We start from the raw sequence: 144,179 nt of genomic DNA on the forward strand, positions 1-144,179 counted from the left end.
GGCCAAACCCTCCCTGGTGGCCCAGTGGACCAAATTAAACTAAGTGCAGAGCTCACAGCGGCCTTCCCCTTTAACTGAGGGGAGGGACGTTGTGACGCATCAACACAACACTGATGACTTTGAGTGATGTCCGCTCTGCTCCAAGTGTACTTCCGCCCCGCAGCTGCCCCAAACACCGCCCCGACCAGAAAAAAAATCAAAGAACTGAATTTTGTTCTCCTTCAGGATCGGCGAGTGCGAACCCTTTCAGTCGGAGAACAATTTTGCCCCTTGATCTCCTTACCTAAGGAAGTATATACTTGCCATAGAGGGAGTGTAACAGTGGTTTACCAGACTGATTCCAGGGATGGGGGGATTGTCCTGTGGGGAGAGATTGAATAGACTAGGTGTATATTCTCTAGAGATTAGAAGAATGAGAGGGGATCTCATTGAAACATAAAAAATGATTGCAGGACTTGACAGGGTAGATGCAGGGAGGATGTTTCCCCTGGCTGGGGAGTCTAGAAACAGGGGTCACTGTCTCAGAGTAAGGGGTTGGCCATTTCGGACTGAGATGAGGAGAAATCTCTTCACTCTGACGGTGGTAAATCTTTGGAATTCTCTACCCCTGAGGGCGATGGAGGCTCAGTAGTTGAGTGTATTCAAGACGGAGATTGATAGATATTTGAATATTAAGGAATCAAGGGATATATGGATAGTGTAGGAAAGTGGAGTTGATCTAGAAGATCAGCCATGATCTTATTGAATGGTGGAGCAGGCTCGAGGGGCCGAATGGCCTACTCCTGCTCCTAATTCTTATGTTCTTATGATTTTCCTCCCATGGGCGAATGATCATTTTCAGAAAGTACAATCGAGCCCACGGAATTCTTTCCAACAATGTTGCAGGAGACTTGGCAACGTTTTCAGATGGACTTTCTTGGCACATTACTGATATTACATTCTTCTGCATAGATTATTGTCATGGATGTACTTTGGGATCATTAGCACTAGATGGTGGCACTGGGAGGCCATTGGGCTGCACCAAGTGTGTGCAGCCCAAGTATAAAAGGCCAGCCATTTTGTATATTAGTCACTTTGGGCCTTAATAAAGCAGAGCCAAGGTTATACCTCTTGGAGTTAAACAGTACTCAGTCTAACAGTTACTGCATACACAACATTTGGCGATGAGGCAACAAGAACCTTTGCATGCAAAAATGAGCACAATTGGATTGTTGGAGTGATTTGTGGAAGGAGAAGATTGAGCAGACTTTGTGAGCTGTTTGAGCCAGTTCTTCATGGCCAACAAAATGGAGGAGGTCGGCGACGCAGATCGGCGCCAGGTGGTGTTCCTCGTGGTTTGCGGTTCAACAATTTATGGTCTGATAAAGAATCTACTCCTGTTTGTGAGTCCAACAGAGAAGACATATGAAGAATTGTGTACACTGGTACAGGACCACCTTAAGACAGACAAAGGCATCATCATCTCGAGATACAGATTTAAACACACGTTCGCTCAGAGGGCCAGAATGCGGCAGAATTTGTTGCTGACCTGTGACATCTAGCGGGACCGTGTAAGTTCGGGGCTGTGTTGGCAGACATGCTGCGGGACTTCTTTGTAGTCGGCATGAACCACGAGGTGATCCTGCGTTAGCTACTGGCAGTGGAGACATTGGACTTGAATAGGGCCATCATGATCGCTCAGTCATACATGACGACGGATAGAAGTCTAAAGCAGATATCAGTGAAAAATCGAAAATCAGGAAGTACTGTAAATATGATTGATTCGGCGTTCGGCAGAACGACACATGGCAGGGCCTACCTGACTGCGTATGCAAAACCTGTTGCTGCCCAAAGTCCGCCAGCGGCAATTAATCTGATTTCTCCGTGTTGGCATTGTGGGGGAAATCACCGGCACCAGCAGTGCTGATTTAAGCAATATAGTTGCAAAGGTTGTCTGAGAGTGGGGCAAGTGTCTGCAGATGAGCAAGCGTGCTGCAACACACCATGTGGAGGATGATGGTCAGAAGTGCGGATCTAGATACGCAATCCATGATACCAGAGGAGGAAGTGTATGGACTGTACTCATTTCTAATGAAGAGCAAACCAATAATGATCAACATGAAATTTAATGGGGTACCGGTATCGATGGAACTGGACATGAGGGCGAGTCGATCGATAATGAGCCAGAGGGCATTCAACAAGCTGTGGAACATTAAGGCTGTGAGGCCCAGGCTGATTCCAGTCACTGCCAAGTTGCGCACGTACACCAAAGAACTCATAACGATGATTGGCAGTGCCACATTTAAAGTGTCGTATGACAGTGCGGTTCATGAGTTACTGCTGTGGATTGTCCCAAGCAACGGCCCAATGCTGTTCGGCAGGAACTGGCTTGAAAAAATATGATGTGACTGGAATGACGTCAAGGCATTGTCGTCGGAGGAAGATACATGTGCCCAAATATTGAAAAAGTTCCCCTCACTGTTCGAACCAGGCATCGACAACTTCACGGGAGCCAAGGTACAGATCCACGTGGACTTGGATGCAAGGCCCATCCATCATAAAGCTCGGCAATTCCATATATGATGAGGGAGCAGGTCGAAATCGAACTGGACAGACTCCAGCATGAAGGGATCATATCACTGGTTGAATTTAATGAATAGGCCAGCTCCATTGTTCCTGTGCTGAAAAGTGATGGCACAGTCAGAATCTGTGGAGACTACAAGGCTACGATAAACAGGGTTTCGAAACAGGATCAGTACCCATTACCGAAGGCTGATGACTTGTTGCAATGCTAGCCGGGGGGGAAGTCGTTTACCAAACTGGACTTGATGTTGGCCTACTTGACACAGGAGCTGGTCGAGAAGTCGAAGAGACTTCCATGCATTAACACGCATAAAGGACAGTTTATTTATCACAGGTGGAATTCGCTCGGCTGCAGCAATATTTCAGAGGAACATGGAGAGTCTACTGAAGTCTGTTCCCAGAACCGTCGTGTTCCAACTTGACATCCTGATCACAGATCGTGACTCCGAGGAGCTTCTGAACAACCTGGAAGAGGTTCTACATCGTCTGGACAAAGTGGGACTCAGACTGAAATGCTCGAAGTGCGTCTTCATGGCACCAGAGGTTGAATTCCTGGGGAGGAAAATTGCTGCTGACGGCATCAGGCCCACGGACGCAAAAACCAAGGACATCAAGAATGCACCCAGGCCGCAGAATGTGACGGAGCTGCATTTGTTCCTGGGTCGACTCAACTACTTCGGTAACTTCCTATCTAAATTGAGCACCGTATTAGAACCACTGCACATGCTGCTAAAAAAAGGCGTCAACTGGGTGTGGGATGCGTCTCACGACAGAGCTTTTGAGAAAGCCACTAATCTGCTTTGCTCTAACAAGCTGTTGGTACATTATGACCCATGTAAACATTTAGTATTGGCCTGCGATGTTTCGTCATATGGAATTGGTTGCGTACTCCAACAAGCTAATGAGTTGGGTAAACTTCAACCAGTCGTGTATGCTTCAAAAAGTTTGTCTAAAGTGGAAAGAGCCTACAGTATAGCAGAGAAAGAAGCACTAGCCTGTGTGTATGGGGTTAAAAAGATGCATCAGTACCTGTTTGGTCTTTGGCTTGAACTGGAGACAGATCACAAGCTGCTCATTTCACTGTTCTCTGAAAACAAAGGTATCAATACCAATGCTCCATCGTGCATCCAGAGGTGGACGCTGACATTATCCGCTTACGATTATGTCATTCGCCATAGACCTGGCACCGAGAATTGTGCCGATATTTTGAGCCATCTGCCGTTGCCCACACCGGAGGTGGAAACACCACAACTGGCGGACCTATTGTTAGTTATGGATGCTTTTGAGAGTGAAGGATTCCCTGTCACGGCTCAACAAGCTAAGACCTGGACCATCCATGACCTGATTTTATCGGTGGTGAAGAGTTGCATCCTCAAAGTTGATTGGTCTGCCATACCCAAGCAAATGTGCGAGGAGACCAAACCTTACATTGGTCGTAAAGACGAACTGTCTATTCAGTCGTGTTGTTATGCCCAAGAAAGGGAGAGAGAAATTTGTGCGTGAGCTACATAGCACACATCCCGGCATTGTAATGATGAAAGCCATCACCAGGTCTCATGTATGGTGGCTAGGAATTGACTCTGAGCTGGAATCATGTGTGCATCAGTGCAACACTTGCATGCAGCTCAGCAAAGCACCAGCGGAACCACCATTGAGTCTGTGGTCGTGACCGTCCAAACCATGGTCCAGGATCCACATAGACTTTGCAGGTCCATTCCTGGAGAAGATGTTTTTAGTTGTGGTGGATGCATATTCGAAGTGGATAGAGTGTATAATCATGTCATCCAGTACATCCACAGCTGCCATTGAGAATGTCAGTGTCATGCTTGCGACACATGGTCTGCCTGACATGGTTGTTAGCGACAACGGATCGTGCTTCACCAGTCAGGATTTATGAAACTCAATAGTATCAAACATGTAAAGTCAGCACGGTTCAACCTACATCCAATTGGCAAGCAGAACGTGCTATCCAAATCATAAAGCAGAGTATGAAGCGAGTAACCCAAGGGTCACTGCAGACCCACCTTTCATGCATACTGCTTAGTTACAGGACAAGACCACACACGCTTACCGGGGTCTCACCGGCTGAACTAATGGTGAAGAGAGGTCTTAAGACCAAGCTATCTCTTGTACACCCTGACTTGAATGATCATGTTGAATATAGAAGACAAAGTCAGCACGGGTATCACGATCGCGCTGCTGTGTCACACGATATTTCTGTAAATGATCCTGTATATATTCTGAATTATGGTCAGGGTCCCAAGTGGATCGCTGGCACTGTCATGGCCAAGGAGGGCAACAGAGTATTTATTGTCAAGCTCAAAAATGGCCAAACATGCGGGAAACATATGGATCAGACAAAGCTGTGGCACACAGACGAACCGGAACTGTCAGAGGAAGAGACAATCGATGCGTGCAATAAAGGTGCAGCAGTTATAATGGGTGACTTTAATATGCACATAGATTGGGTTAACCAAACTGGAAGCAATACGCTAGAGGAGGATTTCCTGGAGTGCATAAGGGATGGTTTTTTAGACCAATATGTCGAGGAACCAACTAGGGGGGAGGCCATCTTAGACTGGGTGTTGTGTAATGAGAGAGGATTAATTAGCAATCTCGTTGTGCGAGACCCCTTGGGGAAGAGTGACCATAATATGGTGGAATTCTGCATTAGGATGGAGAATGAAACAGTTAATTCAGAGACCATGGTCCAGAACTTAAAGAAGGGTAACTTTGAAGGTATGAGGCGTGAATTGGCTAGGATAGATTGACGAATGATACTGAAGGGGTTGACTGTGGATGGGCAATGGCAGACATTTAGAGGCCGCATGGATGAACTACAACAATTGTACATTCCTGTCGGTCGTAAAAATAAAAAAGGGAAGGTGGCTCAACCGTGGCTATCAAGGGAAATCAGGGATAGCATTAAAGCCAAGGAAGTGGCATACAAATTGGCCAGAAATAGCAGAGAACCCGGGGACTGGGAGAAATTTAGAACTCAGCAGAGGAGGACAAAGGGTTTGATTAGGGCAGGGAAAATGGAGTATGAGAAGAAGCTTGCAGGGAACATTAAGACGGATTGCAAAAGTTTCTATAGATATGTAAAGAGAAAAAGGTTAGTAAAGACAAACGTAGGTCCCCTGCAGTCAGAATCAGGGGAAGTCATAACGGGGAACAAAGAAATGGCGGACCAATTGAACAAGTACTTTGGTTCGGTATTCACTGAGGAGGACACAAACAACGTTCTGGATATAAAAGGGGTCGGAGGGTCTAGTAAGGAGGAGGAACTGAGGGAAATCCTTATTAGTCGGGAAATTGTGTTGGGGAAATTGATGGGATTGAAGGCCGATAAATCCCCAGGGCCTGATGGACTGCATCCCAGAGTACTTAAGGAGGTGGCCTTGGAAATAGTGGATGCATTGACAGTCATTTTCCAACATTCCATTGACTCTGGATCAGTTCCTATGGAGTGGAGGGTAGCCAATGTAACCCCACTTTTTAAAAAAGGAGGGAGAGAGAAAACAGGGAATTACAGACCGGTCAGCCTGACAGCGGTAGTGGGTAAAATGATGGAATCAATTATTAAGGATGTCATAGCAGTGCATTTGGAAAGATGTAATATGATAGGTCCAAGTCAGCATGGATTTGTGAAAGGGAAATCATGCTTGACAAATCTTCTGGAATTTTTTGAGGATGTTTCCAGTAGAGTGGACAAGGGAGAACCAGTTGATGTGGTATATTTGGACTTTCAGAAGGCTTTCGACAAGGTCCCACACAAGAGATTAATGTGCAAAGTTAAAGCATATGGGATTGGGGGTAGTGTGCTGACATGGATTGAGAACTGGTTGTCAGACAGGAAGCAAAGAGTAGGAGTAAATGGGGACTTTTCAGAATGGCAGGCAGTGACTAGTGGGGTACCGCAAGGTTCTGTGCTGGGGCCCCAGCTGTTTACACTGTACATTAATGATTTAGACGAGGGGATTAAATGTAGTATCTCCAAATTTGCGGATGACACTAAGTTGGGTGGCAGTGTGAGCTGCAAGGAGGATTCTATGAGGCTGCAGAGCGACTTGGATAGGTTAGGTGAGTGGGCAAATGCATGGCAGATGAAGTATAATGTGGATAAATGTGAGGTTATCCACTTTGGTGGTAAAAACAGAGAGACAGACTATTATCTGAATGGTGACAGATTAGGAAAAGGGCAGGTGCAAAGAGACCTGGGTGTCATGGTACATCAGTCATTGAAGGTTGGCATGCAGGTACAGCAGGCGGTTAAGAAAGCAAATGGCATGTTGGCCTTCATAGCAAGGGGATTTGAGTACAAGGGCAGGGAGGTGTTGCTACAATTGTACAGGGCCTTGGTGAGGCCACACCTGGAGTATTGTGTACAGTTTTGGTCTCCTAACCTGAGGAAGGACATTCTTGCTATTGAGGGAGTGCAGCGAAGGTTCACCAGACTGATTCCTGGGATGGCGGGATTGACCTATCAAAAATACTGGATCAACTGGGCTTGTATTCACTGGAGTTCAGAAGAATGAGAGGGGATCTCATAGAAACGTTTAAAATTCTGACGGGGTTAGACAGGTTAGATGCAGGAAGAATGTTCCCAATGTTGGGGAAGTCCAGAACCAGGGGACACAGTCTAAGGATAAGGGGGAAGCCATTTAGGACCGAGATGAGGAGGAATTTCTTCACCCAGAGAGTGGTGAACCTGTGGAATTCTCTACCACAGAAAGTTGTTGAGGCCAATTCACTAAATATATTCAAAAAGGAGTTAGATGAAGTCCTTACTACTCGGGGAATCAAGGGGTATGGTGAGACAGCAGGAATGGGGTACTGAAGTTGCATGTTCAGCCATGAACTCATTGAATGGCGGTGCAGGCTAGAAGGGCCGAATGGCCTACTCCTGCACCTATTTTCTATGTTTCTATGTTTCTATGACCAACCAACCTACCCCCAGTCATCAGAGGACTCAGTGGTCATCAGTGAACCACGACTTTCAATCACTGACATGTTCAATGAAAATAGACTTTCAATCCCTGACATGGCCATTGCCACTCCCATCAGGTCAGCCACCCAGCCAACAGTCACAACAGACTCTGAACACTCACCCAAGGCTGGAGTTGAATTGAGATGGTCAACCCGAGAGGGTAAAACACCGGACCATCTCAATTTATAAAAGACTGTGTTAATATCTCAGAGGTGGGTATTGTCATGTATGTACTTTCGGGATCACTAGCCACTAGATGGCATCACTGTTGGAGGCCATTGGGCTGCACGCATATGTGTGCAGCCCAAGTATAAAAGGCCAGCCATTTTGTATATTATTCATTTTGGGCCTTACTAAAGCAGAGCCAAGGACATACCTCTTGGAGTTAAACAGTACTCAGTCTAACAGTTATTGCATACACAACAATTATTATCTACCATAATTTCTTCTTATCTCACCACATTTATTTTTGTTTTGATTTTGAGCACTGTATAATTTGCATTTTAGATTTTACGGAAGTAGTCAGCAAATTATAGATGAATGAGGAAGAGTTTTCCGCAAGTGTAACAAAATATTTACAGCACAGAAAATAGCCATTGGGCCCAACAGGTCTATGCCAGTGGTTATGCTCCACACGGGCCTTCTCCCACCACACTTCATCTCACCCCGTCAACTTATCCTTCAATTGCTTTCTCACACTTGTGATTATCCAGCTTCCCCTTTTTGTATCTCACCTCAATCATGAGTTCCTCATTCTCACCCCTCCCTGGGTAAAATTGAGAATCACTGAACAGGATTCTCCGCATTCCTTTCGGAGTGTAACCAACGATGACGTCTCATGAGGGTGGGACAATACTGGGAGGGTCAGTACTGAGTGAGTGCTGTCCTGTCGGAGGCTCAGTAGTGAGGGAACGCTGTACTTCGGATGGTCAGTACTGAAGGAGCATTGCCCTGTCGGAAGGTCAGTACTGATCGAGCGCTGCCGTGTCGGAGGGTCAGTATTGAGGGAGCTCTTCCCCGTCAGAGGGTCATTACTGAGGGAGCACTGCACTATCGGAGGGTCATTACTGAGGGAGCACTGCACTATCGGAGGGTCAGTACTGAGGGAGTGCTGCACTGTTGTAGAGTCAGTACTGAGGGAGCACTGCACTGTTGTAGGTTCAGTACTGAGGGGTGCTGCACTGTTGTAGGGTCAGTATTGAGGGACGCTGCACTGTTGTAGGGTCAGTACTGAGGGGTGCTGCGCTGTTGTAGGGTCAGTACTGAAGGACGCTGCACTGTTGTAGGGTCAGTACTGAGGGACGCTGCACTGTTGTAGGGTCAGTACTGAGGGACGCTGCACTGTTGCAGGGTCAGTACTGAGGGAGCAGTGCATTGTTGTAGGGTCAGTACTGAGCAAGCGCTGCACTGTTGTGGGGTCAGTACTGAGGGAGCAGTGCATTTTTCTAGGATCAGTACTGAGCAAGCGCTGCACTGTTGTGGGGTCAGTACTGAGGGAGCAGTGCATTGTTGTAGGGTCAGTACTGAGGGACGCTGCACTGTTGTAGGGTCAGTACTGAGGGAGCACTGCACTGTTGTAGGGTCAGTACTGAGGGACGCTGCACTGTTGTAGGGTCAGTACTGAGGGAGCACTGCACTGTTGGAGTTTCAGTACTGAGTGAGCACTGCACTGTTGTGGGATCAGTACTGAGGGAGCACTGCACTGTCAGAGGGTCAGTACTGAGGGAGCACTGCACTGTTGTAGGGTCAGTACTGAGGGACGCTGTATTGTTGTAGGGTTAGTACTGAGGGAGCACTGCACTGTTGTAGGGTCAGTACTGAGGGAGCACTGCATTGTTGTAGGGTCAGTACTGAGCAAGTGCTGTACTGTTGTAGGGTCAGTACTGAGGGAGCACTGCACTGTTGTAGGTTCAGTACTGAGGGACGCTGCACTGTTGTAGGGTCAGTACTGAGGGAGCACTGCACTGTTGGAGTTTCAGTACTGAGTGAGCACTGCACTGTTGTGGGATCAGTACTGAGGGAGCACTGCACTGTCAGAGGGTCAGTACTGAGGGAGCACTGCACTGTTGTAGGGTCAGTACTGAGGGACGCTGCACTGTTGTGGGATCAGTACTGAGCAAGCACTGCACTGTTGTGGGATCAGTACTGAGGGAGCACTGCACTGTTGTAGGGTCAGTACTGAGGGAGCACTGCATTGTTGCAGGGTCAGTACTGAGGGAGCAGTGCATTGTTGTAGGGTCAGTACTGAGCAAGCGCTGCACTGTTGTGGGGTCAGTACTGAGGGAGCAGTGCATTTTTGTAGAATCAGTACTGAGCAAGCGCTGCACTGTTGTGGGGTCAGTACTGAGGGAGCAGTGCATTGTTGTAGGGTCAGTACTGAGGGATGCTGCACTGTTGTAGGGTCAGTACTGAGGGAGCACTGCACTGTTGTAGGGTCAGTACTGAGGGACGCTGCACTGTTGTAGGGTCAGTACTGAGGGAGCACTGCACTGTTGGAGTTTCAGTACTGAGTGAGCACTGCACTGTTGTGGGATCAGTACTGAGGGAGCACTGCACTGTCAGAGGGTCAGTACTGAGGGAGCACTGCACTGTTTTAGGGTCAGTACTGAGGGACGCTGTATTGTTGTAGGGTTAGTACTGAGGGAGCACTGCATTGTTGTAGGGTCAGTACTGAGGGAGCACTGCATTGTTGTAGGGTCAGTACTGAGCAAGTGCTGTACTGTTGTAGGGTCAGTACTGAGGGAGCACTGCACTGTTGTAGGTTCAGTACTGAGGGACGCTGCACTGTTGTAGGGTCAGTACTGAGGGAGCACTGCACTGTTGGAGTTTCAGTACTGAGTGAGCACTGCACTGTTGTGGGATCAGTACTGAGGGAGCACTGCACTGTCAGAGGGTCAGTACTGAGGGAGCACTGCACTGTTGTAGGGTCAGTACTGAGGGACGCTGCACTGTTGTGGGATCAGTACTGAGCAAGCACTGCACTGTTGTGGGATCAGTACTGAGGGAGCACTGCACTGTTGTAGGGTCAGTACTGAGGGAGCACTGCACTGTCAGAGGGTCAGTACTGAGCGAGCACTGCACTGTTGTGGGATCACTACTGAGCGAGCACTGCACTGTTGTAGGGTCACTACTGAGGGACGCTGCACTGTTGTGGGATCAGTACTGAGGGAGCACTGCACTGTTGTAGGGTCAGTACTGAGGGAGCACTGCACTGTCAGAGGGTCAGTACTGAGGGAGCACTGCACTGTTGTAGGGTCAGTACTGAGGGACGCTGTATTGTTGTAGGGTTAGTACTGAGGGAGCACTGCACTGTTGTAGGGTCAGTACTGAGGGAGCACTGCATTGTTGTAGGGTCAGTACTGAGCGAGCACTGCACTGTTGTAGGGTCAGTACTGAGGGAGCACTGCACTGTTGGAGTTTCAGTACTGAGTGAGCACTGCACTGTTGTGGGATCAGTACTGAGGGAGCACTGCACTGTCAGAGGGTCAGTACTGAGGGAGCACTGCACTGTTGTAGGGTCAGTACTGAGGGACGCTGTATTGTTGTAGGGTTAGTACTGAGGGAGCACTGCACTGTTGTAGGGTCAGTACTGAGGGAGCACTGCATTGTTGTAGGGTCAGTACTGAGCAAGTGCTGTACTGTTGTAGGGTCAGTACTGAGGGAGCACTGCACTGTTGTAGGTTCAGTACTGAGGGACGCTGCACTGTTGTAGGGTCAGTACTGAGGGAGCACTGCACTGTTGGAGTTTCAGTACTGAGTGAGCACTGCACTGTTGTGGGATCAGTACTGAGGGAGCACTGCACTGTCAGAGGGTCAGTACTGAGGGAGCACTGCACTGTTGTAGGGTCAGTACTGAGGGACGCTGCACTGTTGTAGGGTCAGTACTGAGGGAGCACTGCACTGTTGTAGGGTCAGTACTGAGGGAGCACTGCACTGTCAGAGGGTCAGTACTGAGGGAGCACTGCACTGTAGGATACGCTGCCTTTCGCGATTTTAAACCAAAGTTCCATCTATCCCCTTGGGAGGACATAATAGAACCTCTGGCCATTATTGGAAGAAGATCAGGGGATGAGGTTTCCCCCGTGTCCTGGGACCCAATATTTATCCCTTAACCAACATCAATATAAACAGATTATCTGGTCATTGATCACATTGCTGTTTGTGGGTTCTTGCTGTGTGCAAATTGGCTGCGGCGTTTCCTTCATTACAACAATGACTACACTTCAAAAATAGGTCATTGACTGTACAGCGATTGGGATGTCCTGAGGTGGTGAAAGGCACTGTAGAAATGGGAGCTCTTTCTTTCAGGCACTGGATCAGGAACCTCCCAGGTTATAAAAGGGCATTTTACAAGACTCGGGGTCAATGGCACCGTTGAACAAGAAGGTTAAGCGGTATTTGACCTTTGCCACCGGGCTCTTCGAGTGTATCAGCTTCACGGGCGTGATCTTCGGCTGGGCTTCCCTCGTCTTCGTCCTGAAGAAGGAGGAATATTTCTCCGACCTCTGTGTCCCACTGCACAACTCCAGCGACCCCGGCGTGAGGAATGGCACCAGTGAGTATCTGCGGGATGAGGGAAGGGAGGGGGTAGGGGAAAGAGGGAGAGAGAGTGACTGAGTTTGGAATGGCACCAGTAAGTGTCCGAAGGGAGGGAGATAGAGGGACAGAAAGAGAGAGGGACAGAGAGAGAGGGACAGAGAGAGAGGGCAACAGAGAGAGATAGTGACAGAGAACGAGAGAGAGAGACAGAGAGAGAGAAAGGGGTGACAGAGAGAGAGGGACAGAGAGAGAGGAGGAGAGAGAGTGAACGAGAGGGACAGAGGGAGACAGAAATACAGAGAAAGAGAGAGAGAGAGGGACAGAGATTGAGAGAGGGACAGAGAGAGTGAGGGAGGGAGAGGGCCAGAGAGAGAGACAAACAGAGAGACAGAGAGAGAGAGAGAGACACAGAGAGAGAGAGAGAGGGAAACAGAGAGAAAGAGAGAGAGAGAAAAGGGTGACAGAGAGAGGGACAGAGAGAGAGTGAGGGAGAGAGAGAGACACAGAGAGAGAGAAAGAGAGAGAGAGAGAGAGAGAGGGACAGAGAGAGAGAGAAAGGGGTGACAGAGAGAGAGGGACAGAGAACGAGAGGAACAGAGAGAAAGAGCGAGCGGGACAGAGAGAGAGACAGAAAGACAGAGAATGAGAGAGAGAGGGACAGAGAATGAGAGAGGGACAGAGAGAGAGAGAGTAAGGAGTGACAGAGAGAGAGGGACAGAGAGAGAGCGCGAGAGAGAGTGATGGAGGGAGAGGGACAGAGAGAGAGAGAAACAGAGAGAGAGAGGGAGAGAGAGTGAGGGAGAGGGACAAAGAGAGAGACAGAGAAAGAGAGAGAGGGAAAGAGAGAGACAGGGGTGACAGAGAGGGACAGAGAGAGAGAGGAACAGAGAGAGCGAGGGAGAGGGACAAAGAGAGAGATAGAGAGCGAGAGAAACTGAGAGAGAGAAAGGGATGACAGATCGAGAGAGGGACAGTGAAAAAGAGTGACAGGGAGAGAGGGACAGAGCAAACTATATCAGTATGAGGGGTGACTTGGCTAAGGTAGATTGGGAAACTACATTAAAAGATATGATGGTAGACAAGCAATGGCTAGCATTTAAAGATCTAATACATCATTTACAACAAATATACATTCTTTTAAGACGCAAAAACCTCACAGGAAAACTGGTTAAACATGGCTAACAAGAGATGTTAAAACTACTATTAGATCGAATGAAGAGGCTTGTAATGGTGCCAAAAAGACTAATAAGCCTGAGGATTAGGAGGATTTTAGAATTCAGCAAAGGAGGACCAAGAAATTGATCAAGAAAGAGAAAAAGAATATGGGAGTAAATTAGGAAGAGACATAAAAACAGATTGTAACCATTTCTATAGGTATGTAAATAGGAAGAGATAAGTAAAGGGAATGACATAGGTAGAAAAAGGGGTGAGGTCCTGCAGGCAGAGTTTAGGGAGCTAGGAGAAAGATTAAAAAGCAAGATCTCAAAGGTAGCAATCTCCGTGTTACTCCCGGAGCCACGTGCTAGTGAGTACAGAAATAGGGGGATAGAGAAGATGAATACGTGGCTGCAGAGATGGTGCATGCGGGAGGGCTTTAGATTCCTGAGGCATTGGGACTGTTTCTGGGGGAGATGGGACCTGTCCAAGCCGGACAGGTTGCTCCTCAATATACCCATGACCAATATCCTCGCGGGAGGTTTTGCTATTCTTATTGGGGAGGGTTTAAATTAGCTTGGCAGGGGGATGGGAACTGGAGAATAGATTCAGTGGGAAGAGAAGTAAAGCTGGAATTGGGCATCAGAGTAGTAGAAGTAGAAAGTAAATTTGGAAGATAGATGAAACAAGGGCTGAAAAATAGACAAAAGGGTAGATTAGCAATACTAAATGTGATATACTTCAATGTAAGGAGTATAGGAAATAAGGCAGATGAGCTGAGAGCACAGATTGACACTTGGCAGTATGATATTATAGCTATTACTGAGACATGGCTGACAGAAGGATAGGCATGACTGCTCTACTTTCCTGGTTACAGGGTTTTCAGACTGGATAGAGAGGGGGGTAAAACAGGAGCGGGTGTACAGTATTGATTAAAGAAACAATCACATCTGTGGGAAGGGATGATATGTTAGAGGAGTCATCAAACGAGGCTATATGGGTTGAATTAAAGAATAAAAAAGGGGCGATCACAATATTGGGAGTGTACTATAGACCCCCAAGCAGTCAGAGTGAGATAGAAGAACAAATATGTGGGCAAATTGCTGCAAAGTGCAAAATCTATCGAGCTGTAATAGTGGGGGATTTCAACTATGCCCATATTAACTTGGAAAAAGGTAGTGTGAATGGTACAGAAGGTGCGGAATTCCTAAAATGCATTCAGGAAAAATTATTTTGTCAGTACATAACAAACCCAACAAGGAAGGGTCAGTTCTGTACTTAGTTTTGGGGAATGAAGAGAGGCAGGTGGAAGGGGTATCAGTGGGAGAGCATTTTGGTGCTAGTGACCATAATTCAGTAAGATTTTGGGTAGTTATGGAAAAGGAAAAAGGGGGACCAGTGAAAACAGTTCTCAACTGGGGAAACGCCAATTTTGCTGAGCTGAGATGGGATTTGGCCAAAGTGGACTGGAAATGGCTACTTGATAGTAAATCAGTGTCAGAGCAGTGGGAGGCATTCGAGGAGGAGATCCTGAGGGTACAAGGCAAATATGTTCCACTAATAAAAGGGTGGGGCTAACAAATCTAGAGCCCTCTGATGTCAGAGGACATATAGAGTAAGATAAAGAAAAAAAGGGAAGCTTATGACAGATACGGAGAACTCAACACTGCAGAAACTCTAGCGGAGTATAAGAATTAAAAAAGATATCAGGAAGTCAGAGAGAGAGCATGAAAGAATGTTGGCAGTAAAATCAGGGAAAAGCCAAAGATGTTTTATAGATATAATGAGCAAGAGGATAACTAGAGAAAGAGTGGGGCCTCTTAGAGACCGTCAATGAAATCTGTGTGTAGAGGCAGAAGATGTCGGTAAGATATATAATGAATACTTTGTATCTGTGCAGCAACTCAGAGTGGGAAAACCGAGTTTGGTAAGTGGGAGAGTCTTAAGGGTTTGGAGGTTGGTGGCAATTGCTAGTCGCCTTTAAGTAAGATTAACAGTTAAATATTTAGCATTCTTTCAGGCTGAGGTAGAGACAAACTAGCTAGCTCGCTCTCCAGTAGTTTGCTAAATAGCCAGTTAGTTAAAACTAGTTAAAACCGTTTTTTGAGCAGCTGACCAGTGGTGACTCATCTGAGCCACAAGCAATTAAAAAATCGAGGGCACGTGCTGTTAGCTCGGAGTGCAGCAGCTCAGAGTGGGAAAACAGGGTTTGGTAAGTGGGAGAGTCTGGTGAAGTGGGGGCGGGAGGTTTTGCTTTGCCTTGTTTTTCCTAACTTTTTCCGCAGAGTGGCAACGTACCTGAGCCGGAGCAGACCGAGGCCCGAGAGTGGGAATAAAAGCCACAGCAGACATAGAAACATAGAAAAATAGGTGCAGGAGCAGGCCATTCGGCCCTTCGAGCCTGCACCACCATTCAATGAGATCATGGCTGCTCATTCACCTCAGTACCCCTTTCCTGCTTTCTCTCCATATGCCTTGATCCCCTTAGCTGTAAGAGCCAAATCTAACTCCCTCTTGAATATATCCAATGAACTGACATCAACAACTCTCTGCAATAAAGAATTCCACAGGTTAACAACTCTCTGAGTGAAGAAGCTTCTCCTCATCTCAGTCCTAAATGGCTTACCCCTTATCCTTAGACTGTGTCCCCTGGTTCTGGACTTCCCCAACATTGGGAACATTCTTCGTGCATCTAATCTGTCCAGTCCCGTCAATTTTAAATGTTTCTATGAGATCCCCTCTCATTCTTCTAAACTCCAGTGAATACAGGCTCCGACGATCCAGTCTCCCTTCATATGTCAGTCCTGCCATCCTGGGAATTAGTCTGGTGAACCTTCGCTGCACTCCTTCAATAGCAAGAATGTCCTTCCTCGGGGTTAGGAGACCAAAACTGAACACAATATTCTAGGTGAGGCCTAACCAAGGCTCTGTATAACTGCAGTAAGACCTCCCTTCTCCTATACTCAAATCACCTAGCTATGAAGGCCAACATACCATTTGCCTTCTTCACTGCCTGCTGTACCTGCATGCCAACTTTCTATGACTGATATACCATGACACCCAGGTCTCGTTGCACCTCCCCTTTTTCGAATCCACCGCCATTCAGATAATATTCTGCCTTCGTGTTTTTGCCACCAAAGTGCATAACCTCACATTTATCCACATTATACTGCATCTGCCATGCATTTGCCTAATCACCTAACCTGTCCAAGTCACCCTGCAGCCTCTGAGCATCCTCCTCACAGCTCTCACCACCACCCAGCTTAGAGTCATCTGCAAGCGTGGAGATATTATACTCAATTCCTTCATCTAAATAATTAATGTATATTGTAAATAGCTGGGGTCACAGCACTGAGCCCTGCAGCACCCCATTAGTCACTGCCTGCCATTCTGAAAAGGACCCATTTATCCTGACTCTCTGCTTCCTGTCTGCCAACCAGTTCTCTATCCACGTCTGTACATTACTCCCAATACCATCTGCTTTAATTTTGCACATCAATCTCTTGTGTGGGACCTTGTCAAAAGCCTTTTGAAAGTCCAAATACACCACATCCATTGGTTCTCCCTTGTCCACTCTACTAGTTACATCCTCAAAAAATTCCAGAAGATTTGTCTAGCATGATTTCCCTTTTACAAATCCATGCTGACTTGGACCGATCTTGTCACTGCTTTCCAAATGCGCTGCTATTTCTTCTTTAATAATTGATTCCATCATTTTCCCCACTACTGATGTCAGTCTAACTGGTGTATAATTCCCCGTTTTCTCTCTCCCTCCTTTTTTAAAAAGTGGTGTTACATTTGCTACCCTCCAGTCCATAGGAACTGATCCAGAGTTTATAGACTGTTGGAAAATTATCACAAGTGCATCCACTATTTCTAGGGCTACTTCCTTAAGTACTCTGGCATGCAGATTACCAGGCCCTGGGAATTTTTCAGCCTTCAATCCCATCAATTTTGCTAACACAATTTCCAGCCTAATAAGGATTTTCTTCAGTTCCTCCTTCTGACTAGATCTTCGGTCCCCTAGTATTTCCGGAAGGTTATTTGTGTCTTCCTTCCTGAAGACAGAAGCAAAGTATTTGTTCAACTGGTCTGCCATTTCTTTGTTCCCCATTATAAATTCAGCTGATTCTGACTGCAAGGGACCTACGGTTGTCTTCACTAATCTTGATCTCTTCATATATCTATAGAAGCTTTTGCAATTAGTTTTTATGTTCCCAGCAAGGTTCCTCTCATACTCTCTTTTCCCCCTCCTGATTAAAGCCTTTGTCCTCCTCTGCTGAATTTTAAATTCCTTGTGGTCCTCAGGTTTGCTGCTTTATATAGCCAATTTATATGCCTCTTTCTTGGATTTAACACGATCCTTAATTTCCCTTGTTAGCCATGGTTGAGCCAGCTTCTCCGTTTTAATTTTACTCCAGACAACGATGTTCAATTGTTGAAGTTCATCCATGTGATCTTTAAATGTTTGCCATTGCCTATCCACCGTCAATCCTTTAAATATCATTCGCCAGTCTATTCTAGCCAATTCATGTCTCATACCATCGAAGTTACCTTTCCTTAAGTTCAGAACCCTAGTCTCTGAATTAACTGTGTCACTCTCCATCTTAAAAAGAATTCTGCCATATTATGGTCACTCTTCCCAAGGGGCCTCGCACAAGAAGATTGCTAATTAGTCCTTTCTCATTACACATCACCCATCTAGGATGGCCAGCCCTCCAGTTGGTTCGTCGACATATTGGTCTAGAAAACCATCCCTAATACACTCCAGGAAATCCTCCTCACCGTATTGCTACCAGTTTGGTCAGCTCCACCCATACAGATTCCACATCATCCAAGCTAATGTCCTTCCTTACTATTGCGTTAATTTCCTCTTTAACCAGCAATGCTACCCCACCTCCTTTTCCTTTCTGTCTATCGTTCATGAATGTTGAATACCCCTGGATGTTGAGCTCCCAGCCTTGGTCACCCTGGAGCCATGTCTCCATGATACCAATTATATCATATTTGTTTTTAACACACTTTACTGCCTGTGCAGTTAATTCCTCCACCTTATTACAAATACGCCTCGCATTGAGGCACAGAGCCTTCAGGCTTGTCCTTTTAACACACTTTGCCCCTTTAGAATTTTGCTGTAATGTGGCCCTTTTTGATTTTTGCCTTAGGTTTCTCTGCCCTCCACTTTTTCTTTTACTTTTCTTCTTTCTATCTTTTGCTTCTGCCCCCATTCTATTTCCCTCTGTCTCCCTGCCTAGTTTCCCATCCCCCTGCCATATTAGTTTAACCCCTCCCCAACAGCACTAGCAAACACTCCCCCTAGGACATTGGTTCCGGTCCTGCCCAGGTGCAGACCGTCCGGTTTGTACTGGTCCCACCATCCGCAGAACTGGTTCCAATGTCCCAGGAATTTAAATCCTTCCCTTCTGCACCATTCCTGAGCTATCCTGCAATTTATCTCAGCTATCCTGCAATTCCTACTCTGACTAGCATGTGGCACTGGTAGCAATCCTGAGATTACTACCTTTGAGGTCCCACTTTTTAAACTAGCTCCTTAAAATCAGCTTGTAGGCCCTCATCCAGTTTTTTACCTATATCTTTGGTACCTATATGCAGCACGACAACTGGCTGTTCACCCTCCCTCTCGAAAATGCCCTGCAGCCGTTCTGAGACATCCTTGACCCTTGCACTCGGGAGGCAACATACCATCAGCATACAGCCAGTGTGATCTCCTGGACTAGTTTTGATCACCTGGTTGGATCGGAGATGAATTTTCCCAGATTTTTCCGCAATTGGCCTGGGTTTTTTTCTGGTTAATGACTCTCCCAGGAGATCGCATGGCTCCGGGTGAGGAGAACCCTGTATGTGACATCACAGGTAATGCAGGTAAGTGATTAGTAGTGATTGTGGGCTAAGTTTTTCTTTTAAATTAATATATAGCATATAACTAAATACTAAAAACTGACCTTTACTTGTTTAACTAATTTGATAAACTATATAGGGTAAATACTTGATTAACGCTAAACTAATTAATTCAATAAAATAATGGGAAAACAGGAGATGTGTTGTTGCTGCAATATGTGTGAGGTTCTAGAAGTTTTGGTCGAGGGCGACTACATCTGCGGTAAGTGTCTGCGGCTCCAGGTTGAGGAGCTGGATTCCGAGCTGCAGCCATTGCGAGACATGAGAGAGGGAGAAAGTTACTTGGACCTGTTGCTCCAGGAGGCAGCCACACCCTCTAGATTAAATACTTTAGAATTGACACATGGTCAGGGACTGGAGCATGTGACTGCGAGTGAAGCAGGTAAGGGGATCCAGGAGGTAGTATTGCAGGAGCCTCAGTCCCTGCACTTGTCCAATAGATTTTAGGTTCTTGCAAAACTTGTGGATAAGTGTGCAGACTGCGGGGTGGACAAGCAGACTGAACAAAGTACCGTGGTGCAGAAAGCCATTCAAGTGCGGGGAGTAAAGAGGCAGGTGGTTGGAGAAGGGGACAGTATAGTTCGGGAGATAGATCGGGTTCTCTGCAGCCGAGAGTGTGCATCCTGAAGGCGATGTTGCCTACCTGGTGCCAGGGTAAAGGACATCTCCTCCGGGCCGGAGGAGAACTTGGAGTGGGAGGGGGAGCATCCAGTTGCCGTGATACATGTAGGTACCAATGACATAGGTAGAACTAAGAAAGAGGTTCTGCTGAGAGAGTTTGAACATCGAGGGACGAAATTGAAAAGCAAAACCACAAAGGTAGTAATCACTGCATTATTTACTGAGCCACGAGCAAATTGGCATAGGGTCAATAGGAGAGGCAGTATTGAGGGAGCACCGCACTGTTGGAGGGCCAGTACTGTGGGAGTGCCACATTGTCGGAGGGGCATTACTGAGGGAGTGCCACACTGTCAGAGGGGCAGTACTGAGGGAGTGCGACACTGTCAGAGGGACAATACTGCAGGACAGCCACACTGTTGGAGGGGCAGTTCTGAGGGAAGGCTACACTGTCGGAAAGTCATTACTGAGGGAACACCAGACTGTTGGAGGGTCCGTCTTTCATATGAGACATTAAACCAAGGCCCCAGTCTGCCCTCTTAGTGGAAGAAAAGTTCCCACAGCCACTATTGGAAGAAGAGCAGGGGCAGTTCTGCCCAAGGTATAGGGACAATATTTATCCCACAACCAATATCACAAAAAAACAGATGATCCGGTCATTAATCACGTTGCTGTTTGTGTGGGCTTGCTGTGTGAAAATTGGCTGCCATGTTTTCTACATTGCAACAGTAACTACACTTCAAAAGGACTTCAGTTGGGACGTCTTGAGTTGGTGAAAGGCGCTGTAGAAATCGATGCTCTTTCTCTCTGTCTGTCTCACTCACTTTCTCGTCCTTTCTTTCTCTCTCTCAGTGGACTGCGATCGGCAGGATGAGCGCTTCACCCTCATCTTCACCCTCGCCTCCTGCACCATCAGCTTTGTGGCCTTCCCCAGTGGTTTACTGTTTGACCACTTCGGTACCATGGTAACCCACATCCTGGCCATGTAAGTACTTGTCCTCTTCTGGGCTTTTGGGTTGTTAGAGGTTGATATGACTTGACACAGTCAGTAGAAGAGAAACAATTAAGACAGAAAGAGAATCATGATAGAGGTAGAGTAAGAGAGAGAGATGTGTAATATTGAATAAGAAGGTTAGAATGAAGAACCATCACCATAAATGGTTAAAGTGGTTACCAGGAATATTAAAGATATATGGTCCTCGCACATATTTGATGATGGAAATGTTAGGTTTGTTCATATTGAAGGAGCTGAAAGTTGAAATGATTCGATTATTTCTGATGAGTCAGATAGTCTTGTTATAAGTAGAGTACCAATAGCAAATCCTACATCTGATGTACTAGAAACAAGTCCAAGAGAAAGTCAGAATTTAAGTCTGAGTCAGGCAGGCAGACAGTCTGAAGTTGTACAGAGTTCAAATGTAGATCAAGGGCATCTCTTGAAGAAAAACTCTCCTCAGGCTCAGCCTAGGATGAGTCTAACTGCGACACCAAGTTTGGAGAACGAAGGTATCCTCATTGAAACAGAAAACCCCTGGTTAAGTTTGATTTGTAAATATGGTAAACTAAGTCCATGGGGCTGAAATTGCTCCTTTCCTTTCAGCCTTTTAACACCGGAAAGTGGCGGCCACACTGCGGAGTGCAATGGCCGCTGACTTTTCGTGTAATGGCTGCCATTATCACAATTCCGCTTCTGTGCTATCCCGGTGGTGACCCGCTCCCCCCCACTGCTCCGCTGTTGCCGATCCGTGCTAAGTACATCATCACAGTGTGTACCGTCGATCTACTCCCCGCCCCGCCCCCATCAACGGCGAAATTCTGCCGTGAAAACTTACGGCCCGCCCGGTGGTACCAAAGCAAGCTTTTTTGTGGTGGTCCAGTGAGGCTGAGGCCTTCTGTAATGGTGGCACATCTCCCCTTAAAGGGGAGGACCTACTGCTGCTGCCGCCATGTTTTTTATTTTGTCGGACGACTGCCATGTCGGCCCGACAATTATTCCTCCAGGTTCGGCCGGGCCACCAACAGACAGCCTGGCACCCCCTCTTCAGTGCCAGGCCGCTGGTCCTGCAGAAACCCAACCTAGAGACCCAGTCGACCGAAGTTTAAAGATCGCGCAGGCTCTCACCTTTAAGTGAAGGGGAGAGCTGTGGTGATGTGGCATTGTGATGACCTCATCACCGGGACCACTCCACAGCCTCCCCCCGCAACTTCCCCCCTCTAGTCTTGTCACCGCCGCATATCCGCCCCCATTAAGTGCGACTTCCAGGTCCGAGTGAAAAAAACAAAGAGCAGAATTTTGCACAAGAGGCGACCTCACTCGCCATGGCAGTAAAAACCATAGAAACGTGCTGTGTATGGAATATTTCGGGCGGGGGGACATTTTGGCCCGAATATCTTTGATGTGTATAACCATGCAAGTTATGTATGATGATTATTTTGTTATGATTAATTACTCATTAAGGGGGGAGAAGTATAATGTAGCTCCCCCTAGTGGACTACTGTGTAAATACAACTGCTGATGTATATTATAAAAGCATCATGTTCTTGTAGTCCGTGTGTTTGTGATGTCACAAAGAAGCTATCAGAGGTACAGAGAAGGTTTACCGGGAATGAGGAACTTCAGTCATGTGGAGAGATTGAAGAAACTGGGGCTGTTCTCTTTCGAGCAGAGAAAATTGAAGAGAGACCAAATCGAGATACAGTTTGATTGCTATTTTGATTTGTTGTCAGTGTAAACTCTGAGAATAGTTCCCCGAATAAATCCAAAAAACATTCTGTGCATTTATTGGAGCAATTTATGACTGAACTATATACTTTCACCACCTCAGCATGTCCCAAAACACTTTAAAACCAATGAAGTTCTTTTGAAGTGTAGTCACTGTTCTAATGTAGGAAACGTGGCAGTCAATGTATGCACAGCAAGCTCCCACAGACAGAAATGCAATATGACCGGACACCAACTGTATTTTTAGTAATGTGCGTGAGGGATAAATATTGGCCACAGGATTCCGGGGAGAATTGCCCTGTTCTTCCAGTACCAGCTGTGTGAACTTTTATGTCCACCTCGGAGGGCGGAAGGGACATTGGTTTAGCTTTTCATTTGAAAGAGAGCATCTCTAACAGTGCAGCTCTTCCTCAGTACTTCCACTCCCACAGTGCAGCGCTCGCTCAGTACTGCCCCTCCCACAGTACAGCACTCCTTCAGGACTGCCCCTCCTACTGTGCAACACTCCCTCAGTGCAGCACTCCCTCAGTACTGCCCCTCCCACAGTGCAGCGAACCTTCAGTACTGCCCCTCCCACAGTGCAGCGAACCCTCAGTACTGCCCCTCCCACCGTGCAGCGAACCCACAGTACTGCCCCTCCCACCGTGCAGCGAACCCTCAGTACTGCCCCTCCCACCGTGCAGCGAACCCTCAGTACTGCCCCTCCCACAGTGCAGCGAACCCTCAGTACTGCCCCTCCCACAGTGCAGCACTCCCTCAGTACTGCCTCTCCCATAGTGCAGCACTCCCTCAGTACTGACCCTCCCACAGTGCAGCACTCCCTCAGTACTGCCCCTCCCACAGTGCAGCACTCCCTCAGTACTGCCCCTCCCACAGTGCAGCACTCCCTCAGTACTGCCCCTCCCACAGTGCAGCACTCCCTCAGTACTGCCCCTCCCACAGTGCAGCACTCCCTCAGTACTGCCCCTCCCACAGTGCAGCACTCCCTCAGTACTGCCTCTCCCACAGTGCAGCACTTCCTCAGTACTGCCCCTCCCACAGTGCAGCACTCCCTCAGTACTGCCCCTCCCACAGTGCAGCACTCCCTCAGTACTGCCCCTCTCGCAGTGCTGCACTCCCTCAGTACTGCCCCTCTCAGAAACATAGAAACATAGAAAATAGGTGCAGGAGTAGGCCATTCGGCCCTTCTAGCCTGCACCGCCATTCAATGAGTTCATGGCTGAACATGCAACTTCAGTACCCCATTCCTGCTTTCTCGCCATACCCCTTGATTCCCCTAGTAGTAAGGACTACATCGAACTCCTTTTTGAATATATTTAGTGAATTGGCCTCAACAACTTTCTGTGGTAGAGAATTCCACAGGTTCACCACTCTCTGGGTGAAGAAGTTTCTCCTCATCTCGGTCCTAAATGGCTTACTCCTTATCCTGAGACTGTGAGCCCTGGTTCTGGTCTTCCCCAACATTGGGAACATTCTTCCTGCATCTAACCTGTCTAAACCCGTCAGAATTTTAAACGTTTCTATGAGATCCCCTCTCATTCTTCTGAACTCCAGTGAATAGAAGCCCAGTTGATCCAGTCTTTCTTGATAGGTCAGGTCCGTCATCCCGGGAATCAGTCTGGTGAACCTTCGCTGCATTCCCTCAATAGCAAGAATGTCCTTCCTCAAGTTAGGAGACCAAAACCGTACACAAAAGGCCCTGTACAACTGTAGCAACACCTCCCTGCCCCTGTACTCAAATCCCCTCGCTATGAAGGCCAACATGCCATTTGCTTTCTTAACCACCTGCTGTACCTGCATGCCAACCTTCAATGACTGATGTACCATGACACCCAGGTCTCATTGCACCTCTCCTTAGCCTAATCTGTCACTATTCAGATAATAGTCTGTCTCTCACAGTGCAGCACTCCCTCAGTACGGCCCCTCCCACAGTGCAGTGCTCCCTCATACGGCCCCTCCCACAGTGCAGTGCTCCCTCAGTATGGCCCCTCCCACAGTGCAGCACTCCCTCAGTATGGCCCCTCCCACAGTGCGGTGCTCCCTCAGTACGGCCCCTCCCACAGTGCGGTGCTCCCTCAGTATGGCCCCTCCCACAGTGCGGTGCTCCCTCAGTACTGGCACTGGGACAATGACGATAGGTTTAGAGAGGGCACAGAAGACAATGGGATAAGGGAGAGCATTTTCAGTGGGAGGGTCAGTGTCCTGGGGCTAAGATTGATCAACATCAATAAAAAAAGCTGATCATTATTTGTACATATGTAAACCCGTAAATACCTTGTTTAACCACCGGAGGGCTCATCCCCTGGAGTCCCAAAGGATCCCACAATCCCTTGGGAGCACCTGTACATAAGGAGGCCTCACAGGCTGTAGAGGCACTCTGGAGACCTGTAATAAAGGACTGCGGTCACACCTTACTTTGAGCTCACAGTATCTGGTCAGACTCTTTATTCAATACATAACAATTATCACATTGCTCTTTGTGGGAGCTTGCTGTGCACAAATTGGCTGCCATGTTTCCTGCATTACAATAGTGGCTGCACTTTAAAAAGCACTTATAGAATCATAGACTGATACAGCACAGAAGGAGGTCATTTGGCCCATGCTGCCTGTGCTTTGAAAGAGCTGTCCGATTAGACCCACTTCCCTGCTCTTTCCCCAGAGTCCTTCAAGTATTGATCCAATTCCTTTTTGAAAGTTGTTGTATCTGCTTCCACCGTCCTCAGGCAGTGCATTCCAGATTATAACAACTCGTTGCTTAATTTTTTCCCTCATGTTGCCTCTGGTTCTATCACCAATGACCTTAAATCTGTGTCCTCTGGTTCCTGACCCACCTTCCACTGGAAACAGTTCCTCCTTATTTATTCGATCAAAACCGGTCATCATTTTGAACATCTGTATCAATTATCCTTTTAACCTTCTCTGCTCAAAGGAGAACAACCCTAGGTTCTCCAGTCTCTCCAAATAACAGAAGTCTCTCATCCCTGGTACCATTCTGGTAAATCCCCCCTGCGCCCTCTAGTGCCTTGACATCCTTCCTAAAGTGCGGTGCCCAGAATTGAACACAAGGCTCCAGCTGAGGCCTAACCAGTGGTTTATGAAGGATTTAGCAATAACTTCTTGCTTTTGTACTCTGGGTCTGTTTATCAAGTACTTCATTGGCTGTGAAGCGCTTTGGGTCGTCCTGATGTGGTGAGAGACGTTGGATAACTGGGAGCTCATTCCTTTCAGGGGAAGGGGAGGTGAATGTGTGGACAAAGGAGTTCAAACTAAGCTCTGATTTTTATCTCCACAGATTCCTCCACACCACCGCGACTCTGATCATCGCCTTCTCCACTGCTGGTAAGTCTAGCCCCTCCCCCTGTCAGAACCCAGTGAGGTCCCACACATGGTCCTTCAATACCTGCATAGAATTACGTAGAATATACAGCACAGAAACAGGCCATTCGGCCCAATCAGTCCATGCCGGCTTTTGTGCTCCACTCCAGCCTCCTCCCATCCTTCCTCATCTAACTCTATCAGCATTATAAAAGTTGGATAGAGTGAAGGATAGAGCACCAGTCCTTAGTTACTGACTCTTTTTCCATGTTGAGTTCAGTGTTTGATGGCTGGTTCCATCTGCCCAATAGAAAAGGGGAGGAGTCCCACATGGAGTAACCTCCACTGGGGAACCCCGCCTCCTCTGCGGGGGAAGATGGCCCACCAAGGCGTGTCCGGACAGCAGACGAGGAAGACAAAGTGGAGAGTGTGCAAGAGTAGCCCGTACAGGAAACCCCTCCGTGCAGAGTGGAAAAGCACGGCAGAGATCTCCAGGAGACGGCTCAAGCTGTGAGGCACCGGATCCCGAGGGAGGATTCGAGCCCTGGTGCCGATGAGAAAACACGGACAGGATCGCTCCATACACTTGAGCCTCCTCGACACGCCTCGTGGAGTCAGGGCTAAGTGCCTCTTTTAGCGTCTCGATTGCTTTGGCCATGGACCAGACACCGTGCCATGACATGCGTTGTGCCAACTCTTCATGGAACATCCAGCCCGCTCCTCCTTTATCCAATAGGCCCCTGACTCTGGTCACCTTGCCAGCCAGTGTCTTTCCCTCTGCCAGTCACGTGACACGCGGACGTGGAGGTACGGATTCCTGAGCAGCAGCTCCCGGAGTATAGCCATCACTCCTGACGGGGGAGAACTCCGGCTGGAGGTGACAGCTTTGCAGATCCTGATCATTACATGGTAAAAGACAGGCAGCTCCTGCAAGGAGGCCCAGCCACACCCCAGATTTATTGGCAATAGCTGAGTGCTATAATTGAGGCCATGCAGCTAGCGGAAGAAATACGTCGCCAGCGCACACGATCTGGGAGGATCCCTGACGTACAGATATCTCTACAGGGTCTGAAGACGGAAGATCGCAGCCTGGGTACACACCCACACCAGCTCCTGACCGCCCTCTCTAAGCAGGAGTCGGATAACCATGGCACAGACCCAATGCTTCCCTTTGATCCTGAAGAAGTCAACAAGCATCTTCTGAATCTTGGCGACTGATACGTCCTTACTACACAGTATAAATGCACACGAGGCCCATGCTTGAGAGAAGGTCAGTCTGTGACCTGCCCTTTATTCCTTAGCACTCAAGTGATGAAGGTGGGTGGAAGTTCGCCTTTTATACCTGAAGGTCCAGGTTAGGAGTGTCTCCCACCTCGTGGTCAGTGTTCTCACGGTGTACAACTTAGGTCAGTTTATACATGGGTTACAATGCTGGTTGAATACATGACATCACCTCCCCCCCCCCAAAGTCTTATTGGGATCACAGGTTAAGTCTCTCTGGTGGTTTACGCTCCCTTGTAGAGCGCCTGAGTTGGGGCTCCGGTTGTTGGGCGCTGGCCTGAGTGTCTGCTGTTTGCAGTGCCTCAGGCCTGTCCGGACTGCCCACAGTGACTGGGCCCTCCTCCCTTTGGTTCCGGTGTTCGGTCACCTGTGGTGGAGTGAACTCTATATCGTGTTCTTCCTCTGCTTCTTCTGTGGGGCTGCTGAACCTCCTTTTTGTTTGATCCACATGTTTGCGGCAGATTTGTCCATTGGTAAGTTTAACTACCAGAATCCTATTTCCCTCTTTGGCAACCACAGTGCTTGCGAGCCATTTGTGCCCTGCAGCGTAGTTGAGGACAAAAACAGGATAATTTACATCAATACATCGCGCCCTCGCATTCCTGTCATGGTAGTGATATTGTGACTGGCGCCTGCTCTCGACAATTTCTTTCATGGTGGGGTGTATAAGGGATAATCGGGTTTTGAGCGTCCTTTTCATTAGTAGCTCTGCGGGTGGAACCCCTGTGAGCGAGTGTGGTCGGGTTCTATAGGCCAACAGGAGGCGTGATAAGCGGGTTTGTAGGTAATCCCCTTGGAATCTGAGCATCCCCTGTTTGATTATCTGCACTGCTCGTTCTGCCTGGCCGTTTCAGGCCGGCTTGAATGGTGCCGTTCTAACATGGTTAATTCCATTGCCTGCCAAGAAGTCCTGGAATTCAGTGCTTGTGAAGCATGGGCTATTGTCACTGACCAAGATGTCCGGTAGACCGTGGGCGGCAAACATTGCCCGTAGACTTTCGACCGTGGCAGAGGATGTGCTTGAATTTAAAATGTCACACTCGATCCATTTGGAGTAGGCGTCTACTACAACCAAAAACATTTTCCCCATGAAAGGACCTGCGTAGTCCACATGGATGCGTGACCAAGGCTTGGCGGGCCATGGCCAGGGGCTAAGGGGGGCTTCCCTGGGCGCATGGCCCAGCTGGGCACATGTGTTGCAGCTGCGAATACAAAGTTCCAGATCTGCGTCTATCCCTGGCCACCAAACGTGTGACCTGACAATTGCCTTCATCGTGACAATGCCCGGGTGCCCATTGTGGAGTTCTCTGATGAACACCTCTCTGCCCATCTGGGGCATGACTACGTGGTTTCCCCACAGTAGGCAATCGGCCTGAATCGAGAGTTCATCCTTGCGCCTGTGAAATGGTTTAAATTTCTCAGGGCATGCCCTGTACGTGGCTGCCCAGTCCCCATTCAGGACACATTTCTTGACTAGAGACAATAGCGGGTCTCTATTTGTCCAGACTTTAATCTGACGGGCTGTCACGGGTGAGCCTTCGCTTCCGAAAGCTTCAACAGCCATGACCATCTCAGCACCATGCTCGGTAGCCCCCTCAGTAGTGGCTAGCGAGAGCCTGCTGAGTGCATCGGCGCAGTTTTTGGTGCCCGGTCTGTGCCGAATTGTGTAGTCATAGGCAGCTAACGTGAGTGCCCACCTCTGTATGCGGGCCGATGCGTTTGCATTTATGGCCTTGTTGTCGGCCAAAAGGGATGTTAGGGGTTTGTCATCTGTCTCCAGCTCAAATTTCCTGCCAAACAGGTACTGGTGCATTTTCTTTACCGAATATACACATGCGAGCGCCTCCTTTTCTACCATCCCGTAGCCCCTTTCTGCCTGGAACAGACTCCTGGAGGCATAAGCTAGCGGCTGTAACTGACCCTTGGCATTGACATGCTGCAACACACACCCGACACCATAGGACGACGCATCGCACGTTAACACAAGTTTCTTATATGGGTCATATAGCGTTAACAGATTGTTGGAACATAACAAATTGCGTGCTCTATTAAAAGCTCTTTCCTGGCTGTCCCCCCAGACCCATTCGCGACCTTTGCGTAGGAGCACATGTAGCGGCTCTAGCAGCGTGCTCAATTTGGGAAGAAAGTTACCAAAATAGTTCAGGAGCCCCAGGAACGAACACAGCTCCGTCGTGTTACGGGGTCTGGGTGCTCTCTGGATCGCTTCCGTCTTGGATGCAGTAGGGCTGATCCCGTCTGTTGCTACTCTCATCCCCAGTAATTCTATCTCTGGAGCTAGGAAGGCGCACTTCGCCTTTTTCAGTCGCAGACCTACCAGATCCAGTCTGCGTAGCACCTCCTCCATGTTGTGGAGGTGTTCTTCAGTATCGTAACCCGTAATGAGGATGTCGTCCTGAAAAACCACCGTCCTTGGAATCGACTTGAGGAGGCTTTCCATATTTCATTGGAAGATCGCGGCGGCCGAGCGAATCCCGAAAGGACATCTGTTGTACTCAAACAACCCCTTGTGTGTCATGATGGTGGTCAGCTTCTTCGACTCACTCGCCAGCTCCTGGGTCATGTAAGCTGAGGTCAGGTCCAATTTTGAAAAAAGTTTGCCACCGGATAGCGTCGCAAAGAGGTCCTCCGCTCTCGGTAGCGGGTACTGGTCTTGGAGTGACACCCGATTGATGGTGGCCTTGTAATCGCCACATATCCTGACCGACCCATCCGCCTTGAGCACCCGCACAATTGGGCTCGCCCAGTCACTGAATTCGACTGGCGAGATGATGCCTTCCCTCAACAGGCGGTCCAATTCGCCTTCTATCTTTTCCCGCATCACGTACGGCACCACTCTGGCCTTGTGGTGTACTGGCCTGGCGTCCGGATTTATGTGAATCATTACCTTGGCCCCCATGAAAGTGCCAATGCCGGGTTGAAATAATGAGTCAAATTTGTCCAGGACCTGTGAGCATGATACTCGCTCCACAGAGGAAATTGCATTGACATCGCCCCATTTCCAGTTCATGACAGCAAGCCAACTCCTCCCCAGTAGTGCGGGACCACCCCCTGGGACAATCCAGAGTGGCAACCTGTTCTCCGAATCTTTGTGGGTCACGACTACCATGGCGCTGCCCAGCACCGGAATGATCTGCTTTGTGTAAGTCCGTAGCTGTGCGTCAATCGGCAATAATTTTGGCCTCCTGGCCTTGGATGCCCACAACTTTTTGAACTGTTTGATACCCATCAGGGACTGGCTGGCACCCGTGTCTAACTCCATTGATACTGGGATGCCATTGAGGAGCACTTTCATCATTATCGGTGGCGTCCTGGTGTATGAACTGTATACGTACTCCACATGAACTCGCTGAACTTCAGCTTCCAGCGATTTCCCCCAGTGTCCATTTCTGCAATTTCTGCAGGTATTTTGCTCATCTCTGCAAACTCCGGCTGAATGTATGCCTCCACGCCTCCAGCATGAGTTGCGGTTTGAAACAAAAGGTCCCTTGCCAGTCGATCGTCCCTGACTGCCCCTGTTATTGTCCTTGAGTGCACCATTAACAGGTGTTGATGGCCCCATTACTGGCCGCATTGTCCCTTGTAATGGCGTGAATCGTTGTTCAGCTTCCCATTGTCTCTGTCGAACTCCCCCTCTGGGTTTGACTACATGTTGGGGCATGCCTGACTGCCCTTGTCTGCCTGGAGAACTGTGTGCTGCTTTAACAATGTTGAATCTCTGTCCCAACCATTCCTTAACACAGTATCTCTCGTCTGTTCTGCTAGTGGCCATGCTCGCGTGGTTTAAATCCCAGTTTCTTGTCGCCATTGATACGTCCTTACTACACAGTATAAATGCACACGAGGCCCATGCTTGAGAGAAGGTCAGTCTGTGACCTGTCCTTTATTCCTTAGCACTCAAGCGATGAAGGTGGGTGGAGCTTCCCCTTTTATACCTGAAGGTCCAGGTTAGGAATGTCTCCCACCTAGTGGTCAGTGTTCTCACGGTGTACAACTTAGGTCAGTTTATACATGGGTTACAATGCTGGTTGAATACATGACAGCAACAGATTCGGGGGAGGGGCGGGGGATGTATCAAAGTGACCAACCAGTACCACAACATAGCGGCCATCAGTTGGTTTATGACCAGCGCCCTACCCCTGTAGGACAGCACTTGGAGCAGTCCTGTCCAGCGCCCTCGGTGAGCAATGACTTTAGCCTCCAGCACTTGCCAGTTTGCCAGCCAGGCTTCCTCAGCAGGGCTAAGGTAAACTCCCAGGTTGAGGAGATGAGTTGTACTCCAGGTATAATTTCTGAGCTCCTCCCACCACTGACTGACCAGGAGTGCGGAACATTTCTCCCAGTTGATCCTCACAGAGGACGCGGCAGATTAGACCCGTTGGCACTCGCGCAACCTCCGCAAAACAACGGCATCCGTGACCATGAGGAGCACGTCAGCGACGTAAGCCGAGAGCACGACCTCCACGCCCGGCCCTTGGAGAGGTCCCGTAAACATCTTCCGCAAAAGATGCAGGAAAGTCTCCAGACAGAAAGCATGGAACTGGCCAGACAAGGGGCATTCCTGACGGTCCCATATCCCGAAGCCAAGGGTCGCCGTCAAAGACCCGTTGAATTTAATCAGACACTCCACGCAAGTCAGTTCGAGTTAAAAAAATGTGTCCTGAATCTGAATGTGCACATGAGCTGAATGTATCCTGAAGAGGCACTCGTGATCCATCCTGTTGAAAACTTTCTCCTGATCCAGGGAAAGGAATGCCACCGACAGACCAGTCCTCTGGGAATGGTGGACCAGGTCCCGAAACAGATGGATGCTGTTGTGGATGGTGCGGCCCTGAACTGTGTAGGACTGGTCGGGGTGGATCATTTGGGCCAGCATGGTGCCAAGGCAAGCAAAGACTTGTCGTTCGTGCTGAGGAGGGAGACCAGGCGCCAGATCTTCAGTAGGGGCAGATTTTCCCTCTTGGGCAGCGGGATGATGACTGCCCTGCGCTGAGAGAGGGATATCTCCCCGGCCTCCAGACTTTCCCCAGGACTCACAAGTCGTCGCCCACCCCCACCCCAGAACATCCCAGAACTCCACGGTCTGACCGTCCAGCCCTGGGGACTTTCCCCTCGAGAATGGACTGAGGGCACTGGCCAGCTCCCCCAGGCTTAGCGGGGCATCGAGCTGCTCGCCACCCTTCGGGCTGACCTTCAGCAGGTCCTCGCACAAAACAATGCGAGCAACCTCGATAGGACGGATCCGCAGAGAACAGAGCCCCATAGTAGATACGGGCCTCGGCACTGATGCCCTTCTGATACGAGGCGAGGGATCTGTCGCTGGCCAGTGGCCCCAAGAGCTGCTAACGGAACCCCTCCCTCTTTTTCCATTGAGTAGACGAAGGGCGCCCAATATTTATCCATCAACCAACATCACACTAAAAAAAACAGCAGATCTGATCATTTATCAGGTTGCTGTTTGTGGGAGCTTGCTGGGCACAAATTGACTGCTGGATTTCCTACATTACAATAATGTTAAGATAAAGTAATTAATTGGCTGTAAAGATTTTGGGACGTCCTAAGGTGGTGAAAGGCACTGTATAAATGAAAGTTCTTTCTCTCTTTCTCACACTCCCTCTCTCCCTCTGTTGCAGCTTCAGCAGCACTGTTGTTCCCTGCACTCTGTCTGATGGCAGTGGGAGGAAGGTGTTTTTTCATGACAAACTTTCAGGTAATGTAGGATTGTGTGTGATAGAGCATGAAGTGTACTGAGAAAGTGCTGCACTGTCAGAGGGGCAGTACTGAGGGAGTGCTGCACTGTCAGAGGGGCAGTACTGAGAGAGTGCTGCACTGTCAGAGGAGCAGTACCGAGAGAGTGCTGTACTGTCAGAGGGGCAGTACTGAGAGAGTGCTGCACTGTCAGAGGGGCAGTACTGAGGGAGTGCTGCACTGTCAGAGGGGCAGTACTGAGAGAATGCTGCACTGTCACAGGGGCAGTACTGAGGGAGTGCTGCACTGTCAGAGGGGCAGTACTGAGAGAGTGCTGCACTGTCAGAGGAGCAGTACCGAGAGAGTGCTGTACTGTCAGAGGGGCAGTAGTGAGAGAGTGCTGCACTGTCAGAGGGGCAGTAGTGAGAGAGTGCTCCACTGTCAGAGGGGCAGTACTGAGAGAGTGCTGCACTGTCAGAGGGGCAGTACTGAGAGAGTGCTGCACTGTCAGAGGGGCAGTACTGAGGGAGAGCTGCACTGTCAGAGGGGCAGTACTGAGAGAGTGCTGCACTGTCAGAGGGGCAGTACTGAGGGAGTGCTGCACTGTCAGAGGGGCAGTATTGAGAGAGTGCTGCACTGTCAGAGGGGCAGTACTGAGGGAGTGCTGCACTGTCAGAGGGGCAGTACTGAGGGAGTGCTGCACTGTCAGAGGGGCAGTACTGAGAGAGTGCTGCACTGTCAGAGGAGCAGTACTGAGAGAGTGCTGCACTGTCAGAGGGGCAGTAGTGAGAGAGTGCTGCACTGTCAGAGGGGCAGTAGTGAGAGAGTGCTGCACTGTCAGAGGGGCAGTACTGAGAGAGTGCTGCACTGTCAGAGGGGCAGTACTGAGAGAGTGCTGCACTGTCAGAGGGGCAGTACTGAGAGAGTGCTGCACTGTCAGAGGGGCAGTACTGAGAGAGTGCTGCACTGTCAGAGGAGCAGTACCGAGAGAGTGCTGTACTGTCAGAGGGGCAGTAGTGAGAGAGTGCTGCACTGTCAGAGGGGCAGTACTGAGAGAGTGCTGCACTGTCAGAGGGGCAGTACTGAGAGAGTGCTGCACTGTCAGAGGGGCAGTACTGAGAGAGTGCTGCACTGTCAGAGGGGCAGTACTGAGAGAGTGCTGCACTGTCAGAGGGGCAGTACTGAGGGAGTGCTGCACTGTCAGAGGGGCAGTACTGAGAGAGTGCTGCACTGTCAGAGGAGCAGTACCGAGAGAGTGCTGTACTGTCAGAGGGGCAGTAGTGAGAGAGTGCTGCACTGTCAGAGGGGCAGTAGTGAGAGAGTGCTGCACTGTCAGAGGGGCAGTACTGAGGGAGAGCTGCACTGTCAGAGGGGCAGTTCTGAGAGAGTGCTGCACTGTCAGAGGGGCAGTACCGAGAGAGTGCTGTACTGTCAGAGGGGCAGTAGTGAGAGAGTGCTGCACTGTCAGAGGGGCAGTAGTGAGAGAGTGCTGCACTGTCAGAGGGGCAGTACTGAGAGAGTGCTGCACTGTCAGAGGGGCAGTACTGAGAGAGTGCTGCACTGTCAGAGGGGCAGTACTGAGGGAGGGCTGCACTGTCAGAGGGGCAGTACTGAGAGAGTGCTCCACTGTCAGAGGGGCAGTACTGAGGGAGTGCTGCACTGTCAGAGGGGCAGTATTGAGAGAGTGCTGCACTGTCAGAGGGGCAGTACTGAGGGAGTGCTGCACTGTCAGAGGGGCAGTACTGAGAGAGTGCTGCACTGTCAGAGGGGCAGTACTGAGGGAGTGCTGCACTGTCAGAGGGGCAGTACTGAGAGAGTGCTGCAATGTCAGAGGAGCAGTACCGAGAGAGTGCTGTACTGTCAGAGGGGCAGTAGTGAGAGAGTGCTGCACTGTCAGAGGGGCAGTACTGAGGGAGTGCTGCACTGTCAGAGGGGCAGTACTGAGAGAGTGCTGCACTGTCAGAGGGGCAGTACTGAGAGAGTGCTGCACTGTCGGAGGGGCAGTACTGAGAGAGTGCTGCATTGTCAGAGGAGCAGTACTGAGAGAGTGCTGCACTGTCAGAGGGGCAGTACTGAGAGAGTGCTGCACTGTCAGAGGGGCAGTACTGAGAGAGTGCTGCACTGTCAGAGGAGCAGTACTGAGAGAGTGCTGCACTGTCAAAGGGGCAGTACTGAGAGAGTGCTACACTGTCAGAGGGGCAGTACTGAGAGAGTGCTGCACTGTCAGAGGAGCAGTACTGATGGAGCGCTGCACTGTCAGAGGAGCAGTACTGATGGAGCGCTGCACTGTCAAAGGGGCAGTACTGAGAGAGTGCTGCACTGTCAAAGGGGCAGTCCTGAGGGAGTGCTGCAGTTGCCTGCAGGGATTGTGGGACCACCTCAAAAAGAGGAGGAGGGAGAAAAGGAGGATGAGGAAGCAGAGGAAGAGGAGCAAAAGGAAGTGGAAGATCAGGAAAACGAGGATGTAGGGAGGAGGCAGTAGCTGGACACTTGGAAAATCATGATTCAATCAAGCAGAGCCAACATGGTTTTATGAAAGTGAAATCACGTTTGTCAAATTTGCTGGAGTTCTTTGAGGATGTAACCAGTAGGGTGGTTAGTGGATGTGATGTGTTTGGATTTCCAGAAAGCATTTGATAAGGTACATAAAAGGTTACTGCACTAGATAAAAGTTCATGGGGTTGGGATTAATATATTAGCGTGGATAGAGGATTGGCTAACTAACAGAAAACAGAGTTGGGATAAATGAATCATTTTCCAGTTGGCAAACAGTAACTAGTTAGGTGCTGCAGGGATCAGTGCTAGGTCCTCAACTATTTACAATCTACATTAATGATTTGGATGAAGGGACCGAGTGTAAGATAGCCAAGTTTGCTGATAGAAAGATGGTGGGAGAGCACATTGTAAGGAGGACATGAGAAATCTGCAAAGGGATATAGACAGGCTAAGTGAGTGGGAAAAAATTTGGTAGATGGAGTATAATGTGGGAAACTGTGAGGTTATCCACCTTGGCAGAAAAAATAGAAATGCAAATTATAATTTAAATGGAGAAAAATTGCAAAGTGCTGCAGTACAGAGGGACCTGAGGTCCTTGTGCATGAAACACAAAAAGTTAGTATGCAGGTACAGCAAGTGATCAGGAAGGCAAATGAAATGTTGGCCTTTATTTAGAAACATAGATACATAGAAAATAGGTGCAGGAGTAGGCCATTCGGCTCTTCGAGCCTGCACCACCAATCAATATGATCATGGCTGATCATTCACCTCAGTATCCCTTTCCCGCTTTCTCTCCATACCCGTTGATCCTTTTAGCCTTAAGGGCCATATCTAACTCCCTCTTGAATATATCCAATGAACTGGCATCAACGACTCTCTGCGGCAGGGAATTCCACAGGTTAATGACTCTCTGAGTGAAGAAGTTCTTCCTCATCTCAGTCCTAAATGGTCTACCCCTTATCCTAAGACTGTGTCCCCTGGTTCTGGACTTCCTCAACATCGGGAACATTCTTCCCGCATCAAACCTGTCCCGTCCCGTCAGAATCTTATACATTTCTATGAGATCCCCTCTCATCCTTCTAAACGCCAGTGTATAAAGGCCCAGTTGATCCAGTCTCTCCGTATTTCAAGGGGGATAGAGTATAAAAGCAGAGAAGTCCTGCAATAACTGTACAGGGTATTGGTGAGGCCACATCTGGAGTGCTGCGAAAGTTTTGGTCTCCGTATTTAAGGATGGATATACTTGCATTGGAGGCTGTTCAGAGAAGGTTCACTAGGTTGATTCTGGAGATGAGGGGGTTGACTTATGAAGATAGGTTGAGTAGGTTGGGCCCATACTCATTGGAGTTCCGACGAATGAGAGGTGATCTTATCGAAGGTAATGAGGGGGCTCGACAAGGTGGATACAGAGAGGATATTTCCATTCATAGTGGAAACTAAAACTAGGGGACATAGTATCAGAATAAGGGATAGCTCATTTAAAACTGAGATGAGGAGGAATTTATTCTCTGAGGGTTGTAAATCTGTGGAATTCTCTGCCCCAGAGAGCTGTGGAGGCTGGTGTTTGAGTATATTTAAGGCGGCGATAGACAGATTTTTGAGCGATAAGGGAATAAAGGATTATGGGGAGCGGGCAGGGAGGCGGAGCTGAGTCCATGATCAGATCAGCCATGATATTAAATGGCGGAGCAGGCTCGAGGGGCCAAATGGCCTACTCCTCATATTTCTTATGTTCTTGTGGGGCAGGCAGCAAATTCCCCTTCCGGACAGGCTGTCCGTGTCGTCTCATCCAAGTCAGATTCCAATGAATGAAGGCCCAGATCCCTGTCACTCACCACATCCCCATCATACCATCCCTCTGTCACAGAATATCGCAGCATCCTCCTGGGCACAAAGCTGGAATGAGAGCCACCACAAAACAAAAATTCTAAACAAAATTAATGAATTTATAAGTATTCAATTAACAGTGCAATATCAACCAATCATACTTGTGCAATCCCTTAGTGCCTGCCGTTTGTGTGACCTCTCCTACTCTCGTGCTCCTACGCAGTGCTCCCCCAGTGACTAAAGCATGGCTGGTGGAAGGCTGCTGAGTTTCCAGGGGGGAGACTACAGCTGGCCTTGCAGGACCATCTCAACCAGGTGTGGATCTAGAAGGCCCAGCTGTAGACTGCACCATCTGGGCTGGCTGTCTGACAGGCAGCAGCAAGTACAATGACGGAGTGGCAGTGGTGGGAGTAGGAATGCTGTCATACTGAGAGAGGGTCCTGCACAGACCCATTGCCACTCCCCGGGGATGGCACCTCAGCATTCCTCGCAATCTGTTAGAGGCCAGATTACTGACCTGCAACACCCTGCAAGCCCCATACGATATTCATAAACCCAGCCATGATGGCGGCACTCTCAGCTTCCACTGCAGCTATGAGACGTTGTGTCACTTCCGCCTGTGCTGCAATGGAAGCTGTGACATCGCCCACCACACACACTATCATGGCTGGGTCCACAAGGTCTCTCCAAGAATCACAGTTTGTTTACAGCACAGAAAGTTCACCAGACTGATTCCCGGGATGGTAGGACTGACATATGAGGAAAGAGTGGATCGACTAGGCTTGTATTCACTGGAATTTAGAAGAATGAGAGGGAATCTCATAGAAACATATGAAATTCTGACAGGATTGGACAAATTAGATGCAGGAAGAATGTTCCCGATATTGGGGAAGTCCAGAACCAGGGGTCACAGTCTAATGATAAGGGGTAAACCATACAGGATCGAGATGAGGAGAAACCTTTTCACCCAGAGAGTGGTGAACCTGTGGAATTCTCTACCACGGAAAGTGGTGGAGTCCTGTCCGTTAGATATATTCAAAAGGGAGTCAGATGTGACCCTTACGGCTAAGGGGATCGGGGGTATGTAGAGAAAGTGGGAGTAGGGTACTGAAGTTGCATGATCAGCAATGATCATATTGAATGGCGGTGCAGGCTCGAAGGGCTGCTACTGCATTTATTTTCTATGTTTCTATGTTTCTATGTATGCCGGTAATGGGCGGGACACCACAGCCAGCTCCGGTATACAGAATGGATTGCAAGGGGCCTACATTAGTCTTCACTAATCTTTTTCTCCTCACATATCTAGAGAAGCTTTTGCAGTCAGTATTTGTATTCTCTGCAAGCTTACTCTCATACTCTATTTTCCCCCTCCTTATTAAACCCTTAGTCCTCCTCTGCTGGATTCTAAATTTCCCCAGTCCTCAGGTTTGCTGTTTTTTCTGGCCAAATTATATGTCTCTTCCTTGGATTTAACACTATCCCTAATTTCCCTTGTTAGCTGCGGTTGAGACACCTTTCCTGTTTTATTTTTATGCCAGACAGGGATGTACAAGAGTTGTAATTCATCCATGTGATCTTTAAATGTCTGCCATTGCCTATCCACCGCCAACCCTTTAAGTATCGTTCGCCAGTCTATCCGAGCCAAATCACATCTCATACCATCGAAGTTTCCTTTCTTTAAGTTCAGGACCGAGTCTCTGAATTAACTGTGTCGTTCCCCCATCTCACCCATTCCTCCAGCCAGTGTTGCTACTTCAAGTGCCAGTCCCACTAATTCTACCCTCTACCCACCCATGATTTCCAGAAGCAATCTCGTTAAAACATAAGAACATAAGAACATAAGAATTAGGAACAGGAGTAGGCCATCTAGCCCCTCGAGCCTGCTCTGCCATTTAACAAGATCATGGCTGATCTGGCCGTGGACTCAGCTCCACATACCCGCCCACTCCCCATACCCTTAATTCCCTTATTGGTTAAAAATCTATCTATCTGTGACTTGAATACATTCAATGAGCTAGCCTCAACTGCTTCCTTGGGCAGAGAATTCCACAGATTCACAACCCTCTTGGAGAAGAAATTCCTTCTCAACTCGGTTTTAAATTGGCTCCCCCATATTTTAAGGCTGTGCCCCCTAGTTCTAGTCTCCCCGACCAATGGAAACAACCTCTCTGCCTCTATCTTGTCTATCCCTTTCATGATTTTAAATGTTTCTAAAAGATCACCCCTCATCCTTCTGAACTCCAACGAGTAAAGACCCAGTCTACTCAATCTATCATCATAAGGTAACCCCCTCATCTCCGGAATCAGCCTAGTGAATCGTCTCTGTGCACCCTCCAAAGCCAGTATATCCTTCCTTAAGTAAGGTGACCAAAACTGCACGCAGTACTCCAGGTGCGGCCTCACCAATACCCTATACAGTTGCAGCAGGACCTCCCTGCTTTTGTACTCCATCCCTCTCGCAATGAAGGCCAACATTCCATTCGCCTTCCTGATTACCTGCTGCACCTGCAAACTAACTTTTTGGGATTCATGCACAAGGACCCCCAGGTCCCTCTGCACCTCAGCATGTTGTAATTTCTCCCCATTCAAATAATACTCCCTTTTATTGTTTTTTTTTTCCCAAGGTGGATGACCTCACACTTTCCGACATTGTATTCCATCTGCCAAACCTTAGCCCATTCGCTTAACCTATCCAAATCGCTTTACAGCCTCTCTGTGTCCTCTACACAACCCGCTTTCCCACTAATCTCAGTGTCATCTGCAAATTTTGTTACACGACACTCTGTCCCCTCTTCCAGGTCATCTATGTATATTGTAAACAGTTGTGGTCCCAGCACCGATCCCTGTGGCACATCACTAACCATCGATTTCCAACCCGAAAAGGACCCATTTATCCCGATTCTCTGCTTTCTGTTCGCCATCCAATTCTCTATCCATGCTAATACATTTCCTCTGACTCTGCGTACCTCTATCTTCTGCAGTAACCTTTTGTGTGGCACCTTATCGAATGCCTTTTGGAAATCTAAATACACCACATCCATCGGTACACCTCTATCCACCATGCTCGTTATATCCTCAACGAGTTCCAGTAAATTAGTTAAACATGATTTCCCCTTCATGAATCCATGCTGCGTCTGCTTGATTGCACTATTCCTATCTAGATGTCCCGCTATTTCTTCCTTAATGATAGTTTCAAGCATTTTCCCCACTACAGATGTTGAACTAACCGGCCTATAGTTACCTGCCTTTTGTCTGCCCCCTTTTTTAAACAGAGGCGTTACATTAGCTGTTTTCCAATCCGCTGGTACCTCCCCAGAGTCCAGAGAATTTTGGTAGATTATAACGAATGCATCTGCTATAACTTCCGCCATCTCTTTTAATACCCTGGGATGCATTTCATCAGGACCAGGGGACTTGTCTACCCTGAGTCCCATTAGCCTGTCCAGCACTACCCACCTAGTGATAGTGATTGTCTCAAGGTCCTCCCTTCCCACATTCCTGTGACCAGCAATTTTTGGCATGGTTTTTGTGTCTTCCACTGTGAAGACCGAAGCAAAATAATTGTTTAAGGTCTCAGCCATTTCCACATTTCCCATTATTAAATCCCCCTTCTCATCTTCTAAGGGACCAACATTTACTTTAGTCACTCTTTTCCATTTTATATATCTGTAAAAGCTTTTACTATCTGTTTGTATGTTTTGCGCAAGTTTACCTTCGTAATCTATCTTTCCTTTCTTTGTTGCTTTTTTAGTCATTCTTTGCTGTTGTTTAAAATTTTCACAATCCTCTAGTTTCCCACCAACCTTGGCCACCTTATACGCATTGGTCTTTGATTTGATACTCTCTTTTATTTCCTTGGTTATCCACGGCTGGTTATCCCTTCTCTTACCGCCCTTCTTTTTCATTGGAATATATTTTTGTTGTGCACTATGAAAGAGCTCCTTAAAAGTCCTCCACTGTTCCTCAACTGTTAGTCTGTGTTTCCAGTCTACTTTAGCCAACTCTGCCCTCATCCCATTCTAGTCCCCTTTGTTTAAGCAGTGTATACAGTGTCTCAAATGTCCCTACACCTAAACCATGGGGCTTGCTTTATCCACTATACTGTAGGGTCCTATATACAGCAACTCAAACGTCCCTACACCTAAACCATGGGGCTTTCTTTATCCACTATACTGTAGGGTCTTATATACAGTGGCTCAAACGTCCTTACACAGATGTAGTTTTAGACCATCACCTGGTCCCCTACCTTCCACTCGTGCGTTCTGTGGGGTTCGAGCAGCAACTGATTACTCCGGTGTTGCTTCCCCATGTTTCTGGCTGCCTGCCAATGAATCTGCTTCAAACTCTCGTACAGATTCTTGACAAACCTATCCTGGTTTACTTCTCTCACTTGACCTTTGGTGAGATCCCGTGCCAGAACATGGCTGGGCGTGCGCATGACCCTACCAGTCATGAGCTCATGTGGGGAATACCATGTGCTTCTGGAGAGGCTGGCACGGACCCCCATCAAAATTAACGGCAGGACCTCATCCTACATTTTCGGGGATGGCCCCGTTTCCTTCCGCAGACTTTCTTTGATGGTCCGATTAAGTTGCTCCATAACCGCCGATGACTATTGGTTGTGAGACACATGCCATTTCCCTTCTATCCCTAGCACCTTCAAGGTGGCCTGAATCACCTGCCCTGTGAAGTGGCTCCCCTGGTCGGACTCCACGATCTGTGGCAGTCCCCACTGAGAGAACATTTCCCTCACCAAAATCCTTGCCTTTGCCAACGTCATGGCTGATCAGCAAGGGAAGGCTTCCACCCGCTTGGAGAACACGCCTACTAGGACCAAACAGTACTTGTAACCCCGCTTTGTGGTGGGCAATGGCCTGATGTAATTGACCTGTACCGACTTCCATGGTCCCTCTCCCCTTCTCATGTGTCCCATGGGAACCTTCCTACATTGCGGATCGGGGTTGTTGTCTGCACACACCAGACAGTTCGCGCAAAAATCGCAGACATCCTCCCTCAGTTGCGGCCACCACCCTGTCTGTTCTACCCTTTGCCAGGTGGTCTCTGGCCCTGGGTGTCCCGCTCCTGGGCCCCAGTGGCCCAACTGGAAGTGCGTCTCGGGAACTATCCACCGATCCCCCTGAAAGAGAATCTCCTCCTTTATAGTGATGCCCGCTACACCGAAAGGACCTTCTACCTTCTTGCCCTTAGCCAGCTGTTCCAGGACGACCTTGAGGATGGGATCCTGTGCCTGCATTTGTCTCAAGTCTGAGGGTAAAGCTACCCCTACACTCCCTGGTGTTCCCCCTTTGTCCCAGATTGCTGCTACTGGGTTGGACCCCAAAAAACTCCTTCCCTGGCTCCCTCCTTCACTAACTCGTCTGCCCTTTGGTTACCTTCCCCTCTGGGCTCTGTCTTAGCGTGAGCCTTTACTTTGAGGATGTAATAACTTCCCAGGATCCCCGTGGCCTCTAAAACCTTTCTCAGCAATGGTGCTGTTGCTAAGGGCTTCCCGTTGGCGGATGTGAAACCACGACGAACCCAGATGGCCAAGTATTCGGTGCATGAAATGCACGTAAACATGGAAGCCGAGCAAATGGTGTATGGGGCCAGGAACTCGTCGGCGTTGGTAACGACATACAGCACTGCCGACAGTTCAACGTGCTGGGAGCTCAGGGTGCTCGGGAGTTTAATGGCCCTTGCTATCCCAGCCGTAGGATCATAAATCCCACACCCGGTGAAACGCTCCACGTTCATCACCGAACTAGACCGTCGACATAGATCTCAAGGCGTGTTGGGTGTAACCCGGCCCAAAATCCTACGTCCACGTCCCTTACCCCTTCTACCGTACACTTGTGGGCCGTCCCTGCGTAGATCATGTTGGCGACCAATTTGGGCTCACTCAGGCCTTGCACTCTCAGATGCATTTGTGAGAGCAATAAAGTCCAGTGGGCAATGAGAGCACTGCTCACCGTGCCGTCCTTTATCCTCCCATTTAATAACTTCTGAGTGGGGCTATGGTGGATTAGTAGAACGATCAGGGACGATTCTGTAAAGAGCTGTGAGCGCTTTACGACCCAATGCATGGCTAGGAGATGCCTCTTGCAATTGGAATATCCCTGATCTACATCCGTAAGGACTCTTGAGGAGTACACCACGGGCCTCAGTTTGCCGTGCCGCTCCTGGAGCAGCACCGCGCTCAAACTGTCCCCGCTGCTGCTACATCAAAAATGAAGTCCTCCCCACCATTAATCGCCCCTAATGCGGGTGCCGTCTGCAGGTCTCCCTTGAAGTGATTAAATGCTGCCGTGCAGTCCTCATCCCATTCCCAGCCGACTCGCTTTTGGAGGAGCCGAAGCAGAGGGGCTGCCGTGGCAGCGTAATCTTCAATAAAATCCCTGCATTACCCAGTGAGCCCCAGGAAGGATCTCACCCCCGGCACTGTCGTGGGGGCTGGTAACTCCTGTACCACTTTCCATTTGGTCTCATCTATAGCCCTTTCCCCAGCCCTCACGGTGAGCCCAAGGAATTTTACTTCCCTCTGACTGATCTGAGCTTTCTTAGGATTGACCTTGAACCCTGTCTCTCTCAGCAGCTCCAGCAGCTCAGCCAGCAGTGGACCATGCTTCTCCCCCTCATCGGAGAACCTCGTCCACATACTGCACCAACTGCTGGGGTCTGCTGAATCACTTTAAGGCGTCTGCCATGCACTGGTGGAATGTGGAGAGGCTGTTCTGAAATCCCTGGGGAAGGCATGTCCATGTGTACGACTGTCCCTTAAAGGTGAAAGCAAACTTGTACTGGTCATCACATTTCAGGGGAATCGACCAAAACCTGTTTGAAATGTCCAGCACCGTAAATGTGGTTGCGGTTGCTGAAATACTCTCTATCGGATCAGCTATGGCCGAGACTGTGGGTACGCAGGCTGGGATGTTTCTGTTGAGCACCTGATAGTCCACGGTGGCTCTCCATGACTGGTCCGGTTTCCTAACCGGCCAAAGTGGCGAGTTCACGTGTGTGGCTATGGGCCTCAACACATCCTGTGCTTCCAGGGATCCTATCACCATCTCCAAGTTGGCCTCTGCCTCTCTGGGGAAACTGTACTGCTTCTGTGGCCAGGACATAGGGTCCCCCTGTACTCAGACTTCCACCCCCATCACCCTACCACAGCCATGCTTGTGTGTGGTGAACGATGCGAGATTGCCCCGCACGTAAGCCTGGTACTCGGCCGGGGTAGTTTTGAACAATTGCTCTAGGTCGTAACTCCCTTATGGCTTTATGGTACACGTGTTGCCTTTTCCTTCCCTTTCCTTGGGATCACAACAACTTCATCCTCCTTATCAGAACCCACTGTTCCCCAAAGGCAGTGATTCCTCTAGTCCACTATAATTCTGTGGGCTAACATAAAGTTGGCCCCTACTGTTCCCATTTTATTAGGACACATTCCCACCTGGTGTGGAGGGATGCTAAATCTATGGCTAAGGACCTGGACATCACCCCCATCTGCTCGTTCCTGGTGAACCCCACCAGACTGTGTGGGACCTTGCTGGACAGGGTGAATCGGTCAGATTCCTCACATGGATCACCGTGCTTGAAGCTCCGGTGTCCACCATGTATTTCCCCTCTACCTTCTCCACCCCCATCCTCACGCATGGTCTACTCCACTCATCGTACATGAGTGAACACAGGTACTCAGGCTGGGTGTGTGCTCGTCAGGGTGGTGGGATGACCGGAATGGTCGGGATTTCCCTGTTCATAGCAACGTCTACCCTTCCCTGCTCTGGCACAAAAGCTATCCGAAGGGCGGCCACCAGAACATCAAATTGTCACACGATTGGTCCCTTCGCCTCGACAGGTTTCATCCTAGGCACTGGAGGATCCCCTTTGCTTTACCCCCTCCTCGGGGCTGGGCAGTCTCGCCTCTAGTGTCTCGACTTCCCACACCCGAAACACGTCCTAGCCTTCCCTGCACTAACCCCTTCCTGATGCCATTCCTTTTTACTATGTTGCTCTAAGGGTTATGTCAAGGCAGGAGAGCTCGGACATGTGTCCTCCTGTGCTATGTGGGAACTCAGGGATGCTTCCAGTGTCCCTGACAACTACATGTGTGGGAACTGTATCTTGCTGCAACTCCTGACAGACCGCATTGCGGCACTGAAGCTGCAGGTGGATTCACTCTGGAGCATCCGCGATGCTGAGGATGCCGTGAATAGTGCGTTTAGTGAGTTGGTCATATCGCAGGTAAAGGATACACAGGCAGATAGGGAATGGGTGACAAACATGAAGAGCAGTGGAAGGAAGGTAATGCAGGAGTCCCCTGTGGCCATCCCCCTCCAAAACAGATACACCATTTTGGGGACTGTTGGGGGTGATGACCCATCAGGGGAGGGCAACAGCAGCCAACTTCATGGCACTGTGGGTGGCTCTGCTGCACAGGAGGGCAGGAAAAAGAGTGGAGAGAGCTATAGTGGTAGGGGATTCTATTGTAAGGGGAAGAGATAGGCATTTCGGCAGTCGCAATCGAGACTCCAGGATGGTATGTTGCCACCCTGGTGCAAGGATCAAGGATGTCTCGGAGCGGCTGCAGGACATTTTGGAGGGGAGGGTGAACAGCCAGTTGTCATGGTACATATACGTACCAATGATATGAGTAAAAAACGGGATGAAGTCTTACAAACTGAATTTAGAGAGCTAGGAGTTAAATTAAAAAGTAGGACCTCAAAGGTAATAATCTCAGAATTGCTACCAGTGCCACGTGCTAGTCAGAGTAGGAATGGCAGGACAGCTAAGATGAATACGTGGCTTGAGGAGTGGTGCAGAAGGAAGGGATTCAAATTCCTGGGACATTGGAACCGTTTCTGGGAGAGCTGGGACCAGTACAAACTGTCCGGTCTGCAACTGGGCAGGAGCAGAGCCAATGTCCCAGGGGGAGTGCTGTTGGGGAGGGGTTAAACTAATATGGCAGGTGGATCGCAACCTATGCAGGGAGTCAGAGGGAAGTAGAATGGGGGCAGAAGCAAAGATAGAAAGAAGAAAAGTAAAAGTGTAGCACAGAGAAACCCAAGGCAAAAATCAAAAAGGGCCACATTACAGCAAAATTCTATAGGGACAAAGTGTGTTAAAAAGACAAGCCTGAAGGCTCTGTGCCTCAATGCGATGAGTATTCATAATAAGGTGGATGAATTAACTGCGCAGGCAGCAATTAACAAAAATGATTTAATTGGCATCACGGAGACATGGCTTCAGGGTGAACAAGGCTGGGAACTCAACATCCAGGGGTATTCAACATTCAGGATGGATCGACAGAAAGGAAAAGGAGGTGGAGTAGCGTTGCTGGTTAAGGAGGAAATTAACGAAATAGTAAGGAAGGACATTAGCTTGGATGATGTGGAATCTTTATGGGTGGAGCTGTGGAATACCAAAGGGCAGACAACGCTAGTGGGATTTTTGTACAGAACACCAAACAGTAGTAATGAGGTTGGGGACAGTATCAAACATGAAATTAGGGATGCGTGCAATAAAGGTACAGCAGTTATCATGGTCGACTTTAATCTACATTAGATTGGGCTAACCAAACTGGTAGCAATACGGTGGAGGATGATTTCCTGGAATGTATTAGGGATGGTTTTCTAGACCAATATATCGAGGAACCAACGAGAGGGTTGGCCATCCTAGACTGGATGATGTGTAATGAGAAAGGAATAATTAGCAATCTTGTTGTGCGAGGCCCCTTGTGGAAGAGTGATCATAATATGGTAGAATTCTTTATTACGATGGAGAGCAACACAGTTAATTCAGAGACTAGGGTCCTGAACTTAAGGAAAGGTAACTTCGATGGTATGAGACATGAATTGGCTCGAAGCGACTGGCAAATGATACTTGAAGGGTTGACGGTGGATAGGCAATGGCAAACATTTAAAGATCACATGGATGAACTTCAACAATTGTACATCCCTGTCTGGAGTAAAAATAAAATGGAGAAGGTGGCTCAAGTATGGCTAACAAGGGAAATTAAGGATTGTGTTAAATCCAAGGAAGAGGCATATAAATTGGCAAGAAAAAGCAGCAAATCTGAGGACTGGAAGAAATTTAGAATTCAGCAGAGGAGGACAAAGGGTTTAATTAGCAGAGGGATAATAGAATATGAGAGGAAGCTTGCTGGGAACATAAAAACTGGCTGCAAAAGCTTCTATAGATATGTGAAGAGAAAAAGATTACTGAAGACAAACGTAGATCCTTTGCAGGCAGAATCAGGTGAATTTATAATGGGGAACAAAGAAATGGCAGACCAGTTGAACAAATACTTTGGTTCTGTCTTCACGAAGGAAAACACAATTAACCTTCCAGAAACACTAGGGGACCGAGTGTCTAGAGAGAAGCAAGAACTGAAGAAAATCCTTATTAGGCGGGAAATTGTGTTGGGGAAATTGATGGGATTGAAGGATGATAAATCCCCGGCGCCTATAGCCTGCATCCCAGAGTATTTAAGTAAGTGGCCCTAGAAAGAATGGATGCATTGGTGATCATTTTCCAACAGTCTATCAAAATTGGATCAGTTCCTATGGACTGGAAGGGAGCTAATGTAACTCTACTTTTTAAAAAAGGAGAGAGAAAATGGTTAATCATGGACCAGTTAGCCTGACATCAGTAGTTGGGAAAATGTTGGAATCAATTATTAAAGATGAAATAGCAGCGCATTTGGAAAGCAGTGACAGCATTGGTCCAAGTCAGCATGGATTTATGAAAGGGAAATCATGCTTGACAAATCTTCCAGAATTTTTTGAGGATGTAACTAGTAGAGTGGACGAGGGAGAACCAGTGGATATGGTGTATTTAGACTTTCAAAAGGCTTTTGACAAGGTCCCACACAAGAGATTGGTGTGCAAATTTAAAGCACATGGCATTGGGGGTAATGTACTGATGTGGATAAAGAACTGGTTGGCAGACAGAAAGCAGAGAGTCAGGATAAATGGGCCCTTTTCTGGATGGCAGACAGTGACTAGTGTGGTGCTGCAGGGCTCAGTGCTGGGACCCCAGCTAGTTACAATATTCATCGATGATTTAGATGAAGGAATTGAGTGTAATATCTCCAAGTTTGCAGCTGACACTAAGCTGGGTGGCGGTGTGAGCTGCGAGGAGGATGCTAAAAGGCTGCAGGATGATTTGGACAGGTTAGGTGAGTGGCCAAATGCATAGCAGATGCAGCATAATGTGGATAATGTGAGGTTATCCACATTGGTGGCAGAATCACGAAGGCAGAATATTATCTGAATGGAGGCAGATTAGGAAAAGGGGAGGTGCGACGAGACCTGGGTGTCATGGTACATCAGTCATTGAAAGTTGGCATACAGGTACAGTAGGCGGTGAAGAAGGCAAATGGTATGTTAGCCTTCATAGCTAGGGGATTTGAGTATCAGAGCAGGGAGGTCTTATTGCAGCTGTACAGGGTCTTGGTGAGGCCTCACCTGGAATATTGTGTTCAGTTTTGTTCTCCTAATTTGAGGAAGGACGTTCTTGCTATTGAGGGAGTGCAGCGAAGTTTCACCAGATTGGTTCCCAGGATGTCTTAATATCACTCAGAGGACCCTTCAGCCCCTCAACTTTACCCATTAACAGGGCGTTCTCCTCCTGTACAACCTGCTCGTTGAGCATGGCCTTGGTGATCTGGCATTGCAGGTACTCTCTGGTGTTATGGGAGGGTTCCTCCTGAGGGCACATTTCCTCCCTCTCCTCGCACAACTCATCCACTAATCTGGTCCCCACTGTGGCCCTTGCGGCTGACTGCTCCTCTGACTCTTGGAGCTCTGCCTTAAGCTTACCAACCTGCTCCCTAAGCAGCTGGACTTGCTTCTACAAACACAGGAGCAAAATGGCCTTTTTTTCTGCCTTTTTGTGCTCCTTACTCCCCATCCACTCAGCGGCTTTTTCCTCAGGACTCTCAGCCCGCAACAGGTCTAACACCCACTAATGAGTTACATTAACATTTCCGAATAAGCACGAGGAAATCCTATTCACCATTGCCAATCGCTTGACCTTGAGATCCTCCATAACTATCTGTTCAATCAAATGTCTCTTCATGGTCACCAGATTCTGTAAGTGGTTTTGCCCTTGGTGGTTTCGAATCAACCTCCTTACAACAGTTCTAGACCCAGGAATTATAGTGGTGAACAGAATACACAGTTATAGACAAATCTTTCAGTCTCAACCATCACAATGCTTTTATTCAAGTTAAAGCATACACCTGCTTCCAGTGAAATACAGCCTGGTGCTGTAAAACAGACAAACACAGTACAACACATACCACTGGCCGTCTGAACAGGTCCCTATTACGAAGTACCCATGATTAAAACAATCCTGCTTGGCTCAATAGGGCATCACCGAATCTGTCCAATGGATTGTGCTTACGCCTATGATCCGCACAGAAACCTCCCCACAAAACCACTAAGGCTTGGTTGAGACACACGACACCGCTGCACACTATGTGGTGATCTTAAGGATGCGTGGGTTGGGATAATGCTCACCAGTTACCCCTCTGGCTTACTCGCTGCTTCTCCCAAAGTGTGAGGCTCTCTTTGCTCATAGATGCTGGTTTAGAAACATAGAAACATAGAAAATAGGTGCAGGAGTAGGCTATTCGGCCCTTCGAGCCTGCACCACCATTCAATAAGATCATGGTTGATCATTCCCTCAGTACCCCTTTCCTGCTTTCTCTCCATACCCCTTGATCCCCTTAGCTGTAAGGGCCATATCTAACTCGTCCTGAATATATCCAATGAACTGGCATCAACAACTCCCTGCGGCATGGAATTCCATCGGTTAACAACTCTCTGAGTGAAGAAGTTTCTCCTCATCTCAGTCCTAAATTACATACCCCTTATCCTAAGACTATGTCCCCTGGTTCTGGACTTCCCCAACATCGGGAACAATCTTTCCACATCTAACATGTCCAGTCCTGGCAGAATCTTATACGTTTCTACGAAATGCCCTCTCATCCTTCTAAACTCTAGTGAATAAAGGCCCAGTTGATCCAGTCTCTTCTCATATGACAGTCTAGCCATCCCGGGAATCAGTCTGGTGAACCTTTGCTGCAATTTCTCAATAGCAAGAACATTCTTCCACAGATTAGGAGACCAAAAATGAACACAATATTCCAGGTGAGGCCTCAGTAAGGCCCTGTACAACTCCAGTAAAACCTCCCTGCTCCTATACTCATATCCCCTAGCTATGAAGGCCAACATACCATTTACCTTCTTCACCACCTGCTATACCTGCATGACCACTTTCAGTGACTGATGTACCATGTCACCCAGGTCTCGTTGCAGCTCCCCTTTTCCTAATCTGCCACCATTCAGATAATATTCTGCTTTTGTGTTTTTGCCCCCAAAATGGATAACCTCACATTTATCCACATTATACTGCATCTGCCATGCATTTTCCCAGTCACCTCACCTGTCCAAATCACCTTAGTGTCCTCCTCACAGCTCACACTGCCACCCAGTTTAGTGTCATCCACAATCTTGGAGATATTACACTCAATTCCTTCATCTAAATCGTTAATGTATATTGTAAAGAACTGGGGTCCCAGCACTGAGCTCTGCGGCACCCCCACTAGTCACTGCCTGCCATTCTGAAAAGGACCCATTTATCCCGACTTTCAGCTTCCTATCTGCCAACCAGTTCTCTATCCACGTCAGTACATTACCCCAATACCATGTGCTTTGATTTTGCATACCAATCTCTTATACGGGACCTTGTCAAAAGCCTTTTGAAAGTCCAAATACATCACATCCACTGGTTCTCCCTTGTCCACTCTACAAGTTACATCCTCCCAAAATTCCAGAAAGTTCATCAAACATGATTTCCCTTTCGTAAATCCATGCTGACTTGGTCCGATCCTGTCACTGCTTTCCAAATACGCTGCTATTTCATCCTTAATGATTCCAACATTTTGCCCACTACTGATGTCAGGCTAACCGGTCTATAATTAACTGTTTTCTGTCTCCCTACTTATTTAAAAAGTGGTGTTACATTAGCTATCCTCCAGTCCATAGGAACTGATCCAGAATCGATAGACTGTTGGAAAATGATCACCAATGCATCCACTATTTCTAGGGCCACTTCCTTAAGTACTGTGGGATGTAGACTATCAGGCCCCGGGGATTTATCGGTCTTCAATCCCATCAATTTCCCTAACACAATTTCCCATCTAATAAGGTTAGCCTTCAGTTCCTCCTTCTCACTAGACCCACTGTACCTAGTACATTCGGAAGGTTATTTGTGTCTTCCTTCGTGAAGACAAAACCAAAGTATTTGTTCAATTGGTCTGCCATTTCTTTGTTCCCCATTATAAATTCACCTGAATCCGACTGCAAGGGACCTACGTTTGTCTTCACTAATCTTTTTCTCTTCACATATTTATAGAAGCTTTTGCAGTCAGTTTTTATGTTCCATGCTAGCTTCCTCTCGTACTCTATTATCCCCCTCTTAATTAAACCCTTAGTCTTCCTCTGTTGAATTCTAAATTTCTCCCAGTCCTCAGATTTGTTGCTTTTTCTCGCCAAATTATATGCCTCTTCCTTGGCTTTGACACGATCTTTAATTTCCCTTGTTAGCCATGGTTGAGCCACCTTCCCCATTTTATTTTTACTCCAGACAGGGATGTACAATTGCTGAAGTTCATCCATGTGATCTTTAAATGTTTGCCGTTGCCTATCCACCATCAACCCTTTAAGTATCCTTTGCCAGTCTATTCTAGCCAATTCACGCCTCATACCGTCAATGTTACCTTTCCTAAGTTCAGGACCCTAGTTTTCGAATTAACTGTGTCACTCTCCATCTTAATAAAGAATTCTACCATATTATGGTCACTCTTCCCCAAAGGGCCTCGCACAATAAGATTGCTAATTAGTCCCTTCTCATTACACATCACCCAGTCTAGGATGGCCAGCTCTCTAGTTGGTTCCCCAACATATTGGTCAAGAAAACCATCCCTAATACACTCCAGGAAATCCTCCTCCACCGCATTGCTACCAGTTAGGTTAGCCGAATCAATATGTAGATTAAAGTCGCCCATGATAAATGCTGTATCTTTATTGCACACATCCCTTATTTCTTGTTTGATGCTGTCCCCAACCTCAGTACAACTGTTTGGTGGTCTGTACACAACTCCCACTAGCGTTTTCTGCCCTTCGGAATTCCACAGCTCCACCCATACTGATTCCACATCATCCAGGCTAATGTCCCTCCTTACTATTGCATTAATTTCCTCTTTAACCAGCAATGCCACCCCACCTCCTTTTCCTCTCTGCCTATCCTTCCTAAATGTTGAATTCCCCTGGATGTTGAGTTCCCAGCCTTGGTCACCCTGGAGCCATGTCTCCGTGATGTCAATTTCATCATATCCGTTAAATGCTAACTGCGCAGTTAATTTGTCCACCTTATTCCGAATACTCCTCACATTGAGGCACAGAGCCTTCAGGCTTGTATTTCTAACACACTTTGCCCCTTTAGAATGTTTCTGTAATGTGGCCCTTTTTGTTTTTTGACTTGGGTTTCTCTGCCCTCCACTTTTACTTCTCTCCATCCCAGATGGTGTGCTCTGTCCTTGAGTGCCTTGAATGAAGCAAGTAAGTGTCGAAGAGGAGAGAGAGAGAGAGATGGCTACAAACTGCTGTCTCTTATACCCAAAAAATACTTCTGAATTCTCGCACCAAAAACCAGTCCTTTGCCTGAGGCAGTCCAACTAACAGCAATGAATCACGTCTTCGGCCTGTGCCTTTGTTACTGGGCTGTTCCTGGGGCTAAAGGCTCCATCGTCTGGGCGGCCAAGTGGCTTCCTTTGACCTAAGGTTCCCGCGCTCCGGGGCTCTCAGTCATTTCGATGGCTTGAGCACTGACCAGTTTACCTGATCTCTCACTGATGGGTTCCCATTACATGAAAAAAGGGTCCTGCATCAGTCACCTTCCTGCGATTCACCAGATGTGTATTCCTGTGGAACATGTCTGGACTTATCCCAGTCCTCTATCTGCTCTTCTGCAATAACAGAAAATATGGAAAAGCAATGTCCAAAACTTAAAGTCCAAAATGTTTACGCTGATGCTGTCGATGTTTCCTCCGATTCTTACCTGTGGTGCAGTGTGTTTGGATGGAGTGTGTAAGTGAGTCAGTGTGGTGCAATGTATTTAGGTGGAGTGTGTGAGTGAGTGAGTGTGGTGCAGTGTGTTTGGGTGGAGTATGTGAGTGAGTGAGTGTGGTGCAGTGTGTTTGGGTGGAGTGTGTGAGTGAGTGAGTGTGGTGCAGTATGTTTGGATGGAGTGTGTGAGTGAGTCAGTGTGGTGCAGTGTGTTTGGGTGGAGTGTGTGAGTGAGTGAGTGTGGTGCAGTGTGTTTGGGTGGAGTGTGTGAGTGAGTCAGTGTGGTGCAGTGTGTTTGGGTGGAGTGTGTGAGTGAGTGAGTGTGGTGCAGTATGTTTGGATGGAGTGTGTGAGTGAGTCAGTGTGGTGCAGTGTGTTTGGGTGGAGTGTGTGAGTGAGTGAGTGTGGTGCAGTGTGTTTGGGTGGAGTGTGTGAGTGAGTCAGTGTGGTGCAGTGTGTTTGGATGGAGTGTGTGAGTGAGTGAGTGTGGTGCAGTGTGTTTGGGTGGAGTGTGTGAGTGAGTGAGTGTGGTGCAGTGTGTTTGGGTGGAGTGTGTGAGTGAGTGAGTGTGGTGCAATGTATTTAGGTGGAGTGTGTGAGTGAGTGAGTGTGGTGCAGTGTGTTTGGATGGAGTGTGTGAGTGAGTGAGTGTGGTGCAATGTGTTTAGGTGGAGTGTGTGAGTGAGTGAGTGAGGTGCAGTGTGTTTGGGTGGAGTGTGTGAGTGAGTGAGTGTGGTGCAGTGTGTCTGGGTGGAGTGTGTGAGTGAGTCAGTGTGGTGCAGTGTCTTTCAGTGGAGAGTGTGAGTGAGTGAGTGTGGTGCAGTGTGTTTGGGTGGAGTGTGTGAGTGAGTGAGTGTGGTGCAGTGTCTTTGGGTGGAATGTGTGAGTGATTGAGTGTGGTGCAATGTGTTTGGATGATGTGCCTGCCATAGTTGAATAGCTGTCAGTGTGTGCAAGGTGTGATATATGGATGTGAGTTTTGCAGCCATGGTACGGTTGTGAGTGTGAAGTGAAGCTCTGAATGTGAGGTATGAGTGGTGAACGGTAGAGATTGTAGGTAGGTGAGTGATGGGGTGTGGTGTATTGAGCACTGTGAGGCTTGTGGTGCAGATGGTGGGATATGACATTTGCTGAAGCCTTCATTCCCCTTGACCGGCCGTGTGAGGTCATTAAACTTTTATCGGCACTGGATCCAGTTCCGTGGCATGGCACTGTTGGCCGTGACGTACGCAGCTACCTCTTGCCAGTGGGTTTTAATGGCTTCCTGCCACCCTGCGGGAACAGGAACCCACCTTCTCTCCTGTGCCAATACCAATGCCGCGAGACCCTCGGGCTCATTCTCCGTGTTGTTGCTGAGCCATGTCTCCAACTTCACTTACAATGAGGTGCTGCTGCATCATCGCACCTCCCCTTTAAGTAATGGAGAGAGACCAGGCCAAACATTACTGGCCATGAGACTGCGCCCGATATTGACCCACTTGTTGAGCACTAAGCCAACCAGCAGTGCGTTTACTGCTGAGATCAGCTCTCCAATCATGTAAATGAGCAGGCAGCACAAATTTTGCCTGCTGCCTGCACCACTTTGAATTGCTGCAGCCAAATTGCACTGGCCCATGACACCGCCCGTTTTCAGGCCATATCCAATTTCTAGACCTCGGCATCTTTTGTATAAATAAAACTCACATTCCAATCTGAATGGAGGCTGTGTGGTGCCATCTGCTGGCATAATAGGGTATGACACATAAAGATCACAGGATGCAGCCTGGGCCTTTTCCTGCTGTGTGTGTGTGTGTGTGGGGCTCTGTACCACACCGACTGTGATCAGCTGACTCAGCACAGGCCGGGCATGGAGCCTGGGCCCTTGCTGCTGTATGTGGCCCAACTAACGATGGATCTGTTTGGGAGCGGCTTCAAGGGCACATAGAGCTCCATTGACTGTTTTTGTTGTGTCTGATCCCCAGGTTGGAAACTTATTTGGGAACAAACGATCCACAGTTATCACACTGTACAATGGAACCTTCAATACCTCATCTGGCGTGTTTCTGCTGGTCAAGGTGAGAGGTGCAGGCAGCAAACTAGCTTATAAAAACAGATGGATTCAAACTGTACTCACTGCCTGGCTTAACATCCAGCTCAGAGGACCAGAGGGTGAAAGGTCAGGGCCTGACCTACTGACCCCACCCAGTGTTATCCATCAGAGAGAGGAGCCCTTCACTCCCTCTGTCTGGGGGAGAGGGGAGAGGGAGAGGAGAGAGTTCTGGCTGTAGAGAGAGAGAGAAGAGAAAGAGAGGGGGCGAAGAGGGAGAGAGAGGTGGAGAGAGAGAGAGAGAGAGAGAGAGAGAGGGGGCACACGGAGAAAGAGAGGGAAGGGTTCAGTGTGAGATCAGGGAGGGTGCGGGGTGAGGGGTATGGGAGAGAGAGAGGGGAGGGTACGGAGTGAGGGGTGTGGGAGAGAGGGGAGGGGTCAGTGTGAGATCAGGGAGGGTGCGGGGTTAGTGGTGTGGGAGAGAGAGAGGGGAGGGTGCAGAGTGAGGGGTGTGGGAGAGAGAGAGGGGAGGTGCGGAGTGAGATCAGGGAGGGTGTGGGGTGGGATAGGGGAGAGATAAAGGGGGAATGAGGGGCGAGAGATAATGGGGGTGTGGGGGGAGAGATAAAGGGGGAGTGGGTGGAGAGATAAAGGGGAGAGTGCGGAATGGTGTCAGGCGAGATCTGCTGTTAATGGTCACCTCTTGTTTTATTGCGTCCCACCCTTTCTCCCTGTAGGTGTTGTACGAGGCTGGCTTCTCCCTGAGGCCCATGTTCCTGTTCATCAGCTGCCTGAGCTGCTTGCACATCCTGCGTACCTGCCTCCTGCTCCCCCGCACACACATTCCCTATCCCCTGCCTGAGGAGTACAGCTACGGGTAAGGAGGGCAGGCAGAGTGAGTTACAGCATGGAATCTAATCCAGGGGTTTGGGGGATTATATAGAATAACAAATACCTGGGAGTGAGTTATAGGCTGGGATCTAATCAAGGTGCTCGGTGTGGTTTATATATAGAATACAGGTACAACGTCCCGAATCCGGAAACCTCGTCACCGAGGCCATTCCGGTTTTCGGGTTTTTCCGGATTTCGGAGAAGAAAATCCGACGTTCCAAATCCAGACACCCCTGGGCCGAGTTTCGGGTATTTCTGGATTTTGGAGACAATCCGACGTCCCAAATCCAGAAATATAATACAGAAAATTGCTGTAACTATATTACAGTTGTAAGGTGACCAGGACTGGGAACTGAATATTCAGGGATATTTGACAATTCGGAAGGACAGACAGAAAGGAAAAGGAGGTGGGGTAGCACTGTTAATAAAAGATGAGAACAGTGTGTTAGTGAGAAACGATATTGGTTCAGATGATCAAGATGCTAAATCAGTTTGGGCGGAGATAAAGAATAATAAGGGGAAAAAGTCGCAGGTGGGTGTAGTCGATAAGCTCCCTAACAGTAGCTACACTGTTGGATGGAGTATAAATCAAGAAATAATGGAGGCTTGTAATAAAGGAACGGCAATAATCATGGACGATTTTAACGTTCATATTGATTGGACAAGGCAAATTGTCTAGGGTAGCCTTGAGGAAGAGTTCATAGAGTGTATCCAGGATAGTTTCCCTCAACAGTACATTGCAGAACCAACCAAGGAGCAGGCTATCTTCGATCTGGTACTGTGTAACAAGACAGGATTAATAAATGATCCTTTAGGAATGAGTGACCATAACATGGTTGAATTTCAAATTCAGTTGGAGGGTGAGAAAGTTAGTTCTCAAACTAGGGTTTTGATCTTAAATCAAGGAGACTACAAAGGTATGAGGGCAGAGTTGGCTCAAGTGGACTGGGAACATAGATTAAAGTGTAGGACGGTTGATGAGCAGTGGCATCAAATTGAAAACAAGGGCATACAATGTGGCCAAGACTAGTGGGAGGCCAGAGGATTGGAAACATAGAAACATAGAAACATAGAAAATAGGTGCAGGAATTGGCCATTCGGCCCTTCGAGCCTGCACTGCCATTCAATAAGATCATGTCTGATCATGCAACTTCAGTACCCCTTTCCTGCTTTCTCTCCATACCCCTTGATCTCTTTAGCCGCATCAACAACTCTCTGCGGCAGGAAATTCCACAGGTTAACAACTCACTGAGTGAAGAAGTTCCTCCTCATCTCAGTCCTAAATGGCCTACCCCTTATCCTAAGACTATGTCCCCTTGTTCTGGATTTCGCCAAAACCGGGAACATTCTTCCCGCATCTAACCTGTCCAGTCCTGTCAGAATCTTATACATTTCTATAAGATCCCCTCTCATCTTTCTGAACTCCAGTGAATAAAGGCCCAGTTGATCCAGTCTCTCCTCATATGTCAGTGCACTTTTAAAAGCCAGCAAAGAACGACTAAAACATTGATAAAGCGAGGGATGATAGATTTTGAAAATTAACTAGCACAATATATAAAAACAGATAGTAAGAGTTTCTACAGGTACATAAAAAGGAAGAGTGGCTAAAGTAAATGTTGGTCCCCTAGAGGTGAGACTGGGGAATTAATAATGGAGAACAGGAAAATGCCAGAGACATTGAACAAATATTTTGCATCAGTCTTCATGGTAGAAGACATTAAAAACATCCCAATCGTGGATAATTAAGGGGTTATAGGGATGGAGGAACTTAATACAATCACAATCACTAATGAAGTAGTACTCGGTAAAATAATGGGACTAAAGGCTGACAAGTCCCCTGGACCTGATGGCTTACATCCTAGGGTATTAAAAGAAGTGGCTGCAGAGATAGTGGATGCATTGGTTGTAATCTACCAAAATTCCCTGCCTTCTGGGGCGGTCCCAGCGGATTGTAAAAATGCGAATGTAACGCCCCTATTTAAAAAAGGAGGCAGACAAAAAGCAGGAAACTATCGAAGAGTTAGTCTAACATCTGTCATTGGGAAAATGCTAGAATCCATTATTAAGGAAGCAGTAGCAGGACATTTGGAGAAGCATGATTCAATCAAGCAGAGTCAGCATGGTTTTATTAAAGATAAATCATGCTGGAATTCTTTGAGGATGTAACGAGCAGGGTGCATAAGGAGGAACCACTGGATGTGATGCATTTGGATTTCCAGAAGGCATTCGATAAGGTGCCACATAAAAGGTTACTGCACAAGACAAAAGTTCACGGGGATGGGGGTAATATATTAGCATGGATGGAGGATTGGCCAACTAACAGAAAGCAAAGAGTCAGGATAAATGGGTAATTTTCTGGTTGGTAAACAGTGACTAATGGGGTGCTGCACGGATCAGTGCTGGGTCCTCAACTATTTACAATCTATATTAATGACTTGGATGAATGGACCAAATGTAATGTAGCCAATTTGTTGATTATACAAAGATGGGTGGGAAAGCAAATGGTGAGGAGTACACAAAAAATCTGCAAAGGGATACAGACAGGTTAAGTGAGTGGGCAAAAATTTGGCAGATGTAATATAACGTGGGAAAATGTGAGGTTATCCATTTTGGCAGAAAAAATAGAAAAGCCAATTATAATTTAATTGGAGAAAAATTATAAAGTGCTGCAGTTCAGATGGACCTGGGGTCCTTGTGCATGAAACACAAAAAGTTAGTATGCAGGTACATCAAGTCATCATCATCATAGGCAGTCCCTCGAATGAGAATGACTTGCTTCCATGAGTCCACAGGTGTTTCGATGAAGGACCCAATGTTCCAGTCCTGAACTCCAATTGAGGGGGTGGAAGATGCCTGTGCGTGAATTTTTTTAATATGTGGTGACCGTTGCACACCAGCCACCACACGGGTTTGACAGAGTTAGGTCTTGGTCCAGTTGCAAGGAGTAACCAAGACGACTGGAGACCTGCTCTGCTGCACGGACCGAGCGCACGCATATCGCCTCGGCTCTTCTGGGCTCCGTACCCTCATCTGTTGCACCTCCGCCATAATCTCTCACTGCTCCTCCGCCATAAACATTCACCGCATCTCGCCACAAACACTCGCCGCTCATCCGCCCCGACCTTCCCACTCCTCTGTACCTGGGCTCTGCCGATGTTCCTGCCAATGCTCCAAAACGGCAACCAGGGTTTGATGACGTCACCTAGGTGTCCATCTCAAAATCCTTGGAGCAGCTCGCACTGGTAATCAGGAAGGCATATGGAATGTTGGCCTTTATTGCAAGGGGGATGAAGTATAAAAGCAGAGAAGTCCTGCTATAACTGTACAGGATATTGGTGAGGTCACACCTGAAGTATTGCGTACAGTTTTGGTCTCCTTATTTAAGGAAGGATATACTTGCATTGGAGGCTGTTCAGAGAAGGTTCACTAGCATGAGTCCGGAAATGAGGGGGTTGACTTATTAAGATAGGGGTTGGGCCTATACATGTTGGAGTTCAGAAGAATAAGAGGTGATCTTATCGAAACATATAAGATAATGAGGGGACTCGACAAGGTGGATGCAGAGAGGATATTTCCACTCATAGGAGAAACTAAAACTAGGGGACATAGTCTCAGAATAAGGGGCCGCCCATTTAAAACTGAGATGTGGAGGCATTTCTACTCTCAGAGGATTGCAAATCTATGGAATTCTCTGCCCCAGAGAGCTGTGGAGGCTGGGTCATTGAATTTATTTCAGGCGGAGATAGACAGATTTTTGAGTAATAAGGGAGTAAACGGTTATGTGGAGCGGGCAGCGAAGTGGAGCTGAGCCCATGATCAGATCAGCCATGAACTTATTGAAATTAGGGCAGGCAACAAGGTAGGTTTTAAGGAGAAACTTGAAGGAGTAAAGAGAGGTAGAGAAGTGGAGAGGTTTAGGCAGGGAGTTCCAGAGCTTAGGATCTAGACAACAGAAGGCATGGCCACCAATGGCTGAGCGATTATAATCAGGGATGCTCAAAGAGAACAGAATTAGTGGAGCGCAGATATCTCGGGGGGTTGTGGGGCTGAAGGAGATTAAAGAGATAGGGAGGGGCGAGTGCCATGGAAGGATTTGAAAACGATGAGAATTTTAAAATCAAGGCATTGCTTAATGGGGAGCCAATGTTGGTCAGCGAGCACAGCGGTGATGGGTGAGCGGGACTTGGTGCGAGTTAGGACACTGGCAGCCGAGTTTTGGATCACCTCTAGTATACGTAGGATAGAATGTAGGAGACCAGCCAGGAGTGCGTTGGAATAATCAAGTCTAGAGGTAATAAAGGCATGGGTGAGCTGCGGCAAGGCCGGAGACAGGCAATGTTACGGAGGTGGAAATTGTTAATTTTAGTTATACAGTGGATATGTGGTCGAAAGCTCATTTCAGGGTCAAATATGACACCAAATTTGTAAACAGTGAGATTCAGCCTCAGACAGAGGAAGGGGAGAGGAATGGAGTTAATGGCTAGGGACCGGAGTTTGTGGCAGGTACTAAAAACAATGGCTTTGGTCTTCCCAATATTTAATTGGAGATAATTTCTGCTCATCCAGAACTGGATGTTGGACAAGCAGTCTGACAATTTAGAGACTGTGGAGGGGTCGAGGGAAGGGAAGTGAGGTAGAGCTGGGTTTCATCAGCGTACATGTGAAACTGTGGCTGTGTTTTCAGATGATGTCGCCAAAGGGTAACATGTAGATGAGAAATAGGAGGGGGCCAAGGATAGATCCTTAGAGGACACCAGAGGTAATGATGCGGGGGCAGGAAGAGAAGCCATTGCAGGTGATTCTTTGGCTACAATTAGATAGATAAGAATGGAACCAAGCAAGTGCAGGCCCACCCAGCTGGACGACGATGGAGAGGCGTTAGAGAAGGATAGATTGGTCAAATGTGTCAAAGGCTGAAGACAACTCAGGAAGGAGGAGCAGGGATGTAATTTGTGACTTTGATGAGAGCCGTTTCGGTACTGTGGTAGTCATGGATACTGGATTGGAGGGATTTAAACATGGAATTGAGGGAAAGATGGGCACGGAGTTGGGAGGCGACAACACGTTCAAGAACTTTGGAGAGGAAAGGGAGGTTGGCGATGGGGTGGTAGCTTGCAAACAAAGTGGGGTCAAGGGTTGTTTTTTTTGAGGAGAGGGGTGGTGACAGCAGATTTGAGGGAGAGGGGGACAGTACCTGAGGAGAGAGAACCGTTAACAATGTCAGCTAACATGGGAGACAGAAAAGGAAGTTGGGTGGTCAGCAGTTTGGTGGGAATAGGGTCAAGGGAGCAGGAAGTGGGTCACATGGACAGGATGAGCTCAGAGTGGTCATGAGGAGAGATTGGAGAGAAACTGGAGAAAGATGTGAGGACAGGAGGGATCCTTAGAGGAAGTTTGGCCCACTGGGCTAGGGGAAGGAAAGCAGAGGTGGCTGAACGGACGGTCTCAAACTTAGAGGCAAAGAAGTCCATGAGCTCCTCACACTTATTGTCAGAGGTGGAGGTGGAGACTGGGGAGAAGGGTTTAAAAAGACGGTTAGCAGTGGAGAATAGAAGCCGGGGTTTAGCTTTACATTTCAGAAGATTCTGGAGTCGTGAGCAATTTTGGCAGATGAGAGCAGGACACGATTATGCTTTATCTGGTCCAGCCAGATCTGGCGGTGAATGGTTAAACCAGTTGTCTGCCACGTCTGTTCAAGTCTACGTCCCTTGGACTTAAGGGAGCGAAGATCAAGTCTGTACCACGGGGAACGGCCAGGGTGAGAATAATTGTTTTATAGCTGTGTCTATTTGTCCTAACTGAAAATCAGCCGTTTCTCTAATTACTCTCCATTTTCATATCACCTATTGCTGATTGGTCCCCTTGGAGGATAAGCCACAGCCTGAAGTTCCTTTGGAATGTGTAATTGGAACCATCCAGCCCAAGTTCTGAGTGACTTTCCAATTTGTAATTCGATCCATTTTGAGTTCAGAAGCCACTGAGGATAGATCTCCCCAAAAGTCTCCAAGTTCCAACCGAAGTCCCTTGCCTCAGCGTAAGTGCTGCCTCCACCAGCTGAAGACTCTTGCCCCAGCACATGTGATACCTCCCACAGCTGAAGCCCTGACCCAGTGCAAGTGCATCCCTCCGCCAGCTGAAGACTCTTGCCCCAGCACATGTGCTACCTCCCACTGCCAAGTTCCAGCCGAAATTGCTTACCCCAGTGCAAGACCATACCCCCACATTGCCCAACGCCCCCCCCCCCCCCACTGCCCCCATAGGTGGGGCATTGTGAGCAGATTGTTAAGGGATTTATTGGGTGTGAAGTCAATAGTGACAGTGTCGTGACTTATTGATTTCAACCACCGAACGATATCCCTTGTAACACTCGCACCGAGCTTGCAGGCACCAGGGACTTGGAAGAACCAGGGCTCAGCGAGCGACGGGTTCAGAGGCTCGGCGGATGCGTTCGGCTGTAACGTGGTGTTGGACACATGCGCAGAAAAGGCTAAGAGACTTAGAAACAGAGAAAATAGGTGCAGGAGTAGGTCAGTCGGCCCTTCAAGCCTGCACCGCCATTTAATAAGATCATGGCTCATCATTCCCTTAGTATCCCTTTCCTGCTTTCTCTCCATACCTCTTGATCGCTTTAGCCGAAAGGGTCATATTTAACTCCCTTTTGAATATATCCAATGAATTGGTATCAACAACTCTCTGCGGTAGGGAATTCCACAGGTTAACAACTGTCTGAGTGAAGAAGTTTCTCCTCATCTCAGTTCTAAATGGCCTACCCCTTATCCTAAGACTGTGTACCCTGGTTCTGGACTTCCCCATCATCGGGAACATTCTTCCCGCATCTAACCTGTCCAGTCCCGTCAGAATCTTATAAGTTTCTATGAGATCCCCTCTCTTCCTTCTAAACTCCAGTGTATAAACACCCAGTTGATTCAATCTCTGCTCATGTGTCAGTTCCGCCATCCTGGGAATCAGTCTGGTGAATATTTGCTGCACTCCCTCAATAGCAAGAACGTCCTTCCACAGATTAGGAGACCAAAACTGAAAACAATATTCCAGGTGAGACCTCACCAAGGCCCTGTACAAATGCAGTAAGACCTCCCTGCTCTTATACTCAAATTCCCAAGCTATGAAGGCCAACATACCATTTACCTTCTTCACGGCCTGCTGTACCTGCATACCAACTTTCAATGACTGATGAACCATGACACCAAGGTCTCATTGCACCTCCGCCTTTCCTAATTTGCCGCCATTCAGATAATATTCTGCCTTCATGTTTTTGCCTGCAAATTGGATAAGATCACATTTATCCACATTGTACTGCATCTACCATGCCTTTGCCCACTCACCTAACCTGTCCAATCACCCTGCAGCCTTTTAGCATTCTCCTCACAGCTCACACCGCCACCCAGTTTAGTGTCATCTGCAAACTTGGAGATACTACACTCAATTCATTCATCTAAGTCATTAATGTATGTTGTAAAGAGTTGGTGTCCCAGCACTGAGCCCTGCGGCACTCCACTAGTCACTGCCTGCCATTCCGACTCTCTGCTTCCTGTCTGCCAACCAGTTCTCTATCCATGTCGGTACATTACCCCCAATACCATGTGCTTTGATTTTGCACACCAATCTCTCATGTGAGACCTTGTCAAAAGCCTTTTGAAAGTCCAAATACACCACATCCACTGGTTCCCCTTTGTCCACTCTGCGAGTTGCATCCTCAAAAAATTCCAGAAGATTTGTCAAGCATGTTTTCCCTTTCATTAATCCATGCTGACTTGGACTGATCCTGTCACTGCTTTCCAAATGTGCTGCTATTTTATCTTTAATAATTCGTTCCAACATTTTCCCCACTACTGATGTCAGGCTAACCGGTCTATAATTACCCGTTTTCTCTCTCCTTCCATTTTTAAACAATGACGTTACAATAGTTACCCTCCAGTCCAAAGGTACTGATCCAGATTCGATAGACTGTTGGAAAATGATCACCAATGCATCCACTATTTCTATGGCCACTTCCTTAAATACTCATGGATGCAGACTATCTGGCCCCGGGGATTTATGAGCCTTGAATCCCATCAATTTCCCTTACACAATTTCCCGCTTTATAAGGATATCCTTCAGTTCCTCCTCCTCACGAGACCCTCGGTCCCCTAGTATTTCCGGAAGGTTATTTGTGTCTTCCTTCATGAAAACAGAACCAAAGTATTTGTTTAACTGGTCTGCCATTTCTTTGTTCCCCAATAAAAATTCACCTGAACCTGGTTACAAGGGACCTACATTTGTTTTCATTAATTTTTTTCTCTTCACATATGTATAGAAGCTTTTGCAGTAAGTTTTTATGTTCCCAGCAAGCTTCCCCTCATACTCTATTTTCCCCTTCATAATTAAACCCTTTGTTCTCCTCTGCTGTATTCCAAAATTCTCCCAGTCCAAAGGTATGCTGTTTTTTCTGGCCAATTTATATGCCTCTTCCTTGGATTTAACATTATCCTGAATTTCCCTTGTTAGCCATGGTTGAGCTACCTTCCCCGTTTTATTTTTACTCCAGCCAGGGATGTCCAATTGTTGAAGTTCATCCATGTGATCTTTAAATGTTTGCCATTGCCTGTCCACCGTCAACCTTTTAAGAATCACTAGCCAGTCTAGTCTAGCCAATTCACATCTCATACCATTGAAGTTATCTTTCCCCAAGTTCAGGACCCTTGTCTCTGAATTAACTGTTTCACTCTCCATCTTAATAAGGGTGTTAAAAGAACAAGCCTGAAGGCTTTGTGTCTTAATGCAAGGAGTATCCGCAATAAAGTGGATGAATTAACTGTGCAAATAGATGTTAACAAATATGATGTGATTGGGATTACGGAGACGTGGCTCCAGGATGATCAGGGCTGGGAACTCAACATCCAGGGGTATTCAACATTCAGGAAAGATAGAATAAAAAGAAAAGGAGGTGGGGTAGCATTGCTGGTTAAGGAGCAAATTAAGGCAATAGTTCGGAAGGACATTAGCTTGGATGATGTGGAATCTATATGGGTAGAGCTGCAGAATACCAAAGGACAAAAAACGTTAGTGGGAGTTGTGTACAGACCTCCAAACAGTAGTAGTGATGTTGGGGAGGGCATCAAACAGGAAATTAGGGGTGCGTGCAATAAAGGTGCAGCAGTTATAATGGGTGACTTTAATATGCACATAGATTGGGTTAACCAAACTGGAAGCAATACGGTAGAGGAGGATTTCCTGGAGTGCATAAGGGATGGTTTTTTAGACCAATATGTCGAGGAACCAACTAGGGGGGAGGCCATCTTAGACTGGGTGTTGTGTAATGAGAGAGGATTAATTAGCAATCTCGTTGTGCGAGGCCCCTTGGGGAAGAGCGACCATAATATGGTGGAATTCTGCATTAGGATGGAGAATGAAACAGTTAATTCAGAGACCATGGTCCAGAACTTAAAGAAGGGTAACTTTGAAACTTTGAAGGTATGAGGCGTGAATTGGCTAGGATAGATTGGCGAATGATACTGAAGGGATTGACTGTGGATGGGCAATGGCAGACATTTAGAGAACGCATGGATGAACTACAACAATTGTACATTCCTGTCTGTTGTAAAAATAAAAAAGGGAAGGTGGCTCAACCGTGGCTATCAAGGGAAATCAGGGATAGCATTAAAGCCAAGGAAGTGGCATACAAATTGGCCAGAAATAGCAGAGAACCCGGGGACTGGGAGAAATTTAGAACTCAGCAGAGGAGGACAAAGGGTTTGATTAGGGCAGGGAAAATGGAGTATGAGAAGAAGCTTGCAGGGAACATTAAGACGGATTGCAAAAGTTTCTATAGATATGTAAAGAGAAAAAGGTTAGTAAAGACAAACGTAGGTCCCCTGCAGTCAGAATCAGGGGAAGTCATAACGGGGAACAAAGAAATGGTGGACCAATTGAACAAGTACTTTGGTTCGGTATTCACTGAGGAAGACACAAACAACCTTCCGGATATAAAAGGGGTCGGAGGGTCTAGTAAGGAGGAGGAACTGAGGGAAATCCTTATTAGTCGGGAAATTGTGTTGGGGAAATTGATGGGATTGAAGGCCGATAAATCCCCAGGGCCTGATGGACTGCATCCCAGAGTACTTAAGGAAGTGGCCTTGGAAATAGTGGATGCATTGACAGTCATTTTCCAACATTCCATTGACTCTGAATCAGTTCCTATGGAGTGGAGGGTAGCCAATGTAACCCCACTTTTTAAAAAAGGAGGGAGAGAGAAAACAGGGAATTACAGACCGGTCAGCCTGACATCGGTAGTGGGTAAAATGATGGAATCAATTATTAAGGATGTCATCGCAGTGCATTTGGAAAGAGGTAATATGATAGGTCCAAGTCAGCATGGATTTGTGAAAGGGAAATCATGCTTGACAAATCTTCTGGAATTTTTTGAGGATGTTTCCAGTAGAGTGGACAAGGGAGAACCAGTTGATGTGGTATATTTGGACTTTCAGAAGGCTTTCGACAAGGTCCCACACAAGAGATTAATGTGTAAAGTTAAAGCACATGGGATTGGGGGTAGTGTGCTGACATGGATTGAGAACTGGTTGTCAGACAGGAAGCAAAGAGTAGGAGTAAATGGGGACTTTTCAGAATGGCAGGCAGTGACTAGTGGGGTACCGCAAGGTTCTGTGCTGGGGCCCCAGCTGTTTACACTGTACATTAACGATTTAGACGAGGGGATTAAATGTAGTATCTCCAAATTTGCGGATGACACTAAGTTGGGTGGCAGTGTGAGCTGCAAGGAGGATTCTATGAGGCTGCAGAGCGACTTGGATAGGTTAGGTGAGTGGGCAAATGCATGGCAGATGAAGTATAATGTGGATAAATGTGAGGTTATCCACTTTGGTGGTAAAAACAGAGAGACAGACTATTATCTGAATGGTGACAGATTAGGAAAAGGGCAGGTGCAAAGAGACCTGGGTGTCATGGTACATCAGTCATTGAAGGTTGGCATGCAGGTACAGCAGACGGTTAAGAAAGCAAATGGCATGTTGGCCTTCATAGCGAGGGGATTTGAGTACAAGGGCAGGGAGGTGTTGCTACAATTGTACAGGGCCTTGGTGAGGCCACACCTGGAGTATTGTGTACAGTTTTGGTCTCCTAACCTGAGGAAGGACATTCTTGCTATTGAGGGAGTGCAGCGAAGGTTCACCAGACTGATTCCCGGGATGGCGGGACTGACCTATCAAGAAAGACTGGATCAACTGGGCTTGTATTCACTGGAGTTCAGAAGAATGAGAAGGGACCTCATAGAAACGTTTAAAATTCTGATGGAGTTAGACAGGTTAGATGCAGGAAGAATGTTCCCAATGTTGGGGAAGTCCAGAACCAGGGGACACAGTCTAAGGATAAGGGGGAAGCCATTTAGGACCGAGATGAGGAGGAATTTCTTCACCCAGAGAGTGGTGAACCTGTGGAATTCTCTACCACAGAAAGTTGTTGAGGCCAATTCACTAAATATATTCAAAAAGGAGTTGGATGAAGTCCTTACTACTAGGGGAATCAAGGGGTATGGTGAGAAAGCAGGAATGGGGTACTGAAGTTGCATGTTCAGCCATGAACTCATTGAATGGCGGTGTAGGCTAGAAGGGCCGAATGGCCTACTCCTGCACCTATTTTCTATGTTTCTATGTTTCTATGTAAGGAATTCTACCATATTATGGTCACTCTTCCTCAAGGGGCCTCACACAACAATTAATTAGTCCTTTCTCATTACACATCACCCAGCCTCGGATGGCTGGCCCTCTAGTTGGTTCCTTGATATATTGGTCCAGAAAACCATCCCTAATACACTCCAGGAAATCCTCCTCCAACGTATTGCTACCAGTTTGGTTAGTCCAGTCAATATGTAGATTAAAGTCGCCCATGGTAACTGCTGTATCTTTATTGCACACATCCCTAATTTCTTGTTTGATGCTGTCCGCATCCTCATTACTACTATTTGGTGATCTGTACACAACTCCCACTAGCGGTTTCTGCCCTTTGGTATTCCATAGCTCCACCCATACAGATTCCATATCATCCAAGCTAATGTCCTTCCTTACTATTGCATTAATTTCCTCTTTAACCAGCAACGTCACCCCACCTCCTTTTCCTTTCTGTCTATCCTTCCTAAAAGTTGAATACCCCTGGATGTTGAGTTCCCAGCCTTGGTCACCTGGAGCCATGTCTCCGTGATGCCAATTATATCATATCGGTTAACTGCTATCTGCGCATTTAATTCGTCCACCTTATTCCGAATAATCCTCGCATTGAGGCACAGACCCTTCAGGCTTGTCTTTTTAACACCCTTTGCCCCTTTAGGATTTTGCTATAATGTGGTCCTTTTTGCTTTTTGCCTTGGGTTTCTCTGTGCTCCACTTTTACTTTTCTTCTATCTATCTTTTGCTTCTGCCCCCATTCTACTTCCCTCTGTCTCCCTATATAGGTTCCCATCCACCTGCAATATTAGTTTAACCCCTCCACAACAGCACTAACAAACACTCCCCCTAGGACATTGGTTCCAGTCCTGCCTCGGTGCAGACCGTCCAGTTTGTACTGGTCCCACCTCCCCCAGAACCAGTTCCAATGTACCAGGAATTTGAATCCCTCCCTTCTGCACCACTCCTCAAGCTACGTAGTCACCTGAGCTATCCTGCAATTCCTACTCTGACTAGCATGTGGCACTGGTAGCAATCCTGAAATTACTACTTTTGAGGTCCTACTTTTTAATTTAGCTCCTAGCTCCCTAAATTCGTCTTGTAGGACCTCATCCCATTTTTACCTATATCATTGGTACCTATATGCACCATGACAACTGTATGTTCACACTCCCTCTTCAAAATGTCCTCAACCCGCTCCGAGACATCCTTGACCCTTGCACCAGGGAGGCAACATACCATCGTGGAGTTGGAATTGCGCTGGGGGAGGGGCGGAGTCGGTGATATTTTCCTAACTCTTGCGTTGGGAGACACATGTGCAGAAGGGAGACTTAGTACAAATAGCTACTCCGTTGTTTCAACAGGGACGAGAGCATCAATGGTGGTGGTGAGGGTGTGAATTACAAACTGGAATCTAATTGAGGAATTTGGGGTTGTTTATATAGAGCATAACAGATACCCCGGAGTTTAACAGGCTAGAATCTAATCGATGATCATTTATATATAGAATAACAGAAATTCTGGGAGTGAATTACAAGCTGGAATCTAATCGAGGGGTTTGAACAGTTTATAAATAAAACCAAGAGTAAGTTAAAGGCTGGAATCTAATTGCGGGGTTTGCGGGTGTTTATATATCGCACAACAGATACTCCAGAGTGTTACAGGCTGGAATCTAATCAATGGGTTCAGATGGTTTATATTTAGAATAACAGATACCCCGGGGTGGGTGTTAATTGAAAGAATTAGACGCTGTATTTAACGAGGAATTTCTTGCTTTGTTCGGACAGGATGATTTGTGCGAAGTTTGAATTGAAAACCTTCTCCTGCGTGGAAGGGACTGAGAGCCAGAGGAAGCCTTACGGAGGGATGGATGGAGATAGGAGCGAGACAAGGGAAGAGACAGAAGGAGTCAGGGGAGAGAGAAGGGAAGAGACAGAAGGAGACAGGGGGGAGAGAAGGGAAGAGACAGAAGGAGACAGGGGAGAGAGAAGGGAAGAGACAGAAGGAGACAGGGGAGAGAGAAGGGAAGAGACAGAAGGAGACAGGGGGGAGAGAAGGGAAGAGACAGAAGGAGACAGGGGAGAGAGAAGGGAAGAGACAGAAGGAGACAGGGGAGAGAGAAGGGAAGAGACAGAAGGAGACAGGGGGGAGAGAAGGGAAGAGACAGAAGGAGACAGGGGGGAGAGAAGGGAAGAGACAGAGGGAGATAGCGGGGAGAGAAGGGAAGAGACAGAGGGAGACAGGGGAGAGAGAAGGGAAGAGACAGAAGGAGACAGGGGGGAGAGAAGGGAAGAGACAGAGGGAGATAGCGGGGAGAGAAGGGAAGAGACAGAGGGAGACAGGGGAGAGAGAAGGGAAGAGACAGAAGGAGACAGGGGGGAGAGAAGGGAAGAGACAGAAGGAGACACGGGGGAGAGAAGGAAAGTGACAGAGGGAGATAGCGGGGAGAGAAGGGAAGAGACAGAGGGAGACAGGGGAGAGAGAAGGGAAGAGACAGAAGGAGACACGGGGGAGAGAAGGAAAGTGACAGAGGGAGACAGGAGCGAGAGTCACGAAGAGATGGAGATAATTGATGGTGTGAATCCCCGGTTGCTTGGACCAAGAGGTGAGAACATCTTCCCCCTCCGCGCCCACCTCCCCTATCCCTCTACCCCTCCTCCTCACCTTCCCCATTCCCCTTCTCTCTCCATCTCCCCTCCCTGTCACATTCTCTCTTCCCTCTCCCAATCCCCTCCATCCCCCTCTCTCCCCCTCTCTTCTCACTCTCCCTTTCAACTTTCCTGTCCCCCTCTCCCCCACTCCAGCTCCTCCCTCACCCACTCCTCTCTCCCCCATTCCTCTCCCCTCTTCACCCTTCTCCCTTACACCTTCCCACTTTACCCTCTCCTTTCCTCTCCCTTTCCCCTTCCGCTCTTTCTTTCCCCCTTTCCCACTCCCTTTTCCCCTTCCGCATTTCTCCCTTCCCCCTTTTGATTGCACCCTTTCCTTTTCCCCTCACCCCTTCCCATTCTCCCCTTCCCTCTTTCCTTTTCCCCGATCACCCTTTCCCCTTCCCCTTCCCTTTTCCTACCCTTCCCTTTCCATTTTTCCCTTTCCCCTTGTCTCTCCATTTCCCCTTCTCTCTTCCCCTCTTTTCCATGTAGGCTCCTTTGTTTTATTTGTGGAGGCATAGGCCGAGAAATCCATCTCTGCTGGTGGTGCACAATGGCGGTATCGGACCGGCCCCCCGTTACACGCAGACCCTGGAATTCAGGTCCATTTCAGCCCGAGAGGAATTTCTAGGCCAGAGAGTTCAAAAGCAAGGAAGTTATTGCTAAACCTTGGTTAGGGCTCAGCTGGAGTATTGTGGCCAATTCTGGGCCCCACACTTTAGGAAGGATGTCAAGGCCTGAGAGAAGGTTAAGGGGAGATTTACCAGAAGGGTTCCCGGGATGAGGGACTTCAGTTATGTGGAGACTGGAAAAGCTGGGGTTGTTCTCCTTACAGCAGAGAAGGTTAAGGGGAGATTTGATGGAGATATTCAAAGTCCTGAAGGGTTTTGATTGAGTAAATAGAGAGAAACTGTTTCCACAGGCAGGAGATGGGTAACCAGAGGGCACAGGTTTATGATAATCGGCAAAAGAACCAGAGGGAAGATGAGGATAATTTATTTTTACACTGTGAGTCGTTGTGATCCGGAATGCGTTGCGTGAAAGGACGGTGGAAGCAGATTCAATAATAACGTTCAAAAGGGGAATGAGATAAATACTTGAAGGGGAACTCCATTTGCAGGGCTATGGGGACAGAGCAGAGGGGAAGTGGAACTAATTGAATGGAATCTTTCAAAGTGCCAGCACAGGTAGGATGGGCCGATTGGCCTCCTTCTGTGCTATAAGTTAGGGTGGGAAAGGGCGAGGATTTCCAGTCGGCCGCCCTGGTCGAAATTGTTCTGTGAAATGTCTGAAGACTGCGATACATTTTTCCTTGGCTAATTCTTGCTCCATTTAACTCTTTGTTTCTCCTCCCCTCCCACTACAAACTCGGAGGCAGAAGGGAATGAGGAGGAGATTCCCTCCTTCAGGAGCTGCATCTTCTCCAAGCTCTTCCTCACTCACATGCTTTGGCTCTCCATCATGCAGCTGCGACTCAACCTGTTCATCGGCACCCTGAACCCCATGCTCAGCCTGCTCGCCAGCGGTGACTCCAGACAAGGTAAGGGGCAGAGGTCACTCGCTGATTATAGGGAGGGGAGAGGGGTAGAAGGGGAGAGGGAGAGAGATGGTGAGGGGGAAAGGGGGGAGAGAAAGGAGGAGAGAGAGAGGGGGAGAGAGAGAGTGAGGGGGAGTGAGGGGGGGGGAGAGTAAAGAAGGGGAACAAGGTGAAGAGTGATACAGGGAGAGAGGGGGAGGGGTGAGGGGGATAGTCATGGGGGAGAGTGCGGGGAGACACAGGGAGAGAGGGGAGTGGAGGATAGAAAGAGAGGGGAGACAGAGGAAGAGAGAGAGAGAGAGAGAAGGGGAAGAGTGAGGGAGGGACAGAGTGGGAGAGAGAGAGAGAGATGTGGAGACAGGGAGGGTGGAGAGTGGGAGAGGAGGGAGAGAGGGGAGAGGGGGAGGGACAGAGAGAGGGAGTAAGGGAATGGGAGAGAGAGAGAGGGGAGAGAGAGGTAGGGGAGAGAGAGGAGAGATGGAGGGAGGGCAGAGAGAGAGAGAGAGAGATGGAGGAGGAGAGAAATCTGGAGGTCGAGAGGGAGATGGAAGGGAGGGAGAGAGAAGAAGGGAGAGAGGAGATGGATGAGAAAGCAAAGAGAGGGGGAGAGAGAGGAAGGGAGAGGGAAAGGAGAGGGGAGAGAGAGAAAGGGATGAGGGAGAGACAGAGGGTGAGTGGCGAGGGAGGGGAAGAGGGAGAGCAGAGGGAGAGTTAAATGGGGGAAGAGAGAATGGGGGAGTGGAGATTGGGGGAGAGGTGGGGAGAACGAGTCGGGAGAGAGAGAGGGAAAGGGGAGAGAAGTTGGTGAATGAGCCTTTGTTCACTCCCAGCCCGATCACATCTCAGTGAGGTGAGGTGTCCAGGGAGCAGATGGGGTGTGAGGAGCAGGGTCACCTGTCTGTCTCTCTCTCTCCCTCTCTCTCTCCCTCTCTAAGGCACAGAGCAGTAAAGGCCCAGGCTCCATCCCCGACCTGTGCTCAGTTAGCTAATCTCACACCCTGTGTGGTACTGAGCCCCACACACACAGAGCAGGAGAGGCCTACACAACCCCTGTGATGTCATTGCATGGGCGCCAACCTCTGTGATGTCATCGCGTGGGCTCCAACCCATGATGTCATCACGTGGGCGCCAACTGTCATCACGTGGGCAAAAACCCCTGTGATGTCATCACATGGGCGCCAACCCCTGTGATGTCATCGCATGGGCACCAACCCCTGTGATGTCATCGTGTGGGCGCCAACCTCTGTGATGTCATCGCGTGGGCGCCAACCTCTTTGATGTCATCACGTGGGCTCCAACCTCTGTGATGTCATTGGGTGTCTCCTTGTCTGTCGATTTTCCTCTCGTATCCCAATCCGCATGTCATATCCCAATCCACACCTTGTATTCCAATCCGCACCTCGTATCCCAATCCACACCTCGTATCCCTATCCGCATCGAGACTCGAATCCCAATGCACACTGAGACTTGAATCCCAATGCATACCGTGACTTGTATCCCAATCCACACCTCGTAGTCCACTCCGCATTGAGACTCGAATCCCAATCCGCACCTTGTATCCCAATCTGCACCGAGACTTGTATCCCAATCAACACTAAAACTCACATCCCAAGTTGTGTGTCTATCTGTGGGAGAGCAGGATTTGGCTTCACCATTCTAAATCCCACTCCCTCATGTGTGGGACTCATCCCAAACGACACCTCAGGAAAAAAAATCACAAAATATTGAGCAAAAAAGCAGCAAAATGTTGTTTGATTCTAACTATCTGCCTCTGTCTGTTTCTCCCTCTTTACCTCTCTCTCACTCTCTCCCTGCCTCTCTCTCACTGACTCCCTGCCTCTCTCTCTCTCTCTCTGTCTCTCTCTATGTCTTTGTCTGTCTCTGGTTTCCATCTTTGTCTCTGTCTCTCTGTGTCTCTCTGTCTGTCTCTGTCTCCCTCTGTATCTCTCTCTGTCTCTCTCTGCCTCTCTCTCTGTCCTTGTCTCTGTTACTCTCTCTGTCTCGTTCTGTCTCTGTTCTCTCTATGTTTCTCTCTCTGCCTTGGTATCTGTAACTCTGTCTCTCTCTATATCTTTTTCTGTCTCTGCCACTCTCTGCCTATCTCTCTCTCTTTCTCTGTCTCTATGTTTCACTCTCTGTCCTTGTCTCTGTCACACTATCTCTCTCTTTCTGATTCTGTTCTCTGTATTTCTCTCTCTCTCTGTCTCTTTCTCTTTCTCTCTTTTTCCATGTGCCTCTCTCTCTCTATCTCTATCTTTTCTCTATGTCTCTCTCTCTCTGTCCCTCTCTCTCTCTCTCTCTTCAGTCAGCAGGTTTACAAACGCGTTTGCCTTCACACTATTGTGTGGTATTCTCTGCGCCCCCTGGAATGGGCTAATCATGGACCGGCACAAAGGCAGAGCCCAACCTTCTGATAATGTCTCAGCTGTGAACACACAGTCGATCCCAGTCTCAGGTAATCCAGCTGTGAACACACAGTCGATCACAGTCTCAGGTAATCCAGCTGTGAACACACAGTCGATCCCAGTCTCAGGTAATCCAGCTGTGAACACACAGTCGATCCCAGTCTCAGGTAATCCAGCTGTGAACACACAGTCGATCCCAGTCTCAGGTAATCCAGCTGTGAACACACAGTCGATCCCAGTCTCAGGTAATCCAGCTGTGAACACACAGTCGATCCCAGTCTCAGGTAATCCAGCTGTGAACACACAGTCGATCCCAGCCTCAGGAAATCCAGCTGTGAACACACAGTCGATCCCAGTCTCAGGTAATCCAGCTGTGAACACACAGTCGATCCCAGTCTCAGGTAATCCAGCTGTGAACACACACCTGTCCCAGGTACACAAACCTCTGATCTCTGGGGCCAGGGATCAAATTCAGCCCCAGACAATTGGAGATGAAGGGCTCCTGTGACTCTGTTTTTGGGACAGTTGGGGTATGGGGGATTTGGGGGAGTCTCTCACTCTCTGGGACAGTTTGGGTACGGGCGATTTGGGGGAGCCTCTCTATTACTGGAACAGTTGGGGTACGGGGGATTTGGGGGTGCCTCTCTATCTCTGGGACAGTTGGGGTACGGGCGATTTGGGGGGAGCCTCTCTACCTCTGGGAAAGTTGGGGTACGGGGGATTTGGGGGAGCCACTCTCTGGGGCAGTTGGGGTATGGGGGATTTGGAGGGAGCCTCTCTCTCTCTCTGGGATGGTTGGGGTATGGGGGATTTGGGGGGAGCCTCTCTATCTCTAGGATGGTTGGGGCACGGGGGATTTGGGGGAGTCTCTATCTCTGGGAAAGTTGGGGTATGGGGGATTTGGGGGGAGCCTCTCTACCTCTAGGATGGTTGGGGTACGGGGATTTGGGGGAGTCTCTATCTCTGGGACAGTTGGGGTACGGGGGATTTGGGGATCCTCTCTATAGAAATTTTAAGGGGGAGACTTTCGCCGTATTTTTTGGGCGTTTTTTATGAGAGAAACCGCCCGGCGAAAGTTTGCCACTTACCTTTTGAATGGGACCGCCCAGATCGCGACATGACCGCTGGGATCAAAACCTGTGTGCACCGCCGAGCGAAGTGCCCGGGCCTAAGTTTGGCCTCAATGGAAGCCCATCCAGATCGCTGAGGGAACTGACCACAGAAAGCTGCTTTTTCAGCCCGGTCGGTGAGTACTCTGCAAAGAAAGGTGAGTTAAAGATTCTTTCGTTTTTTTTAATTGTAAAACGGCGATTAGCTTTAAAACTGTCTTGGGTATGTTTTTTTACTTTTTATTTTTTAATATTGTAATGTCTGTAAGCTTGTAATGTTTGTAGCTCCACACTGTGGATGTGGACGTATTGTGTACTGCAAGTGCATAGTTAATCATTAAGCAGAACGAGGCAGTTTCCGGGGTCTTCCGAGAGAGCTGCCTCCATGTTAGGAGCTGTGTGTGTTGTGCTCTGTGAATATATCACATTTGGCAACTGAGATGGGATTTTTCGGATGATTTAAAGCTTAATTTTTGTTGGTGAAGGATTCAGCCAGCCGACAGAGAGACTTTGGAAGTTTCTGTCTTTGGAAAAAAGCTACAAAATCCGAGGTAAAATACAGCACATGGTGTGAACAGCTAAAGATTAAAATGGCAGGTGTATTGGGATCTTTGTGTGAGTATAGACACGACCGGAAACATTTTAAAGCGTACGTGGATCAGCTAGAAATGTATTTCACTGCAAATAACATAATCGAAGTTCCAGACAATGCAGTCCAGAACCAGGCTGTGTTGGAACGTAAGAGTGCGATCTTCTTAGCCAAGGCAGGTCTGGCATTATACGAAACCCTTGTAAATCTGCTTGTGCTTAACGAGCCAAAAGACACAATGCTTAAAGAGATTTTAACAAAGCTGGAGCAGCACTATAACCCCAAACCGTTAGAAATTGCTGAAAGCTATCGTTTTGGGATTCGGAGTCAAAAGGCTGATGAAAGTATTGGTGATTACATCATAGCATTAAAAAAGCTATCGATGCACTGTAATTTTGGACACTTTCAAAACCGAGCATTATGGGATCGTTTTGTTTGTGGGGTGAAAAATGATGCGATCAGAAGGAAGTTATTGACAACAGATGACTTGACTTTTGAGAGCATGGCCGAACAATATTCCTGAGAATTAAATAATGATTACGGTTGTCAGTCAACCGAGGTAAATCACCTGCAGGTTCAAAGTAAAAGACGGGCATGGCCGAATGTCTCAGAAACTGGAAATTCTACCAGAGCGTCGAAGTCATGCGATAGGTGCTTGGGATAACACATTGCTCAAAATTGCCCATACATGAAGGCAGAGTGTTTCTTCTGCAGGAAGACTGGGCATCTTGCGAAGGCACGCCGACTGAAGGGTAAACCAGCTTTTAAAGCTATGAGTCCAGCGTTCAAAGCTATGAGTAGAAATCCAAAGAGACTACATAGCATGGAAGAACAGCAATAGGACGAGGAGATGTTAGAGTTACACGTCATCAGAAGCACGAGGTTAACGGACAGCGATTCGGAAAGCATCAAAATCCACATAGCTGTTGCGGGATTCAAGATACCAATGGAAATTGACACGGGTGCATCCGTGAGTGTTGTACCGGGGTCACTGTACTACGACAAATTGCATGATTTCCAACTGAAGAAATCCAAGATAGAGCTGTAAGGCTACTCGGGAGAGAAAATTCCTGTGGTAGGTCGTATCACCATACCGGTGAAATATAAAGATCAATTTCAGAACTTGCCTCTAATAGTAGTGAAAGGAGACAAGTCTGCCTTACGAGGAAGAAATTGGTTGAGCTCACTGAAGCTGGATTGGAGTAAGATTTTCTGTGTGGAAGCGAGATTTTCATCAACGGAAGAGGTTATCAAGCAGTATCTGAAGGTGTTCTGCGAAATGAGCAGTCCGATCCAAAGTTTCAAGGCGGGTGTCAGGGTACAGAAGGACGCTAGATCGGTTTACTACAAGCCACGTTCCATACCATAAGCACTCAAGGAGAAAGTTGAGCAAGAAATCAAAAAAGTAGAGACTGAGAACATTATTTGTAAGATAGATCGATGTAATTCGGCTACACCCATTGTTGTTGTACCTAAGTCCGATGGCAAGGTAAGATTGTGTGGTGATTATAAAGAAACCGTAAACCAGGTTCTAGAGGGTAATGTCCCCAATACATTGCCGAATATAAAAGATTTGTTCACAACACTGACAGGTGGTCAGATCTTCTCAAAACTGGATCTTACGAATGCCTGCTTCCAGCTTGAAATAGATGAGGAGTCCAAGTCATGTTTGACTATCAATACTCATCTAGGCCTATATCAATTTAATAGGCTACCGTTTGGAGTGTCTTCCGCCCCTGCCATATTCCAAGGTGTGATGAACCAGATTTTGCAAGGTATTGAAGGGGTAGTATGTTATTTGGATGACATACTAATTTCAGCACCAAATAGGCAAATTCATAATAACATATTGAATGAAGTCCTCAAACGGCTAGAGAAGCACAAAGTACGAGTGTCTGCTCGTAAGTGTGAGTTATTTAAAAACTCAGTGGAGTACTTAGGGTACAGAGTAGACAAAGATGGTTTACATCCAACCATGGAAAAATTGGATGCAATTAGAAATGAACCCACTCCCAGGAATGTCACTGAACTTCGTTCATTCTTGTGTCTTTGGAACGATTATGGGAAGTTCATACCAAATTTGGCTACATTATTACATCCACTGAATGAACTTTTGAAAAAACAGGCCCATTGGAAGTGGCCAAAAGAATGCAATACAGCATTCAAGAAGTGTAAAAGCAAATTGGTAGAGAGCACCATGTTAGTTCACTATGACATATCTGAGGAGATTAAGCTAGCATGTGATGCCTCTCCGTATGGATTTGGGGCAATAATCTCTCATGTATTAAGTAGTGGGGAGGAGAGACCAATTGCTTTTGCTTCACGCACTCTCAGTGCCAATGAGAGTAATTATGCGCAAATTGAAAGTGAAGCTTTGGCATTAATTTTTGGGGTCAAGAAGTTTCACAAATACTTGAATGGTCGTAAGCTTACCATCGTTAAGGACCATAATCCCCTAACAGCAATCCTCCATCCAAAGTCCCCAGTTCCAACCTTAGCTGCAGCCCGAATGCAGAGATGGGCTTTGACTTTGTCAGCATATACATATGATATTGAATACAGACGATCAGCTGATCACAGTAATGATGATGCAATGTCTAGATTGTCTTCCCCATCACAAGTTACACCCGATAGGGAAGAAGTTTTTTATTTTTCATACATTGATGAACTGCCAGTCACAGCTGAAGAGATTGGTAGAGCAACCAAACGTGACCCAGTGATGTCAAAGGTGTATGAGTATATTGCAAATGGATGGCCAAACCAGATAACAGCCAAAGATACACATCCATTCTTCATTCGTAGGAATGAATTATCAGTCGATAAAGATTGTATCATGTGGGGTGCAAGAGTGGTTATACCAAATAAATTCAGTTCCAAATTATGAGGAGACCTCCATGACCAGCACCTCGGAATGTGCTTGACCAAGATTTTTGCACGCAGTTATTTATGGTGGCCAGGTCTTGAAAAAGATATAGAGTACATCGTGAGGCAGTGTACAACATGTCAATCGGTAAGCAAGCAACCACCACCAGTACCATTACAGCCATGGAAATAGCCTCCCAGGGTGTGGCAAACGCTACATATTGATTTTGCTGAGTTAGAAGGACAATTGTTCATTGTGAATTATAGCTATTCGAAGTGGGTTGAGGTATTTCCAATGTGGAAAATAACAACAAGTAAAACCTTGGACATTTTGCGAAAATTATTTTCTGCATTTGGCCTCCCTGAAGAAATTGTTTCGGATAATGGACCACAATTTCGTTCAGAAGAATTTGCACAATTCACGAACAAAAATGGTGTGAAACATACCAAGGTTCCACCATACCATCCTGCTTTGAATGGTGCAACAGCGCGCAATGTACAAATTATAACACGTGCCCTCATAAAACAAATGTTAGATCCTAATCCAAGGAAACAACAGTTGTCATTGGATCATAAATTGGCTAATGGTTTGATTACATATCGAAACACTCCTCATACAACTACTGGTAGGACACCAGCAGAGTTGTTTCTCAAATGACAGCCACGAACCAGATTCTCGTTGTTAAAGCCAAATTTGGCACAGTCCGTAGAAGAGACACAATTAAGACAGAAAGAGAATCATGATAAAGGTAGAGTAAAAGAGAGAATTTTGAAATTAAGGCAGAAGAGGAGAGTGAAGAACCATCATCATAAATGGTTAAAGTGGTTACCAGGAAGAGTGGTGAAGATATGTGGTACTCGCACATATTTGATGAAGATGTTTGATAATGGACAGGTTAGGTTTGTTCATATTGATCATATTTACCTACAGACAGGGAAGGAGTTGAAGGTGGGAATGATTCAATTATTTATGACTCATCAGACAGTTTTGATACACCAGTAGCAAATCCTAAAGTCAATGTACTGGAAACAAATCCAGGAGAGAATCAGAATGAAAATCTGAGTCCGAGTCGGGAAAACAAAGAGCCTGAAGTTAGAGTGAGTTCAAATGAAAATCAAGGACATTCCGTGGGGGAAAATGTTCCTCCGGATGAGCCTCGAATGAGTTTAGATTCGACACCATGTTTGGAATGTTTTGTTTGAAAGTGAAGGTATCCTTTTCGAAACAGAAAACAAGTGGTGAAGTTAAATTTGTAAATATGGAAAAAAAATAAGTTTATATCCTGTGTTATGTATAAACATGAAAGTTATGTATGATGGTTGTTGTGATGGCTTCTTCATTAAGGAGGGAGAAGTGTAATGTCTGTAAGCTTGTAATGTTTGTAGCTCCACACTGTGGATGTGGATGTATTGTGTACTGCAAGTGCATAGTTAATCATTAAACAGAACTAGGCAGTTTCCAGGGACTTCCGAGAGAGCTGCCTCCATGTTAGGAGCTGTGTGTGCTGTGCTCTCTGAATATATCACAAATATAGCCTCTTTTTTAATTTTAAATGTACTTAATTCATTATTAATCTCATCATTCAATGATGTAGAAACATAGAAACATAGTAATTTGCAGCGCAGTAGGAAGCCATTTCGGCTCACCGTGTCCGTGCCGGCCGACAAAGAGCCACACGGCCCTCGGTCAGCAGCCCTGAAGGTTACATATAAACCTATGAACAATAATCAATGGCGAAAGGTAAATAGCATCCGGCCCAACCAGCCCGCCCCACAAAACTGCAATATTCCATGCATCATAACATTTTTAACTCCACCCCACCTGGAGGCATGCGATCTCCTGGGAGAGGTAAAAAAACAGAATAAAAACCCAGGCCAATTGGGGAAAGAAAATCTCGGAAAATTCCTCTCCGACCCATCCACGTGATCGAAACTAGTTCAGGAGATCATTCTGGCTGTATTCAATTCCCTGAAGTACTTACCATCGTATCTGCGCCAGCCAACAGAGGTTATCCAGTCTAATCCCACTTACCAGCTCTAGATCCATAACCTCCACCTCAAGTGCCCATCCAAGCATCTTTTTAATGTGGTGAGGGTTTCTGCCTCTACAATCTTTCCAGACAGTGAGTTCCAGACCTCCACAATCCACTCCGTGAAGAAGCTTCCCCTCAAATCCCCTCTCAACCTTTCACCAACCACCTTAAACCTATGCTCCTTGTAATTAACACTTCCACCAAGGGAAAGAGGCCCTTGCTATCCACTATATCTAGGCCCCTCAAAGTGTCATACACCTCAATGAGGTCTTCTCTCAGCCTCCTCTGTTCCAATGAGAAAAAACCCAACCTATCCAATCTGTCCTCATAGCTAAGTTTCTCCATTTCACGCAGCATCCTTGTAAATCTCTTCTGCACCATCTCCTGTTACAATCAGGTCCTTTCTATAATACGGCGACCAGAACTGCACACAGTACTCCAGCTGTGGCCTAACCAGGGTATTATACAATTTAAGCATAACCTCCCTGCTCTTGTATTCTATGCCTCGGCAGCGAAAGACAAGCATTCTGTGTGCCTTTTTAGCAGTATCGGCATTGCCCCTTTCCTTTGTGAAAACATACACAAAGTATTTATTAAGAACCATACCAACATCTTTCACCTCCACACACAGATTACCTTTGGCCTGCTACTTTCAGGGATCTGTGGACAAGCACTCTAAGTCCCTATGTTAATTTACATTTCTAAATGGCCTTCCGATTAATGTGTATGCCCTTTCATTATTAGCCCTCCCCAAGTGCATTATCTCACACTTTTCTAAATTAAATTCCATTTTCCACTGTTCTGCTCATCCGACCAATAGATTGATATCCTCCTGCAGGCCATGACTTTCCTCTTTAGTATCAACCACACAGCCAATTTTAGTGTCATCTGCAAACTTCTTAATCGTATATTCAAATCTAGATCATTAATGTGTACCACAAAAAGCAAGGGACCCAGTACTGAGCCCTGCGGAACTCCACTGGAAACATCCTTCCAATCACAAAAAGATCCATCAACCATTTGCTTCCGACCTTTAAGCCAATTTTGGATCCAACTTGCCACTTTGCCCTGGATCCCATGTGATTTTACCTTTGTGACCAGTCTGCCGTGTGGAACCTTATCAAAAGCTTTACTAAATCCTTATACACTATGTCGTATGCACTACCCTCATCGACCCTCCTGGTTACCTCCTCAAAAAATTCAAACAGATTAGTTAAACACGATCTTCCCTTAACAAATCCATGTTGACTGTCCCTGAGTAATCCTTGCCTTTCTAAATGTAGATTTAATCTGTCCTTCAGGATTCTTTCCAATAATTTTCCCACCACTGAGGTTAGGCTAACAGGCCTGTAATTATCCGGCCTATCCCTTTCTCCCTTCTTAAACAAGGGTACCATATTAGCAGTCCTCCGGCACCATGCCTGAATCCAAAGAGGACTGGAAAATGATGGTCAAGGACTCTGCTATTTCCTCTTTTGCTTCGCTCAACAGCCTGGGATGCATTTCATCCGGGCCTGGGGAATTATCCACTTTCAAAGCTGCTAAACCCCTCCATACCTTCTCTCTCACGATGTTTAATTCAGCCAGAATTTCACACTCCTCCTCGATAGCAGTATCGGCATTGCCCCTTTCCTTTGTGAAAACAGACACAAAGTATTTATTAAGAACCATACCAACATCTTTCACCTCCACACACAGATTACCTTCATGGGGCTCAAATTTCCCCAGGAGATGCCCCGCTTTTTTTGGTGCAAGTAGCTTTTTTTGGAGTAACTTAAAAATCGCAAATTTCCCCATTTAACCTGCTCCAGTGTAAGTCAGTTAGTTAGGTTTTTTATTAGTTTAGTTTTTTTTCTCCAAAAGGAGGCATTACCAGCCACTTCCACCTCTTTTGGCCATAGAAGCAAATTTGGCCAGCTAAGAGTTACTCCAAACTAACTTAGGCCAGTGTATGTGGCCACTTTTGTAGGCACAGAAAACCTTACGTACATATAAGAAATCAGCACAGGTAGCTCGAGATGGGGGTGAGGGGGTGCGGGGGGTGGGGGCAGGTGAGTTAGAGGATTCTAAAGCACTAAATACCTTCACAGCATCAGCACAACATCACGATATCTTCAGCACAACCTCTTCACAACATCATCAAAAATAAAGGAAAGACAAATCAGTTACTGAAAATAGAGCAGTCCTGCCTTGCTGACTGCAGAACGCTTCGGCTAGCCCTTCAGCTGGGGCGAGGGGCAGCAGGCAGACTGTAGAGGTGAGGGTTTGTTTTTCTTTTACAGTTGTTCCTAAATGTTGTGTGGTGATAATGGAACATGATTCAGTCTTAATGCAAAATATATTTTATTGGAAAGTTTACAATGCACTTCAACAACAACAGCAACAATAGCAACAACAGCAAAGAAAGGCTGCACCCATCCCTCACCCACATCTCGGGGAAAGTGCACTTCCTCATAGGGTCGGTGATGGTGGTGGGGGGATTGGGGGCCCGACTTGTGTCTCACCGGTGGCTGGTGCGTGAATTGAAATGGGAGTGGCATTTGAGTATCTGGCCTTTGTGCCCTTATTGTAGCAGCTAGTTCCCTCATGACATCTGCCATCGTTTGCACACCCTCCAAAATGCCTGCCCTCAGTTTCCGTCTCAGTGCTGATATTTCTCCTGACAGTGTCGCTACCTCATCACACACCCCACTGACGGTCGCCACGAGTGATCTTGTAAGAACATTGGTCTACTTACCCAATGACATAACCTGATTAACTTCTGATGAAGGCTAGATCTCAGGAGAGACTGGTCGGCTTCTCCTTCCCCTCGCCATGGGTCTGCCTAGTGACACCCCTCCAGTGTGAGGCGCAGGCTGGGACGGTGGAGCACTGGGTGTTCCAACATGCATTTCACCACCGCCACTGGGACCCGCAACCTCGGAAGGTGTGAAACCATGGAATGTCGCCGTGGAGCTCATGGAGGTTTCTGGCAGTGTGCTGCCCTGTACTATGGACTGATCCATATCACGATCAGCATTCTCCCGTGAACATATTTCCATGGACCGCTCCTCCCCTCACTTGCCTTGGTCTGGAGAGCACACATCTGGATCTTCAGGTGGATCTTCAGGATGTTCAGGATTGTCTTCTTCTTCTGCAAAATACAACAGAACAGTCAAATGCTGAGCAACACAGGATGGGGCAGGATGGGTGGCATGAATAGTCTTATGCGTATCAGGCCAGTCAGCAGGTTGATTTGAAGGGTGACAATGATTTTAATGACTCACCCTCACCCTCGCGTGTGGGTCCAGCTTGTGCACAGCTGATACTTTTTCTGCAGGTGTGACTCAGCAGGGCAGCTACCCTTTGTTCTAGGGGTGATAGTTGGTGCAGATTTGACGGTCCTCCTCCTGTTTTAAGTCTTTCCCTTTTGTTGTGGGCCAATTTCTTCTGCAAAGATGAAAATACAACATTTCACACATGGTGCACTTCTGATGGTGGGACTTATACAGATGGTCACGTTTACAATTGCAATTACATTTAAAGGTGAAGATATTACTTACACTCACTACTTGACCAACGTCCTGCCATTTCTTTTTGCACTGGCTTTCAGATCTTGCGGTATTCACTCCTGCGGAGTATTCTTCTGCAACTAGGTTCCATCGTCTTCTCATTTCTTTGGGTGGAACTTTTGTGAGACCACTCTTACTGATATCCAGCTCCAGCCATTTGTCAGTGACAATGACAGTGACTAGTTTCTCCACTTCCTCATGGAGGAAATTCTTTGTTCTTGTTGCACACTCTTATGTCATTGGTGTATTGGACTTACACTTGAAAAATCACAGTTTTCACCTTTCTTCCACCTATGCAACAGTCTTTTCTACTCCCTCAGCCACCCAAAAATCACTATTCACACCTTACCTTTATATATGGTCCATTGCCAATGATGCTGAGGCACTGAGGACGCTGTCCCTTTAATTGGCCGATTGCCCAGCTTCCTGCTCCATTGCGCATGCGCGCACGCTGAAACGGACATGCGTCCCCCTGTTGGCACGTGAAGAGATGCTGGCCCAAGCCCCGCCCCCATGCCGGCTGCGCTGAGCATGCACGGTAGAAGCTCCGCCCCCACCCCCCGCAGGCTCTGCAGCGCCACGCCACTGGACCAGAACGATGAAGGAGCGGCCAAATTAAAAGGTAAATTTTTGCCGCGTTTTTTGTCCCACAAAGTCGGCGTACCATGGCTAACTACGCCGCTCTAGGCAGCTGGGGAAATTTGGGCCCATTGTCTCGAATAGGCCTGACCCTTTCTTTAGTTATCCTCTTGTTCAATATATTTATAGAGCATCTTTGGCTTTTCCTTGATTTTACTTGCCAAGAATTTTTCATGCTCTCTCTTAGAATTCCTAATATCATTTTTCAATTTACCTCTGAACTTTCTACATTCCTCCTGAGATTCTATAGTATTTAAGCTTCCCTTTTTTTCCTTATCCTCCCCTGTAAGTCCCTAGACATCCTGAGGGTTCTAGAATTGTTACACGCACCCTTTTTCTTTAATGGCACATGTTTGGCCTGAGCTTTCCGGATCTCCTCCTTGAATGCCTCCCACTGTTCCGACACAGATTTACCTTCAAGTAGCTGTTTCCAGGCCACTGTGGCCAATTCACCTATCAACTTAGCAAAGTTAGCTTTTCCTCAATTGTGGACTTTTATTCCTGGTCTATCCTTGTCATTATCCATAACTACCTTGAATCTGACTGAAATATGGCTACTGGCACCTAAGTGCTCTCCCATTAATACTCCTTCCACCTGCCCAGCTTCATTCCCCAAAACTAAATCCAGAACCGCCCCCCTCCCGTGTTGGGCTTGTTACATACTGACTAAAAAAGTTCTTTTGAATGCATTTTAGTAATTCCACACCCTCTATACACATCACACTATATTTGTCCCAATCAATATTTGGATAGTTGAAATATCCTATTATTTCTGCCCTATGGTTTTTAGACTTTACAGAAATTTGCCGACATATTTGCTCCTCTATCTCCCTCCCACTGTTTGGTAGTCTAAAATACATGCCGAGTGTGATTGCCCCGTTTATATTTTTCAGTTCAACCCATATGGCCTCATTTGATAATCCCTCAAACACATCATCCCTCCTCACAGCTGGAATAGTTTCTTTAATCAATACTGTGACCCCACCCCCATTTTACCCCCCTTTCTGACTTCTCTAAAAATCCTGTAACCAGGAATATTGAGCTGCCAAACCTGCCCCTCCTTCAGCCATGTCTCTGTAATGGCTATAATGTCATACTCACAAGTGTCTACCTGTGCTCTCAGCTTATCTGCCCTATTCGCTATACGCCTTGCATTAAAGTTTAGACCAGTTGACATGGAAAGACCTGCTTGATTGCTACTTACTAACCTGTGTTTCCTCTGTCTTACAGATTCGCTTTCTGCATTCTTGCTTTCAAATTTCAGCTTTACATCCTTCGCTATTGAATTTGTTCTCAGGTTCCCATCCTTCTGCCGAACTATCTCTCGGATGGTTGGGATATGGGGGATTTGGGGGAGCCCCTCTCTCGCTGGGACAGTTGGGATATGGGGGATTTTGGGGAGCCTGTCTCTATCTCTGGGACAGTTGGGGTATGGGGGATTTGGGGGGAGCCTCTCTCTGGGACAGTTGGGGTATGGGGGATTTGGAGGAGCCTCACTCTCTCTGTGACAGTTGGGGTACGGGGGATTTGCGGGGAGCCTCTCTCTCTGGGACAGTTGGGGTATGGCGGATTTGGAGGAGCCTCTCTCTCTCTGTGACAGTTGGGGTACGGGGGATTTGCGGGGAGCCTCTCTCTCTGGGACAGTTGGGGTATGGCGGATTTGCAGGAGCCTCTCTCTCTCTGTGACAGTTGGGGTACGGGGGATTTGCGGGGAGCCTCTCTCTCTGGGACAGTTGGGGTATGGGGAATTTGGGAGGAGCCTCTGTCTGGGACAATTTGGGTACGGGGATTTGGAGGAGTCTCTCTCTCTCTGGGACTGTTAGGGTACAGGGGATTTGTGGGGGCTTCTCTCTCTCTGGGACAGTTTGGGTACTGGGGATTTGGGGGAGCCCCTCTCTCTGGGACAGTTAACGTACAGTGGATGATATTGGGGAGTCGCTCTATCTGGGACAGTTGGGGTACGGGGTATTTGGGGGGAGCCTCTCTCTCTGGGATAATTTGGATACAGGGGATTTGGGGCAGCCCCTCTCTCTGGGAGAGTTGGGGTACAACGGGTGATATGGGGGAGCCCCTCTCTCTGGGACAGTTGGGGTACAGTGGGTGGTATGGGGGAGCCCCTCCCTCTCTCTGGGATGGTTGGGGTATGAGGGGGATTCGGGGATGTGCTGAGCCCAGATTAAGTGTTTTATTTTCTCCTCTTTCTCGTCCCCCCTCAGATTCCACCGTCTCACAGAGACTGGCTGACATGAAGTCAGCGGTGCTCTCGCTCACTATCACAGTCACGCAAAGCATCCTGTTCTCTATCAGTGCCGCTATCCCCGTGCTGAAGGTCCAGTATCTGACCTTCATCCTGCAGTTGGTCAACAGTTCATTCCTGTACGGAAGTCACACTGCATTCACCGCCATCACGTAAGTCAGCCCACGATATCCAAGGAAGGGAGACCCCATTCGGGGGCCAAAGTGCGTACCGGTACATCTGGGATTGTGAGACAGGGAGCTAGAAATTCATTAACGCCCGGCTGGAGCGTCAACTTTAGAAAAGTTGTAAGTTTAGCGCCAGGCGCTAATCAACCTCCACGCCCGCGAAATTGAGTCTCTGCACTGAAAGAATGCAGGGGAGCGCTAAATCAGGCGCTAATTGCGTAGGTGAGTGGCGTTAGGCTTCAAGCGATAACGAAAATGAGGTGTGGTGTAATTGGCATTGGTGAAGGCACCTTCCAGCCATTAGAAGAGAGGGCGACTGGAGTCTGCACACCAGCCCTCAATGAATCAGGGAATGCAAAAAGATAGAAACATAGAAACATAGAAAATAGGTGCAGGAATAGGCCATTCGGCCCTTCGAGCCGACACCACCATTCAATATGATCATGGCTGATCATGCGACTTCATTCCTGCTTTCTCTCCATACCCCTTGATCCTTTCAGCCGTAAGTGCCACATCTAACTCCCGTTTGAATATATCTATGAACTGGCCTCAACAACTTTCTGTGGTCGAGATTTCCACAGGTTCACAATTCTCTGAATGAAGAAGTTTCTCCTCATCTTGGTTCTAAATGACTTACCCCTTATCCTTAGACTGTGACCCCTGGTTCTGGACTTCGCCAACATCGGGAACATTCTTCCTGCATCTAACCTGTCCAATGCCATCAGAATGGCGATATGCTGTCGGATGAAGTACAAAGTCCTTTGATGGCCCACAACACTCTGGGGACTAAGCAGCATTTATCTGTCTGCAGATACATCACGCGCTCACTTGCCGCATAACTGACCTTTAGAACGGAAGCACATCCCTTTAAGTAGCGCCCCGCCAGCCACCAGCTGACTGGTTTACGCCTCCGCTCGCTGTCGCTGTCGGTGCGAGGCGGTAAGGCGGGGGGTGCTACTGAAGTTTGCAGATCGGGCGCTCAGCGAGCGTTGCACACTCATTGACGTCATCATCTGCATGGGGAAAAGTGCCGAGGCACTAACTGTTAGTGCCATCCTCCAAGGCAATCTGCCGTGTCCTCCATGGAAAATCAGCATCCTTCCAGCAGCCATGCTGCAGCCACTGGGGCAGCACTGTGTAGGAGCACTAGGACAGGCAAAGGACAAAATACAGAAACTAAGGGAATGCACAAGGGTTATTAGTTGACATTTAATGTAATATTAGAATTAATCATAAAATATGTCAGGAATTTTTTTGTGGTGATTTTCATTTTGGCATTTTGCCCAAGAGGACGCTGTGATGTTCCGTGACAGAGGGATGGTAAGGTGGGGAAGTGTTGATCAACGGGGATCTGGGGTTTCAATCCAGGGAACTGGAATTTGATTATGTGCTCACGGTCAGCCCAGCCAGAAGAGAGATTTGCAGGCTGACTCCTCCCATTTCCCTTTTTCTCTTCCTCTTCCTCCTGAGGTTGTCACAGAACCCGTGGTGGAAAGGGCTGTGCCCTCATGATGGCCAAGTTTTGGAGGATGCAGCAGACCACCACAAGTTGGGACACCCGCTCCGATGAGTACTGGAGCAGTCAAGAAAGCAGAACCATTGCTTGAGCTCCCCAAAGGTCTGCTCGATTAAGTTCCTCGTGGCAGCATTGCTGTCATTATATGATTGCTGGCCACGAGTAGTGGGATTGAGGAAGGGATTCATCAGCCGGGGGTAGAGCGGATAGCGCTTGTTGCCTAGCAGCCATCCTCGGGTTTGACATGGTGGCTGGAAGATTCCTGGTACAGCGGACTGGCACTGGATGAAGACATCATGAGTGCTGCCAGGATAGCGGGCATTCACCATCTCGATGTGTTTGGCGTGGTCGCACACCAACTGTACATTAAGAGAGTGGTAGCCTTTGCAGTTATGTGACAGCTCAGCATTGACATGCCTCATGCACAAATCCACGTGGTAGAGCTGCGAAACACCAAAGGGCAGAAAACATTAGTGGGAGTTGTGTACAGACCACCAAACAGTAGTAGGGAGTTTGGGGATGGAATCAAAAGGAAATTAGGGACGCGTGCAATAAGGGTGCAGCAGTTATCATGGCTGACTTTATTCTGCATATTGATTGGGCTAACCAAACTGGTAGCAGTACTATGGAGGAGGATTTCCTGGAGTGTATAAGGGATGGTTTTATAGACCAATATGTCGAGGAACCAACTAGAGAGCAGGCCATCCTAGACTGGGTCTTGTGTAACGAGAGAGGATTAATTAGCAATCTGGTCATGTGGGGTCCCATGGGAAGAGTGACCATAACATGATAGAATTCTTCATTAAGATGGAGAGTGACATAGTTAATTCAGAGACTAGGGTCCTGAACTTAAAGAAAGGAAACTTCGACGGTATGAGATGTGAATTGACTAGGATAGACTGGAGAATGATACTTAGAGGGTTGACGGTGGATAGGCAATGGCAGACATTTAAATATCACATGGCTGAACTACAACAATTGTACATCCCTGTGTGGCATAAGAATAAAAAAAGGGAAGGTGGCTCAATCGTGGTTAACAAGGGAAATTAGGGAAAGTGTTAAATCCAAGGAAGAGGCACATAAATTGGCCAGAATAAGCAGCAAACCTGAGGACAGGGAGAAATTTAGAATTCAGCAGAGGAGGATTAAGGGCTTAATTAGGAGAGGGAAAATAGAGTATGAGAGTAAGCTTGCAGGGAATATAAATACTGACTACAAAAGCTTCTATATATATGTGAAGAGAAAAAGATTAGTGAAGACTAATTTAGGTCCCTTGCAGTCAGAATCAGGGTGATTCATAATGGGAAACAAGGAAATGGCAGACCAATTGAACAAATACTTTTCTTCTGTCTTCACTAAGGAACACATGAATAACCTCCCAAAAATACTGGGGAACCGAGGGTCTAGCCAGAATGGGGAACTGAGTGAAATCCTTATTGGTCAGGAAATGGTGTTCGGGAAATTGAAGGGACTGAAGGCTGATAAATCCCCAGGGCCTGATAGTCTGCATCCCAGAATATTTAAGGAAGTGGCCCTAGAAATAGTGGATGCATTGGTAGTCATTTTCCATCAGTCTATAGACTCTGGTTCAGTTCCTATGGCCTGGAGGGTAGCTAATGTAACCCCATTTTTTAAAAAAGGAGGGAGAGAAAACACGGAATTATAGACTGGTTAGCCTGACATCGGTAGTGGGAAAAATGTTGGAATCAATTATTAAAGATGTAATAGCAGCGCATTTGGAAAGCAGTGACAGGATCGGTCCAAGTCAGCATGGATTTATAAAAGGGAAATCATGCTTGACAAAGCTTCTAGAATTTTTTTAAGATGTAACTAGTGGAGTGGATAAGGGAGAACCAGTTGATGTGGTGTATTTGGACTTTCAAAAAGATTTTGACAAGGTGCCACACAAGAGATTAGTGTGCAAAATTAAGGCACTTGATATTGGGGTCAATGTATTGACGTGGATAGAGAACTAGCTGGCAGACAGGAAGCAAAGAGTGGGTATAAACGGGTCCTTTTCAGAATGGCAGGCAGTGTCTACTGGGGTGTCACAGGATTCAGTGCTGGGACTCCAGCTATTTACAATATACATTCATGATTTAGACAAAGGAATTGAATGTAATATCTCCAAGTTTGCAGATGACACTGAGCTGGGTGGCAGTGTGAGGTGCGAGGAGGATGCTCGGAGCCTGCAGGGGGACTTGGACAGGTTAGGTGAATGGGCAAATGCATGGCAGATGCAGTATAATGTAGATAAGTGTGAGGTTATCCACTTTGGTTGCAAAAACAGGAAGGCAGATTATTATCGGAATGGTGACAGATTAATAAAAGGGGCGGTGCAACGAGACCTGGGTGTCATGATACATCAGTCATTGAAAGTAGGCAATACAGGTACAGCAGGCAGTAAAGAAGGCAAATGGCATGCTGACCTTCATAACGAGGTGATTTTAGTATAGGAGCAGGGAGATCTTACTGCAATTGTACAGGGCCTTGGTGAGACCACACCTTGAGTAATGTGTGCAGTTTTGGTCCCCTAATCTGAGGAAGGACATTCTTGCTATTGAGGGAGTGCAGCAAAGGTTCACCAGACTGATTCCCGGGATGGCAGGACTGACCTATAAAGATAGACTGGATCGACTAGGCTTATATTCACTGGAATGTAGAAGAATGAGAGAGATCTCATCGAAACATGTAAAATTCTGATGGGATTGGACAGGTTAGATGCAGGAAGAATGTTCCCGATGTTGGGGAAGTCCAGAACCAGGGGTCACAGTCTAAGGATAAGAGATGAGCCATTTAGGACCGAGATAAGGAGAAACTTCTTCACTCAGAGAGTTGTGAACCTGTGGAATTCTTTACCACAGGAAGTTGTTGTGTCCAGTTCGTTCGATATATTCAAAAGGGAGTTAGATGTGGCTGTTACGGCTAAAGGGATGAAGGGGTATGGAGAGAAAGCAGGAATGGGGAACTGAAGTTGCATGATCAGCCATGATCTTATTGAATAGTGGTGCAGGCTCGAAGGGCCGAATGACCTACTCCTGCACCTATTTTCTATGTTTCTATGTTTCTATGTGAGAAGACAGTGAAGTCCCTTCTACTGGAGTTCAGAGCCTCTGTGACCTAGTAGATGTAGCGATGGATAGCAAACTGTGAGATGTTAGCGCTGACATCTGTTCCAGCCCAGAAGAATCAGTTGGGGAAAAATTCAGGGCCAAGTCACCTTGAGGGCCACTGGCAGCAATGTCGTCGCCCCGATCTCAGGCTGCAGGTCTGGATGTTGGAGGTGGCAGAAATCTGTGACTACATCCTTGGTGACACGGAGCCTCCCAACACACTGCTCCTGGTTTAGGTGTAGGAATGAGAAGTGCTCCCTGAAGACACTCGGTGGGTAAGGCCTCTGCTGACAGCCCTTCTCCCCCTCCTCCACCTCCCATTGTGGGCAGCTTGTCTTTGCTGCCACTGCTCCATCTCCATGTTATGCTGCAGTGTGAGGGGGACTACAGGTAGAGCCCCCTTGACTGGCAGCAAGTGGTGTATTCAGAGGCCTTCCAGTTCCAACCAATGCCTTCCCATGTCCAGCAGCACTCCCTGCATACTTTAACAATGTTATAAATGTCTTCCAACAAGCCAGTATTGATATGAACACTGCAAGAGCCAGTACAAGAGAAATAATCAACTGACCACAGTGACTACACTTCAAAAGTACTTCATTGGCTGTAAAGCGCTTTGAGAAGTCCGGTGGTCGTGAAAGGCGCTATACAAATGCAAGTTGAATGTTTCCCTTTAAATAGCGCTGGTGGGGTCCCTCGTGTAGCTGATCACATGTCCAGCTGTGCGTGTTTCGGAGAAGCCGTTGTTTGGGACGGCGATGTCCAAAATGGCAGGTCATGCATCAAATCAGCATTGCACGCTGACTGACGTCACGATCTGCCGACTCTGCACACGGCCTGCACAAGCTCATCCTGCCCGTGTTATCGCTCGCACCAAGATGGCGACCAGTGTGGGCCGCGCCGGAAGTGGGTGGAAGCGAGGCAGACGCCATTTTTTCCCCCTAACCCAAACCGGCCTTAACTGCCGGCGCTAAGGTGCCAAATTTCAGGGCCCAGGAGTTCATTCAGACTCCAATACTCATTGTTAGATCTGGTATTCTGAGACCAGGAGTCCATTCAGACTCCCCACACACACACACACAGGTAAATCTGGGACCCTGAGACCAGGAGTTCATTCAGACTCCCCACACATACACACACAGGTAAATCTGGAGCCCTGAGACCAGGAGTCCATTCAGACTCCCCACACACACAGACACACACACACACACAGGTAAATCTGGAGCCCTGAGACCAGGAGTCCATTCAGACTCCCCACACACACAGACACACACACACACACAGGTAAATCTGGAGCCCTGAGACCAGGAGTCCATTCAGACTCCCCACACACACAGACACACACACACACACAGGTAAATCTGGAACCCTGAGACCAGGAGTCCATTCAGACTCCCCACACACACAGACACACACACACACACAGGTAAATCTGGAACCCTGAGACCAGGAGTCCATTCAGACTCCCCACACACACACTATGATTAGAGAAGATGGTTCCAATTGTGGGAAGGGCGCAAAACTAGGAAATCATCAATCGAAAATTGTCACAAATAAATCCCGTAGGAAAGGAGAAACTTCTTTACCCAGAGAGTGGTTAGAAAAAGAAAAGAAAAAGAAAGACTTGAATTTATATAGTGCCTTTCACGACCACCAGACGTCTCAAAACACTTCTCAGCCAATGAGACCTGGGTGATATGGTACATCAGTCATTGAAGTTTGTCATGCAGTTACAGCTGGTGGTGAAGAAGGCAAATGGCATGTTGGCCTTCATAGCTAGAGGATTTGCGCATAGGAGCAGGGAGGTCTTAATACAGTTGTACAGGGCCTTGGTGAGGCCACACCTGGAATATTATGTTCAGTTTTGGTCCCCTCATCTGAGGAAGGACGTTCTTGCTATTGAAGGAGTACAGCGAAGCTTCACCAGATTGATTCCTGGGATGGCAGGACTGACATATGAGGAAAGACTGGATCAACTGGGCTTGTATCCACTGGAGTTTAGAAGAATGAGAGGGGATCTCATAGAAACATATAAAATTCTGACGGGATTGGACAGGTTAGAGGCAGGAAGAATGTTCCTGTTGCTGGGGAGTTCCAGAACCAGGGGTCACAGTCTAAGAATAAGAGGTAACCATTTAGGACCGAGATGAGGGGAAACTTCTTCACTCAGAGAGTGGTTAACCTGTGCAATTATCTACCACAGAAAGTTATTGAGGCCAGTTCATTAGATATATTCAAAAGGGAATTAGATATGGCCCTTACAGCCAAGGGGATCAAGGGATCTGGAGAGAAAGCAGGAAAAGGAAACTGAGGTTGAATGATCAGCCATGATCTTATTGAATGGCGGAGCAGGCTCGAAGGGCCGAATGGCCTGCTCCTGCACCTAATTTCTATGTTTCTATGTTTCTATGGAGTGCAGTCACTGGTGCAATGTAGGAAACGCGGCAACCAATTTACACACAAGCAAGCTGTGTGGAACTCGCTACCAAATAGCAGAGATACATTTAAGGGGAAGCTAGATAAACACATGAAGGAGAAAGGAATAGAGGGATATGTTGACGGGGTGAGATGAAGAGGGGTGGGAGGAGACTCAAATGGAGTATAAACGCCGGCATGGACCAGTTCGGTCAAATGGTCTATTTCTGTGCTGTCGACCCAATGTAATTCTCTGAACGTCCTCCTCTCTCTCTGCTTGTTCCCTGCAGGTTCCCTCCTCGCCACTTTGGGAAGGTCTATGGACTGCTACTGGCTCTTGCGGCAATTGTAAATCTGCTCCAGTACCCTTGCTTCATTCTGGTCAAGGGACCCTTGCACGGTGACCCCTTGTATGTGAGTATCGGGAGGTCCGGGTCTCCCTGTGATCTGTGCCAGACAGTCACGGGTACAGTGAGATAGAGAGAGACAGTAGGCTTTATAAATAGAGGCATAGAGTACAAAAGTCAGGAAGTTATGCTGAACCTTTATAAGACATTGGTTCGGCCCTAGCTGAAGTACTGCGTCCAATTCTGGGCACCACACGTTAGGAAAGACCTGAAGGCCTTGGGGAATGCAGAAGAGATTTCGGAGAATCTGGAAAAGCTGGGGCTTTTCTCCTTAGAGCAGAGAAGGCTAAGAGGAGATTTGAAGAAGTGTTGAAAAACCTGAAGGGTTTACATAGAGTAAATAAAGAGGAACTGTTTCCAGTGGCTGAAGGGACCGGAGGGACAGATTAGTAAAAGAACCAGAGGCGTCTGAGCAAACATTTTTTTCCACAACAAGTGGTTAGGATTTGGAATGCACTGCCTGGTAGGGTGGTGGATACAGATTCAAAAGTAACTTTCAAAAGGGAATTGGATAAATACTTAAAATGAGAAAAAATTGCAGGGATATGGGGTAAGAGCGGGGAGTGGGACTAACTGGATTGCTCTTCGAAAGAGCTGGCACAGACTCGATGGGCCGAATGGCCACCTTCTGTGCTGTACTATTCTATGATTCTATGATAAGGGTTTGAGATTGCTGTTGCCTGAACACAAACTCTCTGTTTGCCTTTTTTTGTCCCTCTTGACGCAGTTGAACATCGGATTAATCGTCCTGGTAACCTTGACATATGTCCATCCCATCAATGTTTACCTGCACTGCCGACGGGAAACCCAGCAGAGAGGCACAGTGAAGCACTACCGAGTCGAAGTGCCAGGCTTGGGAGAGACGGACGATCAACCTGTGTCGGGAAACGATATCTGAGCTGGACATCTGCTTGGGGTGGGAGGTGTCGGGGATGGTGTCAAGTGGGGGTGGGGTGGGGGGTGTTCTGGAGTGGGTGTGGGCAGGTGTAGTATGGGGGCTCATGGTTGGAGGGGTGCTCTGTACAGGTGTGGGTTTGTGAGCATGTAAGTTGGGAGATGGGGGGGGTTGGGGTTGGGTGTGTGGGGTATTGGGGTGTGGGTTTGGGGGCTGTAGATTGGGGCGTCGGGGGCCAGGGTTGGGGGGTGTATGGGGTGTTGGGGTGTTGGTTTGGGAGCATGTAGGTATGGGGGTTGGTGTTGGAGGGGATGTGGGGTGTTGGGGTGTGAGTTTGCGGGGGTGTAGGTTGGGGAATGGGGGGGTCAAGTTGGGAGGGTGTGAGGAGTTGGAGTGGGTTTGGAAGGGTGCAGGTTGGGGGGGGGTCAGTGTTAGGGGGATGTGGGGTGTTGAGGTGTGGGTTTGAGGTGGTGTAGGTTGGGGGTGGGGGTGTGTGGGGTGTTGAGTTGTGGGTTTGGGGGGGTGTAGGATGGGGGTGGGGGGTGGGGGTGTGTGGGATGTTGGGTTGTGGGTTTTGGGGGGTGTAGGATGGGGGAGTTGGGGGGTGTTGGGGTTGGGTTTTGAGGGTGTAGCATGGGGGAGTTGAGGTTGGGGGGTGTTGGGGTGTAGGTTAGTGGGGTGTAGGATGGGGGGTGGGGGTGTTGGAGTGTGGTTATGGGGGTGTAGGATGCGGGGTGGGGGTGTTGGAGTGTGGTTTGGGGGGTGTAGGATGGGGGGTGGGGGTGTTGGAGTGTGGTTTGGGGGGTGTAGGATGGGGGTGTTGGAGTGTGGTTTGGGGGGTGTAGGATGGGGGTGTTGGAGTGTGGTTTGGGGGGTTTAGGATGGGGGGTGGGGGTGTTGGAGTGTGGTTTGGGGGTGTAGGATAGGGGGTGGGGTTGGGGGATGTTGAGGTTTTGAGGTGTGGGTTGGGAGGGTGTAGGTTGGGAGGGGTGAGGGTAAGCCGGGGTGAAGTTTGGTTTCAAGCAATTCCCAAACAAATCATTTACAAAAAAGATCAATTGGAAACAGTGCTGTTTCCCGGGATCCCGGAGAATGAGATCTTTTCTTCAGAAGACCGGGTCAGAGACAGATTATGGACAATGTTAATTCTTTATAAGCAAACATTTTGTTTTAATCTGTGGGATTATCCAATGCAAATAGTCCTCTTCTCCCCTCCTCCCCTCCCCTCTCTCCTTCTCCCCTCCCCTCTCTCCTTCTCCCCGCCTCTCTCCTTCTCCCCTCCCCTCTCCTTCTCCCCTCCTCTCTCCTTCTCCCCTCCTCTCTCCTTCTCCCCTCCTCTCTCCTTCTCCCCTCCCCTCTCCTCCTCCCCTCCCCTCTCTCCTTCTACCCTCCTCTCTCCTTCTCCCCTCCTCTCTCCTTCTCCCCTCCACTCTCTCCTTCTCCCCTCCCCTCTCTCCTTCTCCCCTCCTCTCTCCTTCTCCCCTCCTCTCTCCTCTCCTCCCCTCTCCTTCTCCTCTCCCCTCTCCTTCTCCACTCCCCTCTCCTTCTCCCCTCCTCTCTCTTTCTCCCCTCCTCTCTCGTTCTCCCCTCCTCTCCTTCCCTCTCTCCTTCTCCCCTCCTCTCTCCTTCTCCCCTCCCCTCTCCTCCTCCCTTCCCCTCTCTTCTTCTCCTCTCCCCTCCTCTCTCCTTCTCCACTCTCTCCTTCTCCCCTCCCCTCTCCTCCTCCCTTCCCCTCTCTCCTTCTCCTCTCCCCTCCTCTCTCCTTCTCCCCTCCTCTCCCCTTTTCCCCTTCCCTCTCTCCTGCTCTCATTCCCTCTCTCCTTCTCCCCTCCCCTCTCCCCTTCATCCCTCCTCTTTCTTTCTCCCCTTCCCTCTTTTTCTTTCCCGTTCCTTCCCTCTCTCTCTCTCTCTCTCTCTCTCCTTCCAAGGGACTGAGTGTAATGTAGCCAAGTTTGCTGATGAGACAAAGATGAGAGGAAAAGCAATGTGTGAGGAGGATACAAAAAACCTGCAAAAGGACATAGACAGGCTAAGTGAGTGGGCAAAAATTTGTCAGATGGAGTATAATGTTGGAAAGTGTGAGGTTATGCACTTTGGCAGAAAAAAACGAAGAGCAAGTTATTATTTGAATGGAGAAAAATTGCAAAGTGCTGCAGTACAGCAGGACCTGGGGGTACTCGTGCATGAAACACATAAGGTTGGTATGCCAATACAGCAAGTGATCAGGAAGGCCAATGGAATCTTGGCTTTTATTGCAAAGGAGATGGAGTATAAAAGTCTTGCTACAGTTATACAGGGTATTGGTGAGGCCACACCTGGAATACTGCGTGCAGTTTTGGTTTCTATATTTAAGAAAGGATATACTTGCTTTGGAGGCAGTTCAGAGAAGGTTCACTCGATTGATTCTGGGGATGAGGGGGTTGACTTATGAGTAAAGGTTGAGTAGGTTGGGCTTCTACTCATTGGAATTCAGAAGAATGAGAGGTGATCTTATCGAAATGTATAAGATTATGAGGGGGCTTGACAATGTGGATGCAAAGAGGATGTTTCCACTGTTAAGGGAGACTAGAGCTAGGGGGCATAATCTTAGAATAAGGGGCCGCCCATTTAAAACTGAGATGAGGAGGAATTTCTTCTCTCAGAGGGTTGTAAATCTGTGGAATTCGCTGCCTCAGAGAGCTGCGGAAGCTGGGTCATTGAATAAATTTAAGACAAAGATAGACAGTTCTTAACCGATAAGGGAATAAGAGATTATGGGGAGCGGGCAGGAAAGTGGACCTGAGTCCATGAGATCAGCCATGATTTTATTGAATGGTGGAGCATGCTCGAGGGGCCGTATGGCCTACTCCTGCTCTTATTTCTTATGTTCTTATCTCCCCTCTCTCTCTCCTACTCCCCTTCCCCCTCTTCGTTTCTTCTCCCCTCCATCTTCCCTCCTCTCTCTACTTCTCCATTTCCCCTGTCCTTCTCCCTTCCCCTCTTCTACTTCTGCCCCCCCTCTCTCCTTCTGCTCTGCTTGTTCTTTCCTCTCTCTCCTTCTCCCCTTCTATCCTTCTACCCTTTCCCCTCTCCTTCTCTCTTTCCCTCTCTCCCTCTGCTCTCCTTTTCCCCACCTATCTTTTCTCCACCATCCCCCCTCTCATTCTTCCCTCCCCCTCTCTCCTTCCCTTCGCCTCCTTACTTACTTGCCAGCTTCATTATACCTTTTACGCTGCATGATCAAGGTCTCCACAATTGTTAGAGGTTTTGTACTGTTCCCATTAAAGAATTTCCCTTTTAAGGGTGCCGGAAGTGGTGCCTGCAATGACACCAGAGTGTTTTGCAGGAGTACATTTCCCTTTTAAGGATGCCAGAAAGGGCACTGCTGCAGGAAGAAGTGTCACACCAGTTATCTGTGAAATGGATTTCCTTTTTAAGGATGGCAGTGTGGGGCCCACAGAAGCAACAGTGTTCTTTATGAAGAATACCTGTACGCAATGTGCAGAGTGTACGGCTCCCTGTAGAGGACAAGCAACTCACAACAAGTCAAAATAATGGCTAGTGTGCTTAAGATTAATGTTTGGTTGGTTTGAGTGTTTAAGAGCAGTGTTGGTTGGTAATAAGTGAAGTGAATTATCAATCATATTACTGTCTCTACCTGTGCAAATGTGTTTAAAGGATAAGGAAGGAATTATCCAACAATTGTAATGTAGGGAAAAACTGCAGCCAAATTGTGCACAGCAAGCTCCCACAACAGTAATATGATCACTGACCAGATAATCTGTGTGTTTTATGATGTTGATTGAGGAATAAATATTGGGCCCAGGACACCAGGGAGAACTCCACTCTTCCACGGGATCTTTTACGTCCACTGTCATGTATTTAACCATCTTGCAATGATATAGTCATGTAACTGTAACTCATGTACACGGTACATGGACACGGTACCTGTACCCTAGAAATGCACACCCTGACCACAGGGGGTGAACTTGCAGGAGACACTCCTCACCTGGGTTTCCAGGAATAAAAGGGGAGGTCCCACCCAGGGTCAGCACTCCTTGGTCCTGGCAATAAAGGTGAAGGTCACAGAGTGACTGTGTCTGATATATCTATGCCTCGTGTGAGTTTGTATTAAGGTGCAAGGACACTATATTTGGTGATGTAAAACGGGATTCACCAAACCTCGAGGATGGCCACCGGTGGCACAGAGGAATGTTACTGTGTGGATGAGGACTGGGACGACTTCGTGGAAAGACTCCAGCAGAGCTTTGTCACAAAGGACTGGCTGGAAGAGAGAGCGGCTGACAAGCGGAGGGCGCATCTACTGATCAGCTACGGACCACAGACCTATGCGCTGATGGAAGACCTGCTCGCACCCCAAAAGCCAGTGGACAAGTCCTTTGAAGAGCTCAGCCAGCTGATCAGTGAGCATCTCAAGCCAGCGAGTAGCATACACATGGCACGGCACCGGTTCTACTCTCACCGGCGTCGGGAGGGACAAAACGTCTCGGACTTCGTGACGGAACTGTGGCGCTTGGCCAGTCTCTGTACGTTCTCCGATACCTGCAGGTGGGAGATGATAAGGGACTTTTTCATCAAGGGCATTAATCATGCCGGCATTTTCAGGAAGCTCATAAAGACTAAGGACTTGACTTTAGAAGGGGCGGTGCTGATAGCTCATACCTTTATGGCAGGGGAAGAGGAGACTAAGCTAAGTTACGCGCGCAGCCCTGGTCCAAATAGTGGCGACGGACCAGGGAGTTAACATGGTGAACGCGGCTCGGGACCCCGCAGGCAGGCAAGGGCATTTTGAAACCGCCCAGGCAGCAACAGGCTCTAGGGTCGGCTCGCAACAAGGACAATGGAAAGGGGATCGGCAATACACGCCATCTCGAGGAACAATGCGTCCCACGATGGGACCATTAACACCCACCATCAGAGTGCTTAGAAACAGCCAAATGGGCAATCAGAGAGGAATGCCTGGTAATAGTCCTTTTGTTAACAGCAATCTCAATCTCAGCTCATGCTGGAGGTGCAGAGGTAGACACACTGTGAAAAGCTGCAGGTTCCAGCAATATATCTGTAGGATTTGTAATGTCAGTGGACACTTGGCCAGGATGTACAAAAAGGCAGTAGTGAGGCTAATCTCTGAGACAGAGGAACCCGACGAGGGGTCTGCAATGCAGGATGAGGCCTAGGGTAAAGCCATAGATGCTGAAGTTCAGCGGGTTCATGTGGCTGATGTCCACAGCTCATACACCAAAACGCCACCCATGACGATGAATGTCTTACTGAATGGCATCCTGGTACACATGGAGCTGGATGCAGGAGCAAGCCAGTCATTCATGAGCGCCCAACAAATTGAGAGTCTATGGCCACGCAGAGCTAGCAGACCCAAACTGGAACACATTAAGATGCAGCTATGAACGTACACCAAAGAGATCATCCCAGCGCTGGGCAGTGCAAATTTGGTGGTAACACATAATGGATTACAGAACCGGCTGCCACTCTGGATCGTTCCGGGAAATGGCCCCGCGCTTGTGGGGAGGAGTTGACTAGCCGAGATGAATTGGAAATGGGGGGATGTGCTCGCCATTTCATCCGTGGAACGAAGTTCATGCTCACAGGTCCTGCAAAAATTCGGGTCACTGTTTCAACCCGGTGTCGGAACGTTCAAGGGCACTAAAGTAGTGATACGCATCACTCCGGACGCCAGACCAGTGCACCACAAAGCCAGAGCGATGCGTGAAAAATTTGAATGTGAACAGGACAGGCTGCTCAGAGAGGGCTAATTTCAGCCGTTGAATTCAGCAACTAGGCAAGTTCCATCCTTCCCATCCTCAAAGCAGATGGCTCGGTCAGGATTTGTGGCGACTACAAAGCCACCATCAACCGAGTATTGCTGCAAGACCAATACCCGCTTCCGAGAGTGAAGGACCTTTTTGCTACACTGGCAGGTGGCAAGCTGTTCACGAAGTTGGACCTCACTTCGGCCTACATGACTCAGGAACTGGCTAAAGAATCCAAGCTTCTGACCACCATCACGACACACAAGGGATTATTTGTCTGCAACAGGTGTCCGTTTGGCATTCGTTCGGCAGCAGCTATCTTTCAGAGAAACATGGAAAGTTTGCTCAAATCCATTCCTGGAACAATCGTATTCCGAGACGACATTCTCACAATGGGTAGAGACACCGAAGAACATCTCCACAGCCTGGAGGAGGTGCTACGCCGATTGTATCGGGTAGGCTTGCGGCTAAAAAAGGTCAAGTGTGTGTTTTTGGCCCCAGAGGTCGAGTTTTAGGGCAGGAGGGTTGGCTCATACAGGATCCGGCCCACTGAATCAAAAACGGAGGCGATCCACTGGGCACCCAGGCCCGGCAACACGTAGGAGTTGCAAACATTCATGGGACTTTTGAACCATTTCGGGAACTTTCTGCCGAACTTAAGCACATTGTTGGAGCCATTACACATGCTCCTGCGTAAAGGTTGTGAATGGTTTTGCGGGGGACTGTCAAGAATGGGCTTTCAATAAGGCGAGGAACCTGCTGTGTTCCAACAAACTGTTGACTTTGTATGACCTCTGTAAAAAACTGGTCTTAACATGCGATGCATCAACCTACAGGGTTGGGTGTATGTTGCAGCAGGGCAACGATGACAGTCGACTCCAACCGGTGGCTTACGCCTCCAGGTCGCTCTCCCAGGCAGAGCGTAGATACGGCATGGTTGAGAAGGAAGCACTTGCATGTGTTTACGGTGTGAAAAAGATGCACCAGTACCTTTTTGGTAGAAAGTTCGAGCTAGAGACAGACCACAAGCCGTTAACATCCTTATTGTCCGACAGCAAGGCTGTCAACGCCAATGCGTCAGCTCGCATACAGTGCTGGGCCCTCACGCTGGCTGCGTATGCCGACACCATACAGCACCGGCCAGGCACCGAAAATTGCACTGACGCGCTCAGCAGGCTCCCACTGGCCACCACCGAGGGGACGTTGGAGCAGAGCACCGAGATGCTCATGGCCGTTGAGGCTTTTGACACTGCGGGCACCCCCATCACAGCCTGCCAGATCAAACTCTGGACTAACAGGGACCCCCTCCTATCCATGATAAAGAAATGTGTCCTGACTGGGGATTGGGCGCCCGCACACAGGGCGTGCCCCGAGGAAGTCAAACCATTTCAGAGACGGATGGATGAGCTCTCCATCCAAGCCGACTGCCTGCAATGGGGCAGCCAGGTAGTCATGCCCCAGAAAGGAAGGGAAGCGTTCATCAGGGAACTCCACAGTGAGCACCCTGGCATCGTGTTAATGAAGGCCATTGCCCGGTCACATGTATGGTGGCCAGGGATTGACTCAGACCTGGAACATTGGGTTCGCAGGTGCACGACATACCCGTGGCCCTGGCGCACCAGACCATGGTCACGTATTCACGTAGACTATGCGGGCCCGTTCATGGGGAAAATGTTCCTGATCGTTGTCGATGCATACTCGAAGTGGATCGAGGGCATCATATTGAACTAGTGCATGACATCCATCACTGTGGAGAGTCTGCTTACGGTTTTCGCGACCCATGGCTTGCTGAACAGCCTGGTCAGTAACAATGGCCCGTGTTTCACCAGCCATGAATTCCAGGAGTTTATGTCGGGCAATGGTATCAAACACGTCCGGACAGCGCCGTTCAAGCCGGCTTCCAATGGTCAAGCGGAACGAGCGGTCCAAGTCATAAAACAGGCATGCTACGCATTCAAGGACCCTCCCTTCAGTACCGCCTATTGCGCCTCCTGCTGGCCTACAGGTCCCACACGCACTCGCTCATGGGAGTCCCGCCAGCGGAACTCCTCATGAAACGCATGCTAAAGACGCGCTGTCCCTCATTCACCCAGCCCTGGCAGACATTGTTGAGGGCAAGCACCAGTCCCAAACCTAGCGCCATAATCGAAACTCAAGGGGGAGGTGTATAGAAATAGATGACCCAGTATTTGTTCTTAACCATGCTTTGGGACCCAAGTGACTTGAGGGCACCGTAATTGGGCAAAGAAGGAAATAGAGTCATGGTGGTCCGACTAAACAATGGGCAGATATGCCGCAAACACTTGGAGCAAGTAAAGAAAAGGTTCAGCATAGACACGGAGGAACCTGAAGAAGAGCATGAGATGGCACCCACACCACTGCTAGCAATGAGCAACAAAGACAGCCATCAGCATGCACAGTCCCTGCGACCAGCCCGGACAGGCCAGAATCACCTCACGTGACAGAGACGCGTGCCGAGGCTCAGCCACCAGAGCCACAACTGTGTCGCTCCACGAGAGAGCGATGACCACCTGACAGACTTAACCTCTGTAACAAAAAGACTGAAGGGGGGAGGTGATGGCATGTATTTAACCATCTTGCAATGACATAGTCATGTAACTGTAACTCATGTACACGGTACCTGTACCCTAGAAATGCACACCCTGACCACAGGGGGATGAACTTGCGGGAGACACTCCTCACCTGGGTTTCCAGGTATAAAAGGGGACATCCCACCCAGGGTCAGCACTCCTTGGTCCTGGCAATAAAGGTGAAGGTCACAGAGTGACGGTGTCTGAGATATCTATGCCTCGTGTGAGTTTGTATTAAGGTGCAGGGACACTACATCCACCAGAGAGGGCAGTCCCCTCGACTACATTTGTGCAGTGAATTGTTCCCAGAGCGGGGTGGGAACCTGAGAGTAGATTCAGACGGAAAAGAAGAAAAGCTGGAAATGGAAGGTAGAAAATTAGTAAACGAGTTTGGAAGTCAGAGAAAATGAAGGCTCGAAAATAGACAACAAGGGAGTTTGGCCATGCTAAATGGTATATACTTCAATGCAAGGAATCGAGGGAACAAGCAGATGAGCTGAGGACACAGATAGACACGTGGGAGTATTATATTATAGCTATTACTGAGAAACGGCTCAAAGAAGGGCAGGAATGGCAGCTCAACATTCCTGATTACAGGGTATTCAGACTAGGGGGTTAAAATATTGATTGAAGAAACAATTACAGTTGTGATGAGGGACGATATGCACGAAGGATCATCAAATGAGACAATATGGATCGAATTGAAGAACAAAAAAGGGGCAGTGACATTGCTGGAAGTGTACTATAGACCCCCAAACAAGAAGTGCAAAAACAATGGGGCAGTAATAGTGGGGAATTTCAACTACCCTAATATTACCTGGGATAGAATTGGTGCAAAAGGTATAGAGGGAGCAGAACCTTTTTCGCCAGTGCATAGCAAGGCCAATAATAAAGGGGGCGGTTCTCAAAGATTCATAGATTCTAGAAGTTTACAGCACATTTCGGCCCACCTGCAGGTTACGGCACTTCAAGTGCACATCCAAGTATTTTTCAATGTGGTGAGGGTTTCTGCCTCTACCACCCTTTCAAGCAGTGAGCTCCAGACGACCAAAATCGTCTGTGTGAAGAAATTTCCACTCAGTTCCCTCTAATCCTTCTACCAATTACTTTAAATTTAATGTCCCCTGGCTGTTGACAGCCCCGCTAAAAGAAACAGGCCCTTTCTATCTACTATATCCAGGCCCCTCATAATTTTATACACCTCAATGTGGTCGCCCCTCAGCCTCCTCTGTTCCAAGGAAAACAAACCCAGCCTATCCAAACTGTCCTCATAGCTAAGGTTCTCCACTCCCGGCAACATCCTCATAAATCTCCTCTGTACCCTCTCCAGTGCAACCACGTCCTTCTTGTAATGCTGCAGGGTGTTTTGTGTGCTCCGTGTCTCTATGACTCTCCCTTGAGTCGACCCATGCTTTAAAACTCCCCGGTTTGAGTTGTTTCCCTTTGGACGGCAGGAGCTTTTGCCAATAGTTCCTGCCTAGCCCGTTGATTAGCGGGTAATCCCACACAGAGAGAGACCAAGGTCAGATAGGTCTTCTCCTATGTCCGATACGCAGCATCCCCAGCGGGATTACTGTGTAACCCGGCCGTGAGCGGATGCCACCCGGTTGGTCATCCGAATTATACCGCGAACCACAAGCCCCACAACCCCCAAGTTCGGACACAAGGAGTTACTATGGATAGATTATAATTGACTCTGGCAAAACGCAATGGTTCAGGTTGGTCAAAGATCGATTCCTTTTATTACACTCACAAAACGACAACCCCTACTCCTCTCGCTTATGGCTTAAAGAGTAGGTGACTGTGGACACTAGCTTAAAACCTCAGACCAAATACCCAGCCTGTCAGTTACGCCAAACCAACCCCCTTCCTAGAATCTAAGTCTAGATAATAGAAAGCCTTCTAACTAAACCCCTCTCCTGGTTTGGTCAGAACCCACACTTGGAAGCCTCCTCACACACACACATGTGAGCCTGCATCTTGGACACCTGCAGTTCCTCAGCAGCCAAACACACTGGTGGTCTTGGGGATTTCCAGAGGTGTATGCTGGATATAATTACCAGCCCTTGTCGTTGATTCATGCGGTCCCGGGTCCGTTCGACTCTAAAGACAAAACCGTGCAAATAGAGGCGTGCGATGAGGCCTAGAGTGTTACATTCAGATGTTACAGCGAAGCACTCACTTTGGGCGTTCCTGGAGAGTTGACGGACGCGTAGCCACGTGGGGAACACCGTTCCAGATGGTGGAGAAAAGTAAGCACTGAATCCCCCAAAGTTCAGTATCTTTATACGCCGTATAATACACAAAACTGACTGGGCAGTTCCTGGTTACCATGGTCGCAGAGATGCTAGTTGGTCTTCCTGGTGACGTCTCTGTCCTGGATTGGTCAACTTGATGAAAACAATGGTAGGCCATTTCTGTAGATGAGCAGTTCTCGAAGTGCAAACTGTTTGTTGAGTTCTTGACTGCTCCTTCACTGAAAGAGTCCAGAGGTGTTACAATTGGCCTGCAAACCTCATTGTCCATCCAGACATCCCGGACAAAAGGTGTCTTTCCACAAATCACACAAAGTTCAAAATGAAAGCTCCTGCTATCAGTCCTTTTTAAAGTCCAAATGTTCAAACTCAATTTTGAAACACAGCCCATGTGCATCTCCATTTTAAAAGGGTACAGATCCATTTTAAAAGTCCAAAAATCCTTCCGGCCCATACACACAGTGATGTTGGCACTGGCCAAATCCTACAGCTCACAGTGGCTGCTAGGGCACGGAATGTACTCTGGGTGGCATCTTCAATATTCATCACCAAGACTGGCTCAGTAGTACCAACGTTGACAGAGCTGGCTGAGTCCTGAAGGACATCGCTGCCAGACTGGGCTCACGATGGGTGGTGAGAGAACAAACACAAGGAAAAATCCTACTTGATCTCGGCCTCACTTCTTCCGTCGCAGATGCATCTGTGCATGACAGTATTGGTAGCAGTGACCACTGCACAATCCGTGTGGAGAAGAAGTCCCATCTTCACAGAGAGAACACTCATTCATCGTATTGTTGGCACTATCATTGTGCTAAAAGGGATAGATTAAGAACACTTCAGCAGCACAGAACTGGGTATCCATGAGACTGAAGGATATGCCAGCCAATGAGGTTATGGATTGTGGTGGAATACAATTCTGCTGCTGACATCAGAAGCAACAGAATTGTATTTCACCACAATCTATAACCTCATGGGCTGGCATATCCTTCACGCTACCATTACCATCAAACCAATCCTGGTTCAATGAGGAGTGTTGAAGAGCATGCCAGGAGCTGCACTAGCTGTACCTGAAAATCAGATACCAACTTGGTGAAGCCACAACACAGGACTCTAGGCATGCTAACCAGCGGAGGCAGTAGGCTACAGACAGAGCTAAGCAATCCCACACTCAATGGATCAGATCAAAGCTCTGCAGTCCTGCCACATTCAGTCATGAATGATGAAGGACAATAAAACAACTAATGGGAGGACGAGGCTCCATGAACATCCCTATTCTCAACTGTGGCACAGCATGTGAGTGCAAAAGACAAGGCTGAAGCCTTCGCAATCATCTACAGCCAGAAATGCCGTGTGCATGACCAATCTTGGCTTCCTCCTGAGGTCCCACCATCATCACAGATGCCAGTCTTCAGCCAATTCGATTCACTCAACGTGATATCAAGAAACGGCAGAGCGCAGCGGATACAGCAAAGGCTATGGGCTATGACAACATCTTGGCTTTACAGTTGAAGGTCTTTGCTCCAGAACTAGCCGCACCTCTAGCCAAGCTAATCCAACAGTCAGTTACCGCCCCATCAGCCATTCCTCAATCCGCAGTGAAGTGATGGGGGCTGTCATCGACAATGCTATCATCAAGCAGCACTTACGTACAATTAACCTGCTCACTGATGCTCACTTTGGTTTCCGCCAGGAACTCTGCTCCTGACCTCATTACAGCCGTGGTTCAAACATGGTCAAAACGAGCTGAATTCCAGAAGTGCGATGAGAGAGGCTGCCCTCAATATCAAGTCACATTTGTGCGGCATCAAGGGGCTCGAGTAAAACTGAAGTCAATGGGGCTCAGGGGGAAACCTCTCTACTGGATGGTGTCATATCTAGCACAAAGGAAGATTGTTGTGGTTGTTGGAAGGCAATGTCCTCGTTATCACAAATTAGCACTTTCCTTCCTTCTGTTTTTCCTTCCTTCCTGCAGGGTCAAATTTAATCTGTCTATAATTCAGATCTTACCATTGATCAATACGTCAGTGCTATTTATCTTTGTCCTGTTTGGTTTCCAATACCTGGGAGTTCGGGAGCAGTGGGAGTTTGAGGAGGCCAGCTGGTGCAGACGCAGGGGCAGAAGGTAAACAAAGAAGTAGAAAGAAATCGAAGGGTGACGTCACAGCCAGGCTGGTAAGTGATTGGCTGGTGGATTGGTGAGTATATAATCTTTTTTTTCTTCTCTTTATTTCCTTATCAGTAGGTAACCTTTGACATTGTTGCCAAATTAAGTTAATCTCAGGGTTAAATCATGGCAGGAGAGCCCAGACCCATGTCATGCTCCTCCTGTGCTACGTGGGAAGCCAGGGACGCTTCCAGTGTCCCTGATGACTACATGTGCAGGAAGTGTATCCTGCTGCAGGTCCTGACAGACCACATTGCGGCACTGGAGCAGTGCATGGATTCACTCTGGGGCATCCGCAATGCTGAGGTTGTCGTGAATAGCACGTTTAGTGAGTTGGTCACACTACAGGCAAAGGTTACTCAGGCAGATAGGGAATGGGTGACCATCAGGCAGAGCAATGGAAGGAAGGTAGTGCAGGGGTCCCCTGCGTTCATCTCCCTCCAAAACAGATACACTGTTTTGGGTACTGTTGCGGGGAATGACTCATCCGGGGAAGGCAGCAGTAGCCAAGTTCATGGCACCATGGGTGGCTCTGCACACAGGAGGGCAGGAAGATGAGTGGGACAGCTAAAGTGGTAGGGGATTCTATCGTAAGGGGAATAGATAGATGTTTCTGTGGCCGCAATTGAGACTCCAGGATGGTATGTTGCCTCCCTGGTGCAAGGGTCAAGGATTTCTCGGAGCGGCTGCAGGACATTTTAGAAGGGGAAGGTGAACAGCCAGTTGTCGTGGTGCATATAGGTAACAATGATATAGGTAAAAAAACAGGATGAGGTCCGAAAAGCTGAATTTAGGAAGCTAGGAGTTAAATTTAAAAGCAGGACCTCAAAGGTAGTAATCTCAGGATTGCTACCAGTGCCACGTGCTAGTCAGAGTAGGAATTGCAGGATAGCTCAGATCAATTCGTGGCATGAGGAGTGGTGCAGGAGGGAGGGATTCAAATTCCTGGGACACTGGAACCGGTTCTGGAGGAGATGGGACCAGTACAAACCGGACGGTCTGCACCTGGGCAGGACCGGAACCAATGTCCTCGGGGGAGTGCTTGCTAGTGCTGTTGGGGAGGGGTTAAGTTAATATGGCAGGGGAATGGGAACCTATGCAGGTAGACAGAGGGAAGTAAAATGGGGCAGAAGCAAAAGATAGAATGAAGAAAAGTAAAAGTGGAGGGCAGCGAAACCCAAGGCAAAAATCAAAAAGGGCCATGTTACAGCAAAAGTCTAAAGGGACAAAGTGTGTGAAAAAGACAAGCCTGAAGGCTCTGTGCCTCAATGCGAGGAGTATTCGTAATAAGGTGGATGAATTAACTGCACAGGCAGCTAGTAACGAATATGATATAATTGGATTACGGAGACATGGCTCCAGGGTGACCAAGGCTGGGAACTCAATATCCAGCGGTATTCAACATTCAGGAAGGATAGACAAAAAAGAAAAGGAGATGGGGTAGTGTTGCTGGTTAAAGAGGAAATTAACGCAATAGTAAGGAAGGACATTAGCTTGGATGATGTGGAATCTGTATGGGTAGTGCTGCGGAATACCAAAGGGCAGAAAACATGAGTGGGAGTTGTGTACAGACCACCAAACAGTAGTAGTGAGGTGGGGGACAATATCAACCACAAATTAGGGATGCATGCAATAAAGGTACAGCAGTTATCATGGGCAACTTTAATCTACATATAGATTGGGATGACCAAACTGATAGTAGTACGGTGGCGGAGAATTTCCTGGAGTGTATTATGGATGGTTTTCTAGACGAATATTTCGAGGAACCAACTAGAGGGCTGGCCATCCTAGACTGGGTGATATCTAACGAGAAAGCCCTAATTAGCAATCTTGTTGTACGAGGCCCCTTGGAGAAGAGTGACCATAATATGGTCGAATTCTTTATTAAGATGGAGAGTGAAACAGTTAAATCAGAGACTAGAGTCCTGAACATAAAGAAAGGGTACTTCGACAGTATGAGACGTGAATTGGCTCGGGCTCAAATAGACTGGCGAATGATACTTAAAGAGTTGCCGGTGGATAGGCAAACATTTAAAGATCACATTGATGAACTTCAACAATTGTACATCCCTGTCTGGAGTAAAAATAAAATGGGGAAGGTGGCTCAACCGTGGCGAACAAGGGAAATTAAGGATAGTGCTAAATCCAAGGAAGAGGCATATAAATTGGCCAGAACAAGCAGCAAACCTGAGGACTGGGAGAAATATAGAATTCAGCAGAGGGGGAAAATAGAATATGAGAGAAAGCTTGCCGGGAACATAAAAACTGACTGCAAAAGCTTCTATAGATATATGAAGAGAAAAAGATTAGTGAAGACAAACGTAGGTTCCTTGCAGTCAGAATCAAGGGAATTTACAATGGGGAACAAAAAAATGGCAGACCAATTGAACAAATACTTTGGTTCTGTCTTCACGAAGGAAGACAAAAATAATGTTCCGGAAAAACTGAGCGTCTAGCGAGAAGGAAGAACGAAAGGAAATCCTTATTAGTCAGGAAATTGTGTACGCGAAATTGATGGGACTGAAGGCCGATAAATCCCCAGGGCCTAATAGATTGCATCCCAATGTTCTTAAGGAATTGGCCCTAGAAATAGTGGATGCATTGCTGATCATTTTCCAACAGTCTATCAACTCTGGATCAGTTCCTATGGACTGGAGGGTAGCAAATGTGACACCACTTTTCAAAAAAGGAGGGAGAGAAAACAGGAAATTATAGATCGGTTAGCCTGACATCAGTAGTGGGGAAAATGTTGGAATCAATTATTAAAGATGAAATAGCAGCGCATTTGGAAAACAGTGACAGGATCGGTCCTAGTCAGCATGGATTTATGAAAGGGAAATCATGCTTGACCAATCTTCTAGAATTTTTTGAGGATGTAACTGGTAGAGTGGACAAGGGAGAACCAGTGGATGTGGTGTATTTGGACTTTCAAAAGGCATTTGACAAGATCCCATACAAAAGATTAGTGTGCAAAATTAAAGCACATGGTATTGGGGGTAATGTATTGACATGGATAGAGAACTAGCTGGCAGACAGGAAGCAGAGAGTCTGGATGAACGGGTCCTTTTCAGAATGGCAGGCAGTGACTAGTGCGATGCCGCAGGGCTCAGTGCTGGAACACCAGCTATTTACATTATACATCAATGATTTAGATGAAGGAATTGGATATAATATCTCCAAGTTTGCAGAAGACACTAAGCTGGGTGATGATGTGAGCAGTGAGGAGGATGCTAAGAGGCTGCAGGGTGACTTGGACAGGTTAGTTGAGTGGGCAAATGCATGGCAGATGTGGATAAATGTGAGATTATCCACTTTGGTGGCAAAAACATGAAGGCAGAATATTATCTGAATGGCATCAGATTAGGAAAAGGGGAGGTGCAACAAGACCTGGGTGTCATGGGACATCAGTCATTGAAGGTTGGCATGCAGGTGCAGCAGGCGGTGAAGAAGGCAAATGGCATGTTGGCCTTCATAGTTGGAGGATTTGAGTATCAGAGTAGGGAGGTCTTGCTGCAGTCTTGGTGAGGCCACACCTGGAATATTGTGTTCAGTTTTGGTCTCCTAATCTGAGGAAGGTTGTTCTTGCTATTGAGGGAGTGCAGCGAAGGTTCACCAGACTGATTCCCGGAATGGCAGGACTGACATATGAGGAGAGACTGGATCGACTGGGCCTGTATTCATTGAAGTTTAGAAGAATGAGAGGGGATCTCATAGAAACATATAAAATTCTGACGGTACTGGAAAGGTTAGATGCAGGAAGAATGTTCCCGATGTTGGGGGAGTCCAGAACCAGGGGACACAGTCTAAGGATAAGGGGTAATCCATTTAGGACCGAGATGAGGAGAAACATCTTCACTCAGGGAGTTATTAACCTGTGGAATTCTCTTCCACAGAGAGTTTTTGATGCCAGTTCTTGACATATATTCAGGAGGGAATTGGATATTGCCCTTATGGCTGAAGGGATCAAGGGGTATGGAGAGAAAGCAGGAAAGGGATACTGAGGTGAATGATCAGCCATGATCTTATTGAGTGGTGGTGCAGGCTCGAAGGGCAGAATGGCCTGCTCCTGCACCTATTTTCTATGTTTCTATGTTTCCATGTTTCTGTGTAACAGGCCTCATATGTGTTAGTCTGGAATTGACTGTTACTCCTCTTGAGCTGCAGCATTCAGGATGAATTGTGGACAACAAATATTTCTGACACATGTATCTGGAATGAATATTCCACCATGTTCTGGTGAACCTCATTTGCTCAGAATCCAGTTGCTCAAAGCTTTACATTTCCTGATTCTTTCCGTCACCATCTCTTGCGTCGAGTGACTGAAAGTCTTTTGCACCAGAACTGCCATTGCCTCCCTCCACAGGGGATCTCCAGCATTTCTCGATCTGCTACAGCCCAGCACCAGGTCTGGGTAAGGTGGATGTTGCTGAGTGTCACTGTACAAGTCCTACCTCTTTGGTGTCACTCTCCTGTCACTTGTCCAGTACTGGGAATGTACTGTCAGGTAATGTGTGACATCTGAAGGACAGTCCTGGTCTTCAAAGAAGAGCTGAAATAAAATAATTGAAGAGGTCAAAGATGGTAATTTCCTTCGGCTTGATGTCACACACCTGCAATATTCCAACTGTACCCACAAGAAAATTATAAATTAGGCTGGGCGCGGACAGGGGTTCCTCTCTAGAGGTTGCTGATTTACCTGCAGAGGTAGTGTCGCACCATCCCAGGGTCAGCTCCTGTGACTGGGATCTTTTCTGCTCTCATGCTGATCTCTGTGTGTATACGGAATGTATCTGAGTTCAGGCCAGTACTGGGTATATGACAGAAATAGTCAATGAAGGTATCAGCCAGTCTCAGTTAAATGCAGAGTAAAACTCCCTCTAAACTGTCCCATCAAACACTCACAGGACAGGTACAGCACAGGTTAGATACAGAGTAAAGCTCCCTCTAACTGTCCTATCAAACACTCCCAGGACAGAGAGAGCCCAGGTTAAGTACAGAGTAAAGCTCCCTGTACACTGTCCTATCAAACACTCCCAGGCCAAGTAGAGCATGGGTTAGAAACAGAGTAAAGCTCCCTCTACACTGTCCAATCAAACACTCCCAGACCTGGTATAGCGTGTGTTAGATACAGAGTATAGCCTTCCACTGCACATGACCATCTAACAATCCCAGGCCAGGTACAGCACGAGTTAAGCTCTCCCTAAATTGGTTCATCAAACACAGCCAACTGAGATACACAGCAATTATTAAATTCAGCGTACAGCTCCCTTGACACTATCCAATGAAGCACACCAGCTCAGGTACAGCATGGGATCAATAGAGAATAAAAATCCAGCTACATGTAAATGTCATGCAGTCCCAGGTATGGGCCAGCTTTACATATGAGTTAAGCTCTGTTGGATTTGCTGCATCAAAGGCGGACCCTTATGGCATCGATCGAAGAAGCTCCCAGTAGATGGTTAGACTCTCACCTTGGCAATATCCTGGACTGATGGGATCCTCAGTAAAGTTCCTCACCTTTACAATCATTGTTGAGGCTTCATGTTTTATCCCATCATTGACATTGAGGGTCTTGGTCCCAGCAGATCTGCTCTGTGAATCCAGTGACATTTCTCCAGTCCCAGTTCGTGTGATGATGATTCGAATCCTCTCTCTCCACATTCCTCAGATACTATTCACTCCAAGAACATTTTAATATAAAATTAATATTCATTCTAGAATCTGTAATTGGAATACAGTCGGACTATTTTAGTGACTATGATTATTTTTAACGTGAATATATTGGTAATTAATGACATTTGGTTGAACTTACCTTAATATTAAATTGTTCTTTCCTTTCCCCTATTTATATGGACTAAACTCACTCACAGTGTCAGCTGCCAAGTGCAGCTCCTCCCACAGTGACTCCCACTGATGCTGTGTAACCAGGGGCGGAAACCTGTCTCCAGGTGACATCACAAAGGAGCCCAACCCCCTCCCACTCAAGGTACTCCAGGGTCACATGACCAGGCTCTGCTCCTGGTGTGCAGTCTCACTGAGCATGAACGCAGGTTGTACATTCAGTCCCATCTCCAAACCTGCTGCCATATACTGAGATTCCCCAAATTACCACTTCTAAATTATGCCTTGCATCCTCCAAATGTGACATCCTATTATTCAATGTCCGCCATGTCTACCTCTTGCTTATGCACCAATGTCTCCACTTTCTTTAAATTTTGTCTCTCTCCTGCAATGGCAGAGAGAGACAATTTGTGGAAATTGTGTTTGGGATGAGGCAAGGTTATTACAACATCCTTTATGCTCTGAAAGAAGTCTATCACTGAAACAGGAAAGGCATTAGAGGCAATATGTGGAGGAATCTTCAGGGGTGTCAAGGAGTGGAATCATCGGAGCATTAATTGGAAGGTGCATCCTGGGCAATAATGGAGTAAAGCTCCCTCTGTACTATCCCATCAAACACTCCCAGGCCAGATACAGCATGGGTTAGACACAGGATAAAGTTACATCTACCCTGTCCAATCAAATCGTCCCAGCGCATTTACAGCACGGGTTAGATACATTGTAAAGCTCCATTTCCCCTGTCCCATCAAACACGCCCAGGGCAGGTACAGCACGGGTTTGATAGAGTAACGCTCCCTGTACACTGCCCCATCAAACACTCCCAGGGCAGGTACAGCACGGGTTCGATAGAGTAACGCTCCCTCTACAGTGTCCCATCAAACACACCCAGGGCATGTACAACACGGGTTAGATGCTGAATGAATCTCTGTCCAAATTGGTTCACACAATATACCAACTCAGATCAAGCCTGTATTAAATGCAGCATACAGCTCCTCTGATACTGTGTATTAAAGCACACCAGGCCTGAAATTCAGTACCACTGGAAAGCTGGTGCTCCCCCCACCTTTTTGTGGCCATGAGCACCAACATTTTTCCGTGGCTGGGCCACCCCATATTCAGCACCAAAAGTGAACAAATGGTTCCAATGCCAATGAACCCTTCCAAAGTGGATTTTTCAGCGGTGTGGCTGTCTTAATCTGAGTGTTATCACCACTGAGAAATTCAGCATGCAGGTAAGGGTTTCTAATGCCAGCTGCTCCCTGGTCTTTTTAAAGGCTGGGGTTTGCAGCAAAGCCCCTGAGGGGGGAAGGAGGTTGGAAGGAGGTTGGAAGAGGTGCAAGAGTTGTAACAGAGCCAACAGGTTCACTAATATGAAGCTGGAGACACTGATGGATGGTGTGGAGGACAGAAGAAGAATACTGTTTCCTGATGTGGGGAGACCTGGCAGACCACCAGTACATAATGCATGGAGGGAGATTGCAGGGGAGGTGTCAGGCACCTCCATATATGTGAGGACGCACCCTCCTAGGAGGGTGCTGGCCAGTCTGCACCCGGCCCTTCCAGGGTGGCGATGGGTCGACACCTCCTAGCTCTGGGGTGATGGGATCCTCCTCCTCCTCAGGTGGTACTGCTGGCTCGACCTCCAGCGACTGTCCCCTCATGATGGCCATTTTGTGCAGCATGCGGCAGACCATGACGATTATGGAGACTCGTTGAGAGTACTGCACGGTGCCACCAGAGGATCCGGAATCTCTGCTTAAGGATGCCTCTGCACTGCTCGACGATACACCTGGTGGCACAATGAGCGTCATTGTAAGCAGGCTCTGGCACTGTCCTGGGGTTCCGCAGAGGAGTAAGCAGCCACAGGGGATATCTCTTGTCACCAAGCAGCCAACCACAATCCTGATTCAGGCCGGTGAAGACGGCGGGCACACTGGTGTGGCACAGAATGAACGAATCAATGGCTGCTCCCTCCCTTGCCCGCTGCCTGTCTGCATGGTGCTGACGGCGATGCCTTCTCCTGCGTGCCACCCTACTTCTGAGCAGGTGTACCAGGTGTCGCCCTCCCAACACTCCTCCCATCCTCAGGGTGAACCCTGCCAAGCAGCTCTCTGCAGCCCACTAAAGAGTCAGACCTGAAAGTTATACAAAAGTACAGAGCTATGTGAAAACCTCTGAGCAGCACTCAGCAGGTTTAATGGAACCAAAACAATTAATAAAACTATATCAAGAGACAAATACTGCAGACCATGGAAAATGAAATAAAAACAATAATAATAATAAAAACGTTTTCAAAAGATAAATACTGCGGATGCATGCTGAAAAATGAAATAAAATCAATAGTAAGTAATAAAACTATTTACCTTCCAAAGGGCCCCAGCGATGTCGCGTTCGAGCACCGCATCGAAAACCTCGCGGGGGCACTGCCGGGAAAAGTCCGACCGTTTCCTCGGTGAAGTTCGCTGTCCTGGTGGCTTTTCAGCAGCCTGCACGCTGCTTCCCTCTCCGCTGGAAACTTCCCTTTACAGCGGCTTCACCGTGCCCTTCCCGGCGGAGGTGAACACCGCTGAAATCCTCCCCGAGCTGAATATGGCTCGGGGAGGGAAAATTACCCGACTGCAGCGGCCCATCGATTTTCTCGATCGACTGCCCAAACTCCCCTTTGGGGACGGTGAATTTCGGGCCCACCAGCTCAGGTACTGCATTGTAAGAATACAAAATAAAACACCCTCTACATACAAGTGACAAGTATTCCCAGGTGAGGTATTGGCTGGCTTCACACACAGGTTAAGCTCGGGTCAAGTTGTCACATCAAAGGCCGAGCTTTATGGCATCTATCGAAGAAGCTCCCAGTAGATGGTTAGACTTTCACCTCAGCAATATCCTGGACTGATGGGATCCTCAGTAAAGTTCCTCACCTTTACAATCATTGTTGAGGCTTCTTGTTTCATCCCATCTTTGACATTGAGGGTCTTGGTCCCACCAGATCTGCTCTGTGAATCCAGCGACATTTCTCCAGTCCCAGTTAGTGTGATGATGATTTGAATCCTCTCTCTTCACCTTCCTGAGAACTGCTCACTCCATGAACATTTTAATATAAAAATTAATATTAATTATAGAATCTGTAATTGGAATACAGTCAGACTATTTTAGTGACTATGATTATATTTAACGTGAATATATTGCTAATGAATAACATTTAATTGACCTTACCTTAATACTAAATTGTTGTTTCCTTTCCCCTATTTGTATGGACGAAACTCACTCGCAGTGTCAGCTGCCAAGTAAAGCTCCTCCCACAGTGACTCCCACTGATGCTGTGTAACCAGGGGCGGAAACCTGTCTCCAGGTGATATCACAAAGGAACCCAAGCCCTCCCACTCTAGGTACTACAGGGTCACATGACCAGGCTCTGCTCCTGGTGTGTAGTCTCACTGGGCATGAATGCAGGTTGGACATTCAGTCCCATCTCCAAACCTGCTCCCACATAGTGAGACTCCAGGCAGAGAGCACTGACTCCCAAAATTATCACTTATAAATTATTACTCCCATGCTACAAATGTGACATCCCACTATTCAATGGTGCAGGACATTCTGAAATGGGAGGGAGAAAATCCAGTTGTCGTGGTGCATATTGGTACCAACAACATTGGTAAAAAAAGGGATGAGGTCCTACGAAATGAATTTAAGGAGCTAGGAGCTAAATTAAAAAGTAGGACCTCAAAAGTAGTAATCTCAGGATTGCTACCAGTGCCACGTGATAGTCAGAGTAGGAATCACAGGATAGCTCAGATGAATACGTGGCTTGAGCAGTGGTGCAGCAGGGAGGGATTCAAATTCCTGGGGCATTGGGACCGGTTCTGGGGGAGGTGGGACCAGTACAAACCGGACGGTCTGCACCTGGGCAGGACTGGAACCAATGTCCTCGGGGGAGTGTTTGCTAGTGCTGTTGGGGAGGATTTCAACTAATATGGCAGGGGGATGGGAACCAATGCAGGGAGACAGAGGGAAACAAAAAGGAGGCAAAAGCAAAAGAAAGAAAGGAGATGAGGAAAAGTGGAGGGCAGAGAAACCCAAGGCAAAGAACAAAAAGGGCCACTGTACAGCAAAATTCTAAAAGAACAAAGGGTGTTAAAAAAAACAAGCCTGAAGGCTTTGTGTCTTAATGCAAGGAGTATCCGCAATAAGGTGGATGAATTAATTGTGCAAATAGATGTTAACAAATATGATGTGATTGGGATTACGGAGACGTGGCTCCAGGATGATCAGGGCTGGGAACTCAACATTCAGGGGTATTCAACATTCAGGAAGGATAGAATAAAAGGAAAAGGAGGTGGGGTAGCATTGCTGGTTAAAGAGGAGATTAATGCAACAGTTAGGAAAGACATTAGCTTGGATGATGTGGAATCTATATGGGTAGAGCTGCAGAACACCAAAGAGCAAAAAACGTTAGTAGGAGTTGTGTACAGACCTCCAAACAGTAATAGGGATGTTGGGGAGGGCATCAAACAGGAAATTAGGGGTGCATGCAATAAAGGTGTAGCAGTTATAATGGGTGACTTTAATATGCACATAGATTGGGCTAGCCAAACTGGAAGCAATACGGTGGAGGAGGATTTCCTGGAGTGCATAAGGGATGGTTTTCTAGACCAATATGTTGAGGAACCAACTAGGGGGGAGGCCATCTTAGACTGGGTGTTGTGTAATGAGAGAGGATTAATTAGCAATCTCATTGTGCGAGGCCCCTTGGGGAAGAGTGACCATAATATGTTGGAATTCTGCATTAGGATGGAGAATGAAACAGTAAATTCAGAGACCATGGTCCAGAACTTAAAGAAGGGTAACTTTGAAGGTATGAGGCGTGAATTGACTAGGGTAGATTGGCGAATGATACTTAGGGGGTTGACTGTGGATGGGCAATGGCAGACATTTAGAGACCGCATGGTTGAATTACAACAATTGTACATTACTGTCTGGCGTAAAAATAAAAAAGGGAAGGTGGCTCAACCGTGGCTATCTAGGGAAATCAGGGATAGTATTAAAGCCAAGGAAGTGGCATACAAATTGGCCAGAAATAGCAGCAAACCTGGGGACTGGGAGAAATTTAGAACTCAGCAGAGGAGGACAAAGGGTTTGATTAGGGCAGGGAAAATGGAGTACGAGAAGAAGCTTGCAGGGAACATTAAGGCGGATTGCAAAAGTTTCTATAGGTATGTAAAGAGAAAAAGGTTAGTAAAGACAAACGTAGGTCCCCTGCAGTCAGAATCAGGGGAAGTCATAACGGGGAACAAAGAAATGGCAGACAAATTGAACAAGTACTTTGGTTCGTTATTCACTAAGGAGGATACAAACAACCTTCCGGATATAAAAGGGGTCAGAGAGTCTAGTAAGGAGGGGGAACTGAGGGAAATCTTTATTAGTCGGGAAATTGTGTTGGGGAAATTGATGGGATTGAAGGCCGATAAATCCCCAGGGCCTGATGGACTGCATCCCAGAGTACTTAAGGAGGTGGCCTTGGAAATAGCGGATGCATTGACAGTCATTTTCCAACATTCCATTGATTCTGGATCAGTTCCTATGGAGTGGAGGGTAGCCAATGTAACCCCACTTTTTAAAAAAGGAGGGAGAGAGAAAACAGGGAACTATAGACCGGTCAGCCTGACCTCAGTAGTGGGTAAAATGATGGAATCAATTATTAAGGATGTCATAGCAGTGCATCTGGAAAATGGTGACATGATAGGTCCAAGTCAGCATGGATTTGTGAAAGGGAAATCATGCTTGACAAATCTTCTGGAATTTTTTGAGGATGTTTCCAGTAAAGTGGACAAAGGAGAACCAGTTGATGTGGTATATTTGGACTTTCAGAAGGCTTTTGACAAGGTCCCACACAAGAGATTAATGTGCAAAGTTAAAGCACATGGGATTGGGGGTAGTGTGCTGCTGTGGATTGAGAACTGGTTGTCAGACAGGAAGCAAAGAGTAGGAGTAAACGGGTACTTTTCAGAATGGCAGGCAGTGACTAGTGGGGTGCCGCAAGGTTCTGTGCTGGGGCCCCAGCTGTTTACATTGTACATTAATGATTTAGACGAGGGGATTAAATGCAGTATCTCCAAATTTGCGGATGACACTAAGTTGGGTGGCAGTGTGAGCAGCGAGGAGGATGCTATTAGGCGGCAGAGTGACTTGGACAGGTTAGGTGAGTGGGCAAATGCATGGCAGATGAAGTATAATGTGGATAAATGTGAGGTTATCCACTTTGGTGGTAAAAACAGAGAGACAGACTATTATCTGAATGGTGACAGATTAGGAAAAGGGAAGGTGCAACGAGACCTGGGTGTCATGGTACACCAGTCATTGAAAGTTAGCATGCAGGTACAGCAGGCGGTTAAGAAATCAAATGGCATGTTGGTCTTCATAGCGAGGGGATTTGAATACAGGGGCAGGGAGGTGTTGCTACAGTTGTACAGGGCCTTGGTGAGGCCACACCTGGAGTATTGTGTACAGTTTTGGTCTCCTAACTTGAGGAAGGACATTCTTGCTATTGAGGGAGTGCAGCGAAGATTCACCAGACTGATTCCCGGGATGGCGGGACTGACCTATCAAGAAAGACTGGATCAACTGGGCTTGTATTCACTGGAGTTCAGAAGAATGAGAGGGGACCTCATGGAAACGTTTAAAATTCTGACGGGTTGAGACAGGTTAGATGCAGGAAGAATGTTCCCAATGTTGGGGAAGTCCAGAACCAGGGGTCACAGTCTAAGGATAAGGGATAAGCCATTTAGGACTGAGATGAGGAGAAACTTCTTCACCCAGAGAGTGGGGGTGAACCTGTGGAATTCTCTACCACAGAAAGTAGTTGAGGCCAATTCACTAAATATATTCAAAAGGGAGTTAGATGAAGTCCTTACTACTCGGGGGATCAAGGGTTATGGCGAGAAAGCAGGAAGGGGGTACTGAAGTTTCATGTTCAGCCATGAACTCATTGAATGGCGGTGCAGGCTAGAAGGGCTGAATGGCCTGCTCCTGCACCTATTTTCTATGTTTCTATGTTTCTATGGTTCCCATGTCTACCTCTTGCTTTATTCACCAGAAAGTCTCTGCTCTCGTTATATCAGCCAGTGTGTCTTCCTCCTGCTCTGACAGAGAGGCAGTTCGTGGGAATGGGATATGCGATAAGGCAAGGATATTACAACATCCTATGTGCTCTGAAACAACTTTATTTTCTGAAAATGAAAGGTGCCAGAGGCAATAAATGAAAGGATCTTCAGGGATATCAAAGAGTTGGAACATCACAACATTAATTGGAAGGTCTGGGAGGACAGATGCACAAACGTTAGAAACATAGAAAATGGGTGCAGGAGTAGGCCTTGCGGCCCTTCGAGCCTGCACCGCCATTCAATGAGTTCATGGCTGAACATGCAACTTCAGTACCCCATTCCTGCTTTCTCGCCATACCCCTTGATCCCCCTAGTAGTAACGACTACATTTAATTCCTTCTTGAATATATTTAGTGAATTGGCCTCAACAACTTTCTGTGGTAGAGAATTCCACAGGTTCACCCCCACTCTCTGGGTGAAGAAGTTTCTCCTCATCTCAGTCCTAACTGTCTTACCCCTTATTCTTAGGCTGTGACCCCTGGTTCTGGACTTCCCCAACATTGGGAACATTCTTCCTGCATCTACCCTGTCTAAACCCGTCAGAATTTTAAACGTTTCTATGAGATCCCCTCCCATTCATCTGAACTCCAGTGAATACAAGCCCAGTTGATTTAGCCTTTCTTGATATGTCAGTCCCGTCATCCCGGGAATCAGTCTGGTGAACCTTTGATGCACTCCCTCAACAGCAAGAATGTCCTTTCTCAAGTTAGGTGACGAGAACTGTACACAATACTCCAGTTGTGGCCTCACCAAGGCCCTGTGTAACTGTAGTAACACTTCCCTGCCCCTGTACTCAAATCTCCTCACTATGAAGGCCAACATGCCATTTGCTTTCTTAACCGCCTGCTGTACCTGCATGCCAACCTTCAATGACTGATGTACCATGACACCCAGGTCTCGTTGCATCTCCCCTTTTCCTAATCTGTCACCATTCAGATAATAGACTGTCTCTTTGTTTTTACCACCAAAGTGGATAACCTCACATTTATCCACATTATACTTCATCTGCCATGCATTTGCCCACTCACCTAACCGATCCAAGTCACTCTGCAGCCTCATAGCATCCTTCTCGCAGCTCACACTGCCACCCAACTTAGTGTCATCCGCAAATTTGGAGATACTACATTTAATCCCCTCGTCTAAATCATTAATGTACAATGTAAACAGCTGGGGCCCCAGCACAGAACCTTGCAGTACCCCACTAGTCACTGCCTGCCATTCTGAAAAGTACACATTTACTCCTATTCTTTGCTTCCTGTCTGCCAACCAGTTCTCAATCCATGTCAGCACACTACCCCCCCATCCCATGTGCTTTAACTTTGCACATTAATCTCTTGTGTGGGACCTTGTCAAAAGCCTTCTGGAAGTCCAAATACACCACATCAACGGGTTCTCCCTTGTCCACTCTACTGGAAACATCCTCAAAAAATTCCAGAAGATTTGTCAAGTATGATTTTCCTTTCACAAATCCATGCTGACTTGGACCTATCATGTCACCTCTTTCCAAATGTGCTGCTATGACATCCTTAATAATTGATTCCATCATTTTACCCACTACCGATGTCAGGCTGACCGGTCTATAATTCCCTGGTTTCTCTCTCCCTCCTTTTTTAAACAGTGGGGTTACATTGGCTACCCTCCACTTGATAGGAACTGATCCAGAGTCTATGGAATGTTGTAAAATGACTGACAATGCATCCGCTATTTCTAAGGTCACCTCCTTAATACTCTGGGATCCATCAGGCCCTGGAGATTCATCGGCCTTCAGTCCCATCAATTTCCCAACACAATTTCCCGACTAATAAGGATTTCCTTCAGTTCCTCCTTCTTATTGGACCCTCTGACCCCTTTTATATCCAGAAGGTTGTTTGTGTCCTCTTTAGTGAATACCGAACCAAAGTACTTGTTCAATTGGTCTGCCATTTCTTTGTTCCCAGTTATGACTTCCCCTGATTCTGACTGCAGGAGACCTACGTTTGTCTTTACTAACCTTTTTCTCTTTACATATCTATAGAAGCTTTCGCAGTCCATTTTAATGTTCCCTGCAAGCTTCCTCTCGTACTCTATTTTCCCTGCCCTAATCAAACCCGTCGTCCTCCTCTGCTGAGTTCTAAATTTCTCCCAGTCCCCGGGTTCGCTGCTATTTCTGGCCAATCTGCCCCTTGGTATTCTGTAGCTCCACCCATATAGATTCCACATCATCCGAGCTCCTCTTCCAGTCCAACATCCCCAACATTGAAGCACTGACCACACTTGATCAGCTCCGCTGGGCAGGCCACGAAGTTTGCATGCCAGACACGAGACTCCCAAAGCAACCGCGCTACTCGGAACTCGTCCAAAGCAAACAAGCCAAAGGTGGGCTGAGGAAACTTTACAAGGACATCCTCAAAGCCTCCCTGATGAAGTGCAACATCCCCACTGACACCTGGGAGTCCCTGGCCATAGACCGCCCTAAGTGGAGGAAGTGCATTCGGGAGGGCACTGAGCTCCTCGAGTATCGTCGCAGAAATCAAGCGCAAGCAGCGGAAGGAGCGTGCGGCAAACCAGGCTCCCTGTCCACCCTTTCCCTCAATGACTATTTGTCCCACCTGTGACAGAGACTGTGGTTCTCGTATTGGACTGTACAGCCACCAAAGAACTCATGGTATGAGTGGAAGCTAGTCTTCCTCGATTCCGAGGGACTGCCTATGATGCTGATGAATTGGAAGGTGCATCGTGGGCAATAATGGTGTACAGCTCCCTCTGTACTTGAATGTAGTGGGTATGATTAAGAAGTTTGCAGATGGAGATAAATTTGGCTTTGTGGTTGATAATGAAGAAGAAAGCTGTAGACTGCAGGAAGTTATCAACGAACTGGTCAGGTGGGTAGAACAGTGGCAAATGGAATTCAATCTGGAGAAGTATGAGGTAATGCATTTGGTGAGGGCTAACAAGCCAAGAGAGTACACATTAAATGGTAGGACACTAAAAAGTGTAGAGGAACAGAGGGTCCTTGGGGTACAGTTCACAGATCCCTAATGGTAGAAGGCTAGGTAGATAAGGTGGTTAAAAAGGCATACGGAATACTTGCCTTTATTAGTCGAGGCATAGAATATAAGAGCAGGGAGGTTATGCTTGAACAGTATAAAACAATAGTTAGGGCACAGCTAGAGTACTGCGTGCAGTTCTGGTCACCACATTACAGGAAAGATGTGATTGCACCAGAGAGGGTACAGAGGAGATTTACGAGGATATTGCCTGGACTGGAGAATTTTATCTATGAGGAAAGATTGGATCAGCTGAGTTTATTTTCTTTGGAACAGAGGAGGCTGAGGGGAGATTTAAATTGAGGTGTATAAAATTATGAGGGGCCTAGAGAGAATGGATAGGAAGGACCTATTTCCCTTAGCAGAGAGGTCAACAACCAGGGGGCATAGATTTAAAGTAATTGGTAGCAGGTTTAGAGGGGATTTGAGGGAACATTTCTTCACACAAAGGATGGTGAGGGTCTGGAACTCACTGCCTGAAAGGGTGATAGAGGCAGAAACCCTCACCACATTTAAAAACTGCTTGGATGTGCACTTGAAGTGCCGTAACCTACAGGACTACGGGCCAAGAGCTGGAAAGTGGGATTAGGCTGGATAGCTCTTTGTCAACCGGCACAGATACGATGGGCCGAAATGGTTAAGCACGAGTTAGGTACAGAGTGAAGCTCTCTCTAAATTGGTTCACCAAGCACAGCCAACTCACATCCAGCACGTGCTAAATGCAGCATATGTGATATATTCTTTAGGACCTCGCAAACACACAAGACTTCACAAGATGGCTGTTAACTCAGGAACTTGTCAGGTGACCTGCATCTTTATTGCAATAACAACAATAGCTGCATTACCACATTTGTCCACTGGGTGGAGCAGTAGTCCACTATATGGAACTATATTACACTTCTCACTCCTCAATGAAGAAGTAATTATAACAAACAATCATCATACATCACTTGCATGGTTATACATAACAAAAGATATGGGGCTAGACTTTCCCTAAAGCCCCCCACCGCCGGATTGCCGTCCAAAAAGATTCTTCAAATACCGCTGGCGAAAAATTCCATAAAAAAGGGAAAAAATACCGGCCGGCGAGAAAATGGATCTTACACGTAGATTCTCGAGGGTTTCTCGGCGGTTAAATTGAAACTTGGCAAAATGGGCAGTTCTTACCAGAATAGACGGTAAGTACTCAAACTACGGTTGGTCCTAGGGAGGGGAGGGAAAGCTCAAAAAATAGTTTCTCAATGAAACAAAAAATAAAAAATTAGAAAACATTCTCAAGGCCCTTTTTAACGTAATCACCGTGAAAGAATTTTAAAATAATTATCAAAAAATCTTTAACTTACCTTTCTTTTCAGGGTAGTTACTGACCGTCCTGTTTCCGGCAGCTTTTTGTGGGTGGTTTTTTCGAGTTGATGTGGGACACCGTTGAGGTAAAACTTGGACCGTGGCAGTTTTCTCGGCGGTGCACACAGATACACGTGGGCCGTCTGCTCCCCAGCGGTATTTAGAAAATGTCGGCGGAACGGGTTCAAAAATGAAGAGGAAACTTTCACCGTGTGATTTTCCGCTGAAAAAGAGATGTACCACCGAGAAAACTGTCGAAAATGAAGAGGAAAGTCTAGCCCATGGACTTATTTTGCCATTTTTACAAATCAAACGTAACGACTGGTTTTCTGTTTCGAAGAGGATACCTTCGTTTTCGAACAGAACTTTCCAAACATGGTGTGGAACTTAGACTCATTCTAGGCTGAGCCTGAGGAAAGTTTTCCTCCAAGGGATGACCTTGATTTACATTTGAATTCTCTACAACTTCAGACTATTTGTCTGCCTGACTCGGACTCACACTTAAATTCTCACTTTCTCTTGGACGTGATTCTGAATCATTCCAAATTTCAACTCCTTCCACATCTGTAGGTGAAATATGATCAATGTGAACAAACCTAACACTGTCCATGATCAAACATCTTGACCAAAATTGTCCAAGGACCACATATCTTCACCACTCTTCCTGGTAACCACTTTAACCATTTATGGTGATGGTTCTTCACTCTCACCTTCTGATTTAATTTCACACTTCTCTCGCTTACTCTACCTCTATCATGATTCTCCTTCTGTCTTAATTGTTTCTCTTCTATTGGTAAAGGTTTCTAAATACCTAACCCCCGTTACACACAGTTCTTTGAGGTCAGGATCGAAAAGAACAAAATACACATGGCACAGGGTTTTGGCTCAACCAAGATTTGTTTGTTTTGTTGACCATACACGCAATTACCTCCCCTGTATAAATCATACAATTTATATTGGATTAATAAACCCCAGAATACAAACCCCTACGAAAGACTCATTTGCCTCGGCACAATATGACAGTTAAACCCGTCCGCGATTTGACTGTTGCACATAAAGTTACCCAGACCCAATCACAAAACCCTTCTATGATTTGGCTGGAACAAACATACAATCAACAATTCCTCGGCTATCTTCTGAGGTTGACTGTGGGCCATTTTCTTCATTACAGCTTATGTCCCAAAGACACAGCGCTGGCTTCTGTTGCTGTTTCGATGCTGTTCCTGTAATGCTCTCTTGCCTTCGAAAATGGGTCTTCTTTATTCCAAAAACAAGCTTGTGATCTCCAAACAGATTTCCTGTTCCCTCCTGTGATATTAGCTCTCCTGCTGTGCAACACAATGCAAAGCCTTCCTTGGTATTGATGGTTGAGGAATGTTTGAATGTCCCAGTATCTTTTCAGACAGAAAACCATTGAAGGTTGTATATCCCTCTTCTGGTGCTTTGATGATGTCCAATCTCTCGATGAATCATAGTTTCACTGCAATGGCCAGGACCATCGAATGTTTGAACGGCATTGTCTGTGTTGATTGTCTCTCCCTGGCCCAGACAGGGGCATGGTCAGCTCTCCTGCTGCGTAACCTTCCTTGGTCTCCACAGTTGAGGAATGTGCGACTGTCCCTGTATCTTTTCAGACAGAAAACCATTGAAGGTGTGGATGTCTCTTTTGATGTCATTGTCTGTGTGGGTTAAGATTGATGGCAGATATCCTGTATCATTGTCTCTCATGATGTCTGATGGTTTGGCTGCAATGTTTGAATAGCAGCTTGTGTCCCTTTCCTGCCCAGCTCTTTTTGCAGGCCGGAATGCATTTCTGAGTTTTTATAGTAGTCCAATTTTTACTGTTGTGGGGGGGAGGAACGTATCCCACAACTGACTGTGCTAAGTTTGGTTTTAACAATGAGAACCTGGTTCATGGCTGTCGTTTGAGAAACAACTCTGCTGGTGCTCTACCAGTAGTTGTATGAGGAACAAAGTGGCCCACCCAACGGAGCTGGTCGAGTGTGGTCAGTGCTTCAATGCTGGGGATGTGGGCCTGATTGAGGACACTAACGTTGTTGCATCTGTTCTCCCAGGGGATTTGCAGGATCTTGTGGAGACATCAATGGTGGTAATTCTCCAGTGATTTGAGGTGTCTACTGTTATGTATGTGAACCTCACCTGTGTGTAAGACTTCCCACCAGAGGGCAAACCCGTGGGAGACCTATGGGTCACCTGTGTGCACCTTGGTGCAAGCAGGTTTAAAAGGTAGGCCACCATGTTGCTGCCTCACTTTGGAATTATAGTAAACAGACCAAGGTCACAATGGTTTAAGTTTATAACACATCCTTGTGGAGTTATTCTAAACATAGCAACTGGCGACGAGTTACAAATCACATACTTTCACATGGAAATGGCTGCCGTTGGTATTCTTGTGAGATTTATTGAGGGTGATGATTAGGTTTAGGGTAAATCTCAAGAAACAGCCTTAAACAAGACCAGAAACTTGCTATGCTCCAACAAATTACTTGCTCTGTATGACCCATGTAACGGTTTGGTACGAGCATGTGATGCGTCGTCGTACGGGGTCGGGTGTGTGTTACAGAAAGCAAATGTGTCAGGAAAACTGCAAGCAGTTGCATACGTGTCCAGAAGTTTGTCCAAGGCTGAAAGAGCCTATAGTATGGTTGAGAAAGAAGGGCTGGCTTGTACGTATGGGGTTAAGAAAATGCACCAATATCTATTTGGTCTCCGGTTCGAGCTAGAAACCGACCACAAACCGCTCACATCACTGGTCTGAGAAAGCAAACGTGTCAACACCAATGCTTCATCCCACATCCAAAGATGAGTGCTAACGTTGTCTGCATATGATGATGTAATCCGCCACAGACAAGGCACAGAGAACTGCGCTGATGCCCTCAGTCGGTTGCCATTGCCCACCACCGGGATGGAAATGGCACAACCCACAGACTTGCTTCTAGTAATGGATGCCTTTGAGAGTGAGGGGTCGACTATCACGGCTCGCCAGATCAGGTCCTGGACCAGCCAAGACCCCCTGAAATCACTAGTAAAAAGATGCATCCTCAATGGGAGCTGGTTGGGCGTTCCCGGGAAAATGCAAGAGCAAATTAAGCTTTTTCACCGACGCAAAGATGAACTGTCAGTCCAGTCAGATTGCCTCCTATGGGGGAATTGCATGATTTTGCCCAAAAAGTGCAAGGAAACATTTATAGGCGATCTACACAGTACCCACCCAGGCATAGTCATGATGAAGGCTATTGCCAGGACGCACGTCTGGTGGCCTGGCATCGACTCCGAATTAGAGTCATCTGTACACCAATGTGATACTTACTCACAGCTGAGCAACACACCCAGGGAGGCCCCACTGAGTCTGTGGTCATGGCCCTCCAAACCATGGTCCGGGGTCCACGTAGACTTCGCTGGCCCTTTTCTAGGGAAGAAGCTTCAAGCGGAACCCCGGTGAGTGATCAATGCTTGAGATGCGTAACGGATGGTTCCTTGCAGACCCGGTTATCCAGGTTCCTGCTTAGCTACCGGACACGCCCCAGTCGCTCATCGGGGTTCCCCCTGCAGAATTGTTAATGAAGAGAGCACTCAAAACCAGGCTCTTCTTAGTCCACCTGGACCTCAATGATCACGTAGAAACCCGGCAGCACTGGCATAACGTGTGCAATGATCGCGCGGCGGCCTCGTGTGACATTGGTGTCAATGACCCGGTGTTTGTTCTAAATTATGGTCATGGTCCCAAGTGGATTGCTGGCACTGTCTTAGCCAAGGAGGGGAATCGAGTGTTTGTTGTGAAATTGTTGAATGGGCAAACGTGCAGAAAGCACCTGGATCAGACCAAACTGCGATTCACAGACTACCAAGAACAGGTTGAGGAAGACCCCACCATCTCTGATCCACCAACACACACCCAACCAGCAAGTGACCTCACTGTCAACCACAAGAATGAACCCACCTTGCCCGACAGTCCAACCAGACCAGCCCAGCTGCCGTGCAGCGATGACCCGACCAACTCACCCATGCCAGGATGTCAACTCAGACGATTGACCAGGGAATGCAGGCCGCCAGATCAACTCAACCTATAAATAGCTTGCACTCAAGTCTTTGGGGGGAAGTGTTGTTATGTATGTGCACCTCACCTGTGTTTAAGATTTGCCACCAGAGGACATACCCATGGGAGACCTATGGGTCACCTGTGTGTACCCTGGTGCAAGCAGGTATAAAAGGCAGGTCACCATGTTGCTGCTTCAATTTGGAGTTATAGTAACCAGACCAAGGTCACAATGGTTTAAGTTTACAACCCAGCCTCGTGGAGTTATTCTAAACATGACCTCTACTATATATGGTCCACGTCTCTGAGCCATACAGGAAGGCGGGTATCACTACAGCCCTGTAGACCATGAGCTTGGTTCCAGATTTGAGGGCCTGATCTTCAAACACTCTGACATCTCTGTTATATACTTCGAACATGCCTGACACAAGACTCCCAAAGCAAGCGCTCTACTCAGAATTCCTACATGACAAATGAGCCCCGAGTGGGCAGAGGAAACATTTCAAGGACACCCTCAAAGCCTCCTTGATAAAATGCAACATCCTCACCGACACCTGCGAGTCCCTGCCAAAGACCGCCTGAAGTGGAGGAAGAGCATCTGAGAGGGCGCTGAGCACCTCGAGTCTTGTCGTCAAGAGCATGCAGAAAGCAAGTGCAGACAGCGGAAGGAGTTTGCGCAAACCATAATCCCCACCCACCTTTTCCTTCAACGACTGTCAGTCCCACCTTTGACAGAGATTGTAATTCCTGCAGTGGACTGTTCAGTCACCTAAGAACTCACTTTTCGTGTGGAACATAAGAACATAAGAACATAAGAATTAGGAACAGGAGTAGGCCATCTAGCCCCTCAGGCCTGCTCCGCCATTCAACAAGATCATGGCTGATCTGGCCGTGGACTCAGCTCCATTTACCCGCCCGCTCCCCATAACCCTTAATTCCCTTATTGGTTAAAAATCTATCTATCTGTGATTTGAATACATTTAATGAGGTAGCCTCAACTGCTTCCTTGGGCAGAGAATTCCGCAGATTCACAACCCTCTGGGAGAAGAAATTCCTTCTCAACTCGGTTTTAAATTGGCTCCCCCGTATTTTGAGGCTGTGCCCCCTAGTTCTAGTCTCCCGAACAGTGGAAACAACCTCTCTGCCTCTATCTTGTCTATCCCTTTCATTATTTTAAATGTTTCTATAAGATCACCCCTCATCCTTCTGAACTCCAACGAGTAAAGACCCAGTCCACTCAATCTATCATCATCAGATAACCCCCTCATCTCCGGAATCAGCTGAGTAAATCGTCTCTGTACCCCCTCCAAAGCTAGTATATCCTTCCTTAAGTAAGGTGACCAAAACTGCACGCAGTACTCCAGGTGCGGCCTCACCAATACCCTGTACAGTTGCAGCAGGACCTCCCTGCTTTTGTACTCCATCCCTCTCGCAATGAAGGCCAACATTCCATTCGCCTTCCTGATTACCTGCTGCACCTGCAAACTAACTTTTTGGGATTTATGCACAAGGACCCCCAGGTCTCTCTGCACTGTAACATGTTGTAATTTCTCTCCATTCAAATAATATTCCCTTTTACTGGTTTTTTTCCCAAGGTGGATGACCTCACATTTTCCGACATTGTATTCCATCTGCCAAACCTTAGCCCATTCGCTTAACCTATCTAAATCTCTTTGCAGCCTCTCTAAATCTCTTTGCAGCCCTCGATTTGCTATGTTTCGCAGCATTTTTGCTTGTGAACTGTTAAATTCTTCTTAACAATTGTCAGAGCCAAAATCTTCTGGGAGGCCAAATGAAGAAAACAATCTTCGGAAAATGTCTATTGTTTTACTTGTTGATATTTTCCATATTGGAAACGCCTTAACCCACTTCGAATGGCTATCAATCACAATGAACAATTGCTGTCCTTCTAGCTCAGCAAAATTGATATGTCACCTTTGCCACACCTTGGAGGCCATTTCCAATGCTGTAATGGTGTTGATGGTGATTGCTTGCTTACCGATTGACATATTGTACACTGACTAACGATTTACTCTATATCATTATCTAGTCCTGGCCACCATAAGTTACTGCATGCAAAACTCTTGGTCAAGCATTCAGGAAGGATAGAATAAAAGGAAAAGGAGGTGGGGTAGCATTACTGGTTAAAGAGGAGATTAATGCAATAGTTAGGAAAGACATTAGCTTGGATGATGTGGAATCTATATGGGTAGAGCTGCAGAACACCAAAGGGCAAAAAACGTTAGTGGGAGTTATGTACAGACCTCCAAACAGTAGTAGTGATGTTGGGGAGGGCATCAAACAGGAAATTAGGGGTGCATGCAATAAAGGTGCAGCAGTTATAATGGGTGACTTTAACATAGATTGGGCTAGCCAAACTGGAAGCAATACGGTGGAGGAGGATTTCCTGGAGTACATAAGAGATGGTTTTCTAGACCAATATGTCGAGGAACCAACTAGGGGGGAGGCCATCTTAGACTGGGTGTTGTGTAATGAGAGAGGACTAATTAGCAATCTCATTGTGCGAGGCCCCTTGGGGAAGAGTGACCATAATATGGTGGAATTCTGCATTAGGATGGAGAATGATACAGTTAATTCAGAGACCATGGTCCAGTATTTAAAGAAGGGTAACTTTGAAGGTATGAGGTGTGAATTGGCTAGGATAGATTGGCGAATGATACTTAAGGGGGTGACTGTGGATGGGCAATGGCAGACATTTAGAGACCGCATGGATGAATTACAACAATTGTACATTCCTGTCTGGCGTAAAAATAAAAAAGGGAAGGTGGCTCAACCGTGGCTATCTAGGGAAATCAGGGATAGTATTAAAGCCAAGGAAGTGGCATACAAATTGGCCAGAAATAGCAGCGAAACCGGGGACTGGGAGAAATTTAGAACTCAGCAGAGGAGGACAAAGGGTTTGATTAGGGCAGGGAAAATGGAGTACGAGAAGAAGCTTGCAGGGAACATTAAGGCGGATTGCAAAAGTTTCTATAGGTATGTAAAGAGAAAAAGGTTAGTAAAGACAAACGTAGGTCCCCTGCAGTCAGAATCAGGTGAAGTCATAACGGGGAACAAAGAAATGGCAGACCAATTGAACAAGTACTTTGGTTCAGTATTCACTAAGGAGGACACAAACAACCTTCCGGATATAAAAGGGGTCAGAGGGTCTAGTAGGGAGGAGGAACTGAGGGAAATCTTTATTAGTCGGGAAATTGTGTTGGGGAAATTGATGGGATTGAAGGCCGAGAAATCCCCAGGGCCTGATGGACTGCATCCCAGAGTACTTAAGGAGGTGGCCTTGGAAATAGCGGATGCATTGACAGTCATTTTCCAACATTCCATTGACTCTGGAGGGTAGCCAATGTAACCCCACTTTTTAAAATAGGAGGGAGAGAGAAAACAGGGAACTATAGACCGGTCAGCCTGGCCTCAGTAGTGGGTAAAATGATGGAATCAATTATTAAGGATGTCATAGCAGCGCATTTGGAAAATGGTGACATGATAGGTCCAAGTCAGCATGGATTTGTGAAGGGGAAATCATGCTTGACAAATCTTCTGGAATTTTTTGAGGATGTTTCCAGTAAAGTGGACAAGGGAGAACCAGTTGATGTGGTATATTTGGACTTTCAGAAGGCTTTCGACAAGGTCCCACACAAGAGATTAATGTGCAAAGTTAAAGTACATGGGATTGGGGGTAGTGTGCGGACGTGGATTGAGAACTGGTTGTCAGACAGGAAGCAAAGAGTAGGAGTAAATGGGTACTTTTCAGAATGGCAGGCAGTGACTAGTGGGGTACCGCAAGGTTCTGTGCTGGGGCCCCAGCTGTTTACATTGTACATTAATGATTTAGACGAGGGGATTAAATGTAGTATCTCCAAATTTGCGGATGACACTAAGTTTGGTGGCAGTGTGAGCTGCGAGGAGGATGCTGTGAGGCTGCAGAGTGACTTGGATAGGTTAGGTGAGTGGGCAAATGAATGGCAGATGAAGTATAATGTGGATAAATGTGTGGTTATCCACTTTGGTGGTAAAAACAGAGAGACAGACTATTATCTGAATGGTGACAGATTAGGAAAAGGGAAGGTGCAACGAGACCTGGGTGTCATGGTACATCAGTCATTGAAGGTTGGCATGCAGGTACAGCAGGCGGTTAAGAAAGCAAATGGCATGTTGGCCTTCATAGCGAGGGGATTTGAGTACAGGGGCAGGGAGATGTTGCTACAGTTGTACAGGGCCTTGGTGAGGCCACACCTGGATAATTGTGTACAATTTTGGTCTCCTAACTTGAGGAAGGACATTCATGCTATTGAGGGAGTGCAGCGAAGATTCACCAGACTGATTCCCGGGATGGTGGGACTGACCTATCAAGAAAGAATGGATCAACTGGGCTTGTATTCACTGGAGTTCAGAAGAATGAGAGGGGACCTCATAGAAACGTTTAAAATTCTGATGGGTTTAGACAGGTTAGATGCAGGAAGAATGTTCCCAATATTGGGGAAGTCCAGAACCAGAGGTCACAGTCTAAGGATAAGGGGTAAGCCATTTAGGACCGAGATGAGGAGAGACTTCTTCACCCAGAGAGTGGTGAACCTGTGGAATTCTCTGCCACAAAAAGTGGTTGGGGCCAATTCACTAAATATATTCAAAAGGGAGTTAGATGAAGTCCTTACTACTCGGGGGATCAAGGGGTATGGCGAGAAAGCAGGAAGGGGGTACTGAAGTTTCATGTTCAGCCATGAACTCATTGAATGGCGGTGCAGGCTCGAAGGGCTGAATGGCCTGCTCCTGCATCTATTTTCTATGTTTCTATGTTTCTAAGCACATTCCCAGGTGCTGGTCATGAAGATCTCCTAATAATCTGGACCTAAAGTTTTTTGGTATAACCACTCTTGCACCCCACATGATACAATCTTTATCCACAGACAATTCATTCCTGCAAAGGAAGTATGGGTTAATATCTTTATCTGATACCTGGTTTGGCCAGCCATTTGTGATGTAATCATACACCTTTGACATAACTGGGTCACGTTTGGTTGTTCTACCAATCTCTTCTGCTGTGACTGTCAGTTCATCAATGTATCAGGTGTAACTTGTGATTGGGAAGGCAATCTAGACATAGCATCAGCATTACTGTGATCAGCTGATCGTCTGTACTCAATATCATATGTATATGCTGACAAGATCAAAGCCAATCTCTGCATTCAGGTTGCTGCTAATGTTGGAACTGGGGACTTTGGATGGAGGATTGCTGTCATTGGCTTATGATCCATAACAATGGTAAATTTATGACCATACAATTATTTATGGAACATCTTGACCTCAAAAATTAGTGCCAAAATGTCCCTTTCGATTTGCACAAAATTACGCTCACTGGCTCTGAGAGTACATGTGTCCTTCTGTACCCTGAAGACACTCGCCTTGAAGCCTTGGATCGGGCTGCCTGTTTCGCAGAACACCTTCGGATACTTCTTGATGACACCATCCTTCGACGCAAATCTCCCTTAAACACGAGAAATCTCACTCCAATTCAGCTTCAGTGATCCCAACCAATTTCTTTCTACTAAGGCAGGCTTGTCTCCTGCCAGTACTAAGAGAGGCAAACCCTGAAATTGATTCTTGTACTTCACCGGTACGGAGATACAACCTACCACAGGAATGTTCTCTCCAGAGTAGCTCTATCTTGGATTTCTCCAATGGGAAATCAAGCAATTTGTTGAGATATTGCAATTCCAGTACTACGCTCATGGATGCACCAGTGTCGATTTCCATGGGTATCCTGGTTCCTGCAACATCTACTTGGATGATGATAATTTTGGAATCGCTGTTAGATACCCTTGTGCTCCTGATGATGTGTATCTCTTCATCCTGTTGCTTTTCTTCCATGCTATGTACTCTCTGGGGATTTCAACTTAAAGCTTTGAAAGTTGGTTTACTCTTCAGTCGGCATGCCTTCGCTAGATGCCCAGTTTTCATGCAGAAGAAACATTAACACTAAAACATTAATAAACATTAATATTAATTCTAGAATCTGTAATTGGAATACAGTGGGCCTATTTTTATGGCGATAATGATATTTAACATGAATATATTGGTAATTATTGACATTTGGTTCAGTTTACCTTAATATTAAATTGTTCTTTCCTTTCCCCTATTTATATGGACTCAACTCACTCGCAGTGTCAGCTGCCAAGTCCAGCTCCTCCCGCAGTGACTCCCACTGATGCGGTGTAGCAAGGGGCGTAAACCTGTCTCCAGGTGACATCACAAAGGAGCCAGGACCCATGTTCCAAAGCAGCCCAAGCCCCTCCCACTCTAGGCATTACAGGGTCACATGACCAGGCTCTGGTGGACATGACATTAGACGAAGAGATCAATAAGTTGGGGCAAAACCTGTCTCTGCCCCATGGAAGCATAGAAACATAGAAACAGAGAAAAATAGGTGCAGGAGTAGGCCATTCGGCCCTTCGAGCCTGCACCACCATTCAAAAAGATCATTCCATCAGTACTCCTTTCCTGCTTTCTCTCCACACCCCTTGATTCCACACCCCTTGATCCCCCTAACCGTAAGAGCCATATCTAACTCCCTCTTGAATATATCCAGTGAACTGGCATCAACAACTCTCTGCAGTAGGTAATTCCACAGGTTACCAACTCTCTGAGTGAAGAAGTTTCTCCTCATCTCAGTCCTAAATGGCTACCCCTTATCCTAAGACTATGTTCCCTGGTTCTGGACTTCCCCAACATCAGGAACATTCTTCCCACATTTAACCTGTCCAGTCCCATCAGAATCTTATATGTTTCGATGAGATCCCCTCTCATCCTTCTAATCTCCAGTGAATAAAGGCCCAGTTGATCCAGTCTCTCCTCATATGACAGCCCAGCCATCCCTGGAATCAGTCTGGTGAACCTTCGCTGCACTCCCTCAATAGCAAGAATGTCCTTCCTCAGACAAGGAGACCAAAACTGAACACAATATTCCAGGTGAGGCCTCACTAAGGCCCTGTACAACTGCAGTAAGACCTCCCTGCTTCTATATTCAAATCCCCTAGCTATGAAGGCCAACATACCATTTGCCTTCTTTACCGCCTGTGGACCTGCGTGCCCACTTTCAGTGACTGATGGACCATGACACCCAGGTCTCGTTGCACCTCCCCTTTTCCTAGTCTGCCGCCATTCAGATAATATTCTGCCTTCATGTTTTTGTCCCCAAAATGGATAACCTCACATTTATCCACATTATACTGCATTTGCCCACTCACCTAACCTGTCCAAGTCACCTTGCAGCCTCTTAGCGTCCCCTTCACAGCTCACACCGCCACCCAGTTTAGTGTCATCTGCAAACTTGGAGATACTACACTCTATTCCTTCATCCAAATCGTTAATGTATATTGTAAAGAGCTGGGGTCCCAGCACTGAGCCCTGCGGCACTCCACTAGTCACCGCCTGCCATTCTGAAAAGGACCCGTTTATCCCGACACTCTGCTTCCTGGCTGCCAATCAGCTCCCTATCCACGTCAGTATATTACCCCCAATACCATGTGCTTTGATTTTGCACAACAATCTCTTGTGCGGGACCTTGTCAAAAGCCTTCTGAAAGTCAAAATATACCACATCCACTGGTTCTCCCTTGTCCATTCTGCTCGTTACATCCTCAAAAAATTCCAGAAGATTCATCAAGCATGATTTCCCTTTCATAAATCAACGCTGACTTGATCCGTTCCTGTCACCGCTTTCCAAATGCGCTGCTATTTCGTCCTTCATGATCGATTCCAACATTTACCCCACTACTGATGTCAAGCTAACCGGTCTATAATTACCCGTTTTCTCTCTCCCTCCTTTTTTAAAAAGTGGTGTTACATTAGCTACCCTCCAGTCCATGGGAACTGATCCAGAATCGATAGATACTTGGAAAATGATCACCAAAGCATCCATTATTTCTCGGGCCACTTCCTTGAACACTCTGGGAAGCAGACTATCAGGCCCCGGGGATTTATCGGCCTTCAATCTCATCAATTTCCCGAACACAATTTCCCGCCTAATAAGGATATCCTTCAGTTCCTCCTTCTCACTTGACCCACCGTCCCCTCGTAGCTTTGGAAGGTTATTTGTATCTTCCTTCGTGAAGACAGAACCGAAGTATTGGTTAAATTGGCCTGCCATTTCTTTGTTCCCCATTATAATTTCACCTGAATCCAACTGCAAGGAACCTACATTTGTCTTTACTAATCTTTTTCTCTTCACATATTTAGAGAAGTTTTTATATTCCCTGCAAGCTTCCTCTCGTACTCTATTTTCCCCCTCTTAATTAAACCCTTAGTCCTCCTCTGTTGAATTCTAAATTTCTCCCAGTCCTCAGGTTTGTTGTTTTTTCTAGCCAATTTATATGCCTCTTCCTTGGCTTTAACACTATCCTTAATTTCCTTTGTTAGCCATGGTTGAGCCACTTTTCCCGTTTTATTTTTACTCCAGACAGGGATGTACATTTGCTGAAGTTCATCCGTGTGATCTTTAAATGTTTGCCAATGCTTATCCACCGTCAATCCTTTTAGTATTGTTTGCCAGCCTATTCTAGCCTATTCACGCCTCATACCGTCAAAGTTACCTTTCCTTAAGTTCAGGACCCTAGTTTCCGAATTAACTTTGTCATTCTCCATCTTAATAAGGAATTCTACCATATTATGGTCACTTTTCCCCAAAGGGTCTCGCACAACAAGATTGCTAATTCGTCACTTCTCATTACACAATACCCAGTCTAGGATGGCCAGCTCCCTGGTTGGTTCCTCGACATATTGGTCTAGAAAACCATCCCTAATACACTCCAGGAAATCCTCCTCCACCACATTGCTACCAGTTAGGTTAGCCCAATCAATGTGTAGATTAAAGTCGCCCATGATTACTGCTGCACCTTTATTGCACACATCCCTTATTTCTTGTTTGATGCTGTCCACAACCTCACTACTACTATTTGGTGGTCTATACACAACACCCGCTAGCGTTTTCTGCCCTTTGGAATTCTGCCGCTCCACCCATACTGATTCCACAACATCCAGGCTAATGTCCTTCCTTACAATTGTATTGATTTCACCTTTAACCAGCAATGCCACCCCGCCTCCTTTTTCTTTCTGTCTATCCTTCCTAAATGCTGAATACCCCTGGATGTTGAGTTTCCAGCCTTGGTCCACCTGGAGCCATGTCTCCGTGATGCCAATCACATCGTTTCCGTTAACTGCTATCTGCGCAGTTAATTCATCCACCTTATTTCGAATACTCCTTGCATTGTGGCACAGAGCCTTTAACACACTTTGCCCCTTTAGAATTTTGCTGTAATGTGGCCCTTTTTGTTTTTTGCCTTGGGTTTCTCTGCGCTCCACTTTTACTGTTCTCCTTTCTATATTTTGCTTCTGCCTCCTTTTTATTTCCCTCTGTCTCCCTGCATATGTTCTCAACCCCCTGCCATATTAGTTTAACTCCTCCCCAACAGCACTAGCAAACACTCCCCCTAGGATATTGGATGCGGGAACGCAAATTCCAGTGGAGGGGGCTCGAGTGCGTCCTCCACCTCCGCCTCAAAAATTAGGTTAGTTTTTACCAGGCAGCCCGAAATCCCCATCAGATAGTTGTATTTACTTATACTGCGGAAAGCTGGATTGTTGATTTTCTAGGCATCCTTTGGGCTCCACTGATTAAGTCATTTGATTCTGGGCCCACCATTGAGCGACCAACATTCAGAAAGATATGGACGGACCAAGGTCTTCAGCCACACCAGGCTGTTACATGCCTCATAGACCAGCAAGGAGCTGTTCTCATATTCCACCTGGTCATCAGGGTGGGTGCCCCTGTAACACCACCACTGGCCGGGGGGGGGGGGGGGTTACCCACCCCTAATATGGTAATGACCCCATGAAATTCACCATGTGTTTTGACCACAGAGAGTATCACAGCTGAACCACTCCTGTCCTCCCCCAACACCTACATACATACATTTATCAGCAGGAACAATGCTGATTTTTATCCCTTCCCAGACAAGGGAGGTGAGACTACCTGTTGTGCCCCTACTGCCACCTGGCTGAGATTGGAGAACTCAGCACAGACTGCAGGTTACACCAGGGGTGTAAATCCATCTTGGGCAGTAGCACAAAACGTGCGATGGTGAATCGGCCGCCCGTTTTACCAGTCTGAGATCCGATAACTCAGCACAGACTGCAGATTACACCACGGGGTGAAACCTGTCCTGGGCAGAAGCTCGATTTACAAAGACCCATATTTAAATGAGTAGAGTAATTTTGACTTTGGTGGATAGTATAAAACGGGCGATAGCGGATTTTCATTTCTATTGGAGAGATCTATAACGGGCGGCTGATCTGGTATCGCCCATTTTATAATCTCGCCCAAGTCAAAATGATCCCGAGGTGTGGGCCTGCTAATGGAGGCTGCCTTTTACACTGAGAACAAGGAAAGAGTTTTGGGAGTGAGGCTGAATTGTAACATACAGAACAAGCCACTCCTGACACTTCCCCAATGTTATTACTGTATTACTGGGGAATTTATCAGCCTTACAGTGTGAGAGCTGGAATCATTAAACAATGGCTGCCCCGGGTGTTCAGACCTCCCTGGAGCCGACACTCAGAGAGTTCATGGTTTCTAAATCCATCACAATATTGGAAGGAAGAAACAATTCCAGGATCAATTAGCTGCTGTTTTTCTTCAGCGTTTAATGTTCCTGCCTAAAGGATTTGAAAATATCTTCAGAAAGCCGTATCAATAGATCTGAACTCGCTGCTCAAACTGTAGACCCACCTGAAGGTGCTGAGAGTCATTCAGTGCAACAACAACAACAACAACTTGTATTTCTATCCAGGCAACATATCACGCAGTAAAACATCACAAGGCACTTCACATGGGTGTTATAAAACACAAACAAAATTGACACCGAGCCAGATAAGAAGAAATTACGGCAGATAACCATGTTTGGTCAAACAGGTAGGTTTTAAGGAGCTTGAAGGAGGAAAGAGACGGCGAGAGGTGGAGAGGTTTAGGGAGGGAGTTCCAGAGCTTAGGGCCCAAACAGCTGAAGGCACGGCCACCGACAGTGAGCAGTTATAACCAGGGATGCTCAAGGGGGCAGAATTTGAGGTGCGCAGATATCTTAGGGAGTTGTGAGGCTGAAGGAGATTACAGAGATAGGGAGAGGCGAGGCCATGGAGGGAATTGTAAACAAGGATGAGAATTTTGAAATTGAGGTGTTCTTAAACAGGAACCAATGTAGGTCAGCGAGCACAGGGGGGATGGGTGAGCGGGACTTGGTGCGAGTTAGGACACAGGCTGCCGAGTTGTGGATAACCTCAAGTTTACATAGGGTAGAGTGGGGGAGGCCAGCCAGGAGTGCATTGCAATCGTCAAGACTCGAGGTAACAAAGGCATGGAAGAGAGCTTCAGCAGCAGATGAACTGAGGAAAGGGCTGAGACGGGCGATGTTACAGAGATGGAAATGGGCGCTCTTAGTTATGTTGCAGATACGTGGTCGAAAGCTCATTTCAGGGTCAAACATGACACCTAGGTGAACAGTCTGCTTCAGTCTCAGACAGAAGTTGGGGAGAGGGATGGAGTCAGTGGCTCGGGAACGGAGTTTGTGGCAGGGACTGAAAATAATGACTTCGGTCTTCCTAATAATCAATTGGAGAAAATGTCTGCTCATCCAGAAATTGAATGTCAGAGAAGCAGTCTGACAATTTAGAGACCGTGGAGGGGTCGACAGAAGTGGTAGTGAGGTAGAGCTGCGTGTCATCAGCGTACATGTGGAAACTGACACTGCATTTTCAGACATGCCTCCTTGTTCATTTTTCAAACTGAGATACAAATGCCCTCCCTCACCACTCCTTATGATTTTTACCCCAACCACATTATCTGGAATCTACTCCAAGTGTTGAGCACTCGGTGACAAATTTCCTGAAATCAAAGTTAATTTTCCCTTTGCCACTTTGACCCAGAGACCCCATTTCTCCCACTTACCCGACCCGACCCAGATTTATCTTTTCTATACCATTTACTATCTTAAGGATCTCAAAACGCTTCCTTTTCCAGCTAGAAAGCCCATGTTTCTGCCGTCTTTGCTCATAATTCAGTCCCTTTACCCAGGGATCAGTCTCGTGCAGTGCATCATGGTACTGAAAATCTCCCTTGTTGTCTTGGTGACCAGAACAGGGCCCAGTGCTCAAGGTATGGTGTGGCCCCAGCAAGGAAACAGTGTAGCACCACATCCTCCGATTTACTGTGTTGTTTTGGCCAAATAGTTCAGCATTCTATATGTGTGAGATGACCCGTTGACAATGACATTTAGCATCAATCCTGTCATGTGGAAATGTTTGAGGATGTTATATCGCCAGGGCTTGCAGGCCCCAATGACAACATGCAATTTTTAACAATATTTGATTATTATTATTACTGTTGTTATTGGTTGGGTGAACCGCACCATCAAACTTCTCAGGCATGTGCTCTTAGCTGATTCATGGTTAACAAACGAATAGACTTGCTGTATATTGGGGTTTCTGGTTTCTGAGTATAATTAATACAAGCTGTGGTTAATAGCTGGTTGTTGGATTGATTTTTATATTCAACAGTTCAACACTAGAGGGAGCCGTTGCCTTGGAAACTATGGGAGTGCAGATTAAATCTTGGGAATGAACTGCAACTCCTCAATCCCTGTAAAATGGGAGACTCCCTGAATTTATCTCTCAGAAATGAATCAAGGTTCTCACCCATCCTATCCGATGTCTTCACCAATGATGTGTTGCTTGTAAAGTCCTTACACAATACCACAAATCCACACGAGGCACATTCTATGGAAAAGGTCACTCCATGACTTGAACCTTTATTCACAGGACCAAGAAGTGATGACCGTGCGTGGGACCTCCCTTTATATACCTGGATGACTAGGTGAGGAGTGTCTCCCACAAGTTCACTCCCTGTGGTCAAGGTGTGCATTTCTTACGTATATACAGTATTGCAGTGTTGTTCCATAAAGGTTACATACATGGCATTGCTGACATTGCTGGGACGGTATAGTGGGGGTGGTGTGTGTGTGGGAGGGTATAGTGGGGGTGGGGTGTGTGTGGGAGTGTATAGTTGGGATGGGGGGTGTGTGCGAGGGTATAGTGGGAGTGGGGGGTGTGTGGGAGGGTATAGTGGGAGTGGGGGGTGTGTGGGAGGGAATAGTGGGGGTGGGGGTGTGTGGGTGGGTATAGTGGGTGTGGGGAGTGTGTGGGAGGGTATAGTGGGGGTGGGGGGTGTGTGGGAGGGTATAGTGGGTGTGGGAGGTGTGTGGGAGGGTATAGTGGGGGGTGGGGGGTGTGTGGGAGGGTATAGTGGGGGTGGGGGGTGTGTGGAAGGGTATAGTGGGGGTGGGGAGTGTGTGGGAGGGTATAGTGGGGGTGGGGGGTGTGTGGGAGGGTATAGTGGGGGTGGGGGGTGTGTGGGAGGGTATAGTGGGGGTGGGGGTGGGTGGGACGGTTTGAGGTCTGTAAACTTATTGCCCTTCTTTTCACAGATGCCTCCATTTAAAAAATGAGTCCTACACGGCCCAATCTCCAGTGAGTGGGGACAATGATCATGAGGGAGGGAGTGGGTAGGAGAGGGGACAATAATCGTGAGGGAGGGGTTGGGCAGGAGTGGGGACAATGATTGTGAGGGAGGGAGTGGGCAGGAGAGGGGACAATGATCGTGAGGGAGGGAGTGGGTAGGAGAGGGGGCAATGATCGTGAGGAAGGGAGTGGGTAGGAGAGGGGACAATAATCGTGAGGGAGGGGTTGGGCAGGAGAGGGGACAATAATCGTGAGGGAGGGGTTGGGCAGGAGTGGGGACAACGATCGTGAGGAAGGGAGTGGGTAGTAGAGGGGACAATGATCGTGAGGGAAGGGTCTGAGTGGGAAGGAGGGGAAAACTGATGGACGGGAGGGATGTAAGATTTCTAAATCTCTGGCATTAA

The 144,179-nt window shown here is 47.4% G+C and overlaps 1 protein-coding gene across 1 annotated transcript; it reads left to right on the top strand.

Moving 5' to 3' along the window:
* Positions 1–11,917: 11,917 nt before the first annotated feature.
* LOC139266683 (equilibrative nucleobase transporter 1-like) lies at positions 11,918–95,995 on the top strand. The gene is made up of 12 exons (XM_070884273.1): positions 11,918–12,107; positions 20,636–20,768; positions 25,798–25,844; positions 32,753–32,829; positions 55,222–55,314; positions 56,024–56,163; positions 69,637–69,854; positions 71,834–72,040; positions 74,343–74,492; positions 87,442–87,634; positions 94,981–95,104; positions 95,825–95,995. The coding sequence occupies exons 1-12, from the start codon at positions 11,918–11,920 to the stop codon at positions 95,993–95,995; spliced, it is 1,743 nt and encodes a 580-aa protein (XP_070740374.1).
* Positions 95,996–144,179: the final 48,184 nt, after the last annotated feature.

Source organism: Pristiophorus japonicus, chromosome 7 (assembly GCF_044704955.1).
Source record: "Pristiophorus japonicus isolate sPriJap1 chromosome 7, sPriJap1.hap1, whole genome shotgun sequence".
NCBI classification, from domain to species: domain Eukaryota; kingdom Metazoa; phylum Chordata; class Chondrichthyes; family Pristiophoridae; genus Pristiophorus; species Pristiophorus japonicus.

Bases quoted from the DNA above. Each gene is read 5' to 3' on its own strand.
- LOC139266683 (XM_070884273.1), top strand. From the start codon at position 11,918: ATGGCACCGTTGAACAAGAAGGTTAAGCGGTATTTGACCTTTGCCACC. The intron at 25,845-32,752 runs GTAAGTCTAGCC...CCTCTGTTGCAG, and splicing joins CATCGCCTTCTCCACTGCTG to CTTCAGCAGCACTGTTGTTC. The intron at 32,830-55,221 runs GTAATGTAGGAT...TCTGATCCCCAG, and splicing joins TTTTCATGACAAACTTTCAG to GTTGGAAACTTATTTGGGAA.